We start from the raw sequence: 141,575 nt of genomic DNA on the forward strand, positions 1-141,575 counted from the left end.
CCAATTTCGGGATTTATACATCAACCCCATGGATCTGTTGGTCTGCTGAGAAGTCCGGATCGATGTTTCTGGATCGAGACCAGCTCTGCACAACCCAGCCAACTGCGGCCTCACTGGCTGACTCACACTTAACAACAAGCGGCACAGGAGAGGATTTACTAGATGGTCATGGCTGGGCTAATAGAGCCCTCCAGCAGCCCTGGCCGTATTTTGCCCTCTCTCCCAGCCATGCTGGTGACTCCAGACCACTAGTGGGGTGCACACGGAGCACCAGCTCCAGATGCATTGCTGATGGGGCACACAAAGACCCTCTACCACCTTTGGGGGCGGTTCTAATGTCTTGGCTGCCTGGCTGCTTGTTGGTGTGGTTCTAATGCTGTATGTTTACAGACGCTCGATTACACTAGTGATTCCTGGGGTTGTGCGGTTTATGGAACACAGGAAAAGCCTCTCAACTCAGATACCTCTCCAATTGTTTCATTCTCTCAACGCCAAGCTTACCACAACAGTAATTGATGGCTTATTAAAGTCAATATATCACACATTATTGCTCTGTAGATCAGTACATTTTCCTTTGACAGAGAGGATGACACTTATTTTCCATGCATAATTGGTAATTATTCCAGTTCATCAAGACAGTCCTTAACCTGCCCTCTCAGAACATGTAACCCTCTGTCAAAATCACAGCATCCTACAAAGCTCCCTGGCACACACAGAGGCAATAAAAGGGCATGCCAAACACATAAATCATCAATGTGGGAAGGACAAGTGAGCTGCTGTTACTTGCCACACCCATCCCATCTTGGTGAGGGGACACAGCAGGGGACATCCCTGCCACAGCCAACCTAATACACCCCTGCACTCCTGGATTATTTTGTCATGTCGACAAGGATCAAAGTCCTGTAGGAGCGCCGCCTTAGGATATGCCATTATTCAGCAGTATTCCTGGTATTTGATTAAATGTAATCCTTAGAGCATCCAAGTAAATATCCCATCTTGGGTGTAACCGCCACGCATACGATCTGTAATCATATCAAAGCTCAGACACACACAAACACATGCAGTGCAGGATACATGCCAGTGTTTTGGTAACTGGGGCAGATGGAGCAGCTGTACCTATGCGTGGAAGAAAAAGAGAAGTCACTCTCTTCCTCAGTGTATGTCAGAATAAGATATATTTTGGCTCCTACCTGCCTTGTCCAGTGTGCTATTGCTGCCGTCTCCATGGATGCTCAGTGTGTGCATCGTATCCTTTTATCAGCGTGCTTTCCTCTCTGTCTGCCTCTTGTCTGGGCTGCTGGATGAAGCTCAGCATAAGCATGGGACTCGAGATGACATCACAGCTGCCGACTTACTCTTTTTCTCAAAGGGATAGTTACAATTTGAAAAATATACCTAATATGCTTTTGTCTGATTTGCAGAAATCTTTGTTAATCTTTGCATTTCAATAATAACAGCCAAGTGAAAACCTGGATAATGAAGCAATATATGTAAATATATATTTATATATATTATATATACATATGGCCACATGATGCCATGTATATATATGTATATGTATAAATATTTGTACAATAGTTGCAGAACATTCTAAGCCTGCTGTGCAGACATGATCATAACCAGTAGATGACATGCTGTATGTTCAATATACTGTATATGTATCTCTTACATTTTGTCTAGTCATTTATGTAACATATTTCTGTAGCTCTCAGGTCAAGCCAGGAAAAATAACAGACAAAACAAGTACAAGTGAAAGACCAGGCAACTTTTAATAATTTAACCAGTCATGAGTAATTTACATGATATCTAGACACTAAGAGATCCCACTGAATTGAGATCGACCACTGAAGACCCATGTTGTTCAAAGCATCACCATTATCATGACCACAACAGCCACACACACTGCAAATGTAGGAAGATCACGAGTCAGTTTCATCCTTTTATGCTTTCTGATGCTAGTGCAGGTATAATTGATGAATTCTGCCAAACCACAGCAATGGTTGAATTTCCGTCAGTGGAATATTAAGTGGCTATGTGCTGTCACAATTCAGGGGTGGGAATAATTAAGACATTATCACGCAACATTTCTTAAAACTGCAATATAATGTGCTGTACTGCCCCCGTCTGTGCTGGAAGCTGTTTTTACCTCTTTGATAGTGAATTCAGATTGCAGTATTTCTGTCCTTTCTCGTTTTTCTTCATTGCACTAACCCAAAAATTAAATGGAAATAGGCTAAACACAGCCTACACTTTCCTATAGAAGAAGTATTTTCTTGAGTAGATACTGCCTGGACATGTTTGAACAGAAAAAAAGACAAACACGAAGAGTACAAAAACAGTTGCAAGACAATTTGACAAATCAATATTATCTCTTAAAAAATTATGAATAGCTCCTTGGTCGTGTAAACAAATAAACAAGGGTTCTCTGGTATTTTATGTTACTTTTTGGTTGCCTTGCTGAATGTATAGCCAGGGGAATGTTACAGCCGCCCTTCTGAGGATCACTTCTGTGAATATCTGAGTAGATCTGCAGACATTAATATTGCAAAACACCCTGTTGCACTTGAGAGAGATGAGATGTGTGGACTTTCGACTAGTCTCTTCCCCTGAATGCCTCTGACACAACTCATTAGTAAGGTCATTAGTAAAAAAGAAACACAGAAAAGATCTGAAGAGGATGCATTTTTTGAGGAAACCACTAATCGAGGACTTTGATTAACAAATTAACAGAAAAGGAGCTGAGATTGCAGTATAAGAAGAAACTCATATTCAGTCATTAATTTTGACATTTTGACTGTACATCTTTATGAAGGCTATTCAGACATCATCCCCTGAATAACACACAATACAACAAGATATCGTAAGAGAAGTGAAATTTGCTGGTAAGAGGATCATTCTGTTGTTGCATTTCAAAAACATTGTAGTCATCTGGATTAAATGTGGAGCTATTTGTGATTTTCCTCAGCATTTCAGATCTCATTGTGCCAATGTAGTTACACAAAAACTGTATTGAAAAGACAAGAACAATTACAAAAAGACAACAAGCAAACATCAAGATCTATTGCATGGATGTTAAATATCTCCATGCAGATCAAAATGACACTTATTACTGCCACATGATGCCATTTCCCCAGCTCACGTTTACCTTTCCAATATGTCTGAAAGTGAACAGCATTATTTGGTAAATACACAACAGATTTCAGATTTTAACTTGATTTCAGAGAGCAAGATAGTGTAGAGGCAAAGTGTCTTTGTATCTTTGTCTCTACACTTTGACAAAGTGTCTTTGTCTCTACTCAGTATTTTCTCACAAATTATTTAAAATCACAGACATGCCAACATTGGCCAGCACCAACTAACGGACAGGTAACTGGTTGCCAAGAAAATGGATCACTACAGGTGTTCTCTTTTCGAAATTCTTTTGAGTTAAAATAGGAAGTGAAAAATGAAGAATAATGCACAGGATTGACTTTAAACATTTTTGAAAAGTGGCAATGCTAAAAAGTGTCTGAAATCCTCAGAGATGACACACACATCAGTCTTCACTTCATACAAAACATGATAAGGAGACAAAATTTAAAGAATTATGTTAAATTAGAAAATATTACTATAAACTTTGAGACCGTGCAGATTCAGTGTACTTCCTCTACTTAACTATCCAGCTTTCTAAGATTTTCATTTCATTTTCATAAGATTTCCCATGCAAATCAATAAATTATGAGGTAATAAATCTATTTAATTATTCAAATAATCAAACACAGTTTCCTATATTGTCCTGTTGTTTCTGTTTGTATACACTTCCTATACTTGATTTGTTACACAATACAATATTACTGTTTCCAGATAATACTGCCCTCTCTTGAGTTGATGGAGTACCAGAAAATTGCACAATGGCTGGGATTCCGAATCCTTCTAATGAATGTGAGGCAATGCGTGTGAAATGCGAAAAATGTTGTTACACAATGTTGTCAGTAAATTCACCACCAGATGTACTGCATCATAATCCTCTTTCTAGTTAGCCCCTGCACTTTTTAATCTGTTCATGGGATGATTGAAATAAGTTAGTTTTCAGAAATGTGTCAGTTGTTATTCCTCTACTGCGTCTACATGTATTCATACCAGGGTATCTACGTATATGCTCATATACATTTTTATGGATGTACTATTCTTTGGCATAAACTGATAAGGGCTTAATCAACATTTCCTAACATTTACTAACTTTGACTTATCTATTCATCTAACAATCTGTGTATATCAATATGACAACTCAAAGAAAAAGGGAGCTGCAGTTACATGCAATGTGAAGCCTTTGAAATTCAAATTAAGAGTATTTCAAAACATGTGCATGCACACGTTATTCTGTTCAATATGGTTAGTGTTTCAACTTCCATTCCTGAGGGGCTCAGTTATATTTTATATTTAAGGTCGAAGGTGCAAAAGTATGGATGAGTAATGCAGTACCTCTCATTTTTTTCTGAACTTGTTAAATAAAAAGTCAATTGTGGGTATGTATCTACACAAACAGGTAAAAGAATAGCAAGCGTGTTCTCAAATGTCTCTTAGGTGTTGACTCCAATGAAAATTGTACAGTCCTCAAACAAAGCATAGTTGTGTTCCTCTCGGCATCTAGGTCTGAGACACCAGCCGTCTGCTTGCCACAGCCAGCTTAGCAGTATGACACCTAGTCACTACAGCGGCTACTGAAACACCACAGCTACTGAAAAAGTGCTCCAGGTGTGACACCATGTCTTAATTTTACACTGGAACATTGAGGATCAGACCTTTCCAATAAATAATCTATAATAAAGTTACAAGTACCCTTTTGCCTGCTTTTGTCGGGCCTTCAGAGCAATACGCTGCTACATTTACAAAGTGCTCACATGAGGCTTCTTCACCAAGGTGCAAATTCCGCAGATTCCTGCAAGGGCAGGAGGGGAAAGGACGTCAAGTACCCTGGGGAGCACACAGACAGCATACATCAGATTTATAGATTTGTATTCACTGGATGTTTGGCCTCCATTATTCTTTCTCACATGTGGAGCTATCGTGTTTGTTGGCAAGACCGTATGTATGAGGTCACGAGCTGACGTCAGCAAAGTGGGTGGAAATAATTTACGGCCAGTAAGATTAGAGAATTCTTCCAGTAAAGCGTTAGACATTGCACAAATTTAATTTGAGAGAGAGACGAGACAGAGACAGAGACAGAGAGAGAGAGAGAGAGAGAGAGAGAGAGAGAGAGAGAGAGAGAGAGAGAGAGAGAGAGAGAGAGAGAGAGAATTTACTTGAGTAAAGCTTACAACCTCTCATCTTATCTCAAAGTGCTCGGGTCTCTGCCTCGATCTTCCTCTCTCCGTGAAGACTGTCAGGATCGGCTGGGGCCACTGTCTGCCTCACCGCAATCTCAGGGCCTCCACCATAGATACCCAACAGGTACTGCCATGTCTCCTCTGAGATCTGACCATAGTCAGCACCTGAGGGGCAGCGAGAAATTTTTAGTTCACCCCGTCTTTCATGGACAGACAGCTGTCTTCTTCATTCAAGCTTTTATGTACGGCATATTACTGCTGAGGTTCACCTTGTTTAAGTTGTATGTGTCCTCCTTTCATAACACCAATTTTACTGTTGTCAATGGGTCCAGGTGGCTCTGAGAAAAGCATAGTAGTGTATTAAAATATTTGACATTGAAAAGAAGCGGGACTTTACCGCACTATGGTATTTGTGCAGGTGTTGTGTCGTACCATTGTCTTTGCCCTTAACAAAGCTCTCCCACTCTCTGAACCACTGCATGCTGATACACAGGATCACTGTTGGAGCCTCCTCAGCCTGAAACTCTTTATTCAGCTTTAAACAAGAACAAGCAGATCATTCAAAATCTAGCACTAGGTATAAATAAACACTAAAAGATTCTGCATGCAGGCATATACCTTAATAAAAGTGTCTATTTCCATTTTTCGCCGTTTAGCCAGAGCTTCAATCTCCACCTGGCAGATGGCGCACATATACAGATGGTTGACCGCTGGGCCGCCCCCAAAACTGTGCAGAGGAACCATTAACAAGGGATGGAGGATGAAGAATCACAATTATACACAGTGCATATCAGTAAAATCAATATTCATATCAATGGTCACGAACGACTGTGGACTGTGGTGGAAAATACTAAAGCTAAGCAACAATTTGAAGCATTATTCAATCAGCTTTCAACTCGGCCTTTAGCTTACAAGTACCATCATGGCAAGATTTTGATATGCATGAGTTTCTGAGTAGTTACTAAAAGCGTGTCACATATTTACCTGTTGTAAAGGTACTCCCAAACATTCTGGGGAACTATCACAACCAGGTCATCTATGTAGTGGTATTTATTAGGTGGAATCCCTGGACACAGATAAGATAACATTTATCATTAAAAGCAGCATCAAGCACTCTCGCAGCTAAGACGTCATCTCCAACGCAAGAAACACATAAAACTGCGAAGTAAACAAAAGATAACTATCAAGTAAAGAAGATAAATATCTCAAATACAACGGTTATTTATTTATCATCCTCCAAAAGGCCTTTGTGGGGATTATGAAGAGAAGACTTTGGAGATTTGGGAGTGGACTGAATTCACTGTTGTGTTCCAAAGCAGAACACACACCAGATGTGGCTTACATCGGTAGGGAAGCCTGAAATATGCACACTTGGCATAGTTACTGTTGCACAATACAGAGCAGCAACAACTCCCTGCAGATATGCCATATCTTTTACTACAGAGTTAGGAAATTGCTACATATTTTCCTTTTTACGCAATGCACAGATGTTAAACCACACACACCTCCATGCTGACAGAGGAATGTGTGGTTGCTGATGGGGCCCGGTTCAGTGAAGGTGTTGAACTTATTGAGCCATTCTCTGGAGATGTAAAACTCCAACAGGCTGGGCTCCTTCATATTAGCCAGAGCCACAACTCTTTGCCTCTCCCTCACCGACTCCTCACTGCTTTTTCTGCATACAGCGAGAGAACAAAAAAAGCAGGATAATAAAGCATATTTATCGCAGAGTATAAGAAAGTATACTGTAGAAATCATCATCATCGGTGTTTTCACAGATTTGTCCAGCACTCACCTATAGAACAACACATAAGCTTCTGCATTCTGCACCACTGTTTCGTGGACTTCTGTGACATACTGGTCATCAAACTCATACCACTGGCCGTTAATCACGTTCTGACAGTACGCAATGTAGTGTCCACCTGGAGAACCAAGGTAAATGTTAGAGAAGAGGGAGCATATCCTTGTCTTTGCTTATTATGGTGAGATATTAACCAAAAAGGATATAACATTTCTGATGTGCCTGTATCTGGAAGGTAATTCAGTTATCTCGTACTTCCTGCAGTGCCGTGGTGACAAATGACTGACAGCAGGTCGTAAGTGGTGACTTGGGACGGACTCTCTTTAGCCAGGAAGGGTCGCATCTCCAGGCCCTCGAGCGGAAAGGATACGTGGCTGCTGATCTTGAAGGAATACATCACCTCGTGCCGGAAACGCTTCAGGTGAATGCACAGAATCTGCAAAATACATTTAGACACAAACGCATCAGCCATAAAGTAAGCCTGTTTTCTACCAAGCGCGAGACAGAGAGAAGATTTGCATCTGTACCTCTGGAAGTCTAAGTACTTTGCAAAATTTCACACCATTCCTCAACCTACGAAAAAAAGAGAGCGGTGTAAGTACATTTATATTTCAACAAATTATCTATGAAATACGAGATAATTTGTGTTCTCCGTTTAGCTTATTGTTGAACGATTACAAACAAACTGAACAATTGCAGCATCAAATTAAGAAAATGTGACTTTCCGTACATACTTTTTACATCTCTCGCAGCTGTACATGTTGTCACCTGAAAGACATACATTTGGTTAGATTAAATCTTAAATTTTATGTTCTAGCATATTAAGATAGAACAGTACAACGTTGCTATAGAGCCCAGTATTTGTTTCACCTTTCAGCTCATCAGCAGCAAAGAAGGCAGCCAGGCAGTCTTCTAAGGTTACCATGGGACCCCAAAACCAAGTTGGGATACACGACACTACAAGCCTAAACAAATGCAACCACAAAGAGAGGCGATCACAACCATTATCCACCACAGGGCCTTATGGTCTGTATCCTCAAAGCAATCATGACGATGGCTAAATTATCCTTATGTGGGCTAAGAAACTGAAAAAGGTTTCTTGCTTATTTCATACTGAGCTAAGTATGCAGAGTTCTGTCAATTCCCCCTGTCAGATAAACAAGGTCCACTGACCGGCGTATGGAGTCCATAATGTATGAGATCCACCCCTGTGAGCCGTAAGTGTCTGGACACACGCCTGTCTTGGCTGGCAGGTTCTGATGGATGGAGGAATGGAGTTTTGCCAAGTCTTCTTTACCAGGGATAGGGAGGGAGAGGTCTTGAAAGGTTTCCACCGTCGTAGAGACCTGCCAGACATCCAGAGGACTGCTTTACTCGCCTTATCTCTATTGGATTAATGGCCCTCTGGTAAGAGTTGTTTCTAAACAAATCTAGCCTGGGAGGAACATAAGACATAACTACACATCCAACATTCCATTGAAATTTTGCCTGTATTATTTAGCAAGTAACTAAAATGTTGTTTTCTGACTGTAAATAGCATCCCCTAGTGTTCAAACATGTGAAGCACAGCTCACCCTATCACAGGTTAAACACTGGACCAGACTGAGGATAGATCCGTCAAAAATGTCAGAGATCACGCTTCGATAGTGAGACTGTTTCTTCTTCCTGGCACTGAGCAGCAGCTGAGCTGGAAGACACAGAGGAAGAATTACAGAGGACAAACTCAACAGTGACGAGGGTTCTCCGAGTGCAGAATGGAAAAGTGATCGAATCCCAGATGTTTCCGCACCTTTTTTAAACGGGTATGTGGGCCCTACAGAGCGAAGAGGGCTGCAGCGAGGGGGGCTGGAGGAGAGTTTGGGATGCAACTCCTGAAGAGTTCGCACAGGACTACAGTGAGTAGACTGAGGCGGAGCCATAGAGGCTTCATTGTCTGGCTCTGTAAAGCAGAATAACAGATGCTCAAAAAAAGGAACATTCTAAAAAAGTACATTATCCTTGTGACTTTTTCCACATAAATATCAAACGTTACAGTGACTACTCCATTTTCTAACACTCTGGTAGAGCCGCTGGCTCTTATACCTGAGGTGTTGTTGCTCTGGCCTTGTGCTTGCCCTGTATTGGCTGTCTGGTTGTTCTCTTGATTTTGAGCCTCAGTGTTTTGGGTTGACGTCACCTCCTCTTCTGCCTCCTGCTCAGGAGCCCCCTCGACTGCTGCGGTATCCACATCAGCATCTTCGTCCATCTCTTGCGAGCCGCCATGCAGGGGTGACCCGGTCACCCTTTTTTCCTTCAGCCTCTCCTTCTCCGAGATCAACCCCCCAGGTGTGATGGCCCGCGGCCTGGTGCCATCGCATTCATCTTGCACAAGCAGCTCAGTGTCTGCCGCGCCTCCGCCCTCCCCTCGATCGCTGCTGGAGCCGGAGTCGCAGGAGAGGAATTCATCCTCCGACGGGGAGCGATCTCCATCCCTTCTCTCATCCCCGTCACTCCCCTCGCCACTCATGCTGCACTCAGTCAGGGGCTCCTTCAGCTCCTCGTGTAGCTGGTCCATCAGACAGCGCAGGAACTCCTGAGTGTCCTGTAGCAAAGCACAAACAAGTAAGAAATACTAAGGATGCATGAATATGGCAACATACACGGAGGTGCGTGTGTAAATGTGTCAATGGGCAAAAATGAGACAGCACATTAGGGTGTGCAACCATACTTGGTGATTCTGAACTTAGTCCCATAGACATCATTAATCATTAATTGTTCTATAATTAAGAAATATTGACAAAACAAAGGGATCGCATCTTTTCACAACAATATCAGGCAGTGGCGTTGTGTCCGGTGTAGTAAGGAGCTTTACCTGCTGTGCGTACCCACGAAACATGGGGTTTACTAATTTGATGCCATGGGACACAGTGGTAGGGACGACATAGCTGGGCCTGGGAGGAGAGGCGGGTCATAATGAAAAACAGTATAAATCACTGATAACTGTTAAATTACGTGTATGAATTGTGGTTATGTGTATATATATCTCTATGCCACAAATATGTGTTGATTACCGCTTCTTATGCCAGAGTTCTGAGATGAGCTTCTGGTAGCTCTTGCACAGAGCCGGCTTCTTATCCGTCCGAACCAATCCGCTGCAGTCCAGGAAGAACTGAGTGAGAGGTGGACTGATGGGAAAGAAGGGAAACATCACATCAGCCAAACTGTTTATCAATTCTCGAGCACGAATAAACGCAGAAACTGTGAGTTGCACGTATCCCTGCCAAATGTGAAGAGGGGAAGTGTCCTCACCAGTTGGACAGAGCTTGAAGGGCTGCATTCATGTAGCAGGAGTTTCCGATATTTTTCATCCCTGTCAAACCTACAAACAACAGAGGGAACCAGAAGCAATGAACTTGTGTTCCTCAAGAGGCACTAAGTTGTTCAACTAAGCAGATTGATCACATTTTTAGCACAGGGTATTATCAAAGCCATATTTTTAGAATAAGCCACAATGTGAAGACTCCTCCACACAGGGTTAATTATAATTATCATCACTATTATTAGGTATTGGTGCAGTTATATTCTACACCTCCTGTGTCATCTAATAGTAAGAGTACTTCCAATTATGTTAACAGTGGTGTTGTTGTACCTCTGGGTTTAAGCTCATCCTCCTCTGACTCTGAACCTTCTTCCTCAGCAACAGCAATCGGTACTGCTTTTAACGGATGGCCTGCTGGCTGATGTGCTACATCCTTGAGAGAATAATTTGTGAAGACTATTAATAAAAAGGTATGTAAGGAACAAGCTGTGTACGTTTGAAATAACATCTGTACGTGTAATCTATCTGCACATGTAGTGTTTTCATTGAAAGTCACCAAGCAGGGAGAGATGGAAGATAATCAATGAGAGCTGCCCTTGTGGTGGTGAAGCCATACCTGCTCTGTGGTTTTACAGTGGTGATGTGCAGCAGGCAAGGGCAACAGGGCAGGCTTCTGCTCCAAAAACACCTCGCGCTCACACACATAACACCAGATCCTGAATGTCGTCAAGTTCACTGTCAGGTTGTGCTTCTTAGTCTAGCGGGAATGTTCACAAAGTCAATGCATAGATGGGATCTTCACTTTTAAATGAATTGACTTGCCTTGTATAATCATGACGATAATAATATTTATCATGAAGAGGTTTTACCTGTGCATGCAGGGTGCTGTGATCAGAGTAGGACTCTCCACAACCAACATATGTGCAGTCAATCTACAGTGCAGAAACATTGGATCAGGCTAGGTTCTATACAGGAAATACATTCCTTAAAAGATGGCATGCCAGTAAACATTTCTACATTTATTTCATTTGTGTATGTATCTACAGTTTGCATGTATGCATTGTATGTGTATGGGAGCAGAAGTGGCTGAGACTAGCGAGCATGTGCCTGATTTTACAAGTTAAATCCCTGGACAGGCAACAAATGTGAATATGGTAAGTGAGCCCACCCAGAAAAAAGGAAGGAAAAAAATGATGTATGTGTGTGTAGTTAATCTAGGTAATCTTCAATTATATAACAGCATAAATCTCGACTGCAATCTAATCTATCTCCGTGCAGCTCACCCTAAAAATGTACCTGTTTTTCATTCCTGTGGTGCAGCCTAAATAATAATAACCACAACCTCTACTTTTGTGCTTTAGTGCACAAGTTTGCACGTATGCAGAAAATCTTAGTGACCTATATTCCTCATGTATCTCAGAACTATACAAATATGCACAATCTGAAAGGAACAAATAACCATCAATTGAAATGTGAAAACTGTCTAGATAACCAAAGTTAGTATTGAAGTTTGGTGTGTTTTAATTTTTTAACTGCATAGCTTTTGGCACACTTCAGATAAATGTTTGCATTTCAGAACAGTGAAGTAGATAACCACACCGACAGACTTAATGTGTTACTGAAAAATTGACTCATCCTGCAGTGTGTCAACTAGCTATGCTGCTGATAGAATTAACTGTTAATTCCCTTACAGTGAAGAGCAGGGCTGTCTTTCATTTCTTTTCTCTACAGTGTAAAGCACTGCAGTACCAGCAGTGCTTGATGTTGTTCCACAATATCTATGCGTGCTACCAACTGATGCATAGCAGGGTGTGTCTGCTCAGTGATTCTCATGTGTTCTGGACAGAATTCCATAGATTCATATTGTTTTGTTTCTCTCTTGCAGGAGCTTTGTACAGGAACTAGCCTACGCCAATGTTTTTATGGATTTTTACCACACCGCCAGTTATTTTTTTTAATTGTTTTGTTTTTAGAGGCACAGTCACCTCCTTTGAAATTGTACTTAATATCTGCTGCAAATATGTTGTAATAGAAAGGAATGCAGTTTAATACAGACTATAGGACGTGATTAGTGCGGTCACCTGACCCCATTTGAAAACTAGGCACCTCCATTGTGGATTGCAAACAGTGTAGTTTACAGCGTAGTGGATCAGTTAATGCCTCAATGTTTTGTATTAAGTTCACATTCTTGGCTTTGGACTTTTGGCTTTTCATGACGACTTGTGGCTATGTTACCTACATGGACCTTAATATGTATTTACTTTATTCTAATAGTGACTTTTACAATCAGTTATGCATCCACATCTTCCCCCATGGAGGCAGCATGTGGGTGTGCGAAGTACAGGTTAGCACACAGCAGTGAGACCGCACTGCACTATAAACTTCTTTTGGTAATATGATTTTGTCTCATACTGTAAAGTGCATTTATTCATGTCGTGTTGCTCAAGTGTCCTGTGCTCATTTTTCTTCACCTTCTCTTGTAATTACACAAACTGAATATCCAAAATATTTCACATACTGATTTTTTTTCCAACAATGTCTATGTAGGACGATGCATTGTGAGTCGCTGTATAACAATATGGCAGCTGTTCATCAACATGTCATCGTGAAACACCCTTATACTCTGTGTTCATCTATGAGAGAACTTCACGGCATAATAGCAAACAAATTGTTATTCAGACAGTACAGTAGAACCGCTCTGTAACGTGTAACTCCATGTTCCAATGCAACACTTGGCATTATCCAGCAAAAGTCCAATAAAACAGCATTTGAGTCTGTCCTACCTGCAGACAGGCCCACAGGTTTGCACCCCCTGCTGCACAGGACTGGCAAGTTCCCTGCAGCAGGAGAAGAAAAAAGCAATATATGCATACGCGGTGTTAGTAGTTTAAGGGTTAACTGCAGACATAGACACAAAGAAACAAAGCCTCCAGTAAAAACTCCAGTCCGTGTTATCACACTGAGTGCTGATGGACACCGGACTGTCTCTGTGGCAAACACAGCTGGACTGGAAATCACCGACACTTGACACAGAGCTTTGAAACGACTGGATGAGACAGAAAACCCACCTTCGATTTCTGGAGGAGGTCCTCTTTGGTCACCTCTCCTATGGAGTCCAGATGGGGACAAATGTCTTGTTCAGCCATAGCTGCTGCCTCTTCTCACGGGGGGACCTCTTATTTATCTTGACAGGTGGTATTTATAATACAGAAACAGTTGAGATAACAAGCTGTCGTGGCTAACGCTAGCTTCGATCTACAGAGAACTTAGGACCACAGACATCTGCACCTCCAAACTAATAACTCAAACACATGTTATTGTTTTGGTCCATTTTCAAATCTAGTGTTTTGACAGTAGCTATCTAGCTGGGTCATTCGTCCATTCTCAGAATATGACAGCTGTGCGTGGTAAAAAACAAAAAACAAAGGCCTGATTTGTTACCTACGAATGCTCAGATATCATGTTGTGGCTGCAGCGATAACGAGTGAGGGAGACTCGTATGTACCAACATAAAGAGCTGCCTCGATGTCAATCTGAATCTGTCATTCTTCTCCTTTTAAACAAGTCATTCTGGGTGAAAGGCAGACGATCGGAGGCTGGCTAGACATAGAGAACAGCCGGGGAAAGCGTCGCGATACCCCGGCCCACTATCCCAAACAACCCCCCCACCCCCTCCCTCCATCCCGAGAGCGACGCGACGCAGCGCCGGGGGCGGAGAGAACGCGGTTACGTCACCATGACCTAACAAACACTATTCTCATCCACGTCAAAACAGTGGTTGGTGGATCAATTACCAATTACCACCAAAAACAAATCAGGAAGATGAAACAGGCATATAACAATCAAGCAAAGGAAGTTTCTCCATTTCATGACTACATACAGACTGAACAGGTGTCCTTGTTGGTCTGTGGATTGATAAATTGCATGTAAAGCATCTAGAAATGAATTTGCGTTACCTAATAACTGTTATGGTGATATTTACTCATTGACAATATAAACAAGTACTTAATTCAAGGACGTGGACTGAAGTCCTTGGTTGCGTACTTCTTATGTTTATTAAGCTATTATTTGATCGCCTGTCCACTGAATATGACGTACAAACTGTTTTACATTGGATTTTATCCCTGATCGGAGGTCGGTTTAGTGTTGTTTTTATTCGATAAAGCTGTATTATCAGTGTTTGTAATATCTGATCCCGGATCAGTGCATAACCACGTCAACGTAATCACGCTGCAAGCCTCGCGGTATTTACGCCCCCTAGGATCCTGTGCTTGTCCTTTTCTACTGAACCAACATGGTAGGTGCAGTAGCTTTTCCCTCAGAGAATTTATTGTAGCTCTTGTATCTGTGTGCATCCTGATTGAAATGCATGTCATCGTGGTGTAAGTTATGTTTATCGCTTGTACGAAGAATGTTCTTTCATTTTATGTCTATATTGACTGTCGATGGCTTGCTTTTTGGGACATAATTAGATTTTTAGTTGGACCATTGGTGTAGCCGGTCTGAATAGCAATGTCGGGATGCTAATGCTAACGTTGGGCGACACGCTGGAATTATTGAGACTTACGCGTATACTTGCTGGTTCTATGAATGTGATTTGCACTTTAGAGTAACCCTCAACTTAATTTCGTGTTTGTAATAATGGCAATATAACCTTTTTTGGTTAACGGCGTCTAGTGTGGTACTTGGCGTCAAGTAGTATTTCTAGGCAGTGTCATGGGCCTGTGCAGTTCTTCAGCTTTACAAAGTAAGAACGCGTTATGCGTCGCAGAAGTAGCCAGTAACTTCATAGATACTTATGTTACAAAGTAGGGTTATTAGATCCAATAGCTTGCGCGGTTGTAGCAAAATAAAGCTAGTCAGTTTGAATGGCATGCTTTCATGATGATCCAGCATGGAGAAGTGTAATCCAGGCTAATTCACAAGCCGACCCCGCAGTGCTACATTTCTATTTCCAGCCTCGATTTTCCTAATTCCGCATATATTGTGCTGGAGATAACTTAGACCAGTTGGGCTATTTATCCCGCATGTGATGCCACATCTGTTGATTCAGTGACAGTGCAATTATTTGACTATGGCATTTCCTTAATAATAAATTTGCGCTGATGCTTTTGAGTGTTCAGCCGCAAGCTGGCAATCTTTCACCACTGGTGAATCGGTCCGGGAAAAAATGTGATAGTAGTACTAGAGTTTGGCTGATCTAATGTGTCCTAATGTCTTTCTCAACAGCCTAAGGGAAAGAAGGCAAAGGGGAAGAAGGTGGCACCGGCCCCTTCCGTGGCCAAGAAACATGAGGCCAAGAAAGTAGTGAACCCCCTGTTTGAGAAGAGGCCAAAGAACTTTGGCATCGGTAAGTTTTGGGGAAATCTTGGCTTTGGTAACGTGCCAGGTGCAGATGATGTAAAGAATATTTGCTATCTTAATAATAATGCAGACAACCCACCAAGATCGCTGATGCACTGGGATTAGAGACAAAATTGCATCATGCTTTTATCCAAATTAACACATGTCTTATTGGGGTTTTTTCTCCACAGGCCAGGATATTCAGCCCAAGCGTGATTTGACGCGTTTTGTCAAATGGCCTCGTTACGTCCGCCTGCAGAGGCAGCGCTCCATCTTGTACAAGCGTCTGAAGGTCCCCCCTGCGATCAACCAGTTCACCCAGGCCCTGGACCGCCAGACTGGTAAGCCCCAGATAAGATGGACAGTGTCCGTTTTCCACATTGATAAGAGAGAAAGCTGCCAAGTATAGCAAATTGATCCTTACTACTTTGCAAATGATGTGAAATAATATTTGCTATCTTAACAGCAATGCTGACACTTCCACCAAGATCACTGATGCAATTATTGAATCACATTTGACTTTCTATTTCTGTTGGTCGATTGATTTGGATTGTAATGTACATGTTCCTCTTTAGCCACACAGCTGTTCAAGCTGGCTCACAAATACAGGCCAGAGACCAAACAGGAGAAGAAACAGAGGCTGATGGCCCGCGCTGAGCAGAAGGCTGCTGGAAAGGGAGATACCCCCACCAAGAGGCCCCCTGTTCTCCGTGCAGGTAAGTCATATTTTTATGTTGTGGATTATAGTGCCTTCATCTGCAGTGCAGATGTTGTGTACACATGATATTCTCCTTGGCCTGAATGCAATGATGACCTTACATTTATCACCTGACATTTGCTGATGTTCTTTGAGCTTTTTAACCCTGAGCACTGGCCATATTTTTAATGTACTCCTTATGGTGTTTGCTGATCAGAAATTAAGTGGTTCAAATTTATCCTCTGCCCTACAGGTGTCAACACCGTCACCTCCCTGGTGGAGAGCAAGAAGGCCCAACTGGTAGTGATTGCCCATGATGTTGATCCAATTGAGGTTTGTTTGGAAGCATAGCTGCATGAAAATCTGTATATTTAAGTTTGGCAAGTGGTCACTTGCAATGATGTCTGAATTTCTTCACCTGAATCCTCTGTGTGGATCAAAACACGAGCTTTTTAACCCTGAGCTGTGACCACAACCCAAAGATGCGGGTTTTGACTGCATGTAATTTATGCTACTAATGTTGGGGGGGAAAGCAAAGTGGTTTAGATGCATTTTTCCAAAAGAACTTTTCTCAAACAAGTTCTTCTTTTCTAGCTGGTCGTCTTCCTGCCTGCTCTGTGCCGCAAGATGGGTGTCCCATACTGCATTGTCAAGGGCAAGGCCAGGCTCGGCAGACTGGTGCACAGGAAGACGTGCACTTCAGTTGCGTTCACACAGACAAACCCGTAAGTACACACAAACTAAGCAGTGCTGGCCACACATGATGGACATATTCTCCAGTTTGATGTACACCTGAAATATGGGCACTGTACCCCAAGTAAAGTTAAGTTCGTATGGCGTGTCACAACAGATAAAGGCTGACGGCCATCTCTTACGAGAAATTAAGCCTTCCAATGAGCGCAACTCATTTTGTCTTTTCAGTTTTTAGTCGTCCATAGACTTTGGTTTAGTTAGTGACAGATTGGCTACTGATCCTGCCAGGCAACAAAGCCACGGCTTTTCTTTTTTTTGGCAGAGTGCAAGTTATTTGGTATCTTAAGTATTTCATTTAAAGGTTGTCTCCTGCAATGATGTTTGAATTTCTTCACCTGAATCCTCTGTGTGGATCAAAACACGAGCTTTTTAACCCTGAGCAGAGACCACAACCTGACAATTGATGATCTACACAAGTGTAGATATTGCACTACTCGATCAGAATCATTTAATGTAAAGAGCAGGGAAAATGTTTGAGTTAGCAAGTATGTTTGTCAGTTATGGATTTACTCAAATGCACATGCTGTTAAAAAAGGTTTTGACATGGGTATTTGGTCAACTGTTGGACTGTAATGTGGTAAACCTTTGGATTTATTTTCCTAGTGAGGACAAAGGTGCACTTGCCAAGCTGGTGGAAGCCATCAAGACCAACTACAATGACAGATACGAGGAGGTGAGTGTTCTTATAGAAATAACAGAATTTCTTATCAATTATCTGCCGAGTCTCGACACCAGCATCTAACCCTTCAACCCTTATTTTTCCAGATCCGTCGTCACTGGGGAGGTGGCATCATGGGCCCCAAATCCACAGCTCGCATCAACAAGCTGGAGAAGGCAAAGGCCAAGGAATTGGCAACCAAGCTTGGTTAATCTGTTTAAAAATAAATTTGTTATTGAGACAGTCTGTTGCATTGTTTTTATTGTCACAACTAAATAATGATGGAACTGAAGACTAGTGACCTAACATTGTTGGGTGATAGTGGAGAATCTGTACGGAATAAACTGGATATTAATCAGCTTCAATAGTTCCAAGGAGAAGTATTCTGCAAGTTGAATTGTTTGTGTCGAGTGGGAAATGAGTTGGAAGGGGTGATGGGGATGTTTGTGATAAAAGAAACGAAGTTACCAGTCAAAATGAGCTACACAAACAAAATGCACTGCACAGAAAGAATACACACCTGAATGTTTTTCCCTTTTTATTGCTTTTATGATGACATCCAGTCCATATAACTTGGCTTCTCTGACAAGAATTTACATGGCGTCGTGAATGTCAAAGTGAAAGGTTTTTCAAAGAAAAGTCAATATCAAAAACATGCAAAATGATTGTGCGAGTATTCCCCTGTTTAATTTAAAATTAGTAGATGCACCTGTGGCTGCCACTAAAGCCGAGTGTGTGGATGGTAGTGAATCAGGCCTTTGTGTCTGGACACTGCAATTGTTTTCCATTCTTCCTTGCGACAGCTCAAGCTCTGTGAGGTTGCTTGGGGATTTGTTGGGAACAGCTCTTTTCAAGTCCAGCCACATTCTCGTTTTGATTGAGGTCTGGCTTTGACTCGGCCACTCCAGAACATTGACATGGTTATCTTCAAACCATTTCTGTGAAGCTTTTACTGCATGCATTGGGTCTTTGTCTTTCTGGAAAATCTCTGAAATTGTAGCTCTCTTGCAGACTTAAGTCAGATTGTCCTCCAGGATTTCCCAACATTTTGCTGCAATCATTTTCCTCTACCCTTACAAGCCTCCTAGGGCTCGCTGCTGAGAAGCATGATGCTGCCACCGCCGTGCTTGTTTGGTGTTTGCTAAACATAGCGACTAGTTTCACCAAAAAGCTTAATTGTCTCATCAGATCAAAGAACCATCTTCCAATTGACTTTGGAGTCTCACGCATGCCTTTGGGTGAACTCCAGTTTGAGAGTTTAACAGTGGCTTTCTCTTTGCCACTCTCCCATACAGCCTCGACTGGAGAAGAACCCGGGCAACATCTCCAAACCGGGCAGTATCTCCAATCTTCGCCACTGAAGCTTTTAACTCCTTCGGAGTGGCCATAGGTGTCTTGCTGGCCTCCCTCACCAGTCTCCTTGCCCAGTCACTCAGTTTGTGAAGGCGGCCAGCTCTAGGCAGATTTATACAAGTGCCATACTCCTTCCATTTCTTGATGGATTTAAATGAACTCTGGGGGATGTTTAGTGACTTGGAGATGTTTTTGGAGCCATGGTCTTATATATTTCAATCTTCTCTCTGAGTTGCTTGGAGTGTTCCTTTGTCTCCATCCTGTAATTGTAGCAGGAATACAGATGAACCAGTGACTGGACCTTCCAGACACAGGTGTCCTTATACTACAATCTCAGACACATTAACTGCACTCAGGTGATCTCCATTTCACTACTTGTAAGAATTAATTTGCATCTACAATTCAGTGTAAACCACAGCGCTTCCAGCTCTAGAAATCCACAATACCTTATGGGATATGTCAATATGTTGTGTATGAGAAATGTAGCAATCCAAAAACTGTGATTCTGATATTCATGTTTATTGAGAGTCTACATCTATTTACATATGTATCAATGAATGTTTGGTTGTTCGTTTCATCAGAAGTGAAACATTTCTGATGAGAAAATCTCTTCTATTGGTTTCACAGTGGAATCTTCTTGATGAATTTAGCATACCACATGTAGGACGTTGCTGCACACAGGCCGTACCTACAAACACAAGATGGCGATTAGTACTTCACAAATGCAGGATAACTACCTTGACATTTTGACTTGTATATCACCCCTACCATGTTATTATATACTGCATGTGTTCATTCCTCAGTGTGACTCTGGTCTGTCCACCTATTGGTCCACCTGGAATTGTGCTCCCTGTATAATGGAAGAAAGATTGATTTACACTACTTGGGACAGAAGCGAGAGTTCACTTTTCTGCAGACCTCAAGAGTCTCATAAGTCACAATGTACATTTAATCTTTACTATTTTGTGGCCAGGAGCGCCGGTGCATTGTTTGTGAATTCTTACCAAAGTCGGCATCTATGAAGATGGGCTCAGCTCCAGTGACGCTGCACATGGCCTCCAGATCACGGTAATGCCAACGGTTTCTCTCCACATCATTGCTCGGCACAAAAGGTTTGCGTATCTCTGTCAGCCTGACAACCCCGATCACTTCCATCTCACCTTCTGCCTGCAATGGAATATTATTATTATTAAATAATTATTAGTATTATGAAAGGTAGAATGGGGTGTAAAGAAATATGAGCCAACTACTTTGTCTAGAAAGAAGTTTGTCAATTGATTGGTAGTGTCTGTGACAGGAATGGTAACACAATTGGTGTAACATTTTTAAATACAAACCTGTCCCTTCATCCTGGTCTCTGGTCTTATCTTCTGTTTAGGGACGTATCCTCTGTTCACAAGTATAGTGATGCTGCAGCAGAAAACAAGTCAGCAGTGGATTCAGGATGAGGTCAGTTTGTAATATTTTCAATTGTTTCAGGTGAGTGTGTGTTGGCAAGGCACAACGGGGTGTGATTTTTCTTGTGTCTTACCCGAGATCAGAGCAGTAGAATGGGGTGATGACATTTGCGCCAGTCTCTCCACTAGAGGTCAGCCTGCCCGCTTCCCTGGCCTCTTTCTCTGGGTCGACTGGTGAGCGTGGCAGAATATACAGCTCCTTCGAGTGAACGTAATGTCCACGCACTCGAACCCTTCTGTACTCCAGGTGATTTAGCTCAAGGGGACTAGAATCACAATATATATATACACAATCCTCAGGTATATAGTGTCTGTAGTCTCAGCTGGGATATTTTTCATGCATACCCATCAGCAAAATGAGATTGTTTTGTTGCTTCAAAAGCGGTAGATGTTTGGAGCTTGTCTATTAAGTCTATTAATACCCATAGTTTTAGAATGGGATGTCCAGCCACTATGTGATGGTCAGGTGTCCACATACATTTGGCCAAAGTGTTTAAAAACAATCATATTGACTATGAACTATCTCACTGTTTTTTTACTTGCTTTTTTGCTTTTGCTTGTGTGTCTAGTCGACTATGGATAACATCTCAGTGTGAATTTCTGATGTGTGTGGTAGGAACATGCACCCAGGATGCAGCACCTTCTACATTCTTGCATGCACTTACTCAAGAGGAAGAGGAATCGGTTCAGCAGTAGTGAGCCTGCGCAGCTCGTCAATCAGATGCAATTTCCACTGACGGCGTTTCATCTTGTCAAATCAGAACACATCTTAGTCACTGTCATTAATATCATCATGATTTGTTTTGTGAAGTGACAACAGAGTGAACAGGCTCTTACCTGCCATGTACCAAGGCCAAAGGTGGTAGCAGGGATCAGAAGCAGGAGCCACTTGAGGAGATAGTCTTCACCTTTCTCAGCTCTGGCAGCTGTGGAGCACAGAGCCTGTTGCCCAAAGTTAAGGAGCCCACCTGGGTATTCACAATAAACAGGACCGAGTGTGAACAACACATCCGAGTACAATGGAGGAAGAAGTGCTCTAATCCAAGTTAAGTTCATGCACGAATACTTTCATCAGTAAAATGTACAAAAGTATCTAAATCAAAAGTACTATCCAGTGTTTTGGGAGTATTTACTGTTTGCAGAGTGGTAGGAAGTATTGGCAATTTTGTTTTCTTAACTGTCAGATAGACGTAGTAGAGGAAAACAATATTTAATTCATAAAAACTAAGAAAAATATGGGAAATCGCAAAAATTAAAACCGTACATTTGTATTAAATAAATGAACTGTTAATTATCATGTGTTTCTTTCCACCTGTCGGGATTGTGTAGAATAAAGCGCCTTTATTACCATGTTCACGTTTGACGCGTGGCAGTCTGGACAGAATCAGAGTCCTCTTGATGTGAATGACATGCGGCTGCAATAATATAATATCAAATACACGCACAATTTAATTCGTGTTATAACGAATTGTACAATTGTAAAAACGAAAGAGACACAGCGACGTTGATTTGTGACGTAAAAACAGAACACCGAGCTTCACATCCACGACAATAACGTACCTGCTTTCTGAAAGCCGCCAGCATTGATCTCAGACAGGCCATGTTAAAACAAAAACTCAACAACAAATGTGTGGCGTGAGTAAAGGACAAATAGTTTCCGGCTACATAACCAGCTAGTTTCTCATGAAGGAGGGACTGTTTTTGCTGTTACTCCTTCCGGGTCGGTGACTCTCCGCCCTCACTTGAGTTTACCCACGTGTTTACAATGCGAAATACTTTTTAAAGCCTGTCAATTGTGATATTGGTGTGGGTCATAATCTGGATTATTAATATTTAAAACCCGTCAGTCGTCGTCGTCATGGATCTCGCCTCTAAGGATGCTTATATGCAGAAACTCGCCAGTAAACTCTTTGCTCAGCGAGATCAAGAGCCAAGGAAGAGATCGTTTGGTAAGTATAAACGTGTTACAACTACTAATTCTTGAAACAAGATGGCACTGGGCATGTAGGTGTAACATAGACAAAAACAAAATGTGTCTGAGAAATAAACGTTTAGATCATTAGCACAAGTAATTATTAAGAGTTTAAAAGAGTAATGCATCTCTAGATAATTGATTTTGTAGCTATGTCGGAGTAATGTTGTCATATTTGCTGCCCTGTGATTGCCTGATTGGAAATGTCACCCTAAATGACCTGAAAACATCCTAAACATCATCAACAACAACAGCCTGTCATGTCTTAATATACCTATATCTCTGTTTCTCCATAACACGCATAACAACATCATCTCTCTGTGTAGGTCAAATTAAGGTGAAAAATGACGGTGTTCCCCCAAAGAAGAAGAATAAATGTAAAAAGAAACGGTTTAAAGACAAGCGGCCAGATGAGAAGATGAACGCTCCTAAACCCCAACAGAAGTCTGGACCGTCTCCAGCAGCACAGAAAGGCCCAGACACAGCAAAACAGAATGGATCCAAACCTGAGATCATGAATACAACACAGACACCCAAAGGTGGAAGTGCTATCTCCAGCTTCTCCACAGTAGATGTTCTACGCAGGAGATTACATGAAAAGATTGAAGAGACCAGAGGGCAGGTATGCAATACTTAGAGATGGTCCTGAAAACTCCACTCACTCATCATGTTAGACAGTGTGTGTGTTCGTATTTACTATTTAAATATAGGAAACGCTGAATTCAATTTAAATGAACTGGTTGTGTGATATTTTTGTTTTATCAGGGACCCCCAAAGGATCCATCGTCGGGAGCCGTCCAGGCAAAGCGAGAAAAGCGAAAGCTGGAACGAGAGCGCAAGAAGAGGAAGAAAAAAGAGTTTCGAATGAAGCAGCTGGCAGCCAAAAGCAGCCAAAACCAAGAACAGGACATCAAACAGGAAGAGCCACTTCCAGCCACGGCCCCTAGCAAAAGAAATGAGACGGCCATCGTCTTCAACAAGGTGGAGACTGTGGAAGAGGGATATGTCGACAAGGTCCAGAAAAAGAAGAACAAAAAACAAGGTGTCAAGGGCCAGCTGACGCCGCTGACGGGGAAGAACTACAAGCAGCTGCTCAGCCGGGTGGAAGCTCGCAAAGCAAAGCTGGAGCAGCTGAGGGAGAAAGACGAGGACAAAGCCCGCGAGATGGAGGAGAAGATGAAGTGGACCAACGTGCTGTACAAGGCTGAGGGAATCAAGATCAAAGACGACGAGGGCATGCTGAGAGCCTCGCTGAAGAAGAAGGAGAAGACGCAGTGCCAACGGCAGAAGCGCTGGGACAAGAGGAGCGAGAATGTGGCTGAGAAGATGCAGCACCGGCAGGACAAACGACGGAAAAACCTGAAGAAACGCAAGGATATGAAAACGGAGAAGAAGAAGGATCGGGCGAGGAAGAAGGGTCGAGTGCTGCCTGGGGACTTGAAGAAGGCCGCCATGTAGGCTGAAGATAACATGGACTTTACTCTCATCCCTCTTCCAGTGATTCTTCTGGTTAATGATTAATCTGTTGGTTATTTTCCTGTCAATCAATTAAAGGTGTATTATTGTTAACCTGGGGACTGCCTGTACTTGCTTTGGCTGACATTTATCTGTGATATGATTTGATCATTTATTCAGTCACTTTTTCTCCACACAGTTTCTCCTGATATGTAGGGAAAAAATGAAAAGCTTGACACACCTCACATTCACACACTGGTGGTGTGTATCATACACACAGTGTTTCACACTAGCTAGCACACTGTATCAACATTGAACATTTTAATTAATTCATTGTTAATCAAAAAAATGTATTTCATTCTTACCTGGGGACTGCTGGTACTTGCTTTGGCTTACATATTTATCTGAGAAACGACCAAGATGAGTCTTGAATCACTAAAATCCTTTTTGATTATTTATTCAGTCACTTGATTGATTAATTTCTTGGTGGCTCCTTTTTTGGATGGATCAATCCACCTCCCAAGTAACTAAATTGCCCTTGTTGTGAGTGGGATGATGTCACTTTGGAAACATTCACCTTGCAGGTGAGAAAATAACTTTCTTTCTTTCTTTCTTTCTTTCTTTCTTTCTCTGAAATACTACCTTTGTTGTCATTTCTGATCATCTTGCACTGTTGGAAAATGCTCACTGGAGAGCTCAGCGCCAGGGATTGGACATCAGGTACATTATGTTATTGTGATCGATTGATGATCGATATCACGTGTCACCATAACCCTGATAATATATAAACTATTCGTAAATCTCGTTCACTTCCGGGGAGGGTTCCGCCTACTTCTTCCCTATTGGCTCCAAACCTCCACACTGCCCTCTCGCTTGTCGAATCTGGGGTGGAGACAGCCGTCAATCTTCTACCTTCGACGTCGATTGACTGGCTTGTGTGCAGCCTACCGCTGATACGAACAACAACAGAAGAACAAGCTTGACTGGCTTGAAGCGAAGGTACAAACCAAAACCAAAACTAAAAACCTGTCTTTAAACAAAGCTATTTGCTTTTATGTTTAGCGAGATGTAACTGCTACTTTCAAAGTTTGACAGCAATGAGTCACTTGTAATCGGGCAGAGATCTATTGCAAGGTTTGATCCGAAGGTGAGTGTATGTTGAACTGAAAGTTTGCTTATAGGAACGAGGCGAACCTGAACGCATCGTTTCATATCAGATCGGCATGGCACGAAGACTTAATGCCCGCAGAACAGAAGGCGTCGACAAAAACGTTTGGTAAGTAAAAATAGAAGGTCTGATAGACTGACAGTACATTCAACATGCATAGAGATAGAGAGATAGAAAAACACACCTGCGAAAACGTCACCATGCAAACCCGGCAATCTGAAATGTGTCTTACGTGCCCCTCTTACACACACACATGCTTAACAGAGGGGTCTGCGCAGGGCAGCCATGATACGGCGCCCGTGGAGCAGTGTTGGGGGTTCGGTGCCCTGGTGGCAAACTGGCAACTCTCCAGCTGCCAGTCCACTTTCTTGTACATTATATGATGAATAAAGTATCTATCTACATACATATATATATACATACATACATACATACATACATACATACATACATACATACATACAGTACATACAAATGTATTGATAAACCAGTTTTAGAGTTTGAGGATTTCTTATCAACAGGGTTGAACTCACACAGATTGCTTTGGACTACAAAGTAGTAAATCTTGGACAAGGGTTTCCAGACTTCCCCCCTCCAAAGTACATGCAGGAAGCTTTCTGCAAAGCTGTGAGTGGAGGAACCTCAATGCACCAGTATACCCGAGGTTATGTAAGTAGGCATAAAAGACTCTGACCAGTTTTCTGTGTGGAAGAACAGTAATGAGAGAATGAGAGGGGTTTCCTCAGAAATTCCTGTTAGTTAGTTAGTTAGTTAGTTTAAGGCAACAAGAGTCACCTTGTTTTCTTATTTTGATCTCTTTCTACAGGGTCACCCCCGTCTTGTCAATAATCTGGCTAAATTCTTCAGTAGAGTCGTGGGCCATGAGATTAACCCTTTTAACAACGTCCTCGTCACAGTTGGAGCTTACCAAGCACTCTTTTGCACGATTCAGGCACTGATCGATGAAGGCGATGAGGTAAGAGAATCAAACCAGCTCGGGTCAAGACAAAATAGTTGGCAGAAAGTTGGACCGTGGTGATGATGATGATGATGAAAAGTGTTATGGACTGAAGATTGAGTTGTTTGGATCACATGCCAACTGTCATGCATGGTGGAGGGAATGAGATGGTCCGAGGGAGCTTTGGTGCTGGTAATATTGAAAATGTGTATATGATAAAAATACTCTTAAACAAGGAAGGCTGCTGCAAATGATGCAATACCTGTTTAGGGCAGAAGCAGGCAGCTGATATTCTGTGTGTAATGGCCAGCGTGGTCACAGGATCTCAACATAATCCATAATCAAGCCCTTATGGGAGCAGCTCGGCAGTATATCATTCACAAAATTTCCATCTAGCCGCTTATGGGAGGAGCTTCAGGAAGCATGGGGGGGGGGGGGGGGGGGGGGGGGGGGGTACATTTAGAACTGGAATATGTACAGAGAAGCAACTGTTTTTCATCATTAATTTGTTTTCCAGGTCATAATTATCGAGCCGTTCTTTGACTGCTACCTACCAATGGTGAAGATGGCAAGAGGAAAGGCTGTGTTTGTACCTCTAAGGCCTGTGAGTGCTGCATGCTCTTGCTTTTTATATTAACTTTGTAACCTTTGTTAAACTTTTTTGTTGGGTTCATTTCAGAGAGTTGAGTCCAACAAGGCTCTGACAAGTGGGGACTGGGTTCTTTCTGCCAAGGAACTGGAAAGCAAATTTACTCCAAATACAAAAGCCATTGTTATTAACACTCCCAACAACCCTTTAGGCAAGGTAAGACGTTTATTAGTAATGGGGAAAGGTTGCTCAACCACATTTTATTAGTGTAGAATGCTTTGTATCACGCTGTGTTATTTCATATTAATTGGGTGAAAAAGGTGCATCTACTCTATGTCCATTACAGGTTTATAAGATGGAAGAGCTCCAAATGATTGCTGATCTGTGTATCAAGCATGATGTGCTGTGCATCAGTGACGAGGTGTACGAGTGGCTGACCTATGACGAAGCCAAGCATGTGAAGATCGGTGAGACACAGCCAGAGTTCAGCTGAATGCACAAATCAATGCATGGAGCCGTGGTGTTTACTCCATTTGTTGCGATTGCGATTCACAGCCAGTCTTCCTGGAATGTGGGAAAGAACGATCACTATTGGCAGCGCTGGAAAGACCTTCAGCGCTACTGGCTGGAAGGTAAAAACACACTGCAACCGCCATGTTAAGAACATTCACAGTTTATATGACACATTGTTCATTCTAACTTGTGTGTGTTCTCAGGTTGGCTGGGCAATAAGCAGTGATCACATCACCAAACACCTGCAGACTCTGCATCAGAACACTGTTTATCACTGTGCAACAGCCGCCCAGGTGAACACACAATGCTTTCAAGATCAATAACATCAAGTATTCTGTCTTCTGAAATCTGAATTATCATATAACATTCTATTTTCTGAGGTGTCAGCGTGGGTCTCAATCTTTCATGACTTCCACTCTTATACCGTAAAATGGAAAAGTGATGGATTTGTAACTTTAAAGCTACTTAAGCATTTAAAAAGGGAAATCTGAGCTTTTTGAGCTATGGGTTGATTCCTGTGTGCAACAGGAGGCAGTGGCTTGTGGATTCGAGAGAGAATATGAGCTGTTCGGAACTCCAGAGAGCTACTTCCAGCAGCTCCCTGAGATGCTGTACCCTAAGAGAAAGAAGCTGGCTCAGTGTCTGGAGGCTGTGGGTTTGCATCCCATCATGCCAGAAGGGGGCTATTTCATGATGGCAGATATCTCCTCTGTTGGTGGGTGTCACTCATACGGATCGCTGTGTTGGAATAAGACTTCCTTCATCCTCAAATGTCTTATATCAGAGCGTTTCAAAACTATCTCTTCACAGATGTTGACTTCAATGATCCGAGCACTGAGGGCGAAAGCTATGACTTTAGATTTATGAAGTGGCTCGCTAAAGAGAAGGTAAACAAATTCATGCTGCTGTTTAAATGAGAGATCGAGCACAAAAAAACATTTTTGATTTTTCTTTAATTGTTTCTGTCATGTGTGACTTGTTTTCCCCAGGGTTTAGCAACCATCCCAGTCTCTGCATTCTACAGTCCAGAGCACAGCAAAGACTTTGACAAATACATCCGATTCTGTTTTGTCAAGGTAAACTCAAGCAAGGAATTATTTATTAATTAAACAATGTCATTTATTCAGGATTTCGCCATCTGTTGTGCACATGCTGTTTCCTGGTGTCGGGCTTGATCAGCCTTTCACACTCACACACGCTCTTTTTCTTTAATAGGAGGACTTGACATTGAATGCAGCAGAGGACATCTTGAGAAAGTGGAGTGGCGGAAAGTGACAAATCAGCAAAAAGACCTGTGCTGTCCTGTGTTCCTCATCCATCCAAATCTCACCAGGCTAAAAACTAATTTTGGATCAGGCGTAATCATGATGTCTATGTGTGATGAAGTCAGATATTTGCTCAACAGCAAATGTGTGCTTTAACATCATCATTCATACGTTGACTGAGAATCCTAGGAATCCTCTCTTACTTTAAACACGTCGGTATTTATAAATGAAATCTTTTTGGAAATAAATTATCTTTAAAATATTAAATGAAAAAATTAAATTAAAATTATCTCAATAAATTATACAGGCCTTCTATACAGGCCAAATTATTGATTTGATTGATTGTTTTGATTGAATAGACTGTCTGTTATTCATGCTCTTCAGATCTACTCCAGTGCCATTCACTCTCAGAATAAAACCATACCAAAAACAAAGATCGACTTAAATTCGTCATTCACCATCTGACAAATAAATTCCCCAACAGTCATAATGCTGCTGGGGTTCCCCCTGCTACAGGCATGAGAATCAACCTTGGCAATCGGGCAGGAAAGGAGTTATAAGTGAAGAAAATAAAATTTAAAGTGACATTGTCTTGACGTCCTAGGGGAATTTTTTTTTTTTTGAAAGATCAGCAAGAACCATACAAACGCAAATTCGATTTATGAACTACAACTCAGAACCTAACAGGCTTTTATTTTGAAATGTGGATGCTGACCTGGAAGTAAATAAAACAAGCGTGTTGGTTCGCGTAGCGTCTGAAAATGTCTGACAGTGCAAGTAAAAGACCCCAAATTGTCTCCTCGCAGGTATTATTTGTCATTGTGTAGTTAAATCGAAATTGGAATGTTTATCATCATTGATATGTATCGGGGTTTTTTTAAATTAAGAAATCACTTTGGGTGTTGGGTGTGTGTTACAGGAGGATAGAGTGGACTGGAAGAAACGGAAGGCAGAAGGTGAGATAAGAGCTGTAACCTTTACTAATAACCTGGATTGTGTTTATTCTATTCCAAAATGTATTCTTCGTACAAAGTAATAAAGTAATGGTGCGTCTTGGCGTTTTATTAGTGGATGTTTGAATACGTACCACACAACACGGAACTGTGACAGTATCGCTAGTTTTTAGTTGAGTTTGGAGATGTAAAATCAGACTAAACGTTGCATTTATCACTCAAATTACAAGTCAAACTTGACGCTTTGTTGGAGGCGAACACGTTGTTTCCCACTTTACTTCCACGGTCACTCGGAACAGCCGACGGTCCTACGTGACGTAATTCCGAATCCTCTCACTAACTAAGTGCTACGCTTAAAAACGTCCCGTTGAGACGTAACAGGGTTTTTGTATGATTAAAATGCTAAATAGTGATATTAATTGACTAATCATGGGGTTATGTGGCTTATGTTAGTCAAAATGTGGCCACCAATGTTCAAGCCCGGTCGCAGATATGACGAACAGACGACACGAATTTACGACATCATCAGCGTCCTGACGGCGTATAATTATACACTTATACATATATAAAAGTGTCATTCATGTTTCTATGCGTTAAAGTTTTGAGCTTTTCTGTTTAGGTTTGTTCGGTTTTAGCTCATTTGCATATTAGGGTTAAATCTAATGATGTTAAGGCAATACGATCAAACACAACATAGAAATATCTACTTCCGTGGGACTTCAGGATGTCCAGCGGGTGGCGGCAAAACGCAGAAGAGCAGTGTAACCTATGAAAAAGGTTGAATTAGTTAATTTGTATCACAATTCATGTGATTAAAATACACACATTGTGCTGCCCCATTTCATGTTATATTGCACAAACATCGTCATTGTTTACAACCATCAAATGGCTCTTTCAGTGTCTTTTGGGGCTGTAACTAGTATCTATCTTGTTGATTTGAGTAGAAAGCATTTTGATCATCGGAACTCCTGAATTAAAAAAAATCCTAAAACGATACATAGTTTTACTTTAGCTACTTAAAATGTAACTCATTGTCCCTCTATTAAACCTCTGACTTTATTTAAAATTCCACAAGTAACTAGCTGCCTTTTACATTAATAGTAAAGGAGGCTAAGAAGCAACAGAAGGAGGCCAAGCTGATCAAAGAGTTGGAAAAGCAGAAAGAGCAAGAAGCAGAAGCTGAGAGAGCACAACTTGAACAAACCCAGAAGAACGAAGGTAACATTGTCATTCCTGAAAAACCTTACTGACCTTACTGTTCCTAACCTGAATGGGATGCTTTAAAGTTGACCTTCTCTCTCTTAGGTCGGCTTTACACAGTGAGTGTGGCCCTGCCAGGTTCTGTCTTGGACAACGCTCAGTCCACTGAACTGCGTACATACCTGGCTGGACAGATCGCCCGTGCCTGTGTTGTGTTCTGCATCGATGAGATCATAGTGTTTGATGAAGAAGGGGAAGATGTCAAGTAAGTTGCATTTTTAAACTCTGGCAGTAAAATCATCAGCAGATACCAAAAGGAATACAAATATGCTTTTTGGTTTTGTCCTGCAGGAGTGTTGAGGGGGAATTTAAAGGTGTTGGGAAGAAAGGACACGCTTGTATTCAGCTCGCCAGAATCCTTCAGTACCTGGAATGTCCTCAGTAAGAAGAGACATTTCACCCCCCAATCGAATAATCGCGATCGGCTTATTTCATCAAATTATGATTGTGTGTCAATTGATGATGCCTGCTTTACCACCAGGTATCTGCGCAAGTGGTTCTTCCCAAAGCATCAAGATTTACAGTATGCAGGTAATTTGAAATAATTAACGCAAAGGCAGAGATTGCATTCTTCTTAATCAAAGCAAAGTAAAGACACATTTACCTTCATTCCCCTTTGTCCCTTTAGGTTTGCTTAATCCTTTAGACAGCCCTCATCACATGAGGATAGACGAGGAATCGGAGTACCGGGAAGGCATCGTCCTCGACCGGCCGTCCAAACAAGGAAAAGGCTCATTAGTCAACTGCGGGATGAGAAAGGTGCATATTGATTCATCTGCCTGATTTTTTTTCGAGAATATAGTCATAATAAAATACTTATCTATGTCTGTTTCTGTTTTTAGGAAGCTCGAATTGATAAACAGCTTCAGTCGGGCCTGAGAGTCACAGTAAAGCTGGATAAGACACAAAGCCAAGGTGATTCTGTCGATTCCTCTGTGACCTGCTTAGTGTTGGTCATGTGTGTCATTGAAGGTGTCACAGTAAGCAAGTGTGTGTCTTCTTCCACTCTCAGATAACAAAGTACATAAAGGAGTAGTAGTGGCTCCCCATGTTCCCAGGACTGAAGGAGGGCTCTACTGGGGTTACAGCGTCCGCCTGGCGTCTTGTCTCAGTAGGTTCATGCTTTAGTAAACACACACACACAGTGTAGCAAGACTTAGCGTGGTGTGTTTCCACCAACCTTTTCTGCTGGTCTGTCGACGCAGGTGCCGTTTTCACTGAAAGTGTTTATAAAGAAGGATACGACCTGACAATCGGCACATCAGAGAAAGGAACCGATCTGGACCAAACCACACTGGCACCTTTCAAGTAGGTTCCTCGACAGTAAGATTAGAGAGGAGATCGGACAAGTCTCATACAAGTATTACACTTTGAATGTCATCTTTGTCTCTTTTGACTTTAAAGGCACCTTCTGGTAGTTTTTGGAGGACTGCAGGGTTTGGAGGCCAGCGTCGATACAGACCAAAACCTGGATGTAACTGACCCCAGTCTCTTATTTGACCTTTACCTCAACACCTGCCCGGGTCAGGGCAGCAGGACCATTCGCACAGAGGTGATGTTACGCTAAGATGATTGATTAGACCATAAGATGATCATTTTATACTTGCTGACCGTCCGTAGATCATTTGGATTTGTTGTGTTCTGGTCTGTTGTTGACATTGTTTCTCATTTCCATCATGCATAGGAGGCCATCTTAATTTCCATGGCGGGTTTGAGAACCAAGATCACCACTGCAATTTCACATGTTTCTAATGGTTCACCACAGAATTTGTGACACAGAAAACTTGCTGCTGCTTGCTGTATTATCCTTATGTTATAAATGTATGGTGATGAGGTGACTGAAGTAAAATGCTTGATTTCCAAGATTCATGCATTTTGTTTTCATTCTGTGTTTCCCAAAGACGCCACAGGCACTGATATGTGTGTGTATATTAATACACATGCACAGGTTTGCACTGACTTGTAATATGTTTTCAAAGCATGGACACATATAGAATACAAGTGGCAGACAGAGCAAAGCAATATGGACAGAAATTGTGTTATACTGTACTTGCAAGTTACATTTTTGATCATAAAGACCCCAGAAACACAATAACATTTATACATTCAATATCAGGTCGACTTTAGGCCTTTACAAACCACAGAACTTCCTGATGTAATCCAAATCTAATTTCATTACATGCCACATGCATTCACTCATTTTGATTCACATCTTTCCAGACAAACAAGTCATGGATCAACTTTTAGCTTTAGCTTTAGTTGCTTTGCCCAATTTATTGATGATAGATTTACTTTCTCTAATGTAACATTTACGTTGGAAAAAGAGCACAACAGCCTATCGGATGAGTCCACATTATCCTGTTCAATGTTACACACGTTAGGCTGATCACATGTAAAGATCAACTACAGTGCCTTCACACTGGATAACCTCTCCTGTTGCAAGGTTGTCTAACATATAGACTGTTTCCGCCTTAATCACACCATTCTGGCCTTGATATATTCAAATTTTACTGTAACCATAATACAACTTAACCATGATTCATTCTCTAGAATAGATTCAGAACCTCGGCTGCATGTCTGGGATGCCACTGAGGTAAAAGGTTTTCGTTCACGAGGCAAGTTTTGTTTCCATATTCTGTTAAGAAAACATAAAATGAGAATAACAAGAAAATCTAATTTAACTATCCCAGTCTATTACGAGAGCTCTGCAGATATGGGGTATATTGATGAGAAGATACAAATAACTCTCAGATGTTTGCACATGCCCTGTATAGTACAATAGTAACTGACAATGCCAATGAAATTGTGTCAAGTTTCCAATTATCATTATCAAGAAAATTTTGTATATGTAAAGTGCTTTAAAATGTGTGAAACACGCTTAAATTGAAAGAATCCATGTGTTTCATCCTCATGATCACGTGATTGACACTGCAAAACCTAAACCATCTGTTCACATATTGCATTTGTGAGGTTCTATTGAAGTTGGAGTTCGTGCTCTGCTGGATGGGAATCAAACTATAACGTGTATTCTCTTGTACATGTTGTACAGACGTGTTTATCTGTAGTTGAGATGATGCGTATCTTGTTTGCCACTAAGTCATATCTAATTAAATATGCCTGTTGATATAATCTCCCTCAACACGGGAATCATGCAATTTTAGGACATATTAACAAAAAACATTACAAACATGTAAAAATACATCGTAAATTTCATATTTGTCTATTTACAAAGACAACAGATATACTGTCACATTTTGATGCGGAATACTTGAGGAGCATTTCAGGAACCTCGTAAAATTGAGATTGAGAAAACATTCAGAGATCTCTTTGCAAATGCTTCTTTCTCTACTGATCCTATCTCACACACCTGGCTGCCATTCACAAAAGCTCCAACATATCAAAACATGTGTTGACCTGTTTGAGGAGGATCAGTCAAATAAAATCCAGTCCACACCATTTCTACAGGTTTAAGAAATCGGTGGTCAAAGTCTTTTCACCACTTTGGATGGGTGTAGGTGATATTGTACAGTTTTGCCCAGCGTGCAAACACCTGTTTCTCAGTAATGAAGCGATGGTGGTTTCCTCTTCGTCCACTTTCATTCTGAATATATGTTAAGCATTCATCGGACCCCCTGGGCTTATAGTAGTGATAGGGCATCTTCTTGGACCCAGATTTACTTCTAGGGAAAAGAAAAGTATTGATGTTATAATCTTAACAATCACTGACTTCAAAATAGTTGTACTGAGTGAGATCAAGCTATTGTTGCTATACCCACCCACAATGATTGGGTGGAACCATCCCGTATACTTTGATGTTATCGCACATTTCAATGGCTATGACCATAGTGAACCAGCCTGTGCTCAGCCACGACTGTGATTTTTGTCTGTGGAAAAAGGAAGGGGACAAGTCCATTAGCATATGGAGCATATTAACATATTGAGTTAATTCCTATCAGAAATAAAATCACCAAACAAAACACTTAATACCTACCTATCTCGTCCTGTCTCCTTCTGAAACAAGCTGTCAAATTTCTTCATCTTGGACGGTGTGATTGTGAAACATGACAGGTTATTGTAGGTCATGCTGACTTTCTGGATTATTCTGTACAAGGTCCCTTTGGCATCCTTCCCGATTTTGTTAGGGGGTCCCCAGAAAATGATGATAGGATTGCTGCCTGTGCCTTTGAGGTACTCCTTCGGCCTCCGGGTCACCCTGAACACACTGGAGTGGGCTACCACCCTAACAGTGGTGCGGTTCCCTACGTCGGCTTCATATCCAGAGGTGGGGGCATCGTTCATTCGAATAACACATTCTGCACTGTTGATTTCTTCTCCCGCTCGGCTGCCCAGAACATGGCTGGAGCTCGTCACTAGTGCACAGTAATGACAGTGCAAGTTCATATTCTGGAGAGAAAAGAGCATGAGATTTAAAGGTGGGGGTTTACAAGAAATGCCCAGTACACACAAATGTACGTAAAATATGCATAATAGTTATATGTAAATGGAAATAGAAATACAAAAGAAAGGCTTTTTGAAAAAGGAAGTTCAAGAGGCAGGATAGGAGCTGCAAGAGACAATACTTCTGTGTACATAAAGTCATCAGCCTACATCACAAATGAGGCCTGGGAGTTTCCCCGTTGTACACAGGTGATGGAAGATTAAACTCTCTTGAATTGCAGTGAGCAAGCACTGAACTCAGGAGTATTAGATCTTTGTCGGTTCCATCCCTTTGTCTGAAATGTACTGGAGGATACTGTGCATACAACACATTTGAACAACAGGAAAAAATGGTGGTAGTAACATTCTCAGCGTGTGTGGATTTCAGCTATTCTTGTTCTACTTAATGCACCTTCTTGTTTCGGACTGGCACATAACCCTCTTTCCCGGCCCATGTCTTCAGGTCTGTGACCTTTAAAGCGTGACGGTGTGCTGCAACACGGAAGGACGTGTAGACGGCATCGTTCCCGGTGTTGGAGCTGTACAAGATGAGGAGGGTCGTCAAGAGGAAGACAGCACCAAATATCACCATCCTTTGGTTCTGCTGTCCCTGCTGTGTAAATAACAGTAAAGGAGGTCAGAAATGTAATGTCACTAAGTGCATTTACTTCATTTACATATTGTACTACTGGTAACACTAACTAATTTGGGTATTTCCAACATGAGTCACATTGTACGTCTACTCCATTATTGGATGTACTTCAATACACTACATGTACTGTATTTATCCAATAGGCAAATTATGACTTAACATTCAGCATTGTCCTTTTGGATATTGCCTGATTGATTAATTTTTTTTTAACCCCGCGGGAGAACAGGGTGCATTTTTGGTGAATTACTACTTATCTCAATTTTGGCTGTTTTTTTGCCAGGATTTTTATTATTTCACAAACGTTCTAGGCAAGTACAATGCCAAATGAAAAGGGCATCTGCATTTTATTCATTTGTTACTACTAAACATGTTTTTAAGAGGTTTGAAAGCAGTGTTTTACTTGTGTACCATTTTCAACATTCTGTTATTACTACTTTAAAGTAAGGATTTAAAGGAAGAAAGAAAGAAATACTATCAGCCATGATGATAGTGCGACGGTCTACTCGCCACACCCCTGGTATGTTTGGCTCGTCTTACCTTATCAACAAGCCTGAGCCCCATCCTGTCTGATCAGGCCGCCTGTGTCTGCCTGTCATCATACCTGCTAACACACAAGACACACTTCAAACACAATACATGGCACATATAAGATTGTGAAATAATGCATAACATAAAATTGTGCATTATCGCGTCGGTTGATTAAGCAGTAAAGCTGAACTGTTTAGTGCGGCACACCATTCATACTGAATTAACGCATATGCATATTATGACTCGGATCGGAACCGTGATATATTTACCTTCAAACATAAGAGTCAAGCTTTGATAATGTTTTATTATTGCAGAAAACCATCTTACGCAGCATCTTCGTTGGCTTGTTTACGTACATTAATTGGGCGTTTTATCTCTAAAAGCCCCGATATTTCACCTCCTGCGATGAATACAATATCTACAAAATGCATAGCAGCATTAATCCGCCCTACCGTTTCATTGCCTTAGTCGTGCTGTTGTCTGATTCTCTCTTCGTTATTGTCTTCCATCTTCCTGCACCACTCTCTGACGTCACTGGCACGCTTGACACTGCAGCACGATTACGTTTTTCTATGGGGAAAGTTTTGTGGTTGGTGGATGGCAGGCTGAGATTTTGGTCTCTAATCCAGACCGAACAGCGTTTTCAGCTGTTCTACGTGAAGGTGATAGAGAGAGAGAGCGCAAGAGAGAGCGAGAAAGACGAGAGAGCGAGGGAGAGCGAGAGAGAGAGAAGGGGGTGGGGACGGGCTAGAGAGACGTTTCCTTTTTGGATGATGACATCATGGATAAATACTTGATTGACCTCAGGTAAATCTGATGATGAATCCATGAGTTCATGATGAAGTATCACTTAAAGCATAAATATATACATAAATACATATAGTCGCCCTCAGACTTCATTGAAGAACAGACATGGAGCCAATCACCGATATCACCGTCTATCCATATGGATTGAAGAGTTTTCTGGAGTGTATAGCTAGAGCAGCACTCTTAGAAGTGCCAAACAATTTCCGCACATTTCTAAAGGATTATATGGATGAATTGTTTGAGTTTGGGGAACTTCATGAAGAGTATACAGATTGCAAGGATCTATTTTTTCGATTCGAAGAGGAATGGGGTAAATATTTTATTGTGTTATTCTATTTTGTTTTTTTGTCAATATGTGTATGAGTTCATAGGGTGTAGGTAGGTAATAGGATGCATCATCCTCGGCTGGTCTTTGTTAATCAGCTTGATTTAATGTAATAAGAATAATAAACACTATTTGTGTAGCACCTTTCTTAACAATGTTACAAGACTCTTGTACACAAAGTGAAATAAAAGTTAAAAAAGCAATAAGCGTAAGTATGAGAATGAAAAAACACATTTTTATACAGATCGGTTTAAAAAAAATATTAAAGTTACAGAGTTACCTAACCTAAGGTCCTCTGACAGGCAGTTCAAAGGTCTAGGGGCATTGATGGCAAAAACCCTGTCACCCTTGGTAACACCTAGATTGGGCACAACCAGTAGTAGCAATATCAAAGGACCACAGGTCCCTGGCACAAATGGGATTAGGACAGCAGCGAGGAAGCCAGGTGCATGATTGAACCACTCTCTTTACTTCAGCACCAACACAAAATCAAACAAAACACCCAGTTTTTTGCAAGCGATTTCATTAGCTGACACAGAGACAAAACCTTGGAAGTAAGCGGGCCGACCAGAATCTCAAATTTATCTGCATTTTGTTGAAGGAAGTTCTGGGACATCCTAGACTATAATGGCCTGGCGAGCCTTAAGAGAGGCTAGACAACTGAAGTTGGAGGTTTTAAGTACAACGTAAAGCTGTGTGACATCTGCATAACACTGGAATTGGATGTTATTCTTATGAATGTCATGAGGAGGAGCATACAAATTGAACATATTTAAGGGCCAAGGATTGACATTTGCGGAACACCAAAAGTGAGCTTGGATGTTAAAATTGTCCATCATCAATGTTAAGATGCTGCTCAGAAGGACACGGATAAGAACTGGCTACAAAAGCCTCACAAAAAGCCCTAGAAGACCATTAAAAACACTGGATCTCATAGGAACAGAGGACTTGAATGGGGCAGAGCATTAAAAAACGCTGCTCTGTGGTCTGACACAAACATCAATCAATTCCAAGTTATGGAGAGCTACACCCAGTGAACACATATGCAAGGGATAAACTGATAAAGTGCAATACTGTCCGGGTGTTTCTTACATTAATGTTTAATACTGATTGTTTTATTTACAAAAATATGTCTGATAACATTTTTCTTTTCTTTTTTCCTAGAGGTCAAGTTTGTAAAAGAATCACTTAAACTACCATTTCAACAATTGAAAGAGGCCACTCACAATTTTTTAATCAATAGATCTCCTACTGCCTCTACAACGGTACCACCGTCCAGTGATCCTTCTGCTGCAGGGTCAGCATTTCAAACAGCTTTCTCCCCTTACACTGAATCTTGTCAGCAGGACAAACTCACAGTGTGCTTGTCAGTTTCAAGTAGACAGTACACTGGCACAAACGTAAAACAACCTCCTCCTCCAGTTGCTCCTCCTGCTTCAGAGTTATCAGCTGTTATTCCAACTCCTTTTCCATCGTGTTCAGATGATAAATCCCCTACTGCCAGTGCTGACTATATGCCCTCAGTGTCTTCCACTAGTGGCAAAACAGGGCAAGGACACAGAATTAAGTCCATGGTTTTGAGCAGTCAGGACACAGGCACAAAACGAAAACCATTTCTTCCTCCTCTTGCAGAATCAGAGTCACCATCTCCAATGGCTTTTTCCCCTAGCGTTTCCCCTTTCATTGAGCCCTGTCAGCAGGAATCAGAATCAGATGCTTTACCACCTTCTTTTCCATCAAGATCAGATGATGGATCCCCTATAACCCCAGCACGAATTCCATCTCCAAAAGAAATGGAGGCAACTGTCTGCCAGCTGGCTTCAGATGTGTCTGGTGATGAGACGGAAGGGAGGAAAACAAAGACACATTACAGGAGAAGTTCTATCATCTCTCCAACATCACCACCACAATTTGAATCATCAAGTCCAGCGTCAACTGGCAGTAATGACAATATGTCCACAGTGTCTTCCAATGGTGAGAAAACAAAGGAAAGACGCACAATTAAGTCCAGGCTTTCAAGTAGCAAGGACATAGATATAAAACCCTTTCCTCCTACTGCTCCTACAGAGTCAGAGTCACCATATCAACCGGGATTTCCCCATTCTAGTGTTTCCTCTTTCATTGAACCCTGTCAGCAGAACAAAACTGATGAGGAATCAGAATCAGATGTTTTGCCTCCTCATTTTCCATCACGTTCAGATGATGCATGTCCAATGACTTCAGCACTAGATTCATCTCCAAAAGAGATGATGGCAACTGTCTGCAAGCTGGCTTCAGAGGTATCTGGTGATGAGAAGGAAGTGAGAAAAACAGAGACACATGACAGGAGAAGTTCTTTCATCTCTTCAACATCACCACCACAACCCGCATTAGTAAGTCCAGCATTGACTTCCAGTGCTGACAATATATCCTCAGAGTCTTCCAGTGGTGGGAAAAAAGGGAAAGGACGCAAAATGAAGTCCAGAGTTTCAACTAGTCAGGACACAGGCACAAAACGAAAACCATATCCTCCACATCTTGCTCCTACGACTACAGAGTCTGAATCATCATCTCCAACATGTTTCTCCCCGACAAGTTTTTCCTCTTCAACTGTGCCCTGTCAGCAAAACAAAACTGATGAAGAATCGGATGTTTTTCCACCTCGTTTTCTACCACATTCAGATGATGGATCCCGTATGACCACAGCACGTGCTCCATTATCAAAAGAGATGAAGGCTTCTGGTGATAAGAAAGTGAAGAAAACAGAGACACATTACAGGAAACGTACCATCATCCCTCAAACATTACCAAAACGACCTGTATCAGCAAGCACATCAACTGCAAAATCTGACAAAATGCCCTCACTGTCATCCAGTGGTGGAAAAACAGGGACAGAATGGCGAAATAAGCCCAGGTATTTAAGTAGTCAGGACACACACATAAAACGCAAACCATTTTCTCCTATTGCTCCTTCTTCTGCAGAGGCGAAACCCTCTACGAGCGTCTCCTCTTTCATTGATCCCCGTCAGCAGAACAAAACTGACGAGGAATCAAAAAATGAGGCACGAGTTCCAACTCAAACTTCAGACAAAATGTCCACAGTGTCTTCCAGTAGTGTGAAAATAGTCAAAGGACGTAGAATTTACTATAGGGTTCCAAGTAGTAAGACCACAGAGACAAAACAGAAACCATCCCCTCCTACTGTTGCTCCTCCTGCAGCAGAGTCAGAGTCATCATCTCCACCGGGAGTTTCCCCCACAAGTATTTCCTCTTCCATTGAACCCTGTCAGCAGAACAAAATTGATGAGAAATTGGATGTTTTGCCACCTTGTTTTTCATCACGCTCATCAGATGATGGATCCCCTATAACACCAGCACAAATTCCATCTTCAAAAGAGATGGAGGCTACTGTCAGCAAGTTGGCTTCAGACCCTTCTGGTGATGAGAAGGAAGTGAGGAAAACAGAGACACGTGACAGGAGGAGCTCTATCATTTCTCCAACATCACCAACACAGCCTGCATCACCAAGTCCAGCATCAATTGCGAGTACTGATGATATGTCCTTAGTATCTTCCAGTGGTGTGAAAACAGAGGAAAGACACAAAATTATGTCCAGGGTTTTAAGTAGTCACATCGCAGGCACAAAACAAAAACCATCTCCTCCTCATGTTGCTTCTTCTGCAATAGAATGCGAGTCACCATCTACATCGGGTTTTTCCCCTACTAGTATTTCCTCTATCATTGAGCCCCATAAGCCAAACAAAACCGTCGAGGGATCAGAATCAGAATCAGATACCTTGCCACCTCATTTGACATCATGTTTAGATGATGGATACCCTATGACCCCAGCACAGGTTCCATCTCCAAAAGAGAGGGAGGCTTCAGAGGTTTCTGGTGATGAGAGGGAAGTGAGGAAAACAGCGACACATAACAAGATATGTCCTATCATCTCTCCATCAACACAACCTGCATCACCACAACCAACATCAACAACTGTAAGTGCAGACAATATGTCCTCAGAGTCTTCCAGTAGTGAGGAAAGACGCAGAATTAAGTCTAGGGTTTCCAGTAGTCAGGACACAGGCACAACACAAAAAACATCTCCTCCTCCCATTACTCCCTCTTCTGTAGAGTCAGAGTCATTATCTCCACTGGGTGTTTTACCCTCTAGTATCACCCGTTTCATTGAGCACTGTCAGCAAAACAACCCCGATGAGGAATCATATGTTTTGCCACCTCGATTTCCATCACATCCAGCTGATGAATCCTCTATGAGATGGGCACAAGTTTCATCTCCAAAAGAGATGGAGGCCACTGTCTGCAAGCTGGCTTCAGAGATTGGCGGCGAAGAGAAGGAAGTCTCATCATCGCCACAATCAGCATCAACTGCCAGTGCTGACAATATGTCCTCACTGTCTTCCAGCGGTGAGGAAAGACATATAATTATGTCCAGTGTTTCAAGAGATCAGGACACAGGTTCAACACAAAAAACATCTTCCCGTCCTGCAAAGCCAGAGTCACGATCTCCACCGGGGTTTCTTCCTGCTAGTGTTCCCCATTACATTGAACCACACAAGCAGAACAAAACTGATGAGGAATCAGAATCAGATGCTTTGCCACCTCGTTTTCCATCAACTTCAGATGATCAATCCCCTATGACACCAACACAAGTTTCATCTCCAAAAGAGATGGAGGCAACTGTCTGCAAGCTGGCTTCAGAGGTTAGTGGTGATGAGAAGGAATTGAGGAAAACTAAAGAGACACGTGCCAGGAGACGTTCTATCATCTCTCCAATGCCATCACAACAACCTGCATCAGCAAGTCCAGCATCAACTGTAAGTGCTGACAATATGTCCTCACTGTCTTCCAGTGGTGAGGAAAGACACTTAATCATGTCCAGGGTTTTAAGTAGCCAGGACACAGGCACAACACAAAAAACATCTCCCCCTCCTGCTGCAGAGTCAGAGTCACAATCTCCTTCAGGATTTTCCCCTACCAGTGTTTCCTTTTCCATTGAGCCCTGTCAGCCGGACAAAACCGAGGAGGAATCAGAATCAGATGCTTTGCCACCTCATTTTCCATCACGTTCAGATGATGGATCCCTTGTGACTCCAGAACAGTTGTCATCTCTAAAAGAGATGGAGGCCACTGTCAGCAAGCTGGCTTCAGAGGTTAGTGGCAATGAGAAGGAAGTGAGGAAAACAGAGACACATGACAGAAGAAGTTCTATCTTTCCAACGTTATCAACACAACCTGCATCACCACGTCCAACATCAACAACTGCAAGTGCTGACAACACGTCCTTAGACTCTTCAAGTGGTGAGGAAAGACACAGAATAAAGGCAAGGGTTTCAAGTAGTCAGGACACAGGCACAACAACAACACCATTTCCCATTGCTCCTACTGCAGAGTCAGAGTCATCATCTCCACTGGCTTTTCCCCCTACTGAGGTTTCCTCTTTTATTGAGCCCTGTCAGCAGAAAAAATATGACGAGGAATCAGAATCGCATGCTTTCCCACCTTGTTTTCCGTCACATCCAACTGATGGATCCCCTATGTCCCCAGCAGAAGTTCCATCTCCAAAAGAAATAGAGGCCACTGTCTGCAAGATGGCTTCAGAGGTTAGCAGCGATGAGAAGGAAGTGAGGAAAAAAGAGACACATGATAGTAGACGTTCTACCATCTGTTCAACGTCATCGCCACAATCTGCATCAGCAAGTCAAGTATCAACTGCCAGTGCTGACAATACGTCCCCACTGTCTTCCAGTGTTGAGGGAAGACGCTTAATTATGTCCAGGGTTTCAAGTAGTCAGGACACAGGTACAACACAAAAACCATCTCCCCCTCCTGTTGCTCCTCCTGCTGCAGAGCCAGAGTCACCATCTTCACCGGGATTTCTCCCTACTAGTGTTCCACGTTTTATTGAACCCCACCAGCAGAACAAAACTTATGAGGAGTCAGACTCGGATGCTTTGCCACCTTTGTTTTCATCACATTCAGATGATGGAACGCTTTTGACCCCAGCACGAGTTTCATCTCCTAAACAGACTGAGGCCACCGTTCCTGAACACTTTCAACAAGAGATTTCAGAGCCAGAGTCCAGTTTTCCAGCACCATCACCATCACTTTCAAAGGCCAGTAAAGACACTTTGTCTCCTACTAAACTGCGATCACCTCCTGTGGTCAAACCAAAGACACGTGTCATGCGCCATGCTACCATTGCCGGTGTTCCCAGTCAGAAAGAGGGGGCAGTGAAAAAACTCCAACCAGCTTCGAGACAAACAGGTTTGAAGCACCCTGTTGGTGGTCCCTCTGTGGCTGCTCCCCGTCAGCAGCATACAGGAAAAAGAGATCCTTCTGCTCGCAACTTATGGTTACCACCTCCTGCTGACAAATTGAAGAGAGCCGAAACTGCCCTTACCCATGGTGGACAGAAACATAGTACCTACCACCGCAAACCTGTGTGTAGTGATGGAGTATGTGTTACATGTTTAATCAAACCTGTATTCCCACCTATGGAAGAATGTGCTGATTGTGCGGTTGCCCCTGTACCAATCACACAGAAGGGCTTAAGAGGTCAGGCCACTAAAGGGACAAGTCAGGTGACAAGGGGGCTAGAGACCCAGCGCAGTGGCCCTGGTGGGCAGGCCACAAAAGGGACAGGTCAAGCAACAAGAGGATTAGAGACCCAGCACAGTGTTTTTACTGGGCAGGCCACTGAAGGGGCAGGTCAGGCATCACGGGGGTTAGCAACCCAGCGCAGTGGCATTAGTGGGCAGACCACTAAAGGGACAGGTCAGCCGACAAGGGGTTTAGAGACCCAGCGCAGTGGCTTCAGTGGGCAGACCACTAAAGGGACAGGTCAGACAACAAAGGGGTTAGAGGCCCAGCGAAGTGGCCCTATTGGGCAGGCCACTAAAGGGACGGGTCAGGCCACAAGGGGGTTAGAGGTCCAGCGAAGTGGCCCTATTGGGCAGGCCACTAAAGGGACAGGTCAGGCGGCAAGGGTGTTAGAGACACAACGCAGTGTCCCTAGTGGGCTACCCACTAAAGCCACAGGTCTGGCGACAAGGGTGTTAGAGACACAGCGCAGTGTCCCAAGTGGACTTGCCACGAAAGGGGCAGGTCAGGCGACAAAGATGTTAGAGACCCAGAGAGGTGGCCCTAGTGGGCTGGCCACTAAGGGGGCGGGTCAGGCAACAAGGGGGTTAGAGACCCAACGCAGTGGCCCTATTGGGCAGGCCACTAAAGGGACAGGTCAGGTTACAAGGGGGTTAGAGACCCAGCTCAGTGGTGCAGGAGGGCAGGCCACTAAAGGGATGAGTCAGGCGACAAGGGGGTTAGAGACGCAGCGTAGTGGCTTGGGTTGGCAAGCCACTAAAGGGACGGGTCAGGCAACAAGGGGATTAGAGACCCAGCGCAGTGGCCCAAGTGGGCAGGCCACGAAAGGGACGGGTCAGATGACAAGAGGGTTAGAGACCCAGCGCAGTGGCCCTAGTGGTCAGGCCACGAAAGGGACGAGTCAGGCGACAAGGGGTTTAGAAACCCAGCGCAGTGGCCCTAGTGGGCAGACCACTAAAGGGACTGGCCAGGCGACAAAGGGGTTAGAGCCTCAGCGCAGTGGCCCGAGTGGGCAGGCCACTAAAGGGTTGGGTCAGGCGACAAGGGGGTTAGAGACCCAGCGCAGTGGCGTTGGTGTGCAGGCCACTAAAGGGACAGGTCAGGCAACAAGGGGATTAGAGGCGCAGCGCAGTGGCCCTAGTGGGCAGGAGCATACAGGTGGTGTTCTCTCCCCTGTCAAACAGAGGCTAGCTCCCGGTACACATGCCACCAAATCAGGGGCTTCTAAATCCATTCCTTTAGCAAATAGTGTTTATGCTGAAGAACTGGGGCAGGCAAAGCAAAAGAGTCTACACCCTCAGGCACAAAGGGCCACCACCAGGAACCCCCCACACAGGAATGCTGGACAGGGGGGAAAACCTGATTTTAAATTCTAGACCTGGCTCATCTACCAAAGCCCACATCTACCAGTGTGTGTTGCAACATCTTAAACATCGAGTGACATTTTAATTCATCAGAACTTGATAAGGGGTGGCACAGAGGCTCCGTGATTAGCACTCATGCCTCAAGTGCTTTGGTTTGAAGTCATGTAGAGAGTATTTGAGTGTAATGTATGAGTTTGAATATTCTTTCAATGAGTGTGGGTTTCCACATATACTCTGGTTTCTCCCTCCATCCTTGGGAGACTTGCGGGTTTGAAAATAAATAAATGTGATTTAGAAAAAAAAAAACACTTTCCAAGGAGGTTATTTTACCTTTGTTGGTTGGTTTGTATGTGTCCTATGTATGTATGTATCACCATGATGACCATGACTCAAAAAACACAACTGTTTTCAAAGCCTTGTGGGCAGGTTGGACACGATCCAGGAAAGAACCTATTCATTTAAGTTTGGTGATCTGGATCACTACATTGTAAGTGTATATAGTTGTGAAAAAAAGAAGTCATTTTGTCATATTGTATTGGTCTATATTGAGTATAATACAATGCAGAAAGTGTTGCAACTAATTAAATTGGGGTTTTATTTCAAATTAACTAACTCATTGTACCTACAGTATATTAAACTGTTTCAAAAGGTGCACAACTTATTTCTGTGATTACAAAATGTAATGCAACAATGTACAAAGATCTATCACATACAGCTATGTTAATAAAAATGAAAATTAGGTTACATATCCTCGCTGACCAATTCTTCATTTATTTAACAATATTATTGCTATGGAAACTATCATTATTTATTCCAACTGCAAAATTATATTGTAATCTATTGTAACATGCAATTACTATTTTTCGTTTTCATTTTTTAAAGACAAAACATTTTTCTGTCCTCTATTCACTCTTTCCATTGTTCAAACTGTGGGACATGAATCCACCTAAAATTACATCCCAATTCTACTACAGCAGCACACAAACATGATCACTCAATCATACAATCATAATAATTATAACTGGTCAGAGTTAAGATTAGGGTGGATAGTCAGTTTAACTCATAGCCCGCATACAGAGCCTATAACCTCAGGAGACCAGAAATATAACCAATCCCTTCAATATACAACCAATAAAGTGTGTGTGTGAAAAATGTGATTTGCTGTCCCAATGTTGCCACATCCAATGAAGTTGGATGTGCATTTAAGTGCTCACTGCTCATTCATTTACAGCTGCTCAGAGAATGAGGAACAGCAATAGTTTAAGGGCTTTTATCTAGGCCATGCCCATTCCCAGTGGATACTAGGGAAAAACTAAGGTTAGAAATGAAATGTGAATCAAAAATGCAATGGGCCATTTAAGTAGGGCAGACAGTGGCAACATTGGTACATCCCATCACAACACTCACCTAGAACCAGAAAGGTATTACTATTACTGAACTAGGAAGAACAAATGACCAAGTATCACAAATGTATCTTACCATTCTGACCCATCAGGTTTAATTTATTCTATTTTAAGTCCCCAAGAATCCTGTGTATCCCGTGTGAATATACCGTGCACCACAGGGTTATATTTGGATCATTTGTGTGTAGGCAGTTAGTAACGTATGTATGCAATGGATCCTATAGCAATGGTATGCAAACTTGTACAAATGAATGAACATCTAGAAACAGTAATTAAAGTATGATACCCGAACCATCTATTTTGTACATAAACACATTTTTATTAAGCCTGATATATGTTACACATAATAAAAAGATCAAATTCTAAGAGAACTACTTCCCTTTGTGGAGCTAATGATATGACAGTTTGAAATCTGCTTCAGATCCTCACTTGACAGCTTTCAACTGCCATAACTGTAAGCAATTAAGCATAATCACATGCTACAACTGACCTGAGGCTTTATTCTTTCTTTCTTCAGAAATAAAAACATTTCCCCTCAGAGGTCAATTTGTATCTTTTCTCACTAAATGACATGGAATGTTATCTCGGAAATGCAGTTAAAAAGAAGACTGTTCTCCGCAACAGCAGAAAACCAAGATAAGAAACTGAATACAAAAAAAAACAAGACTGACTCCCAGAATTCTGGTCCCAGATTGCTACTGTGCTGAGGTTTTAAAAACATCTCAGTTCATGTGTTCAAGAACTGAAACCAATTTGTGCTTGGATTACATATCATAATCCTCAAATGTGGATATGAGCAGAAACCGTTATCTTGTTGCTTTATAGTACAGAAAGTACATTAAATTTACACTGCAAATCAGCTTTGGAGTCTAATATAATATAATATAATAGACACAAAGCACAGATTGATGGGTAAAAAGAGGGGAGGGACTTAACATTTAACTAGTTTTAGTGTTAGTCTGTTTTTACTTGTAAATTACACAAAGTGCAAATTTTCTTGATCACTTTACAACCAATTTTAGAAATTGTTCATCGTATCATACAATGGAAAATGGTTACTTCCATATAGCCCCAACCTAGCCATAACCAAACCCCCTCCCCAATCTGCCAACATATGAGCCACACACACACACACACACACACACACACACCCGCCAACTACCCACCCAAGTATTAAAAAAAAAATCACTAAATACATGCTGCAATGACGCTCAGCAAATGGTTTGAAAAGGTGATCGAATCTTTTTTTGGCTCTGGCTCTGTGAATCTCTTATAATAGACTTGTTACTGTCAGCGTGCGCGTATAACTAAAATATATATATTAATCTATCATTAAATAGTATGCCTCTTGCACAGTCTTGCATGCATTGGAGAGCATATGGGCAAGCTGTACAAGAAGGAGAGGCGGGTGGACGGACTTGCTCAGGCTGCAGGCTCCAGGCCAGGTCCAGGCACTCTTTCACCACCTGTAAAAGGTTTGCCTTTAACTCCTTGCCAGGTCTGTCCAAAAAAATGGTTCTCCAGTGTGTGTTTCTTTTTTGAGTGAGCGTTTGTGTGTTTGTGTGTGTGTGTGTGCAAAAATGTATGTGGTTCTCAGTTTCATAATCTGTTTAGATCACTGAAGTTTTGTTCCAAGCTTTCGTTGTCTGTTCCTGGAAGAATACAAAATATTGTGGATCAGGCCATAAATTCAACAGGTTGAAACATAAACATTTTGACATACAACCAAAAGAGCATTGTACCTCGCTTCTGATCTGGTCACTGTATATTCAAACCATAAGATGTTGGGGATCAGGCTTGTGTCTCGCACCAGGAAGTACTCTGATATTGGCCTATGAATTGTGCAAAGGAAATCAAAATAACAAATTAATAGGGATCAATAAATAACCCGGAAGATGGGCGCAGAAAAATGAAATCACCACTCCTTACCACGCTGCTATCTTGGGGAATAATGGCGTCAGCACCTCTTGCGTCAAGAAGAACCAGACTACTCCGATCACAATACCAGCCACTCCGCCATAGAAAACCTGGCTCCAGGTGTGATACAACAGGTAGACCCTGAGAACAACAACACGGATAAATAACTCAGGACAGTCAGAGCGGTACACCACTCCAACAGGCAGAACCTGCGGCCAAAACATTCTAACATTTTTCCGAACTGGATGTTGTTCTCGGGTCATGTTCTGGTGCAAATACATATGGAGAGTAATTATTTTTCTGCTGTCAACATGTGAATCCAGCACAACTGTACATTTGATGATAGTGAGATACTTTTAATGACAATGTTATTGTCAAATGCTACAAAGCCCCAAACACAGAAGGTCAGAATACTGACTAAGTGGCATCCTGGTGAACTGAAATGTGGGAAGGCTGGCAATTTTCACAGAGCCTCCTTTAACTCCACCAAATATAGTGCTAGATAAAACAAGTCAATAATCAACAGGACTGGTGACAGAACGCATCTTTTTTGCTTATGCTGCTAAAACATATTTATTATAAATGTGTAGGATGTGAGAGGAAGAAGTTCTTACCGGCTGTATGAGACCGATAAGGCCACGCCCAGCAGGATGATGGACAGTATGTGTCTCCACAGCAGGTCCACACATCGAGCATTGTTCGTTTGATGCATTCTGAACCAGCAGGACAACGCGAGTGCACATCGCAGCGTCGGCATCATGTAAAGATTGAGAATTAGAGACACAGAATCTGTTGGGGTTTGTTCAACAATTTGTATATAAAATGTTATCTCTGCCTTGTCATTTCTTTGGTGACAGCCACCAAAGACCGTTATGAGTTTTACAGTTACCTCACCTTAAAGAATCTCACCTTAAATAAAGGAAAAGAAAGAAGTAAACAACAAAGAACCAGATAAGCTGGGAATGACTGGAGGGCATCCCATAGCCTGTGGTAAGGGTTGAATGGGCCCCTGCAGAAAAATGGCAAAACTTCATATCAGTATCAGAAAAGTGCATTTCTTATTACTTTTTGTTTAATTTTGGATTTAAGTGTTTCGATTCAAGTCAGGACAATCAGCCGTGCCAGCAGTTAAGGTGAGCCCATTGTCTCTCTTAACAAGATACATCAGACTACACTACGAACACACACGGACCAATGAAGTGTTTCTCCGTTTACCTGCACACGGGCGTGGCTCTCTAAGAATGTGCTTCAGCAGCCAGTTCACTGCTTCATTCAGGATGAGCCCACCAAAGAATGAAATCTGTAAAAACAGGCATAACAGTCAATTAAATATGAAGACATTTTGATTAAATCCCCAATTTCCCCTTGATAAAAGGATTGTACACGCTTTACAATGATGTCACATTCACACACTGATGGCAGGGGCAAACTGTGCAAGGCACCAACCTGCACATCAGGAGCCGTTAGGGCTTCAGTGTCTGACTCGACACATTGGCATGCTCCCTAGAAAAAGCCGGGAATCGAACCAGGAACCTTCCAATCCCTACACTCAACTTGAAGATTGGCACATGTTGAAAGGACTCGCATCCCGCCCACTACAATCTAACATGAATGGTCAGTGCAATGTGAACATTGATATGCATATATACTAGTTTGCATGTCACTGTTCTTTAAAGTGAAGGCAGACCATGAAGAAAAAAAAAGAGAATTATTATAGATGAGTTATAGTCAAGAGAGTTTCATGTGTGCTCAGGTCTTTGTGTTTATAAGGTTTAGAAACAGTGTTAGGAGCAGGACCTGAGGGGAAAACTGTAACTTTGTTTGTATATGTTTGTGCTTTTTTATATTGTGGAATGCTCCTGTCTCAATGCTTCACGTCTAATATAATGACAGGCATTTCATGGAGTGTGGACATTCTGAAAAGGTCTAAACATGGTTACCTATCAACACGGTATGTCCCAGATGTTGTAAAGCCTTACCATCCCCAACACTTATACTGATATGTGTCATTTGCACATTAATGACCCGTTTCTGTAACTGCACCTTCAAATTAATCAAAATGTTTCAAGTATTTCATGTCTGTTTACACACTGAGGATGGCAGTCAACTCCCTCAGATTAAGGTGTGCATGTTCACAACTTACCGTGTGCAGCTCCCGTTTGAACACTATGAGTGTAACAAAGCCCACAAGAATCGCTATGGGTAGGAGAGTTATGTAGGCCAGCACATGTCCCATCAGATCACCTGAAAGAGGGACACAGTAATGATGTAATGTAATGTAGTGATGAGGGACATGTTGATCTTGGGGACACTTTTAAAACAGACAGTGGACCCGAATGGTTTGAAGGTTTTACTGAGGGAGTAACAAGCTGGTACGGTCAAATGAGCAGTAAGGGGAACATATCATTTCATCGTCTTAATTCAGACTCAGTGCACTGTGGTTAGTCTACACTTAACAGTCAGGCCAAGCAGCTAAGCTAGCTAACAGTTAGCTACATTCCTTGAGGTGGTATAGCTACTAATTTTCTACGCACTTATACATATATTTTACTGAACAGAGTTGTTGAATTTCGTATAACCTTTCAAACAGCATGCAAGGTATGAGATAAAACACCAAAGCCGTTATTAAGAGAGCTAACAGGCTAGCCTTCATTGTGGACATTTCCATCAACTACGCATGCGTCACTGTCTCACTATTTAGCAGTCCGGGCTTTATTCCCCCTCACGATACCCTCGTGCAGCTGCTCACTATTTGGCAATATCATAGACGGCAGTCTGCATTGAATGGCGAGAAAATACGCGTCCTGCCAGAAAATGGCGAAACGTGTTACTGTAAGCAAAGGTTCATTAGTTAGAGTAAATGTTAAGGTAACGTACCCTCTGCGAATTCTACGTGTGTCAGAGATATGGACCGCCATCGAGGTGGTGCCGAGCACTGCTCTTCCAACGCCATCTTACCCGGACACAACCGGGCAGTAACAGTAACACGCCCCTCTCAAGTGATTGACCAATGGCGAGCAGAGCTTCGTGTTTAAGCGTCCAATCACACAAACACACACTGGAGATGAGACATGTAGCCCATAGAGAAGAATTATTGAATGAAGAAAAACGCACAAAAACTACTGACAGACTCCATATCAAAACAGCACAATGCATTGATTCAAAGAAGACAAAATATGATTCTAAAGTAACGACATTCAATCAAATCATGTCATCATGGCCTTATGTTTGGGACATCTGGGTCATCTGAATTTCCTTATTCTAGTTCAAATATCTACAGTATGAGGTTGAAGTTTTCACAGAGAAAATATCTATAAATATCAATATATCATATCGGTATGACCGAACGAACGACAATATACACTTCCGCAGAATATTTGGTTGAACTATATTTTGTCAGGCTTTATGTTGTAATTTTACACATGCATTGCAAGTTACACATACTGGTTGTCATGTCTGGTCATGACGTAAAGCTTACTGCAACATTACCCAAAAAAAGAAAATAAAGCAAAGAAATAACCCCACAAGAGGAACCCATGTGGTTATATTTATAGTTATATTCATCTAATATAAATAGAAATACAGATACGATACCGTCAAGATCAGAATGAGATTTGTTCGCCCTCTACTGGCCAAATATTGAATCCCTTCAAAGCGTTCCTACATATTTGCTTCCAATTAAATCTCAAGGTGTAAATCGATATTTAAACATAATCTGAATTAATTCAATCAATTAATCAATCAATGGCAGAAAACAAATAATAGGAAGTCCTCTAATGCTTGAAGTTTGGGAACATACGTCAAAAACAGTCCTGCATTTCTGAGGATGATTCTTAAATTGACATGACCATTTTAGAGTGTAGAAAAACTGTAATATTGGCAATAATCATCAGAAGAATAGTTCTCTTAGAAGCATAGTTCCCAGACCAAGGTCTGTTGTTTTTGTTTCATCAAGCCCATACTTTTTTTAATCATCTTATCAGATATCCTAGTTTACATTTGTTAACTTTTAATGATCATCAGTTGGTCAAAAGGAATAATGAATATAGTTTAATAACAAACAATAACATGTAATTCACAGAGTCAAAACCAATTTTGTGCTGGCATTGTAATTTTACAACTGAAAAAAGAAAAGGCATGAATAGTAGCATACAATACATCGGCCAACTGAAGTCCTTGTGAATCCCTTTTCTATTGAGAGTTTTTTTGTAGGAGAGTCCATGCCTGAATTTTAAGGTTTACATAACAAGCAGGTTACTTAACAGGTAAGCCCTAAATATAGATTTTTTACTATAAATTCTACATATTTATAGTAGATTCTGCAGGATTTTTGTAATTGGGACTTTCAAATCTGAGCTTGAATCTTGAAATGTTTCAGGCCAACACTGATCAAAGGATGATTCACATGCAAAGGCTGATAAACAAAACAATTAATTCAAGGACAACGTACAGGAGAAGCAGTCCAATCTTTGAATACAAATCTAAACATTAGTCTTTTGTACTCATTGCATTTTCCTGTATGTTAGATATTGCTGCAAATATACTTGATAGTCTGCAATAACACGACTTGGGACACACATGGTAACAACTTTAAGAGAAACTGAACATGTAGTAGATGGCAATGAAAACAACCATACAATAATAAAAGGTGAAAACACCAGAAATTCCCCAATTTGGGAGAGGTATGTTCTTCTACTGTACATGTATGTTCCTATATTATCAATAATATACAATATCTATGGTACAATAAATAATTTGAAAACCTTGCGAAATGGTTATCTTAAAAGGATGTTGGGAGATTGTTTCATGTTTTTCACGTCTTCTCAGATAAAGTGCAAAATACAAGAAAAACAAAGCTGCAGATCTGTCAAAAACAAACCAAAAACAAGGAGCACAATTATGATCTTGTATTGGTGGTAGAATGGCTCTGTTTACAGGTTTATGTTTGACAGAAAGAGGCATTCATTCAGTCTCGACTCACCACAGTCATACAGTACATTAGTGTTCCAACATGAGGGCCGGAAAAACATTTCTGAGGATCCAGAGGCATGTTGCAGCAGGAGGTTTTTCAAGGCCACAAACACACTTGTAGTATACAAATAACAAGACAAGACTACTAATATGTGATAATGTACTTAATATAAAATGTCCCAAATTCTATGGAATATTTGATAGATGATTAGATGAGAATTTTCTTTTCTTCATCCACACAAGCAACTACAAGCACACGGGCTGTAGCTCTCCTGCCGTTTACCATAAATCCACCCCTCATTAGATTGCATTAAAATAGTATTTGACAGTTTCGCACACAAACATAAATTACAATCTGCATAACATACAACTGATGTGGAGTACTCTACATTATATTGCAGAAAGAAAACTCCCTCCCTTGGCATCTCAGACTACTTCAGTATGTCTGTGCTGTACAACAAGCCAGGGACTATCAGTGCACTTCTTGTGTAAGCTAGTTTGACTATACAATGCCCCTGTTCCCTGTGACAGGTCTGTCTCATAAATAAAAACTCAAAACAGTGATGGCACTGTTACAGAGATCCCCTCAATTCCAAAAAACAATATGAGTATTATGATGGGAAATGTCGACATAACATTTACGATCTGACTGAGACCATTTTATTTAGTCTCATGTTTCTGAGTCTTTTTCAAAAGTGTGTCAGGTTAACCATCTGTGCCTTGGAGATGTTAACTGATCTCCATGTAATGCACTTCCATAGCCAGGCCCCTTTGTATTTTCACACATATTTGGATATAAGCACTTCAGAATGAGCGAGCATACTTGGCAAATACCATTTTGTTATACATTGAACATATTATCTATATCATCATACTGCATATAGGATAACTTTGCCATTTATCAATCATTTCTACTCATTTTGTCTTGGTGACATTATGATTATATAAATTATAGGATTTTTACAGAAACATTTGCAGAGAATTCAGCTATAATGAAGTTATGATTTCGCCATCACTCCCTGAGAGCAGTCAGTCACTGGACTGTTCCTGTTACCTTTTCCATTTCACCTCACAAATTGACCATCTTCCTGTGTGTGATGAATCTTTTGACATCTTACATTACCTTTTCTTGCCTGTGAGTCATTTTGAAATGAATATTTAGATCATTCTTTGTCTGATAAAACCTAAAATAGAAAGAACAGTGAAGGAATTCTGATGAAAAGAAATCATGGCATGGAGTCAGAATTTAGTTTCACAATAATTCAGAGCTGTTACCACCCGACACTAATTTCACTTCATGTTGTTTTGACATTTAACATCGCCTCATTGATATAATATGGAATAAATCTTTTGGAATAAGGATTCAAGAGATTTAAGTACAAGTTGTGAGGACTCTTTATATCCTTCATCAAGTATCACACAGTACAAGTTTTCAGCTTACTGAGGTTTAGGCTGTTAGACATTATTCAAGTCCTAACAAATCTCCTCAATGCTTTAATATAAAAATACACAATATTAACAGACTCTCACACCACCAGACTCTTTTCTCTCGACACAGGGAAAATGAACAGATATCCTACAAGAGTCCTGAGGTGATAATCAGAAGGATATAATGTAATTTCTGCTTTATGAAGAGACTTGATGTGACGTGTTGTTGTTGCGTATAAAAGAAAAGACCTCATGCGTTTAGAATAGTTCCATTGGCGAAGGTGTAGGTGAAGGTGAGTCTTTAGGACATATCCATGTCACCCAGGAAGGCAAAGAGTCCTCGCACATACGAGTTATAGAGCTAGATGTTCCCGCATCCACAATAACAGAGAGATGGAATCATTTTATCCAACAAGGCGTCTCCTTCGTTAATACACGGCTCTGTGATGAAAATATATCTTCTTGCAATAGTTGGGCTTGATGAACACGGAAGATAGAAGGTAGGCTGGGTCTCACTTTATGTGTAAAATCATGACTAAATCCAGTCTTTATACAGCTACATCATAAATATTGAAGTGTATATCCTGGCCCTTCCATGCCGACCTTTGGCCTGTACAAGCCCAACAAACATGGAGAATGTGGTCTCAGTTAGGAGCCGAGGAGCCGTCTGTGTCTTTGGGCAGGGCGCCGTTGAGCTCAGGAAGGCAATCTATTCCCAGATACCCCAACAAAATGTCACTCCGGCGGTGGGAAAGGTTCAGGAGGTCCTCTGCCAAGCACTGAGCTGTGGTGAAGCGCACCTTGTCGTGGTCAAACATGTCCTTAAGGTACTGCACGATTTGTTGCTGAAGATGAGAAGAGAACAATGTCAAGTCAAATCCCAGAATCACCAAAGACCGACTCAAGTTGAATTCAAAGCAGCTTTCAGGGATTTCAGACATCAAGAATGATTTCACCTTGTTTCACATGCACTCACCTTGAAGATCGTACACACTTCAGTGAGGTGCTGCCTGGGCCCTAAAAACCCAAAAGCTAAAACCGGGCTCACATGTTCTGATATACAATAGAAGTGGGAGATGAAACCGTCAGGAACCTATGGGGAATAGCAAGAGAAAACAGCTGTCAGAATCATTCAGCAAAGACATGTAAGTATGTGCGAATCATTATGCATTCAGTCTTCAAATGAGCCAAACTCACCATGAGAAGGCGCCGTTTAGCTTTAAGGACAGACCAGCAAGCAGTTGCCAGAGCCTTAGAGAAACACGCAAATATGTAACAACATAAACTTCTTTTTAAAAGGTGACATGGTGACTGAATAAATGAATATGTGTGAGTGTGTGTGTGTGTGTTACTGACCGTTTCTTTAAAGCTATCCGACAGCCAGCGGTTCCTTAGCACAGCTACCACGGATGAAGGGGGGCTCTCCAGGTCCTCAAACGCATCCATCAGTATGAAGTCCAACACGATGTCGAAGAAGTTCATACACACCACCTGCACATATGACCACAGGGACTGTTCAATCAACCTGGATCACCCATATGACCACATTAACACACTATTTCTGTCGCTGCCAAATGATTTGACATTAAAACATTAATGGACAGCTACGTAGCTATCTACCACCCAAAAAGTTTTTTACCGAGTAACTTGGACGTTGGTCATTCCTGAGTTAAAGTTTACTTTGGCTTAGGCAATTTGTATAAATGTCTAAAACAGTGACTCGTGAATAAGACACGTTTCTGTCTGCAGGCAGAACAACACTGCACTTGTTCTAACCTCCACATTGAGTTGGAATGTGGAAAGTTGATATTTCCTTTAGCATATCTCTATCAAAGTACAACAGGATAAGTTGGTAACGTGACTGTCACTGAAGAGAATATAGGACAACATTGCAGCGTTTCTCACCCCTCGGCCTTCCAGCTCCATCGTGGTGACGGGCCAGGTTTCATCTCTCTGAGTGTAGAGCAGCATGTCCTGGTAGCTCTCCAGGAAAGCTTTGGGACTCTTGAAGTAAAAGGGGGGGGGGGGGCAATATGTTTATAACCGGGCCAATATGTTGACAGAAGGGTATCCAAACAGAACGAGCGGAGAAGGAGGATGCAAATAAGTAGTGTTTTACCTTGTTTGCCTTCACCATTAACCCTGCAATCATTTGCTTCCCGGTCTCCATGAAAAACGTGCGGTGAGTTTCGTCCAACAACAGAACCTGGGCAAAAAAAATAAAAAAAATAAGAGCAGTTGTTTTAGTGTATTGTATGTTCCTCCCTCAGGGGCTTTTTGTAATCTTTCCTTCTCTTCTACCTCGAGGTTTCAAGCCACCATATCGTATCCATGTCAAATACAGGCAAACATTGAACAATTACACCGTGGCTTTCACTCGCTCCCGTCACTGCAGAATTGTGTGTTTTGTTTAATAATAATAATAAATTGATGTACGAGTGCTGCAGGGCTTTTCTGGTCTCATTACATCTATGAGGTCAGCGGTGTGATGAGAGATGTTGTTTGCTACAGGGGGAGATCTAACCTACATGAACTGCGTGCACCTGAATTACAAAGCTTTATGCCTCATACACACTACACTTCTCTGAAAGCCATTCGATCGCTGTGCAATTCACAATACATGACATGTAGCGTTCACTCCACATGACCGATGGGCTACTACATGATCTCATCCGAGGAGAAATGCCTGACGAGCAGAAAGTATCCTGGTGTGTTTACTCTCATTGGCTGTTTCTCCCATTGTCACACCACGTTTTGGAGTCATTTGGAGTCAGTTCCAGAGATTAGACACACACACACACACACACACACACACACACACACACACACACACACACACACACACACACACACACACACACACACACACACACACACACACACACACACACACACACACACACACACACACACACACACACACACACACACACACACACACACACACACACACACACACACACACAATATTTCTCCCCCGAGCAGAGGCTTGGCCAAGGCTCTGGAATGGTGTTGTTGGCCAATATACACGTGCAGTGTAGTGGCCATTCTTCAGCATTTGACGAGACAAGCTAACTTTGGTAAAGGTAACTCCTATTATATCCTAAGTATATTGTTTTAATTTGAAAATACAAAACGACAAACTCAGGTGTACATTCAGCTGTACTTTCTATAATAATGGTTCTGTGATGACACAATTACTGTCAGTATCTTAGTTTGAATGACATCACTTTTTTAATTTGAGGACATCAATATTGCTTATTTAAGTTAGCTTTAGAGCCTGATACTGTTGCAAGCAACAATGGAATCAACAGTTTTGGACCGTATGTTAGAGTACAGATGAAGGTACGCTTGACTTTGTAATTTTGTAATTGAGTTCTAATTCAATGTGCATGACAAATGCTGTTTTCCAGGCTTCGTGCTAAGTGACACATCCACACCAAAGTAGCAGCAAATTTGTGACAACACATGGGGATCTCATTTTAAACTTCATCTATATATCTAATCAGTCTATCACTGAAATGCAATATTAACCAATCCCCCTGAGCAAGAAACTAGTAGACCTGGAATTAGCCCCCCCTAGTGCTTTACTGTGGAAGGATGGGTTTCTTTACAGGGCTGAATAACATGTAAGCTTAACTCAGCTACCATATTTGTTATTGACCAGAGTATCTTACAAAGACTGGCAAACAACAAACTGATACCACATGCTTTTCCGCCATCAAAGAGTCAAAATATGAACAAGGCGAAGTAACATAAGCCATAACAGACCTGGAATGCTTGTCTCACACAGTGAAGCTTTGCGAGGAAGTCTTGGTCACCGTAACATTCAAGTAATTCAGTCCTGGTGAAAGGAGAGGAGGATGAAACTGAAGCTCAGTTTTTGTCATCATAGCTGATTTACATGAACATATTTAGCTAAAAAAAAGTTACTTTTCAGTTACCTTAGCGACCTAAAGGCCACTTTGTCTTCCCGCACTAGAGCCGTGGCTTCTTCATAGAGAGCCGCTGGCTTTAGGGGCTGGTAGACTTCTTCTAGAGACAAAGCATCGAACAGCTGCACAGAGCAAAGACGTGTAATATTAACATACTGTGTCCGTCTTTCTATCAGGCTTTAAAAGAGCGACCGCACTGACCTCTGCAGCTGAGAAGAAGGAATCATCCGAGGTAATAGTAGTCGCATCCTCATCTTGCAGCCTGTGCAAACTCTCCACATGAGGCAAGATCAGAGTCCCTTCACTTTCTGCCAAGTCAACACAAAATATGAACCACAAGGATGAACACATGCATGTTGTCCTGCAAAGAACTGACAGGAACTATTTTTTCCTGCACCTCCTGGATAGTTTCACTATCACGTCTTAAGTCCAGCATTAGTTCCAACCTGCTGCCTTACCAAAGTCTGCCAGCACGCTGTCTGATGGGATGGTGCTGCCAAAATCCTCTTGTAGGTGGTACGCACGATGTAGTAGAGTCTCCAACTTCTCTGCAAACACATGATTGTGGGCTTCAACCTGCAATCACAAAAGAAAATGCATCATAAAAAGCTACAAAAGCCATTGCACATAAATAGAATATGTCCAAAAATAGTACTTGTACTCCCTGCTAGTGTGTTATTACTATAATCTATGATAACAATCTTTTCTGCAATGTTGCTACAGGCAGCCTGTGTTACTTATAGTGGCTGCAGACACTTTACACCACAGCTACATTTACCACCTCTGCAAAATCACCAAGTTCTGTTGTCTATTCATGTGAGATACAGATCAGATATGAACTCAAACATGGAAACATCCATGCAGAACTTTAATTTCCTTTTATGGCCCAGATTCATGGATCAACATTAATCTGAATAAGTCCAATATAAGCACATACGTTGTTTTGAGCATAAACATATCAATCAGATGTGACCCACTTTCAAAACAAACAAAACTGGGCATCAAAACCAAAAGCAATATGATACTATAATAAAGAATATATAATGTTTACTAATGGGTGGTGGATGTCCTTTGTAAGACAATTGGGCAACTCGTATTAAATACAGTTACCAACAGTTATAAAAAAATAACTGTTGGTATTACAACTGGGTATTACTATTTCCTCGTCTCCACACATTGCCCCCTGCAGTGCGAGGCTGTTGTTACTGGAGGCAGAGTGGACGTGATGGCGAATGTTCAGGGCCTGTTCCCACTTTCGTAAAGCCTCTTCAAACAACTCCATTCCTAGCAAGCAAAGGCAAGCAGTTAATAATGACGGAGGAGTATTAAAAAAAAGAGTAGAAATGCCACAAACCATTAGAAAAAATCAGAAGAATAAAAAAGAAGTCAGTATCTTATGCTTGTGAAGACTTTTGCATACAACTATAATAAATGAGGAAGCTGTCTCTCAGGCTCTTTAACAGTTCTTTATGGGCCCCAAATACAACAAACAGTGAGCTGGGAAAGATTGTTCTCACTGTGGGATCCAGAGTCCAATTTTTATGTTTATACTATTGAATAGATTTTATCCAGTTGTTCTGCACCGTGCCAACAGTCACAACAATAGCATGCTTATTCTCCATTCACATGATGAGGAAATAGTGCGTTTGTCATGTACTCATGAAATGGTGACTAAGTATGGCAGACAAAATATGTTGGCAGGTTTGCTTCCATCCTTACTGAACTTGCTACTTGCTACTTCAAAAGTAATATGTGGCACAGTTGGTTCCCTAACAGTAACACTACTGGGGTCCTTGTACTACATTTGACTAATGCCACACATGATAAGACTAGACGCCGTCATACCCATGAGATAGAGATTTTCAGCATTTGCATCCTCTATTGCACCCGACTCCTCCACCACAGGCTCTGCCTCCCAGGGCGTGGATGGATTGGCAGACTGGTTTGGAGAAAGTGGGACACGCATCTGTAACACACAAGAGTTATCAAAGCTACATCCAGGGTATCCAAGGTAAAAACGAAGAAGACGACGGGTAATGAGGGGAAAAGTGACAAAATTGTGAGGGGAAAATTGACAAAAACTCACAGAAGCCAGGCTGTGTGAGGAACTTGAGTGTTTACTGGGGGCCAGGGAAGAGATTCCACTCATGGTGTCATTGCTCCGAGTGCTGGGACTCATCATCTGTCGCCCAGGAAACGGACCTATCACAGAAAAGAACCAATGTCGTCTCTCTGTTTCCAGATGATTATGGAGGTATCCTCACCCTCACGCAAAACTAAATCATAATTCATAATTCAATCAAAGCCAGACATTGATACACACACACACACACACCTCTCTTTAATGATGAAGGTCTTCCTGACCTCATCAAGGCCTCGGGCATGCCTATCGTTTTCTGGCCTTCCTTTCTTTGCGCTGCCTGTTTCCTCTTTCTGCCTCGTCTCTTCAGATGATGAGCCGTGAGAGCCAGGGCTACGCTGCCGAGCGCCGTGGCAAACAGCACCTTCTTCAGGCTCGGGCTGAGCTTTAGCTGAGAAAATATAGACTGAAAGATAGACCAAAGACACAAAACATCAAACATTTATATCCTCAGAATGGCATAAAATTATAATCCTTGTTCATTTTTCTTGAGGGTCTGTGGTTTACCTGGCCAAACGTGGAATACAGAAACACCGGTATCTCTGCCACAGTCATGGCCAAAGCCTGGGCGATGGACATCCCCTCAGCGCGTTTGAGTGACATCTCAGACCGCAAGAACGCCCAAAGGCTGCAGCTCTCCAATGCCTGGTCAGATTCACCTCTATGCTCTGACACCAGCCAGCACAGGGCCTGCTGAGGGAGCGTATGCCGTCATCCAACTCAGAACTTTGACTCCAGTTCCTGGCTGTAATTTTATTCTGCTGAGGTAAAAGATAAAACATAATTACTGTTGAATATAAGGTGTATTAAGTGTATGAACCCCACCTGCCTTTGTGATGCTTCAGGAAAAAAAAATAATTAGAAATTACGTCGGATTACGTTAGGAAAAATCAAGTTTACGTTAACTGTTAAGCAACTGTTTACCTTGACAGCTACTTTACTTGTATATTTACATAAACAGACTGGACCATAACGGCTTCATTCACTGTGCTCGACCCCAGTGTATTAGTCTAAACCAGTCTAAATCAATAATCAATCGCTTCCCACTAAGAAAGTTAAACAATACTAAAGATACCGAGACTGCTGGTTTACAATAAACTGGTCTGCAGGTGAAAGTTAGCCTGTCTGTTCTAGCAGTTTAAGCCAGGAAATCAACGCCAACAGCCTCCTTTGTAGCTTTTAAATACAACATTAAGCTAGTTTGAACATTGTTTGTGATAATGTTGTTAAGCACAGGCAAACAATAGCCCTAACAACAAGGCTAGTCTTCACACGCTAGCAAGCTGACATTAGTTAGCACACGAGCTAGCCGAGCCGAGCCTGATCTGTCACTTATCGCATCACAGCAACATCCTGATAAGCAGACAGTGTTTGTAATGTCCGAGCGGACACTTCGGAGTGTGCACAGTTCAGCAGCCACGCATCTTAAACACACACAGCTGTCCCGTAAGTGTGGTACTCACCGTGCAGCATCTGAGACGTCAGAAGGGCAAACGTGAGCGACTCAAACTAGGTTTTTGCTAGGGGGCGGGGCTTTAGAGACATGTGACTTGCAGGCCCGGACTGTGAGCCAATGGAGCGCGTAGCTATGAGCGGAATGTATTGATAGACCAATCGGATTAAGGTGGGCGGGACCATTCAGTTCACAATCCAATCAGGTTGAAATCAAAGAGCATCGTCCCCGCACGGCCTAAAATCAGAAGGTCACTGAAAGTTTACAAAAGGACTAGGACATTATTTAATAGTTCGATACAATATGTTAACAATGTTTTGATTGTTCGATCATTTAAGCAAGAACCTATGAATTAATTAAATTGTTGTACTCTTTATTGTATTGAATTCTACACCGAGAGATCACCGTATGTAGTTATTTTAATCATATATTTGATCAAACTGGCAGCACAGTACATAACTTTCACAGTTTAATCAAATGCAGTCTCTGCAACAAGTTGTTTTAAAGATTTCGGAAGCAACACCTTAAAGTTCACACAAATTAGTTAAGACGAATGACTTCCTGTTGAAGCATGAAGCTCCCAAACTAATAAACAATATCGACAGGCGAATTGAAGTACAAAATATGCAATTTCCATACTGCCAGGTTACATTTAATTTTAATGTATTCCGTACATTCCATCATTTACACGTTGTTTTGTGATTATGTAGTACAATAGTGTACTTGCTACCAAGAATAGCGACAAGGTGGTGGTTTTATTCTGAAAATTCACTACAGGAAGTCCGGTTCTCGTTCTGGATTGCAAAATCTGAGCAGCTCCTAAAGCGGATTTTTACAGCGGTATCCTGTAGTTCGGGTGACTAACCGGGTCAACCTTAATTTCAAATGAGGAAATTACCTATAGGTTTAGATAATAAGAGCAGAACGAGTTGACTTTATACATAACGCGGCGAGACAGTGATTTTCCAAGATCAGCATTAAAAAAAAACTAGAATTTAAACTGAACAGTAACATAGGACGCCTCCATCTCACGATAAACGGCTGTAGAGATGATTGTGGTCGGGTTCTCTGGACCAGGGTTCTCCCAAAGGTCGTGAAATGAAATATCTGGTAAGAATAATCTTTGTTTCGATATCACTATTGTATGTTGGGTCGTGGTTAAGGATCTATCCTGTTATGGATCCCCAAGTACATTTACTGGTGTGTCCCACCTGTGTGCCCACCCACAGAGGCTCCGCTGGGTTTGCTTGCTCAGCCTGAGCCTCCCCCTGCTGCTTTGGTTCGCACATGTGATCCGATCGTACGGTTCCGCTCATGTTCCGCACAGCACCGGGCTCAAGGGCTACGGCAGGATCAGTCTCAGCAGGGTGGACCAGGTGAGTGGCCGATGATGCATCTCGAAGGAATGCAAAGTAAACGACGCACAACCGGTCCTGGAGAAGCCTTATTCTCGAAATAGGAAATACACTTGGCTTTTAGCTGAATACACACACACACACACACACACACACACACACACACACACACACACACACACACACACACACACACACACACACACACACACACACACAAAAAACACAAAATAAAGTGTTCAGGTTGAATCTCAATGCTGTTGGGTGCTTTGTTAGAATTAAACCTGAATTAGAGTCATTAGTCATTCAGACCTTCATATATTACAGTTCTCGTTATTTCAATGTGACATTAATGAATTCTGCCTGATGTGACATCTTTCCAGATTATATACATATATATTGTATAATGTTGGGAGCAGTAAACTTAAACCACAACTCACTTTGGTTTTTTTCCCCTCCAAAAGTTCCTGAAAATGCGTTGCAGCCAGTGTGCGTTGGTGTCCAGCTCAGGTCAGATGCTAGGAACTGGCGCCGGAGAGGAGATCGACCAAATCAGCTGTGTGATCCGGATGAACAACGCTCCAACACAGGGTTACGAGAAAGACGTAGGGAGCCGCACAAGTGTCCGAGTTGTGTCTCACACCAGTGTTCCCCTGTTGGTAAAAAACGAGCGCTACTATTTCCAGCACTCTGCAGACACAGTATATGTGTTTTGGGGACCTGAAAGGAACATGAGGCAAGACGGGAAAGGACGCACCTTCAATGTCCTCTTGAAAATAGCAAGGAAGTATCCAAACGTCAGAATCTACGCAGTCACCAGGGAGAAGATTCTGTACTGTGATCGTATGTTTCAGATTGAAACTGGTAAAAACAGGTACAGCAGGAGGATGTTCCTATAGAAACAGAAGTACTTTATAGCTGGTTTGAATTTTATGGTTGCTTTTATAAGATGAACTGTTTGGTATTTGTCACTCAGAATGAAGACCGGGGCTTTTCTCAGTACTGGATTCTTCACAATGATTCTGGCCATGGACATGTGCAACAGCATCCATGTTTATGGGATGGTCCATGATAACTACTGCAGGTAATTATGACAATTGTGACTTCACTGATCTGATCTTCAGCTGCAACATTTGTCTGTTTACACGTTTACTAACCTGCAGTGATCATTTTCTATACTGTAGTGGTAACAGAGTGGTTGCTTTGGAGTCAGTCACTTGCACATGTGCTTTAAAACGATCAATGTCAGGGTTTTGATTACACGAATATCTGTAACAGTAGTCATACGCCATCTAGTGCTCAGAGGCATGAATGCATAGAAGACAAAATGACAACTCAACTAACCTTTCATTACTGGTGGTCTCTTTTTTCAGTCAGGCCAATCACAGTGTTGTTCCGTATCATTATTATGAACGGAATCGTATGGATGAGTGCAAGATGTACAAGGTCCACGAGCACGTGCGGCGAGGGGGCCATCGCTTCATCACTGAGAAGACAATCTATGCCAAATGGGCAACACGCCACAAGATAGAGTTTAGACACCCGGTATGGAGCCTGTAAGGATGGAGGTATTGAAATTCAGAAGGGCTCAGTGCTGGATATTTCTCTATGGATATAACGCTGACGTTCAGTGTTGTCACGGCAGTAACATTGTTATCTACAGATCAATGTGTCTGATAGACGGCCATGAATATCTGTATTATTGTGCCTTAATATTTAGTCTTTTTTAATCACATGTTTTATTTTATGTGCAATCACTGTGTATATTACTCGGTAAGTTTACTGTGTTACATTTGTTTCTGTTCTGTCTTTTATCGCTGCTCTGGCTGCTTCAGTAGCCTCAACCTGTATCCTGCTGGCCACACATAGATTATACTTGAACAAATACTCCTGACAAGTTCCAGTCACTGAGAATCCACTGTTACGCACATAAGCATGAACATTTAAGTGATGCTTCATGCTCAAATATTAATACTGTCTGAAGTGCATACTGTTACTATTGTGTTAGGAAGTTGCACATTGAAACTTTGAGCAGGTCACATAGTCTTAACAATATGTAAAGACTTTTAAATATTTGATCAGTTAATGTGGTCATAAGAAATGCACATGTGAATATGAATTGAGTGCATTTATTATGTGATCATCATTATAGGTGCACTTTGTGTCATTACACTGGACAGCAGCTTCGTGATGCGTCTTCATCGTCAAGGATTGAATGCTGAACAAGGGTCAACAAACATATTACACACAATGAAATGTACAACAATATGAACAGCCTGTATATGTATGTGGCTTATATGGCTTTGCAGTTGGAGGCATATGGAGACCAGCACTATTTTATTTAGACGCGTAATGAGATTTTTTAAGCTCTTTGCCTCAAACTGCACTATTGCACTGCCGACCTGTTTGTTTGAATTTTGTTTTAAATTTCATTTTAATGGGCTTGTTTTGATAAACATGGGTTATTTGTCTTCAGCTATCGGTGGGTATTGTGCTGTTTTTTTAGTTGCAAAACTGTGGTTTGTGAATAACTCCAAAGACTATAAAACACATGGACTACTGAGCTATACTGTAATACAAAAGTAACTGTTCACAAACTTGTGCTATGAACAGTCTTTATTAATTGAATACTGTACCTCCCTAAAAGTGCAATAAACAGAAAAATCTTTAATAAATATTTGGTGTGACTATTCTTTGTCTTTAAAACCGGATCAATTATACTTCCACAGTTTTTCATGTATTTCACTTGGTAGGTGGTCCCAGGGACCTTTGGAGAACCCGACACAGTTCTTCTGTAGACTTTACTGTATAAACATATGTGCAAGATTGAAATTCAAGTTCAAGTTTTACTTTAATAGGTTGACATTTTTGTTTGACAAGCTCAAAAAATCAGTATCTGAAATATGCTTTGTGGTAAATCTTCCAGTAAAGGTTGTTTTTCTTAGGCCCTGAACATTTGACATTTGTAGATACGTGGTTGTCACAGAACAATGAAAGTCTGTTTAAACTCCAATTCTATCTAACCTGCAGTAAAACATTTCCAGGTTTTCTGTTCTTGTGGGTTTTCCCTAATCTGTCCACTTGGGGGCAACAAACACTGTGTATGCTTCACAATTGTGGGATGACTTCATACCCAAATACTGTGTTTGTGCAAGGTCAACCCAGCTATACAAAGGACAACACCTACTCAAAGTCTTAGTATTATGTTGTTTCTTACATATTTTTGTTTTCTCCTTGCACCTCCAGTACTTTTAGTCTTTATTTAGACAGTGAGAAATTATGAAGGGGACACAGCAGGTAGAGCTTCTGGCAGGACCTGATTGTGGGTTTGCTGAATTGTGTGTTTATTTTTACACAACACGGCACACATAAGGTTGTAAATCCGATCATATAAAGTATCTAAACATTTTACAGCACTGTCTGGAGTCTAAGTGATCCCAGAAAGATTTAGTTGGTGTGGTTGTATTTAACTGCGCCTTCATAGATATAATTTTATTTTATGATGCATTGTTTCATGACACTAGTGTACGATCATATCTTAAAATTTCAATTGACTGATTACTGCGTTGGTGTCAGATATTGTTGTTGCATTAGTTGTGATTTATTGGCTTCAGGGATTCTGAGTTCCCTCTTGCTTGTAACATATATATTGTAAATATCAAAGAGAAGTTAATGTAACGGAGACTTCTTTGCAATATGTCTTGGTCTAATGACTTTTAATTAAATTAGAATCATTGTGCATTACAGATATTTCTCTTTGATACCCACTACATCTGCGGTGCATCTGCACTTCCAAATGTGCAGACCAGACACTCCCCCGTCTCTCTTTCCATTTCTTTCTTGTTGTTTCTTCAACCTCACACTTCCATCCTGCTCCCACTCTTTGTTACCATCTCACCTTTTCTGATCTCTCTTTCCTTTTCCATTGCCTATTTTCATTTCACAGCCAGATATGTTGTTCTCTGCTGGCCCACACTCTCTCTAACAACTGTAACAGGGGTGGTTCCATTCTAACACTACTATGATTTGGCAATACAAATAAAACATGCGGATGGAATAAATAGCACACTGTGCAAATGCTGGACCCCTGACAATGCATTTGGAAAGTTTGGAGGCAATTGGATGAATGATGCACTTGTTATTGACACACATACGCCCCCAGATTATAGTAGTATATAAAATATAGGATAAGTAATTGAATAAAAAAATATAGTTTCCACTGCTGTTGATTGCATATTCACCTTAATTAGATGAGCTCATTTAGATTTTTGTCATTACAAAATGTCTTTTTCTATTTCATTTTTCTTCTTCTAGTATTATCATAACCAGACTTGGTGGAGAATGTAACCTGGAAACCATAATCAAACTTCCAACAATGCAATAACAAGAAGAAGCCAGAGGTAAACATCGACATCCCCGTTAAGACGGAGCAGAAGTACGAGCAGGTGACAGCACACAGGAACATTAAGAAGGATCACAAGTTATCTATTCAGGCTGCCGTGGTGACAATTATGAAGACGAGGGAGGGCCAGAAACTCCAGCAGCTCCTGGCTGAGATCCTGAGCCTGCTGATTCAAACCCAGAGTCCCTGTTGTCAGGAAATTTATCAGCATCATGATAGAGGAGGAGTTCCTGGACAGACTGGAAGGCGAGGAGGACACTTACAGCTACGTGGCCTAAACATCGCCTTCCCATCTGCTGACTCTTCACAGATGAAGCATGGAAAGAAGAAAACCAATTTACTCCCAGGACTTAGGGGAGTCAAAGTAGCAAAAGTGACAAGCAGCTTTGTTCATAATAGAAATCAGAAGTATATACTGTAGTTAGGAGGAGATTATTGTTTTGGATTGTGGGTGTAATCAACATATGTAATGATCTAACTAGGTAGAAACGTTGATATCAAAATTATTACCATTTATACTCTGGCCCACGGGCCGTACCAGGCCGTTTGATCCGGTCCACGAGACAATTTTGGCTCTTTCGATGACGGCATATAAATAATTTTACTGTGACAAAAAACAAGAGTTTTGTGTTCAATCGCAGCCCAGATTTAGAAGCGGTGAGGGTGTGTAAAAGGTGAGAGATGTTGAGAATGAAAAGAGTTTGCGGTTAAGGAGTAACGGCTTGTGGTTGTGTTGTTAAAGAATGGTGAGTCAGACCTTCTGGCGCTGGATAAACTGTTGTTACTGAGCAGTAGGATACCAATTGTCTCACAGTAGCGGCATAAATGAGGCGAATATGTGTTGAATAGGGGCTTTCACAGGTTGTGTGCGTGCAATCTTTTAATTCAATAACATGACACCATATTGGTAGTGGAGTATGGAGTAATCTCAATGTCTATATTATGATAAGCAATTCACATCTTAATTGCATATTTTAATATATTGTTCATTTGAGTTCTGTGATTCCTGTTTTTGCTGCGTATTGTGACTGATTTTCAAATGATTTGCATGTGGCTTTCATAAAGAATCTGCCCATATTTAGCTCAATGTTTGCCTCTGTCTTTGCCAGTATTCTAGTCTGGTCTTAATAGACCCGACAACAAGATGCTGCCACTGTAATGCTTCACTTTAAGTGTGATATATGAGTACAATATAGAGGTGATCATGATCGTGTTCATGATCTTGAATTAGACATTGCAGTTTGCATTGATGCATAAGTCTTCACTGTTCATTTAACCAGACTACTCTAGTTTGTGTCCTGCCCTTAGAATCTTCCAGTGTCTTTTTACTCAAGGCTGCCATCTGGTCACTCTCCCACACAATCCAGATTTGTGAAGTGTTGCACTGACTGTTGTCTTTCCAGAAAAATCCCCTGTTTTATCCAAGGAGCACTGTACTTGTACTCTGGATGGGTCCTTAGATCTTGATGGCCTCCCTAGCTAAGGGCTTTGTTGCCTGGTTGCCCAGTTTGTGGCTGGACCTCCATCTCTAGAAGCTGCGATCATTGTGCAAATCCTGTTTGCACTCATTATCTCCACGTTTTCAGGTATTTTAGCAAAATAAAATGACAACAAGCACAGACGCTATGTGTTGTGCAGATATAGATATGATGAGACTGATTTGGAATTCAGTTTTCATGAATTACAGTAACTTCTTTTCTTGCACTTCCTTCACTACATCTCAGAGCTGCTCTGAGTGAATCAGTAGTAACTTACTGTTGTAGAGCTCCTTCTGATGCTTTGCATTTCTCTGATAAAACATGTGTGAAGTGACATACAGCAGTGATGCATTTTAGATCTGTTGGGTCTCTGATTTTCTGAGCCTCCTGACAGCATCTTGAATATTTACCCACACTGGCGCCCTATTATTATTAGCATTCTTTGTCTTTTCCATTGCTTCTTTTGTCATTGTACCTCCAACAAGCAAGACCAACAAAATTTCAGCATGTTGTAGCATAAGGAAAACCCCACAAACTCCATAAAAAGAATATCAGTGTCACGCACAAAGCAACTAGCTGATACAAAACAGATGATCTGAACGAAGGCAAGAAGAAGAGAGATGAAATTGAATTGAGTGGTATGTTGCAATCTTAAGCGTTCTAGAATTCTAAGCAAACATCCAAGATGTCAACAAACTGTTGATTTGGTGATATATGGAAGGAAATTGAATAACCTAACTTAAGGAAAGTGGTTAGAAATGTCTTTGATGTCATGCATTAAGTCCATTCCACAGTAGACTCCTGATCCAGTTCACATTCTGTTACCCAAAACACACCTGACACACAGAGGAGGGCAAGCAGAGCTGTTGTAGGATTATATGGTACTGCAAGCTGAATTATGCCTTTATGGACATTGGGGATCATGGGGTATGCCAGACCTAATGACAATCTCTCTCTGGAAGGTCCTAGTGGCAAGGAAACCAGTGATATCGAGTACCTACAGAATGAGGTGGAACGGGATGTATTTGGTTTGTCCGTGGTGAAAGCTGAGGCTCTGGAGCAGTACACTATTTAATGAGAATATCCCTTGGCAACCTGAAATGACTAATGAGCCAGTTGTCACTCTGTAAAAAATCTGCCCAGTCTCTGAATACAGGCTCTCGCCTCAGGTTTGCCAAAGCATCCAAAAGAAGCAATAAATCTGCCATTGTGTTGCAGTTTATGAGGAAGACTCCATCTGTCTATCTGTCTGTATAGCAGATGTAACATTGATGTACAAGTCTGAGTATGCATGTATGTATACACACACACCTGTCCGTCCTCTATGCAATGTAGTTAATTTCTTCTGTTTGTGACAAACCTCTAAAAATAAATGTAAACTATTAACCATTTTCTGTTACAGCTGTGTTAATGTCTTCTACTTTACATTTTCATCACATTGTTTGTTTTACATGATGTTTGTGTCACAAGCAAAGTTCATTCGTACCTACAAATATTTTCCAGTACAAACATTTTTTATGACTCCCAGAAATGTTGTGAATTTGCTTTTATGCAAAGGATAAAATCTATTTCTTTCAGGCACAACTTTAATGAAATGAGTTTCAATGGGTGATGTCGTGACCTTTGACCTATTCCATTCATTCATTTTAAACCACACACAAACTCAATCAGACTTTCTAATAAACGGAGTCCACTTGCCTACCAACAGTGAGGCTGTTTCAAAATGCAACAACTCAAGGACATCAACTTTAAAAATGTTTTTAGAAAAACACTACACTGCATTTGCACATTCTATGCCAACGAGGGTGAAAGGGCAGTGAGCATGGAGATAAAACTATGCTCCAAAGAGGGTGAGTCTTCCAATCCAGATCAATATCTGGGTTACCAACAAGCAAGACACAAAAGCGACTCTATGCAGCGGAGACCCAAGTGACGTTTCTGTGATTTGCAGTGTTTTATGTCGATCTGTGGTTGTGAAACAAAGATGACTTTAATTATGAGACTGAATAGAAAGAATCTTAGTGACATGGCTGTAGTAGTAAGGAAAATGTGGATACAAAACAGCTTATATTAGCAACACCGGGTTCCATAATTTGAGCAATGAAAGGGTCCATTTAACATAGAGTCGCTTAGAGTTACCTGAAATTAATTCTCTTGAAGGAGTTTCTCTAAATGAATCCCAGTACTTGCTTACAAACAAACAAATGATGGTAAATGATGATCATACTTTACAGCCATTGCATGAAGGCAATTAAACTTTGTCATCATGCCTTTAGTGCATCTTATTTTTATTATTTTGCAGAGTTCTGTGCCTCATATTGTATTTCTTGCTAAAGCCAATTGTAAGTACTGAGGCCATTATCACTCCCGTATCAATGGCTAGATCCTGTCATGTCAGGAAGCCCCAAGTTTGTCCTAGAAGAAGGAGGCCAGAACAGCATTACAAGGACCTTGCTGAAAACCTACATTGTAAGTAAAAGAACAAAGAAGAAAAGACTGGAATTCATAAACAACTATAAAGGAAGCAAGTGAGAAAAAGGAAGGCAGAAATGGAATTCATGGTTTTATTTTGCGATCTGTAGCAACTCTGCTGAGCTGTCTGTTAGTGTAACTTGGCTGATACATAAATAATGACTGGAGATGGAATCTGTTACTGCTGAACACAGTGTTTTACTTCAACAGTTGCTTACACTCAACTGGGGCAGTGGAGGCTTGAACCTAAGAATAACAAGCACAGTTACCAGCGTCCATGCTGGCAGGGTAACTGTGCGGGCACATTAATATCCACACAAAAACACAAGTCGGCCTGTGGGTGCAGATCTCACAACCTCCGACTGAACCAAGAATACTGTGTAAAGAAGAAATAAGCATCAACTGTCCCTGTTGGTCAGAGCTGTAAAATTTTGCTATGTTTTGACACATGGCAGCTGGGCTTGTTTTAATATAAAAACATGAGGGAAAAATGAAGAAGGAGGAAAAAAGGCATTGTACATTGCTCATGCCAGGTCAATGTGATATTTTGAGAGAAAGAGGATTAGACAGAGATGATAATGTAGTACTGGATGTAATTTAGAATCTATAAGTGGAGAAGATGTGTCAGGCACTAGAGAATGTAAATTTAAGAATGTGCCTAAAATGTGAATTCCTTTTCTATGCATGCGTTTACATGTCTAGAGGTGTTGCCATAAACAACATGTACATGCGAGGTGAGTGTTTTGCTCATCATGACCACTTAAACTGTTTACAGTTTGCAGCTGAGTGTGAAGTGGTTGGGAGGAGGATCAAAGCTGAGGCCGTGGTACTCCAGATGGACAGTGAATAACTGGAACAAGCAAAGGAGCTTCTCAGGGTCTTGCTCACAGGCGAGGGTAAGATAGAGCAGGAGATGGATGAGCGGACTGGACTGGCATGGTTAGGAGAGAGAGAGAGACCCTTTGACTGAACTGCACCTTTTGTGTTGTGCTATTTTACATGCGAGCGCTCTCACCTTCAAATACTCGCTCTAATTCCAAGTAGTTACAAGTTCTTCTCGTGCTTATTTATAATCACATAGACAAATTTAATATTAGCTTGATACAGTTAACGTAGCCAACACATTTGGCAATGCCTAAACGTACTAATTAACTGTGGGAGGTCCAGAAGACAACTTTGAAAACGATAAGCGATCGCACACAAATAGCTTCCTAAATCCAGAGGTATGTTTACTGTGAAGTCCAACCGTGTCTTTGATTATATAAAGAGAAGTGTGAATACTGGCTCCTCAACTACATCAACTCTCCATCAACTACAGCAAGTCCTGAACCCACCCACGCTGAATCTACCTGCTAGGAATTAAGGAATAAATCCTGTTTTTTATGGTATCAAATGGGCTCTATTGTGAAATAAGCATTTTGCATCTGATGATCATCAATGCCGATGAAATCATGCAACATGTTCTCAAGCATTTTCTCACCACCCATGGCAGACCTGGTCACAGATGGTACACTTGCTGGCGGGACACGCACATTACACACGCACATTACACAAGTGACAGTTATCCTGTTCGTCCTCATCAGACCTCTCACGTCAGGTTCTCCTCTGTCTTCATTTTACTGAGATACTTTGGCTATCCTGTAGGTCTCAAGTCCACATGTTAGTGACAGAGAAGGGCCTGCATGTAGTGAACCTGAATACTCCAAAAGTAGAGCTTCGAACCAATCATTTTTGCTGAGTCAACGTTCTGAAACATTACTGTAATATAACAAAGAAGAAGATCCAGAGACGTGCAAAATAAATACTATATTGCCAAACTCCAACAAATAATTGCACTCTTGAATGCCATAAGAATGCAATTATCGTTGGAATACTTCTGTCAGTTTTTACAGATGAGTCTTCCTGCAGAGGGAGATTTTAACCAGGGTACTTTCTTGTTCTTTTTAAATAGGCTATAAAGACTATTCCTTGCATGCAACAATAGTCTTGAAAAATATTTCTTCTTGACAGTCAGGGGAGAAAGACGTTTAATGCTGATGAAAGAGCTCAAAGAAATCAGCCGGGTGCAGATGTAGAAATTAAAATGTAAATAGGTCAAACTAAGAGCTGTCACTAGTAAACAGCATCAAAGGCTGTGAACACCCACACAGGTGTTTTCACTTACATTACCTGATTAGGTCTCTGTTAGGGTGTCACAGGCCTGTTAGGGCGCTGTCACACTCGGGGTCGCCCACCAAAGTCTGACGTTTTGTTACATGTCCCACTTTGTCTGAGCTGCTATGCTAAACTAATAATAATACATCAGCAATGTGTTTTGATGTTGCGACATCACTGCTGACTAATTGTTCATTTCATTTGTTCCAAAGGCGATCAGTGAGGTAATAAGTAACAGTCAGTAATGTTCGGTCCTATTAAACACTTTAAAATGAAAATGCTGCCTACAGCATAATGCAAACATCTTGCCATGGTAATCAGAGACAAGTCCTGTAAGCATATTGTGATTTGCTGCTTACTGTCAGCAGCTTTGAGAAAAAAAATTGTGTTGCGTTGCGTGTAATGTAAGAAATAAGACATGGAAACATTGGCGTTTGCTGTCAAATCCTCTGATCACGCTGTCCCAGGCCCAACTCTCAACAAATACTCACAAAGCTGAATTTGACTCGGATTGCTTTCAGGCATCGACTGAACCAAATCGACCCAGAGCACGTTCAGCACCAATCCGAGACCAGACATGTCTTAAAGAACCGGATTTTCAGTGTTCTTACAATCATCTCTTTTCTTACATTTATCTCTTTTGGTCTGTCTGTCTGGTCCATCACTGCTCGTATCTTTTCCAGCTCTAAGCCCCCGTGTAAAACCAATACTAATGAGGAGATTAGCTTGTGTTATAATTCCATCTTGACTCTGTGACATGAAATTTAATGTGAAATCTACTTGCCTGAAAGAAACAAACTCTCTGGACAAACATACTTATTTTCCCAAGTTCTGACAATAACAAATGAGTCTCCTGTATGGAGGTGGAGTTTAATTTCATATATATTGTTTATATCAACCATTGCAGAAGTAGAATAATGATCATTAATACATTGGAAAGACGTCCGAATCGGCAATCAGCATTATTAGCAGCATATGGAGGCGTCTGGGCTGAATCATTTTCGCCTTTGATAAGGGGAAAATGTGATGTTTCAACACAAACTGCAATCTGTCATCCTATTGAATTTATTGGTGTTAAATTAGTGCAGAAATGACTCTAATTGAAGACTTAATATGCGAGATGCCATAATTCTCCAAAAGCGTTTCACTTTCAAAAGGAAATAATTTGTGTAGCAAATAAATCATTGCCACCAAAATGAACAGTCCATGTATCATAGTGTAGAGCCGAGATAGCAAACCGTTTAATCAAAGTGCCAGTATGAAAACGAATGCTGGGGGCATGTTCCTTTATCCTCAAATTTGTTACTTAAAATTGTATTTAATCATTTGTATAACTGTACTAAATGAGAAATGTTATTCTGCTGCGGCCTAATGATGTGAAGGTTTTCATATATAGCTTTGAGAATTTGAAGAACTGATCCAAAGCAACTATTGAGTTTGAGTTTTCTATTGCGTTTGTTGTAGGGTCGTCATCTTGTTAGTGTCGTTAAGTGCATAAGGTGCGTCTTTAGATTCTGACTCACTGTGGTTGTAGGCGGAGTCAAGGTGCTCCACATAGAATCTCATTTAAAGTTAATGCTGTGTGGATCTTTGTTTTCCTCACCCCGTGTGCTTACCTGGCGCGGTTCACGTTTGTTGGGGAAGAGAAGTCAGAAGATCCATGGGGGGACATTTTGTTTGAAGGCATCTGTCTTTTGTGTTCAGTCTTGAAAGAAAATGAAACAAAAACTGAGCATCACCAGTGGGATATATTTATAGATATTGACAGCAGCTCCCCTTATTTTTTGAAATTGTTGTGTGTTTACCACAGCCCTGATCAACTTAATAGTCCCTGCAAGGTGAAAGAGCATGTGATTGTCTTTGTTTGAATGGTGACTGGCTGTAGATTTGGTCATAGGCTTTGGTAAAAGCGCATAAACCGTCACTGTGATGTTCTCCTTTCAGACAAAGCTGGATTTGTGTTTCCAGTCGGTATATCAGTATACAAATGGAAGCTTTCACTCTAGCGTTCAGATGTGTGACAAGAAGCTGACACGCTGCTCTGCCATGCATGAAGAAACTCGCTGGGAGAGACGCGTCTGAGACTAACACGAAAATAAACTGCAAAAGAAGAGACAGAACTTCCACTTCCTCACACAGTATACAAATAGAACAAGTAAGGAAGGCTTTCCAAAATCTAAAAAAAGAGAATCTCTACATTTTTATATATCACACACAATGAGAAATTGCACCTTTTCTGGAGGAGAAGACAGAATGTGCTGTGCAGCTGCTATATATAAACATAACCCAAACAAAAGAAACCTAGAGGGACACAACAACAAAATCACAGAAAAAAACAGTGAAATGATCCTAATGCATTTTGTTCTTTACACACAGTATACCACAAGGAACTGTTAACAAGAAAGGAAAATAAAAATAATTGCAGTGATGGTGAAGTAATGTGAGCGTACTACACTGTGTATTGAAGCATTTCAGTGTGAATCATGTCGACTGCCTTGCTTATTATCCAATCTAAGCTGTTTTTAGCTTCTGTACAAATTCTTTACAACAGAATGTTCAGATTTCTTAGAACACCCCAGTTTTAAATGATCAAATCAAACCTCAGGTATGTCACTGCAAGAGTTTATGCTGCAGAGCCGCACGTTTCATGCCAGCGCCCTGTCAACGACCTCAGCTTCCCCTCCCCGTGTCACACAGTTGCCAAGTGTTCTTGTGTGTGTGTGTGTCTGTGTGTCTTTTTACTCCCATCTCTCTTGACCTCCAGATTGCTGAGTGGTGTGTTTCTCTCAGATCTCATTTTAATCATGTCGTCTGCTGGACAGGCTGATATCAGAAGACTGGGTGTGTGAATTCACCCTTGCTGCTTGAACTGAATGCAGCCGTCAGAACTGTCACTGTGTGTAACCAAATCCCACTTTTTGTCATGGTCCTTTCTCTTTGGGCTAATGAACCACTGTAACAAAAACACAATTATATGCAAAGGACACATGTGCCAGGGATACAATGTGCTACACATTTATTCCGATCCGAGGCAAGAAATTTCTGAACAATCCTTACCTCGAATTAGTAAATTTGCCCATTGGATTGAGCAAATTACAAATTTGTGTGCTGAAGGTGACCTCAGTTTAGTCATTCCGAGCCTCAAATTATTCAGTATGTTCCCTTGATTGGTTTGTGGTCTTGAATGACTAAATCATGCCCTCAGATTACTTCATCCATTCCCTCAAATCGATCCATGGTAGACAGGATCAGGCACACATCTTGACTTTGTACATATCTATTGTTTGCAGTTATTGTGCCTCCATCTGCAGCCACTCTGCGACATAAAAGTAAAATGCATAATAAGAAGCTTCATAGACATGAGAATAAATATTCAGAGAAGTCGAAGTCCTGGTATCAATGACGCAGTGGACCTTCTGTCCTCTGCAGTGTCAGACGTCGGCATTATCCATGATTAGTATACCAGCCTGAAACGCCTGAACAACAACACAACAGTTATCCACTAATTAGTTTATTCCAGTTTGTGCAGTGCCTTGCTTGGTGTTTTGGTGTTGCCGTCAGCGTGCATTTATAAGTCTGTGTCCAACTACAAGGCAGAAATATCAGTTGCAAGCTGTATTTTAATTTCAAAAGACAGCAGAGAAGTGAGCTGTACAGCTTTGTCTGCTGAAGTAATACAGAAGACAGAATACATGTCAAAGAACTTCTGCAAGCTTAATTTGCCACCTGACACGAGGCTTTCAGACTCAATGTCAAGTAAGTAAAAAAAGCTCCTTATTCTCCCAGTGCAGGTTCCATCTGTCTTTATAGATGCAAAGAAATAAAGTGGATGGTAGCAAACCAAAAAGTATAATTGCATTCATTGGAGTTGTTTCCACACTGTTAAGTTCCTAGCCACCAGCTTCCTGCTCTCATATTGCCAGACGTCCACAGTCTGTTTAGGCTGCTGGAGAGCAACAGAGAGGGCAAACATCCCAACTCTGCCTCTTACAACTGGCATGCAGAGCTCTGATGTCAGCCCCACTGGTATAGTGAGTCTGACAGCTTAGTGATTTGACAGAGATTTTGCTTTTTGCCTGCAGCACGAGCGTTTAGAGCCTTACAAACAGCAGCAGCCATTTCTAAGGCGTATGCCAACATGTTTGCAGCAGGGGACAGTGTGAAACAAAGCGAAGGCAGTGGAAGACAGCTAAATTATGACCCAGCGTAAGCAAAGCGCCTCACTTGCCAATTCATGAAACAACCTACAACCTTTGCAACCACAGATGAAACTGGCACATAGACAACTGGACAACATTGTGTAAAAGTAGCCACTAGTATATAGTGGAAAGAACAAAAAGGTATGTATACATTAAATTGTCAATTTGTGTCCTGATAATACTCAGTTGTTTACAATATTAGACTAGATTGTCATTCTCAATTAGTTTAATGTCATTTTTCTGCTTTGAGTATGACAGTAAACACACGATCCTCATCCGTTCCAGCTGTTACCTGTAGAAGGAATCCCAGGGTGGCTTGATAGATGGAGTGACAGTTGTCCAAAGCTCTGTCTAAATAGGCTGTCACCATGTCTCAACCACAGGTGGACTGAGGACACTTGTAGTGTGTGCATCTGTGCTTGATAGGAGATATAAAAGTGTGTTTGACAAGGTAATCCAAGCACATGAAGATCTCATCCAGGTGCTCTGCAGCACAAAGAATACGCAATGGTGCAAACGTGCTTAAAGGCACGTCCCCCTTCCCCATATTCCCAGACCACATGACTGGGGACGGGGGACAGAGCACTGAGGGGTCACACTGCCCTCAACACAGTCTCTAGGTTGTGGTTGATGAAGGTTGCAGACAGGGTCTGAGTCTTTGTGCTCCCCATATGTGCTCAGCCTGAGAGGAAGATCTGCCCAAAGAATTTAGCCACTGTGTTGCCTAAGATCTGGTGTAAGTAAGGTGAAAAGAAACATCTTTATTCCTAATACTTTATGATCTTTGATTCTTTTTAGAATAATCTTTTAAAATGTGTGCAGATTTTTTCAGCATTTTTCATGCCCTTCTTTCAATGGCCCTGATCAGAACATTATTGATTTGAAAAGTAATAATTCTATAATAACTTTAATTTTCTTTTGACATAAAAAAAAATGCTTTAAGTGGCAGAAGAGATACGTGACTACTCAAAACTTTTTTTAAACCCGACATACATACAGTATATGTATAGATTTCAAAAAACAACCCTACAATACCACCATAGACTGCTAAGAGTCCACAAACCCCTGTTGTGATAATACAATCTGAGTTGCCAAGTGTTCTTGCTGAGGCTGAAGCTGAGGCTCCGCTAGTGTGACATTTGGGGAGATTAAGACCAGTAGCAGTCTATCTCTAGGAACGCCCTGTGAATCTTACAGGTTTGCTCAGCTCAATTTCGTCAGGATGAAGGACAGGAACTCAACCAGCTGACAGGGAGGAGGGGGCAGCTGAAAGAACGTCTGGATGACTCACGACAAAAGTTGTATTTTGCATCTTTAACATGGATTCACTATCCAGGTGCAATCATTTGCATCTTTCCTTGGAACACCTCTATATGATCTGTGTGTCTCTGTGTGTTTGCTCAATTGTGCGTTTGTGTGTGAAGCTTTATGATTGACTATTTTGTATGAGAGCTTGAGAGAAACATAAACAAAAGATATGGATCAACCAACTGCATCAATACAATGAACCTCCTTGCACCTGATCACCAATAAAGCTTTAGAATACTTGTGTAATTACTTATGGGATGCTGGAGGAAAATTATATTCCAATGTTTCTTTTATCATAAGAAATAACTAATGCATTCCTACTCAAAACTGGGATTTGTAGTTAATGGTTATAGATGATTAATATTAGATGAGACTGAAATAGGACAGAAGTCAGTCTTTTACTTTCACAATATTCACAAATATGTCATTAAAAATGTTTGTTTGACAGGTGGATTTCAGGTGAATCTCTGAGGATTGAGGTCAAGAGGGAAATCAATGCATTTATCGGCCAAAATACCAAAATAAGTTGTTTTGCCTTGTGTTGAGGGTTTAAGGCTGCTTTTATTCATTTATGTATCAGGAGACAGTGTGGTCTAATCAAGTCTGGACAGATTTGGTTTTAATGGCTCTGTGAATTACCTGTCTACTTACTTTAATATTACTGGAACAATGTTCACTTATTTCACTGTTGCAGTAATTATCAGTCACATTACATAAGAGAGGAGCTGATGAGAGAATGGAGTTAATGGCCTTGTCCTTTTGAATGATTAATAATCATTTCGACAAGTACAAATTCCTCGAGACGTAGATCAAGCATTCCCACGTATTCACAACCTTACAAATACAGCACGTGACTCTGCTTTACCCTTTTTATGCTTTTACCTTTTTTAGGCAGTAAGAAAAACAGCTGATAATTAAAAGTTCATAAATCTAGTTGGTTGTCCGACTAAATGCTGAGTATACGAACAGGGATGAAAGTGAGCTGATAGAAATGGAACGGCAAAGAACATCTTCAAATGTGTCATCGTCCTCTCGGGACAATATTACACCGCACAGGTACTCGTATTGATGAATTCTCATTGTCCAAATGCAAATAGCAAAGGCCGTGACCCACAACCTTTTAACATCTCAATAAATGTCACATCTCTCCATTCCTGAGTGGTTTGAAAATATCACTGAAACACAGTCATAGGAGACTGAAGCAAACCACCGGCTGTGTAATATCACGACGGCCAAATACTGACATTACTATCTTTGACGAGGCTTCCCTTCAAATATTCTTCAAAAAAGCAGAGTTAGGTCACTGTGCTTGGTGCGAAAGGTGCATGAGTAGCATTTGTAACCTGCCAGTAGTGATGCTGCTGAGTGTGCACCGCATTGATAATGACTATAGATTGACACAAGTGACTCACTGTGTTGATTGGTTCCAGGGGGGGAAAGTTAGCGTGATAATGTTCATCTGCTCTCCGGGAAACATAAGGTGTCTGTAACGCCTCCTGCTGGTGGAACCGCAAGGGGAGTGGCTACCGCATTTTTCTATCATAGGAATGGAATTTGTTCCCAGTAGGCTGTCGGACAACTTAACACTCACAGTTCTTGCACAGCTCAGATGAAGTTATTGCTTATTAATGGTCAGACTTTAACTCTTCTGTTATCTGGGTGACTGTTATTTTTCCATTTATATTGTAATTGTACCTATTGTGCTCATTCACTGTGCTTAATCTATAATTACTGAAACCTCAACGACAATGATGGTGATGTTTATGCTTAAATAAATATATGTATTCCTCTACCTTTCAGGATGGCGTTTAACATCTTGAAAGGGACAAAAAATTTGAATTAGTCTCTTTGGCAAATCTGACCTATTTACAATATTTTTTGATTAATATGCACTGTCCTTGACAAATTAAACCAATAAAATACTATTTAAAAATCATATCTTGTTTTCTTGTGTGGGTGGAATGAGTCACTTTCCCCCCAGTCTTGTTCCAAAAACAAGAATGTGATCTATCTGCTTTGTGTCAACATAAGGCTACATAACCCGACCTCTAACCCTGACGAGGACCCTGAACATAGTATTGCATAAACTTTGAGTATTTGTAGTTTTCTTTCACATCGTGGATGGAAGGTTCTTCTTTGTTCTTCCATATTGGCTAAAGAATTCCAGACTCTCTCCAACTCGCTGGATGCAGCATGTTGGAAAAGGGAGTCGTTCAAACTTTCTCAAAGACTTCACCTACTCCACAATCTCACAGACTGGTGCTTTAGCATACACGTCAATGTAAAGAATCGAATCTCCTCTCCTGCTGGTTACTTTACACCTATTCACACATTTGCTAACATGACCCTGACAACTCCCAGGTGGCCGTATTGATTCTCATTCATTTTCGGTGTAAACAAGCCTTGGCTGAATGTAATAAAATTGTTCACCAGTAAGTGCATTTTTCGTCTAATGTGTCAGAAAATTGGAACAGATGATTTTCCATGTAGTCTGTAAATAGAACAAGTGTTAAGAGGTCCTGTTGAATGTCATAAAAAGAGATAAATGTCTCAAAGTTTGTGTTAAACTGGATGTGACAACTCTTGAAAGCCTGCTGCAGCTTTGTACTCGACCGTTTTTTCTTCGCTCTAACTTCAATCCGAATTTAATCCTTCACAGTTTAAAAGTTTCTGTTTTTAGACGACAGAACACCACAAAAATGAATTAACCTATTTCGGTCCCTGTATTGTCACTTTCTCCGTGATAGAACTCAAAATCACCCTTCCTGAAACAGGTCCCCTTTGGCCACGAGCTTGAAGTCTGTGTCTGCCTATCACGGCAGAGTCATTCATCTTGGTGTCATTACTACGAATACAGCATCGCTCTGCACTACCTCTACCACCTGGAATTTGATCTGCGCTGAAATACACGCCTTTACATCATTCCTCAGTGTTCCGTGCTCATATACGATTCTCTCCAAAGTCTCAGTTCTTGACACTATTAGAGGTATGAGCCCTACACACACAGAATAGCTAACACAGCTCCCATCAGCTACGACAGACAGGAGTAACACCAGAATCCCTGTCTTGTCATTTTCTCACCGTTTTTATCTTGCTTTCATTTAAAATGTAGACCTATACGCGCAACAGTCATGTCTCTTTTATACTCAGTGTACTTGGGCTCATTCAGCAGTAGAACCAGTGAAATGCTTGAATGTTAAGTAAAGAAAACCCTGTCTATGAAGGACAGTGACAAGCTGAAATTTAGAGGAGAGAATAAAAGAACATCTGACTTCAGGGTCAGTCGCTGGGCCAGTCTGTGCATTTTCTCTTATAATAAAAAATATTTTAATTATCTTCATCGCTTGGTTTTTGCAAGTGACATTTCGAGATGTAAAAACTCCTTGCAAGCTTCATCAGAAAAGAATCCTTTATGTGACAAGAAAAGCAGTTCTTTGTGATTGTCAGACTGTTGGATTTCAAACTGAGTATTCATTGATATCATGATTTATCAACCATAAGAGTTCAACACAAATATGCTCCTCTCCTCTGAACTTTTTTCCCCCCGCCCTATGGAAAAATAACAGTGCTAACAGCATGTAAATGTGGACACTGAATCAATAAAGAACAAGCCAGGGCAAATAACAGTCATATGTACTGCAAAGGTTACACCCAGTGTAATAAAAAGCTCATTTATAATAGTTGTAAATGTCATTTATATAATTTATTGTAACTTCAAACAAAAATAATTTCTACAAAAAATATTCAAATAATGTCATATAATATTACTATGTGGTTTCTCTTTTCTCTTTTTCTGATGAGTTAAATTCTGTTTCCTGAATACTGTGTGAAGATTAAATCTCGCTAAGTGTGGCAACAATCACTCATTCCTATAACGACCATAATAGTGACTAGATTTTTTTTATCATTTGTAACCCCCTGGATACTATATAATATGTATAATCTCAGCAACTGTTAGTGGGCACATTAGATACAATGACCGAAGGTAGAACTTTTTTTTTTAAATGTAGCAGAAATAGAATAACTGTCAAATCCAATATCCCAATTTTTTTCCGTTGCTTTCGCTCTTTTTTTTTTTTTTTTAGAAGAAATGAAACCTGGTTAATATATTATGTCGGCCTCAGCAGCAGGATCAAACGCGTGCCTCTTCCTCGCCTCCAGCCCGCTCCTCTTCCTCTTCCTCCTCTTCTTCCTCGTCGGCCGTCGTAAAGAACAGTCTTTAACGGGGGTGAGATCCTTAACGCAACCAAGGAAAAAAAAAGAATAAGGTCCTTGTGTTACAACAGCCATTCCGTTGGTGGTAAAACAGTGGTGATTGAAATGTCTTGTTTAATGCTTTTTGGTTTGGTTTGATGCACATTTCTCCAGCTGAGGACTAAAGGGAGGGACAGTGGTTGGTTTGCTCCCCCGCCCCCTTTTTTTTGTTGTTGTCCTCTGTTTTCTGAGGTCGCTCCCCTTCTTTTTTAACGTTTGTCCTTCTCACACCTGCGCACACACTCAGTAACAGTCTCCAGAGGTGTGTGTGTGTGTGTGTGTGTGTGTATGTGTGTGTTTGGAAGGGAGGGAGAGAGGGTTTGCGGTTATTTAGTGGTGTGTCTGTGTGTGTGACTTGTGTGTGCTTGTGTGCGTGCTGCAGTGCGTTCGTCGGGGGTCCAGGGATGTGCCCCTCCCTCCTCTTACCCGCTCTGGGTCACCCCTCGCCTCATGTATACACGCATATACACACACTCCTTGGTTGAGGAAAAAAAAGGAGGGTGCTTCTTGGCTCAGTGGGGGGTCATTGCGGCCAGCAGGTGGGACAGCAGAGTGCAGAGCAGCAGGACGGCCGTGGGGAGGAGCGGAGGCGAGGCGGCATTGCAGACCTTGCCCGCCTCACAGCGGGAGTGTTGGCACAGCACCCCCTTAAACTCTGGGGGACAGATGCACTTCTGGTTCTGGTAGCACGTCCCTCCGTTCTGGCACAGTAGCATCTCCTCGTCGCAGGTGTTAGCTGTGAGCCCAGAGCGACAGACAGAGAGACAGAGACAGAGGGACAGAGAGACAGAGACAGACAGACAGACAGACAGACAAACAGACGGATGGGCGGACAGAGAGAGATGGAGGGAGGGAGGGAGGGAGGGAGGGAGGGAGAGCATGAAGGCGTGAAGGTATCGACGTAAAGAAAACGAGAGAGAGAGAGAGAGAGAAGTCGGGAATAAAGAGGGCGCAGCAAAGTGACAGGGTGACAGGTGGTAAAAGGATAGTGGGGGAGTAAAGAGCAGGGGGAAGAAAGGCAAAGAGAAAGACAGGTGGGGAAAGATAAGGAGGGGCGATGTTAGAAACAGCATGATGGGAATGAGAGATACGGTGGGAGGAGGAGAATTCAGGGCAGATGTAACAAAGAAGAAAAGAAAGCAGGAGGAAGGAAAAAAGCGAGATAAATTCTTCAATCTGTGCCTCGGGGACAACAGCAGCTAACACCTGCCTTTTTGTTTTCGCAGACGTTTTCCTCCACCTATTTTTCCCTCTTTCACCTGCACTTTTTCAGGGTCAGGTTAAAGAATCCCTGTTTCAAATCCGGCGGAAAAAAGACGTGCGCGCAATATTTATTCAAGCACTGATTGTGCGAACAAATCACATCATTAAAATGCTATAAAAGGTATTAGACAAAGAGCAGAGGTAGTTACGCGGCACAGGATGCTTGACCTGGAAATGTAGAGAGAGGATCAGGCTCCCGTGACAAGAAATAATTACATGACATAGGATTTTATTGCTGCAAAGATAATTGGCTTTGCTGCATTGGTGCATTTGGAGTGAGATGTCAAACACAAAACTAATAGGCCAGTGGTGTACCAAACATGCGGTGCATACAGTGCAACAACAGGCAAAGCGTATACCAGTGGATTTACGTGTGCGCGCGCATGTGTGTAGGTGGGTAGGGGGGTTGTTTTAAGACGTAGCCCCCCTGACTTGATGGTAGATGGTGTAGGAAGGCAATTCTTTGTAATGGGGTTAAAACGTGACAGGGTCATCAATTAAAGGGGCTGCTGAAGCTGCTAATGAGCAACATGATTCATTCCCCTGGGGAGTGAAGGAAATATTGAGGGATGCACAGCACATTAACAAAAGGTCCTGGAAGGGCACAACATTTCTTCACCCACCGACTGGTTTGTTTTTAGACGTATGTATGTATGTATGTACTGTACTTACGATAGCAGCCTTGTTTCCAGTAAAACCCAGGAAGACAGTCATCACACTTGGGCCCGGTGGCGCCGTCTTTGCACTGGCAGAACCCTGTGTCGTTACATCGGTCGTGGACGGAGCCCATCTGGTTGCAGTTGCACTCTGATGGAATGGAGTTGCAGAGGAGATCAAAAAGAATTAGAATCAAAGGCCGTGTGCATTCATGTTCAGATCACAGATGAAACTTACTCAATCACTCCTACAGATGTGTCTCATGATGTTGCTGAGGTTCAGACTGAGTCTCCCTTTGACGGAATAAGTTTCTCGAGCAAAGGTTAAGTACTTTAAGTATTTAGTCCACTTGTGCAGTTCCGACAAAGGTACTCAGTGAAGTGTTCTACATCAAACTCAGAGGCTTTGAAACATTTGACCGCCTGGTCTGGAAACCATGGTGTTTGTTTTTGGAGTATAGAGACTTTTCTTCATTTTCCAATGACATGAGGGTTCGTTTTGGGATTTGCCATAGTTCTTCTTCTGCATAGTTCTGCATTAGGTGGTTCCTAATTAAGGACTGAACTTTAGTTCTGAGAACACCTCCTGTGGTTTCTATTACATTCCAGGAGGGTTTGTCTGCATTCAAAGGCAGGAAGAATAGGTTTTGCAAACTCTGTGGTATTTTTAGAAGTGGGAGAGATGCAGGGGATCATTTGTTGATCCTAAACTTCAAATTGACCTGAATTGTGGCCAAATGGAAATCCCTAAAGTCAATCAAAATGATATTGTTATCCTTCAAACAGCCTGGTCTCGAAACCTCACAAACACATACTTAATCTCAGAGGCAACTAACTTTCTTTTAGCGTTTGCTCAGATACATGCAGCATTTCCTAAACTGAATTGCTGGATCCATGGTGTTGATCCAACTCTTTCCACACCAGGCGACATTGAGTTTCTGTCGGAATTAGACTGTTTACACAAATCACTCTTATTTGCGCAAATTATTGTCATTACAAATACTTTTTTTTAGAGAAGATTTAAGATATTTAGATGAGTGATAGCTGGAAGCAGATCAGAGGTAGTGGAAGTGTGTAGCTCAGCATATTTGCATTGCATTTGGTATTCAGTGCCTCTCCTGACTTGATCAGAGGAAGAAGCAAGTTTTAAAGCCAAAATCAAAGTAACCAGCCTACTATAAAAAATTTATGAAAAACGAAACAAGCCGAGAGGCCCAATGTTGTCGGCATCTCTGTGTTTGTGGGTCATGTGTATACATTTTGCAACTGTGTGTGAGAAGCTGGAAGTCGAGGTGTGTGGCGAATCGGCAGCTGCCTGTAATTTGTGTGCAAATGTTTCAATGTTTGCGACTGTATGGCTTCTTGCCGCGGAGTGCCCTTGTGTGAAATAATTAATTTTCGCACTGTGCCGGTAGATTAGCTAACGGGGGGTCTCATTTGTGCTGACAACGAGGCCCCGGCCCCTCCGTGTGCCCCACTCGCCGCTAGTTTACCCTCCAGCACCCTGCAGTCCACCTACAGATGGAGCCAAAAATCAATGCCACGTTTCAGCTCCATGGCAATGCAAGTGGCGCGGCCTCTAATTTAGACGTGCCCTTAATAAGGATTTATATGACCTCTGTGTCGAAAAATATAATTACGTGTCCGGAAGGTTGTAAATCCACTTTCACCTGCTCATCATGATTATACTCGGGCTGTTCTTCCATCATTCCTTTGTTTGATTATGCTGATACGCTTCTTGAGTATTCATCAGAATCACTTCTAAGTAAATTTGATAGCATGTACCACTCTGCCAGTAGATTTGCCCCAGAATCTCCTTACACAAGCGTCCCCGTGCAGGTCTGACCTCTTTAGATTCCACCTCATGATATATTGGCACATCCTTACAAAGTCTTACAAAGTCTTGATTAGTAAAATAAGATCCCCCATACTTGTCCTGTCTTGTCTCTCATGCTATTTTCACCCTTAATAACGTCCAGTTTTATTATTATTGTGGTAAATCTTATCTTATCTCAGTTAACTGACCTAGTTAAGTTGACGAGATTAAGTGAAATGCCTGTAAAAGCCGGGAATTGCTGCTAACACACCACCTGATTTAAATTTTAACCACCACTCCCTAACATCATACAAACACACACCATCCCTTTCTCACACACTGACACCGCTCCCTTCAGACTGACCGATGCAGACGCCCTCATCATCCAGCTCAGCAGAGGTGTTGCGGAAGTATCCCAGCCTGCAGTGTTGGCAGTTCTGGCCTCTGGTGTTGTGCTTGCAGCTGACGCATGTGACGATATTCAGGTAGTCTATGTAGCTGCAGCGATTTGAGTGGCCGTAACACTCACAGTCTAGGAGAGAAGAGACAGAGTTAAGTGTTATTGTTTGGGGTGGGCGTTTCTCTTTATTTCCAGGGTGATTATGATGAACGTTGTGGAAGCAAATTGTGAGATTAGATGATATTATAATGTTCAAAGTTTCAGATAATGAGAAGAAATGAATGAATCGCTGCATGTTTTATGACATTCCTTTCTGACTCTATATTGGTTCAATAAAGACAGACCACTCCCTCTCCATTACTACACTCACAAGTCTGCTGAGTCTGCTTCACTGCACTGCACTGATTACTGATGGGATTTACACTGCGCTGCGTGTGTGTGTGTGTGTGTGTGCAAGATAGTGGGTCTATGCGACCGTGGATGTGTGAGTACACACACACGGTTGTGTCTGAGAAGTTAATTGTGTTACTGGAAGATGATAAGAAACCGAATCATAACCAAGGGACTTTGAGGTGAGGGACACAGTAGGTGTTTTTTGGACGAGACCTGACACTATGAAATAGCTGTGACCCTGTTTCACCTCACGGAAAATCACTCATCATCTCCTCTGCTCACTCTGGGTTTACTCTTCATTCCCACATCCTTAAATCATATCTTTCATTAGGTGCTACATAATTAAAAATATCTTTTACAATCCGACACTAAATTCAATTTTATCTCTGTAATTACTGAAATGATCTGAGTCGCGGCGATTAGAGGTGGTGCGCTACATAAATTTGGGTAGTTCTTTTCAGAGTTCACACCTGAAACCAAAGTAAAAAAGTGATGCAATGTGAACGCTGGAAGACCTTCACATAATTTGTCCACAGAGAGACAAACGAAAGCCTGGTATCATTTAAGATCTGCATTGTTGAGGGGGCGTTGCTCTACATTCTCCCCCACTCCGCTGAGGTTGGTACCTAATTAAGGTTTTATTAAGCTTTAGAAGTCGGCTGCGTTTGCGTGCTGCAAGGCATCACTGTCCTCTAAAGAGGCGTTTACCAGGCATGTTTATGCAAATATGCATTTAAACACAGGTTAAAAAATTGGGGTTTAGCTGTTTAATCAGCCGTCACATTATTATTTTATTATTGTTTGGTTGATGATGCGGCTGAAATATTAATGAGCTGGTTTAAAGGACGCCAGTGAGAGAAGTGCCGTAAAGTGCATCTCTCAGCACTGTGGGAACCTTGCTAGCAGTGGAGGAAAGAATTGCCTAATTAAATATAAATGGCCAATTACTCTGCCGACTAGAGAGGCAATGGGACATTGTTCTACAAATTAACGTTAAGAGTCAAGATGCTACTTTATTGGCATTTATTAGTCGTGAGTTGTTAACAATGAAATACAGTTATATAGACAGAGAGAGGACTGCATTACATTACGTTGTCACTGAATCTGAGGGTAGTAGTGTATTTCGTAAACTCGTCCTAAACTGGGAAAAGAAAACACAGTCGATGGTTTAAACTGCACATACTCACCTTGATCAAGCACATAGCACAAACACAATGATGTTGGAGATTCACAGAGGAAAATGAAATGGAAAACACAAAACATGCAATGAGAAGAATTTTTCCACAGGGTTCCTCCCTCACAAACACTGAAACTGATCTACACCAAGGTAACAAGAACATTTCACTCAGGTTCGAGTCTCTCGTCTGTACCTCCAGACCTGCACATGTTGGTCTCTTACCTTTAAAATCATCGTAAATGATCCCAAACAACAGCCTGTCCTGCGGCTCGCCTGAGGTCAAGAGCTTCAGAAGCCCTTCAGGAACGAAGGAATCTTTGTTTGAAATTCATCTTCCAACATTCACTCTAACATGGTTTACTGCACCTACTACTACCTACAGTACTACTACATACCTCCAGTACTACATTCACACATTTGTGGCAGGGATACACTATACAAAGAAGTCCATAGCGTGCTGAGGGATGAGACCACCTACTAGCTTCTACTGTTCAGAACGGCTTTGCTATATCCTATGAAGCGGCCACAATCTCTAGCTAGTGCTTCAAACCCAAAGATTTACAAAGATTTGGTGCTGCATCCACCATAAGCCCTTGAATGCACCAACAGTGAAGAGAATTTTCAAAAGAGCTTATTCTTAATGTTGCATTTTCAGAGAGAGACAGTAAATAACCCCCTAAATGAAAATCTGTATAATATTTCCCCTTACAAGAGCATTTGATCTTGTAAAATCTGGGTTCATTGTTTGTGTGAACATATCAGACAGGAGCCATATTGCCTGGTCTGACCTCTGGCCTTGTGATGTCTCAGCACTACACCCTATGCTGAAACTCTACCTTTCCTCCTCACTCTTTCCTCCTCCTCTTCTTCTTCTTCGCCACCTTCGCGCTCCTTTTCCTCCTCTTTTTTTTCAGAGGACTCCAAGGTGTCATGACTCCTCCTCGGGAGCGCTACAAAGGAGTGAGAGCTCCCAAAATGATCTGTGTTGACATAGCAGAGGTTATCTCAGGTTGGTTGGCCATAATAAAGACTTCACTGACAAGTTCATTGCGTTAAGATTGATTAGTAACTGTAAATGTAGTGAAATAATGCTCAGCTCAACATATGCAGTGTTTATTTCAAATTTTCAGACATTTTTTCCCCTCTTTTGTGTATGTATTTCCTCATTTCCACCTCTTGCCTGTCAGCTTCTGTGAGCTGTCAAGTGAAAATGTGATGCTGCTACTGGTGCTGAATTCAGTAAATTCCAAGATGCTGTAGCTATTGTGAATGGGAATTAATAAATTGTATATTTCTATCACTACATATTAAGACGTACCTTTTTATTTCAGTTTGTCTTGCCTGGATGAGGATGTGGCTTTATGGGTGCTGACAGTGTCCTGTACCTGCTCCTCTGTCACACCGCTGTACTTACTCAAAAGCATTGTATGGGCTTTTTTCTACAAGGTCTCCCCTCAACAATCTAAACAAACAATTCTAAAATTAGGCGCAACCTGCAGAGGCTAGAGTTTGCTGATATCAACTTCTGTCTCTCACTTTCCTTCTTCCACCGCGACCTTGTTTCACCTCTCTTTCCCCCTCGCTCGCTGTGATGGCAGATCGCCTCGCTCGGGGGCCTCGGCCTGGCTTTAGGGGCGAAACACCTCGGAGGGAAACTCTATCACTGCGTTTTCACCCCGGCAGTGAAAGAATGACACGCCACTTCCTTTCATAATAATGTCATGAATTTTTCTGGCTGGTGCTTGTTCGACACCCTCCAGACAGCAGAGGAAATGTGTGTCCATGCCATGAATTGTAACTTTTACGTGGAAAAATAATTAGTATTCATAGATGATGCGATATTGTAACATGGTGGCATTTAAACATGGGTGTGAGATTTTGTGTCTGCTACTGCACTTACACAAAGCCTCTCAATTCAATATCTGTGCCAGAAACAACTTAGTACACACATCCAACTTTTCCTGCATATTTAATTGTCTGCAGCTTGTTTTTCCCCTTTTTCTCTACCCCCAGAGGGCTTTTTTCCGTTCCCAGGATCCTTTGCTTCATGTTTTGGGGGCTACAGCGAGAGCGCAAAAGTGAGACAAAACTAGTTCAGTTTATGGATCAAGAAGACTCTGCCTGTTTTGCCTTCCCCCCTTTCGTTTGTTGCTGTACGCTTACAACTCAGCAAATCAAAACGCCAAAGTCCACCTCGCAGAGATGATCTCATATAAACAGACTCATACAAATGAACCAATCATACGAACCGACCGCACAGTGTATGTCATTGAGGGACTGATGATTAACAGACCACTAGAGAACAACATAGCGCTCCACACCTCCATCTGGGATTCCCCTCGAGGTGTTTTTGCATGGGCGATGTACGTCTCCAGTTGTTCTTCAGACAGGGCCATCCTGCAAGCATCCTGCTCCCATGTGCAGCGCCGCCCCTCAGGCGATCTACTCCCCCCACCACCACCAAACACCCACTCATTCTCCTTCATCCCTCCCCTTCCCCGGGGCTCCGCTGAGACAGGACGCCGGCAGCTGTTCTCACAGCATCCTGGACCATTTCACACAACTGGCATCATGCCATCATTACAGCTCATCAAAGTAACCCCTGCCCACCTCTGCTCATGTCTGACTCTGGCCCCACTAGACCATCCCCCGAACGCCTGCACACACACTCACACACACATTGGCAGTCAAACTTTCTTGTGGGAGAGCGAGTTTCTGAATCGTGGTTGTTTCAAAGGCTGATGTAGCACAGCAGAGAGCATAAATGCATTTAATCTCAGTAACCATGCTGCCTTAGGGGTAAGAGTGATTCAAAGCTTTCTTGGCATTAATCTCAATCAGCTCAGTCCGAACTGTCTGACATCAGACACTGGCAGCTGGAGCAATTGGGGTTTCCACTTGCCTCTTGACTGAAAAGCGTGTGTGTGTGTCTGTGTGCATTTGAGAAAGAGTCTGCTGGGCCCAGTAAACCATGGTACTCATGCAGTCTCACTGCAAACTCTGCTTGTGTGTATTGCAACTGAGGCAAATACACACATTATTTGATTAAGTTGTTCGCAAAAATACACAAGGCTTATTTAATCATCTTTACAGCTGCACGCCAGGTGAGGAAATGCATGTGCAGAACGCTGTGAGGTGATGGGAGTGTTTACACGCTTCAGCGCTTGCAGATTTACACCTATTTAAATTTGACATTTTGTGGAAATCAATCTATGTATTTCCTCAATCTGAATAGTATCGAAGCGTTGGGAGTTGTATGGAAACATACAGAGTGATCTAGAGTCTCTGAATGATGAAAAAACTTATAAGATTGTCCCAAACCTACTGCTGCGACTCACATTCGCTCTCTCTCGCTGTCTCCACTCACCTACATCATCTCGGTTTCTGCGTTACCTCCCAAATTGAATGAACATCTCTGATATGCAATATCATGCTGGGCAATATAACATTATGGCAGCGCTTGTACAGCATAAGAGTATGTAACTGAGTTTCGTCGTCTGGAAATGGTCCATGTCAGAAAGGCTCCTCACCATAGAAACCATCACAGCGGCTGAAGATGAAAATAATACTTATCTCCAGAGAGTAAATTAGATCATTCTACTTTCTGGGGGCTTCTACTCTACTTCTCTACTGTCATCTAGCGCTGTGGGTGTGGCTTACCTCCTCCTTCACTATGCCTCGGCTCTGACAGTTTCTGATTTTCAAGCAGTCTTTCCGTAGTTTCAATCAAATTTGAGGGATGAGGGTTCTCAGACAGGGCAAGAAGGATGTGCCCCTCTGTGATTGGTGGAGACTTTTTGGCAGTCGATTGAGACATTTCAGATTCTCGATCAACAACCAAAGGATGTGAGGGCTCCCGGGCGACTGAGCGGGACAGATGGGAGTCTTTGGTGATTGGCTTTGAAGGTGTGAAGTCCTCGGACTCCCGCGGAATCAGGAAAGCTCTTTGCTCCTCTGATGGAAGGGAGAGATTCTCTGCTGTAACAGAAAGTGTGGCAGGCTCTCCCATGGGTGCCAGTGGAAGCTCAGACATGGAGGTGGTGGGGGTAGTGGTGGATAACATACTGTCAGTTAGGGGGGTTGAGGTCTCTGCCTCCGTGATACTCGATTCGGCTGGTGGAGTGTCTGCTACATCGGTTGCATGTGGAGAGAGAGAACATGCATGCAGTGAGGAATGAGCAGGCGAGGGCATTAGCATAAGAGATGCTGCCTCAGATTGTTTATCGAAAGCAGGCCGAGCTTCCTCTTTTCTCTGATGTGCGTGCATGCATGCACACACACACACACACACACACACACACACACACACACAAACACACACACACACGCACACATACACACACCCATGCATGCCTGTTCATACACATGGAAGTGAGAACACACAATGAAAGTGTGATTTCACACTGCTGAGATAGGCTAAACTCAAAAGCTGTTCCACAACCCTTTCAGTGCTGGAAAGTGGCGTTTCTGCACAACACAGGGACTGTTAAAGGTGTGACTATTGTTAATATACTCTGAAAAGGAAATTACAGTATTTATCAAAGTGTATTACGCTCTTTAAAAAAAAAATCAGATCTGAGTCATGGACTGAGAAAAAAAATCAACAATGGCAAGTGTTGATAATGTATCTGATCTGTGACAGCAAAGAGATTCACGCAGTTGTTTTCAGTTATGACACTAACGTCTATACAATAAAACTATAACTTTCCCTCTCTGAATCATCCCAATGCAGCGGCTTATCAGCACGCTATTTAAAATGATGTGGCATCCACATTTTCCTTCAACATCAGCATGAAAACGGCAGAATGATATAATAATTCATCCCCTTTTCTTGTACACATCAAAGAACACAACTGGGAATTGGCAAAGCAAAAAGCCTGTCTAGAATCTTGCGCAAAATAATGTGCTGGTACAGACTGGATGGGGGGAAAGCAACAAAAAGGCATTTTTTGAGGCTGCTGAACAGTTTAAAAGTAATTTAAATGTACAAGATCTGTCTGATTTTTATTTGTATCCTTCAGTACATTTGAAAATTAATACATTTTAGGAATTAATATGTTCAAAGGCGGATTTTGACTCTAGTTACTGATCCCACGGTAGAGCAAAATGTAAAAACACAAGTTGATAAATGTGGTTTGGCAAATACAACGCACTCAATCATCCAGAATTTCAGTTTGAATCAGTGAAAAAAGCTGTTGTGAATCTCTTTGCTGCAGTGAGTCGTCCCCCTCCATAATACAGTATATATTTTATCAAAATTGACAGTTGGAAAGTGGTGAGGGAGAGAGAACCCAGCAGGCACCGGAAAGAAGAATCTGGCTCGCTTTCATCTTGGGCTAGCATGGGGTTTTGTGGTCCAGGGGGTTTGTAAGCTGTACATTATCTATGAAAACATGAGTTTGACACTCTGCAATGCTACACAGTAATCATTAGGCGTATAAGTCTGCCAGCATAATCGCACGGCAATCATGACTAATTAACACACCAGTCTCCTGCTGCCTCGCTTGCATGCGCCGGCCTTGAGTTACGTAGGGGAGACGAGGGGATGGTGAGCCGAGCCACACCGCCACCGCTCAATCGCACGCTGCATCAGCAAGCCGAGCTGATTTCATTACATAATCCTCTGACGTGTGCCTGTCTGTCTGTACAGATGGATTCACTTACTGTCCCATAAACACAACACACACACACACACACACACACACACACACACACACACACACACACACACACACACACACACACACACACACACACAGTACAAGGAAGCATTGCTGTGCGTTTCCTCATTCCCTCATTAACAGCCATTCAAATGCATGGACATATGTGCGTACACACGTGACCAATTCTTTAGTGTCTTTGGTGTCCCTACACACATTTTCATATAATGAGATCATTTGTAAACGGGATTAATATTGCCTCAGAAAAGATAACAATAATGTTTAATGCCATCTGTCAGTCTTAGCATTTCCATCGTTTATTACGCCGGGGCAAGTTATGATTTCGCTGCAGCCTAATGAAGCCATTGTGATTCAGGGCCAGTTAATATTTGCCAGAACACCTAATAGCATCAGGCTGAGTGACAGCATGGATGTTGTTAATATGTCACATGATTTTCCAGACATGATCCATTCTCTTGGTCAGAGGCCAAGTTTAATTTTTATAAAATGGAATGATTCCTAATAGAGCGGAGTGAGATGAGGATGATGAGATGGCTCGGCTGTGTGTAAACCACAGCGGCTGCTTTAGTACACCACCGGTGTGTGCGAGACTGTGTGCCAGTTGGTCTGGATCTGTGTTTGAGTGTGTGTGCTTGCCTGTATGTGGGCTGTTCTGCCTGTCCAGCCAGGACACTGTGGTATCTGATTTTAAATGAGAAGATGGAGTAGGGTTGTGTGGGGTCATGCTGGTTGGAAAGGTAGATATATGAGTGGGATTTAGGGTTTGGTTTCTCTGAACTCCCCTCCCCCTTATCAAATGCCCATCTGTCCAGCTGACCAATGGGCTGCAGCCTCTGCGGATCAGACTCTCTTGCCGGTGGATTGCTAATCCTCATCTGAGCATACTCAGTGATTTAACTAGGACTATGGACACACAGTGCAGCGGCAAACTGCTGCCATGATTTTGATAGACTGCAATCTAAAGCCACATATCTATCATCAATAGTATGTGAGCAAAAGGAGAGATGCAGTTTTTCACTACAGCTGGTTATTTAGGATTTTTCATCTCATGATTCGAATTGCAGTTTGCCGGCACACTTGGCCTATATGGCATGCAGATCAATCACGTGTTACAGACATAATCTTCTTCTGGATATTCATCATCCATAATGATCCTATTTAGGTTCCTTATCTGGTACATCTCAGCCATCCTGTAGTAGGCTGTATGTGACCAGATCACAGCTACAGGAAGATCACTTTGGGGTATAAGTTGTTTTTGTCCAGATCATGGTATGGTAATGTGATCTAGTCTAGGTCCACACAACATGACAAAATGTGTGTGCGTGTATGTGAGCAGCGTCAACTGCTCTGTGAGATTGGAACCTCAGGCCTCAAATACCCGAGAGGAAGAAGAGGGGATGAAGATGATTTATGGCTTTCACTGAACTGTACCATATGCCAGCCATAAATCTACACATACACACGTGCACACATACACACCAACACACACGCAGTTAACAAGGGTTTGCGGACACCAGGGTCGGGTCCTAGCCAAACACATTTCTCTGAACTTGAGGTGAGAGAACGAGACGTGCAACTCTGGGCTGTTAAGAGCTTCATTTCTGCCGAAGTGCAGCAAGTGTTCATGATTAACTTGTTAATTGTGAACAAGAAACCGCAACTTTTGTATGAATACATATGAATCCTTAATGATCAGATCATCTGTACTTACAATTCACATTTGTGTCCTTCATGGCAGATTCATAAAGGTCTATATAAGCTTAAAGCCAATCAGTAAATACTTTGAGGTTCTCACTGAAGTCAGCCGAAACAACAAAAGTGCTGGGCTGTTCAATAATTACTCTTAATGCATTTCTTTCAGATAAAAAGACATCTGACGACATCGAAGCAGTGCCAAAATTGCAGCCCCTCCCACATCCTGAGTGCTTTTCTGGTGGAACATGAGAGGTCCACCTACCTGCCAAGATGACAGGTTTAAATTTAGTACGAGGCCGAGCGGGTTTGGAGGGCCACTTTCCGTCCGAGCAGCTGCCAGAATGTGTTCACATCCGCTCTGGGTCGCTTAAAATCAGTCAGTCAGAACAAATGAAGCCCGACTGTACGCAGCTCGACGCCCACGCTGCTGAGCGGGGACAACCCACAGCTGACATTAATGTACCAAAGATATATGGAGCCAACGCACATCCAGAGCTCTGAAGATTTACCCGGTGAAATATGTATGATGTACTGTATACGCACAAACACAAACACAAACACAAACACAAACACAAACACACACCACTTGTCAGAATCTATAAGCACGACAACATGGACACATGCACGCACACACACACATTCTTTGTCACAAGTGTACACTAGGTCTATGCTGCTATCATCTACAGCAGGGGTTGGGAACCTTTTTCGCATCGAAATTTTCGCTGCGATTGGGGCCGGATCAAACGGCCGGAGGTTCCCCACCCCTAATCTACGGCTAATCTACTGTTCCGCACCTTCCTGAGGAGCTCCAACGGGCCTCTGGGTGACAGACACGGACTGGTCAGCTTCGGAGATGGCGGTGGTCTGTACATAGACATTTCCTGCGTCACCATCGGATTCAGCTTCACCCTCCGTTTCACTGCCAGCTTCAACTTTGCCTTCACCCTCTGTTTCACTGTCGGCTTCATCATCACCCTCTTTGTTACCTTCAGCTCCACCATCACCTTGTGTGTTACTTTCACCTTCACCTTCTGCTTCGGCTTCACCCCCTCTTTTGACTTCAGCTTCATTTTCACCCTTTACTTCAGTTTCAGCTTGTTCTTCACCCCCTGTCTTACCTTCAGCCTCACCTTCTCCCTCAGTGTTACTTTCAGCTTCATATTCCCCCTCTGTTTCAGCTTCACCCTCTTTTTCAACTTCAGCTTCATATCCCCCCTCTGTTTCAGCTTGTTCTTCACCCTCTGGCTTCCCTTCAGTTTCACCCTCAGCCTCACCTTCTCCCTCAGTGTTACTTTCAGCTTCCTCTCTGCCCTCTACTTCAGCTTCACCCTCTGTTTTCCCTTCAGCTTCGCCCTCAGCTTCACCTTCACTCTCTGTGTTACTTTCAGCTTCCTCTCTGCCCTCTACTTCAACTTCACCCTCTGTTTTCCCTTCAGCTTTGCCCTCAGCTTCACCTTCATCCTCTGTGTTACTTTCAGCTTCACCCTCTGTTTTACCCTCAGCTTCATTTTCACTCTGTATTTCAGTTTCAACTTGTTCTTCACCCTCTGATTCACCTTCAGCTTCACCCTCACTTTCAGCTTCACCCTCTATTTGAACTTCTACCTCTTCCTCTGTTTCACCTTGATCTACAGCTTCACCCTCCATTCCAAGTCCAGCTTCGACTTCACCCTCTGTTTCACCTTCAGATTCATCTTCTGCGATTTCACCCTTTGTTTCACCTTTGTCATCTTCATCTACACCTTCTGTTCCACCTGCAGCTTCACCCTCCATTCCAAGTCCAGCTTCAGCTTCACCCTCTGTTTCACCTTCAGATTCATCTTCTGCAATTTCACCCTTTGTTTCACCTTTGTCATCTTCATCTACACCTTCTGTTCCTCCTGCAGCTTCACCCTCTGTTTCAGCCTCATCTTCTGCTTTAACCTCAGCTTCATCTTCATTTATTTTAGCTTCATCTTTGTTCTTCACTTTGCTCTCAGCATCATCATTGTCATTTGTCTCAACATCATCTTTGTCTTCACCTTCCATTTCACCTTCAGATGCATCATCAGATTCAGACTCACAATTGGTTTCAGCTTCATCGTCAGCTTTACACTCTCTCTCAGCTTCAACTTCACCCCCTGTTTCCCCTTCACTTATTTCAGCTTCCTGTTTGCTCTTAATGTCACCTGCCGTTTCACCATCAGCCTCCTCCTCACCAATTGTTTGAGCTTCATCTTCCGCTTCTGCATCTTTAGCTTCACCTTTAACTTCAACCTTGGTTTCATATGCAGCCATGACTTCAGCCTCACCCTCTCTTCCTTCATCAACTTCACCTTCATCTCTGCTCTCTGTTTCATCTTGACCTTCGGGAGTGGCAAAGGTGAAAGGTACAGATGAAGATGATGTTTACATAGGTGGAAATTTGAATTATTGGAACCCTTAAATTGAAACACTATCACTATTATCACAAATAACTAATATATCTAATAGCAGGGTGCATATTCCTATTGCTCAGTCTTCTCATGCATCCGCCTTTTATTGTTGGGCCATGTGGAGAAGAGCCCAGTGCTGTCAGGGTTGATGTTGCCACTTTGCCGATCGTTTCTGCCTAACAGCTCGGAGGCTGAGAGCCTCTCCACAGAGAGAATCCCTAATCAAATTCCCTTTTATTCCCGCCTCCCTAAGCTCCTCACCCGGAATCACACTGCATTACAACACGCTAACATATACCCACATCCCTCTCTCCCCTCTCCCCTCTCGCTGCCTTGTCTTTCCCCATCCTTTCCCACTCCTCATTGCAGTTCCATCCGACACCTGTCCCACCTCCCCTCCTCCCTTCCTTCAACCCGTGACACCGCTTTTAATCTAAACAAGAAGAGAAGAACTGTGGAAGAATTCCTCGTGCAGGTTAGAATAGCTGTGATGAAAGGACATGGCGACAGAGAGGCCTATTAATAATGAAGCACACAGGGCCAGAGCAGCAGAACTGAGAGGAGGAGGAGGAGAGATGGCTGACTACAGAGCCGCTTAAACTTCACAGGAAAAACAGGGAGGGTGTGGGGATACATGTGGAAAAACAAGGCATGGGTTTAAAACTTAAATTCCAATGAAGCAACAAAACAGAGAGATGAGACAGGTAGAGGGAGCTGATTGCCACCACTTTTGCATCGAACTGCATTATTACTTACTAGAACCGGAGGGGGAACCAGCAATCGTACCTGAAAGAGAGGAAGAGAAAGGAGGAGGAAATGAAAATGTGTTTATTTATGTGTTCAATTTGCTAAGAGACTTGACTCTTGACTCATTCCCCAGACTCAGGTGGCTCTGCAAATTAAGGGTTCTCAATGTTCTGCAGTAATTATTGGATTTTTACTTTCTCCGACTCCATCCTGTTAACCTGTTAACTCACGCAGCCCCTCACATTCTCAGGTACTCATTGTGTGTGTGTGTGTGTGTGTGTGTGTTTGAACAGAGCCTCATCTCTTGGCTTTTCGCAATTCTGTGCTACTTTGCCACCCAGGTTGTGTTACTTAGCATGGCCAGGCATGCATAATGCAATCTGAAGAGACAGAAACGTATCGTCTCAGCCGCGGCCATTCAGTGTCACATCTCAGCTGAGCAAGTTGCAAACGTTTTAATTTTTTACTTCCGCTAATGGGCTCCAGGAGTTTAAATGGGTGATGATGGGCTCTGAGAGTGTGTGTCAGGACCATTAGAACTAAAGTTGCAACAATGACATGATAAAAGTGCCGACAGTGTGTGTGAGCGTGTGTTTGTGTGTGCGGCTGTGTTTGTTTGAAAGAGGAGAAAAAGAGAACGGCTGCCCTACATTATTATTTTACTGTAGCTGGATACACCCTCCAAGAGGATTTCTCCCTCACACACACACGCACACACACTCTGTCGACCTTTCACAGCTCTCTGATCTGCTCTCTGCACCGAGGTGATGACATTTCAGAGATCTCAGACCTTATCTAAACCTCACTTTTTCACTTTTCAACTGAAAATATTGCTTGATCTTACATATTCATAGGAATGTTGGAGAACATCATTTAATATAACAGACTCCTCTTTACCCCGTTAACTAAGGTGAAATCTAAGTGCACAGAAAATGATCTATCAACATCAGGATCAAGGCCCTGACCCTTTCAATCGACAGGATATTGAACATTTCGCTAAATATTTGCCTCATGTCATGTCACAATGTGACCTGAGTATAATTAGTTGTGATCAATCTCAAACTGTATGATATCAAGCCCCATGCATGTCAGAAATGCATCATCTACTTTTCTGCCATCTGCACTGGTTTGTAGATGATGGTTGTAATGATTAAAAATGACATTAAGGCAATAAATCCATTTTTACTTCATTTAAACACCATAATTACATTGAAATCAGCATACATTGAACTATGCGTACTCTTTCCCTCATAGTCTAATCACACAATGCCTCAAGTATATTCAGTGAACCATGTAGTGTTGTTAATTTTTTCATCCATGTCTTACTTGCACTTTTGCATTAAGTTGCAATAGCACACATGACACAGTCAGAACAGATCGGCACGTCTGGAGTACGTACAGGTGTTGGGGGTCCCATTAGGTGTTGGCAGGTAGGAGCCGGCCTTCCAGGATTTAGCTTTGAAGCCTTTTTTACAGCGCTGGCAGTCCTGGCCTGTGGTGTTGTGTTCACACTGGCACTGGAGGTTCCCATCCTGCAGCAGGCACTGGGTGGCATGGAGGTTACACTTACACCTGAGGAAAGGAGAGGACAATAATGACCACACGGTTCAGATGAGACTTGAGTGTGTGTGTGTGCACTCTTGTGTGTGAGCCCGAGAGCCTCCTGGCAACTCCACATATGGCAGTGGATAAAGGTTGTAGCTTGTAAACACACACTTATTACTTGTAAGTGCTGTAAGGAGGTTGAAAGGAGATTTTGTCACTGTGCTTTTAAACCATGTATCTCCAAAACAACAACTGTTCAAGAAAACAACTTTTTAAATGAATGTACGGAAATCTATGATTGAGAGTGTGTGTGTGTGCGTCTGTTGTGGGTGGAAGGGATGGAATGGATCTACCATTATGCACCGTGCACACACCTGGGAAATTAGACAAGCAGAACTGAGAGTTGAAACCAAGAAATGATGGAGAAATATCCCAACAGACGCGAGGATGACGCAGTTACGTACCCACGAAACCGGAAGCTAGTCAGATTTTCATACATTGATACTTAGCTTGTCCCATCAGGAGAGAAAGGGAAAAAGCAACACAAATGTCTAATCCGCAATCTTTCAAGTCCTGCTTTCTAGATGACGACTGCGGGAAATAAGTGAATGAAACTGTAGCTGATGATGTTGAAATTTCTTAGTTCTCTTCTAATTTCCTCTAAATTCATTCAAGCTGTTCCAAGCCTTCATTCCACTTTTTCCACATTTTCAAAACTAAGACAACAACACCATGGCATCCATATAATGAAATGAATGATTAGTTTACTTCATTTGTTCTCTTTTTTTTTTTAAGTATTTCTTTAAGAAGATTATGTTCACAGACCACAAATGTAAGTAAATATTGCCTCTGTTGCCTTTAATTAAGTGTAAATGATGAAACTGTAGGTTCAAACTGCTTACTTTGTTTCACCATGTGAGACCAAAATTACTAAGCATTAAATATGTATGTGTGTGTGTGTGCCTGTGTGTGTGTGTTGGGTATATGAATAAGCCCAAATATCCGCAGGAGGCTCAGGTGTGTTATCCTGAGGTTGAAGTTCTGATGAGAAGGAAATGAGGATCTTAAGGAAACTCTGTGGCTACGACTTTAAATTACAGCCTTTTCCAGATGAGCGACGGGACTCCAATCGAGTTTGTTCCACTGGAGTGAACAGCTATCTGCCTGCATCAAATATTCAAAGAACGCTACTGTATGCTGGTCAGATGGCTGCTTCAATCATCTGCGCTTGCTCTCATCAGCGTCAGTTTGGGGTTTTCTGCTGCCTGTCAACGGACCTCAACCCCGATTCTGTAAGAGCGCTGTACGTCGACAAGCCGAATAACGTATGAAACTTACACAATGTGCGTCGACATGGAAAGGCGACCGCGATGAGTTGTGGCTTGTATCACATTGTTGGCTGCTGGCCTATAAATTACCCACAAGCGCTGTGTGATCACCTGACAGGACGCCGACGGGAGAATCCATCCACCTACAAGGCCTTTAGTTTCCTCCGTGCCTTCTGAAGGACGCGAGCTGTCCACTTTGCAAGGAGGGAAATTGAACATCTCTTTTTCATTGGGAAAGAGAGAGTGATGTGTGTACGTGCATGTGTGTGTTTCTCCTCGGCGCGACTTGGATGCATTTGTCTGAGAGAGGGGGTGACAAGACAGCAGATCTGGAGAAAAGCGGAGGCAATGTGACTAATGCTCGTGTTGGGTGACTGACAGCCGCAAACACATCACTGCTTCTCATCTCCTTCATCTTCGGCAATAAATCTCATCTATCACATTCCATAAGGTGGAAACAGGGCTGAGTGCAGGATCTGGAACTTGTAGTTTAGAATCGATACTAAGGACCAGAGTGATTGTCGAGTTATGCTACTGGGCAGTTTGTCTTGCAGCCTTAATGGCCACAGCGTAGTGGAGGAAATGGTCTCCTTGTCAATTAGAGGGAGGTTATCAAAAAACTTACATATCCTGATTTTAAAGCCTGCATACCTAGCTGCAGATCCATATACAGTATTTAACTTGACAGAACGTCTTTGCCTTCCTCCTCTCTACGCACACACACACAGAGTTCTTATACAACGTAGATTCATGCAAGTGTCCTTTTTCAAATGTTTACCAAGAGCCCTGCTTATGAATTGTTAATTGCAAACTATTGAAAAATAGTAAAGATCTGGAGCCGCAGTCTTGCAGGTCAAAACTTTGCAGACACTCCATCCCCTTGACCTGCTTTTCTGACTCCTGCCACATAATACTGCCCAGGAAGACCGGAGTGCTTCCAGCCTTGTACTTCTTCCGCATGACTGATGTGACACTCCGACTCTTCAAGTGCTCTGTCTCTTTTGCTCTCACTGTTTCTCTTGCTTTTGGATGACAGCTTGCACCGGGATTTCTCCCTCCACACACACACACGCACACACACGCACACACACGCACACACACGCACACACACACAGACACACGGGTACAATCGTATGTTAATGTGCAAGATGTCTACCTTCATGGCAGAGTCATCAAAGCGGCTCGCAGCTGAGGGAAGTTAAGACAGGACGGTCTGTTTACTTGGAGAGACGAGATGAAATGAGTGAAAGAGACAAAGGAGGGTGATAGGGAGGACGGAAATGGATAAACAAATAAATTGCAGTCTTTATTAAAGCCAATCAGAGGACGGCGTTTTAATTTCATCTGTTACATTGCTTTAACACAGGGGTTTCAAACTAATTTTAGTTTCGGGCCACACTCAGCCCAATTTAGATTCAAGTGGGCCGGATTAGTAAAATCATAGCATAATAACGTATAAAACTCCAGGTTTTCCCAGGCCCCCCCTTCTGTAGATAAGAATATTTTCTAAATTTCTTAATGTCTAAATGAAGTAATTTTTTGCAAGAAAAAGAACACTTTTCATCTTTCCAGTGACTGGTGTGGGCTCGCTTTGTGCTGCAGATGTTTTCAAATCGGGGTTGCAGCTTTTCAATGTCCAGCTCCGACCTATATTTTGTGTTTATTGAGCCTCACATAGGTAGGATGTGGCAAAGGAAGGAGTGTGGCCATGGCTCTCCTACCTACCAGTGGGCAATCACTCATTCTCCTGCGTTGTTAATAATGATAATTAGTTAATTCCCTCACAACTGTGCTTGTAACGCTAAACTAACGGCTAGCCAAGCTAAAGATGCGTCAGACCAGCTGATCAGCGCAAACTGTGAAGCAGCGCCTAAGTAAAACAAACAATGGATAAGGATACAAATACATGGAGCAATAAGGTTATCTGGACGCTCATTCTCCGGCTGCGATACAAAGAAGTATGGCCTCATTCATTTGCCTGAGGCGATACTTATTTGTATCTCTCCTCTTCCTAAAACAAGTCCAATTTCAACGATAAACAATAAGAACAATAGGTATCTATAGAACCACTTGTCAAGACCTAGAAATGATTTTAAATTTACGTACATTTCCATATCTGTGTGGAAATGTGAACCGGACTGACTCACTATCTGTGGATAACTCCAAAAAAGTCTTGGAGGAACATAAGAGTTTAATTCTGCCTGGGCAGTTACAATTTGCTTTCACTGACAACAACACAAGAGGGAAATAAAAATAATTAATAATAATGTGCTTGCTATATGAAGAAATTATAATAAATAAGAGAGGTAAAGGCAAAATATTCAAAAACATTTCCAAAACAAACACGCAGCATTTACTGAAAAGTACAAAGCAGGAAATGAACGTAAAATAGCGAGTTGGACACTGCTGTGGAAAGCTGGCGAGAGCAAACCGATCAAGAAGACCGATTTGAGAAGATCATAAGGCACGGAGAGCCACAGACGGAGATTACATGAAAGAATCATTTACTAAAATATCAGACAAGCGCTGATCTGACACTGATGTGGAAACGCTGCAGTTTAATGGCGAGATGCCGTCGCTTTGCGAGTCACAAAATCGACATGCGTTGTGGGAAATGTAGTTTATGGACAATTTACGTTGAAAAGCTCTTTGCTCTCGCAGGCCACATAAAATGACGCGAAGGGCCCAGATTCGGCCCGCGGGCCTTGAGTTTGACACCTGTGCTTTGACGATTTAAAACACAAACACGCACTCACATAAGAATAAAACACTGCATGCTCCTATTCCCTTCATGTGTATTCTGTGCATCTAATCAATGAGTGGGCGATGGGAACACACGTGCAGTAATTGTGACTCGGCAGCTTTCCTCTTTCTGTCCGTCTGGCAGTCCCTCTGTCGGCACTGTGCCTTTAATGATACGAGGAATGCCTGTTCTAGACAGCAGCGATGCAGCAATTAGGGGGATAAATAAGAAGAAAGATAAACAAACATCAAGGGGGAGTCATGTGGTGGCAAAGCCTGAGAAAGCAGCTGGAAGCGGCAGTTAATGGGGCTTTATCTGTCTCTTTACTGTAGTCGACGCCTATTCCTCCCCTCCTCTACAGGGATGATCCCTCCCTCTCTTTTTGTCTTTTGCACTCCTACTGTAGATTCCCCCTTTTCTTCAAAATTCCATCTTTCTGTTCACGTCTTTCCGTCTTCGAAGCGACAAGTAGTAATCCTCTGATGGCTTCTACCTTTTACTCCCCTCTCATTTGATTCCAAACTTCGCTCTCCTCCCTGTCCGTGCTCATAGGCCTCACCCCTTTAGCTCTTTTGCTTCAGCCCGCTGCAACAGTGCTCATTAAAGAGTGCACTGGGTAAATTGGATTGATGATACAGTATGTATCAGAGGAGTGGGTGGAGGGGGAAAATGGGGGTGGGGGCACTTGTGTCAAAGCCCTGACAGTCTGCCGTCCTTGCCTGACTTAAGTAACACTGGGAGCAGGAGGACGAGGTGCAGGAGGAGGAGGGTCCACATTGATGCGCTCTATCCTGCGATGACAGTCCGCATTGCTGCGGCTCTAACCCAGCAGGAGATCTCCCTCCTGTTCTCTCCATGTTCGATCAGCCGTCACTGAGAAAACCCACATGCTTGAAAGTACTTGTTCCCCAGACACACTAAATGCACAACAAGTTACACCACAAGCCAGAATTACACGGTGAAGCCTGATGTGGGTAATGACAGGGAAGTACTTACTCTCAAACCAGGGCTGACCAGCAGTAGACAGGTTTCCATTTTGCGCAACTTTGTACTTGAACATATTGTAGTTCGCAAGGCATATTGAATTGTACTGGAAAAAACATTGATTTACTTGTCCCCTGCTACAACACTGTGCACATTGAGTGAAAATGAGCCATTTAACTGCTGTTTACGTAAACCCCTTGATGCATTTAAGCCTATTTATATCAACCAAAGAGGAACGGTATTAACAACAACCTATTTTAATTTAATTCAATTTAAAAAGACTAAAAAACACAATTGGTAAATAATAGTAGATCGAACTACTTGGATGTGACAGACTTAGGAGTGAATGATGCACCTTGGTGTCCTCGTGTGTCCTCTCCACAACATCCTGCTCAATTCTGATTGGTTGGCTTCAGTCACCAAAAACAGGGATGCAGGTAAAACACTCACCTGCTGCCTTTGTACTTTGTGGGTATGCCTAACTGTGTTGTGTTACCTGTTGATGTTGGCACATTACAGAATTAAATCATCCAAAACAAAGTTCCAAGGGCAGTTCAGGGTTTGAATTCCTGAATGCATTTTTACATGTTAGAACCTGAAGACTATACCGCGCAATCAAATGGGTAAAATCACAAAAACATGATCTCAGAATCAAACTATTTAAACTCTTTACAAAACAAATTGTAGGTAAAATCTCAATTGCCACTGATAATACATTTAGGAGTGAATAATATTGTCTCCAGAACCTGTGATTATGCATCTCAGCATTGCGTTTATCCGTTTATTGAATATACGATTGCATGGCGTTCCAAACCAATTGAGCGCGTAGGGGAAGCGTGGAGCACACATGCTGGCACAGCATGCAGGAACTGAGCGTGACGCAGAGGCAACCAAGTGAGGAGTGGGAGTTACTGGATGGCGGATCATTGATCAGGAGAAACGCCTTATTGGCTTCTCGTGAAGTCTTTATCACCACCTCCCCCTCCCATTTCCTTCGCCTCTTCGCCTCGTAAATTCACCGCGGCTAATTGGACATGACTGCGTTTATGTTCCGGCTTCATAAATTTCTTTCTCTGAAGGCAGGGGATCGATTTTCCTGGAGTGCAGCCTCCTGGAACAGGGAGTGTATGGGCGTCTTCAAACATACCCTCTCTCTCTCCCTCCCTCTGCCCCACCTCACCTTTCTTTCATGCATCCATCCTTTTCTCTCTGTTGTTCACATGTGCGTGCCACCCCTCTACCTCTGGGCTACGTGCGTAACCTATAACTGACCTCCCCCCTGCGTTGACGTGGCTAATGGGAATAACACAAGGCCGCTATTCATGAACGCAAACAGTTTCTCACACACATTTCTATTAACCTCTCTCTCCCTCTGACAGAGCAATAATGGACCGGTGCCGTTTTTAAACAAATTATTCCACCCAAAGGACGGATCTGTCACCGTTGCCTAATGAGAGTCACTGACAGCAGTGCTTTCACTGCTATCTCTTTCTGTCTTTAGCACTCGCCCTCTTTCTATCTCCCACCAGCCTTCCATCTTTCTCAAGTTGTGCTATGTTTTTTTGGGCATAACCCAAAGTTTGGAGGAAGAGAGGGACCTACCATCTTCTGCACCCTCTTAAAAGACACAATGTCATGACGTCACATGGTTGAGATGTCTTCCATTATTAAAAACACTATGTGACCTTGAATGACTTTGCCATCCACACCACATCCAAGTGTTTCTACCAAGCCTGTGACCTCCATTGTGTGTGTGTGTGTCTGTGTCTGTGTGTGTGTCTGTGTGTGTGTTTGTTTGAGTGTGACGATTCATTATATGAGCACAGTGTGCGGTGAGTTAAAGAGCTGATCATTCACGTTGGATTGCACTTTCTGATTCAGGACAACAGCGAGAGTGAGTGAGAGTGAGAGAAAGCGACTGTGTACTGTATATGTGACTGAGTGTACTCGGGTAAATTATTTACATGCAGGATACAGTAAATGGCTGTTTCGTGCCTTTGGCTGCGTTGGGTCGTGTAGGGAGAGGTGGGCAGAGTCGGGGACCCACATTGAGCTACCTGCTCTCTAAAGTATGCATGGGGCTAAATAATGGAGCTCGGGCACATCTTGTTCTCCAGTCCAGACCTCAGAGGACTATTCTCGTGAGCCCAGGAACAGCAGAGACTCTGTGTGTGTGTGTGTGTGTGTGTGTGTGTGTGTGTGTGTGTGTGTGTGTGTGTGTGTGTGTGTGTGTGTGTGTGTGTGTGTGTGAAAAAGAGAGAGAGAGAGAGAGAGAGAGAGAGACACAGACAGAGGGAGAGAGAGGGGGGGGAGCTATACTGGAACAGTTCAGGTGCGGGTCACATACCGGCTGTGTTAAATATACTTTTATGCTGACCTTTCAACTGGCAGGGGTAATTAATATGGGGCTTTCGAGGGATTTCATCACCCTGGCTGTTTCAAGCGACACCATTTCTCTCGCCCCAAACATCAGGTGCGATACCCAGCACAGACTTTACATAACTCAGGCATTCAAACGGTATTGTCTTGAGAATAACTGTGATGGGGTGACCCTTGTCGATTCCTCATATTTTACTGGCATTTGGCACTTGGCAGGTGGTCATTTAAGCCCCCGGCATGCTCGCATTGTAATATTCATGCCGCATGATGCAGCATGAATGATGCAGTGCGTCTGACACCTGTCCTCCTTAAGCAGCCATGTCACTTGCATCTTAAGGCTTCTGCCGCGATGAGAGTCGCCGGCCTTGCTCTCTCTCTCTCTCTCTCTCTCTCTCTCTCTCTCTCTCTCTCTCTCTGTCCAGCCCTGGCCACCCCTAAGATCGCTGTGTAACTGCGCTGGATATTACATTATGCCTTCCCTGCAGAGTCCTTATGTTTAAATGAACACTACAGCAAAGTGTAACACCTGGGGAGAGAGGAAATTGGGCATGAGTTGGAAAGGGGGGGAAGGGGGGGGGGGGGGGGGGGGGTTATTACGCCTCCTCCTCGTACTTCATATATGAATAACGCCAAAAGAAGAAGGGGGAGGGTTGGGGGGGCAGTGGAAGAGATGAAAAAGTGATGAAGAGCTAGAATCTCAGAGGTTTGGCGGGGGGTCTTCCTGGTGTTCGGTTCCCCCACAGTGTCCTTGGACCCCCTCAGGACAGCATTATCAACCCTAGAGGAGCATTGTGTGTGTTGGTTGGCATTGTGTGTGTTGGTTGGGGTCATATTGGATATAAGTGTGCTTGTGCATGTAAATGTGTGTGTTTTAAACAGAAGAGCTCTGGATTTTGGAACACAATAAACACAACGCAGCTATCTAGGCCATCGCGCTGAGACAATGTACCCATCCAATGAGCTTTAGAGTGAATCCTTAATCTGTGAAGGGACATTATTATGAAAATGTATGAGAACACATTTGCAAAACCTGCAGGCTTTCACTGTAAATAATCTTTCACAAAAACACCATTACTGCACATAATTCAATGGGCCAATCGGGTCGTCGCTCTCAAATCATGAACCTCATTCACAAAAAAAGAACACTTATAAGTGCATGTCCGGACACGCACACGCGGGAACACACATTAACGCGCAACACTCTGTGTGTGTGTGCCTGTATACCCTTGCATCTGTATTGGTGTCTAATTCCGGTGAGACGGCGGAGGGCTGGGAGCCTGGGGAAGACGAGCTGAGGTGGGATCAGCTGGAGGACAGGGGTTAATATAATTATCCTGCTAAAACCTTGAGTCCGGGAGAACATCATTAGTCATAGAGGAGAGCTACCCAGAGGAGGGGAGGAAAGGAGGTGAGCAGAGGGAGGAACGGAGAGCTTCAAACACACCAGTGCACTTAGTAAGACAATTAGTACAAGGACTAAAACTTGGGGGCCTTATTAAAAACAGAGAAGATGCAGTGTTTACCTGCTGCTATGAGCTCCAGCAGGAACCGTTTCACTTACTCAGTGATTATGATGTCTTGCTTTAATATTCTCTGTGTAAGTGCATTATATATGGAAAAAAAGCTCAGGAATTAGGTTTATAATGAGTCTTACGCAACAACAATTTACTGATTAATTAAGACTTTCCTGTTTGGAGCTGTGGATAAACAGAATATCTGAATCGTGTGCCACTGGAAGCTTAGATGAAGCATGTTCCAGTCGCTTCCACTCAAACTTCAATAATCTGTTTTACGGCAAGTTCAAGTTTGGTGAACTTTGACCACAGATGTCTAAACGCTCTCGATCAATACAGATCAATGTAGCAATGATCATGGTGATAACAAACTGACGTTGTTTTAATTCTGCAAAGTCTTGAAACATTTCCAAGTAGTAGAAAACTATAAAATCCTTATATACTATAAGTGTAGCATGTTTATGTCATGATGTCATACTGCATTTTATTGAGTTGGGACCAGAACTGATCTGTGTGTTTTTTTAACACATCGTGCCCATCATAATGATATGCTAATTAATGTGGTTGTCTGTGAACAAACCATCTTTCCAAGGACACCCTCCCTCTACCTCATGTTCGCTCACTTACAATTCCCAGCATGCTTTTCAGCTTTACAGCACGCTTGCGGTATCAAGAGATTCCCCTCTCGCCAGATGCTTGGTAAAGCGCTGTGCGGGCGCTGGTGGGGAGAATTCTTTATTGTATTTGTGAATTTAAAAGGATATTTATGGGATGAGTGAGACGAGGGAGAAGGGCTGGAGGAGGAAAAGGGAAATCTATTGAAGAGACTCGGGAGGAAGTGGAAAGAAGAAGAGGTGCGTCTGTGAAACAAAGGGGGGGTGGGGAGGGGAGGGAAAATCGCTGACTTTAACTTTCTCCCTTTCTGAGGGGAAATAAACAGCGATTATCAAATCACTTAGAACCATTGTGTCATAAATCACGGCATATGAGGGGAACAATGACACATTCGTCATTGTGGTCCCTCGGCTTTCTGCGTGCCTTTCCTTTCCGGGGAGTGCTCATGAATGATTTAAAAAGCGATCTGTTTCCGAGCCGAGGCTGTCTGTTGAGGCAGGGGAGGGGAGGAGGAGGAGGAAGAGGAGTAGGGGGCGGAGTCAGATCGGGTGGGAGGGGACATGTAAAAGGAATGAGCGAGGCGTGCCCCGCTCATGCATTCACATGAAGGTTGGGATCCGCTGGGGCCGAGTGACGAAAAAGTACTGTATGAAATCGAGCTCCCCAAGTTCTCCTTCACATTGAGCGAAAGGGATGTTTCACTCACATCAGGGGTCTTCTACTGAAACAGCGTAATGGAATAGCCAGAAAACAGGGAAGGCTATGTACCTGTGCGAACTGGAGAATAATATTTACAGAGCATCACACCGAACATCGTTCATCACAAAATCACACACCCCTACTAGTCCAATGAAACTAGAAGTTAATCCATCATCTGCCTCTCCTTCTCTCTCTCTGTCCTCCTGATCCAGGCTTATACCTCCCATCCTCTCACCTTCACTCTGCAAAGGACACAAAAGAAAACTTTGGCATAATTCAAAACTAGTGTGACAGTTTCCAAAGTCACCCGATGTGGATAATCAAGACACACACACACACACGCACACGCACGCGCACACACACACACACACACACACACACACACACACACACACACACACACACACACACACACGCACACAGAGAGACAGAGACAGACTGGAGGCTCTAAAGAGGGGAGCCGGAATGAAGAAGCTGTTATTCCTTTCTCCCGTAGAGGAGGAGATGGTCGAAACCCGAGGCCACACATTCATCAGGATCTACCTCACTTCCTGTCAGACATCAATAAAGCTTTTCAACAGTCAGATTTAGTCACTGTAAGCCATTCAGAGTCCAATTAGTCTATTTGGCCAGAGGAAATATTACAGGACATGACATTACACGTGATTTACTGAGAGGCTCTGACAGATTACCAAGTCAAGTATGTGTCGTTTGCTTGTACTCCGACTCGGAACAACCGCAGAAAGCAAAACAACTGGACAACGTCTTTGCAACATTTGAAGAAATAACACAATTTTTTTTAAATGTGATTCTGTTTCAGTGTTTCAGATGGCGAGCTGACACCTCTCAGCACATTAGCTCTCTCAGCAGGAGGCCGGGACGGCACAGAGCGAAATGCAGACGTTCGGCAGACAAAATGAGTCAAGCAGGCATGAAACAACATGACCGTAGAAAAAAACATAACTCATAAGGTCATTAGCATTTTCGTCATTTGTCGCCGCTCCTCTCTAATAACAAATTCGCTGCAGTGGAGCAGTTTTTGTGCAGTGGAGCGTTCAGCCAAAGTATTTGATTGTTTCTTTGTTGTTTTTCTTCTTCGTTGTCATGTTACTTGTGTTATAATTAACGACGTTCCTTCACTTTGAGATTGTAGAAGAAGAAGAAGAAAGAAAGAGAAAGAAGAAGCCATATGTCACAATGGTGCGCATTGGCGTCTGCTTGTCACTAATCAAATATGACCCTAATTAGCCAAGCGGTGGCACTATTATCAAATAAATCTGTGTCAGGCTTTGCTCAGCTATGGCTGCTCTGCTGTGGCTGCTCTGCTGTGGCTGCTCTGCTGCACTGATGTCAGCTGTATTGAATTTTTCTCAAATTCTGTCTTGGTTGGGAAATAAATTCCTCGATCATTTATGCAGTCATCACCAAGCTTTTTAGAAGCCAGTTAAGCACCAAACTAATAATAATAATTTAAAAAAAAACAAGAGTTGTGATGACTTCATTGTAAAATGTTTATCCTCCTGTGCTTTTGCAAATACATGATGTAGACATATGATACTTGGCCAAAACGTCCAGTGGTGAGGGACACAAAACCGATCTGCCTCTGTGTATTTAACAGGGCCTAATTTAAGCCAGATGCAATTTACACCACCGCATAATCAGATGACAGCATCAACCTAATGTGTGCGTGCATGCAGATACTTTCTGTGTGTGATGGAAAACTTGCACCTCATTACATGAAACAAGCGCCCCTGGTCACAGACGAGCTGTGGCTCATTTTCCAAAACAATGCTTCACAACTGCCTCCGGTCAGGTTATAACCCAGGAGGACGCTTGCCTCAATAGTATAGTCACCCAAAGAAGAGCTGTGATGCTGGAAGTGTCTATACATGCTGAAATTTCCACAAATAAGGAATTCCTGGGATCTTTTATTCCTCCCTTCACCTATCGTTCAGGGGAATAGGAGACAGTCAAACTGCATACGTGGCTTCTCTTAAATGTCATTCTTTCCCGTCAGCCAATCAAATCAAATTGAAAAGTCGGGCAGCAGAGGACCTGATGCTGTTGCGATTACCAGTGAGGAGATAAAAACGAGGCAGACTTGGTCTTCTTCTCATCCCGATCCATTTCCTTGCCTCCATCTTGGCTCTAATCCACTTAGGTGGCTCCTCTTGAGCTTACAGTCTTTCCTTTATTCCATTATAAAGACCCACCGTACGACCTGCTGCTTATTTCATTAAAAAGGCCCAACCCATGACCCCGCATCTAATCCATAATGCAGACTACAGGGCAGCCATGCTCTATAGTCCACACTGCAGCTGACAGATGAGACAGAGGGAACATGAATGGCAAGATGGCGCACCAATGAATGAGGGCGAATCTGAGAGCCCCGCTTGTGAGTGAAGCTTACCCAGTGAATATGATTTCACTGATGTAAATGATGATAGAGGGTTAGGACTTGGCTGTTCTATGTGCAATGGCTGGATATGGCTTTCACATGGCCCGGCAGGGATATGGAAATGGACAGATCTAAAGGTTGACTATAGCCTGTAAAATGAGCATAAAGCCAGAGGCTTTCAACCCCAAAACACCTTGGCTAGAGTTTATATTGTCTTTTGTACTGTAGCTCATTACAGTTAACCTTGGGAGAACTTTGCAACACAAAGTGAGTGATGGTAAATTAAATAATAAAATTATATTGACTATATCCAATTTTACCTTGCTTCCACTGCCTGTGTTTGTATCTTACCCTCTCTCTGCCCTCCTCAGGCTGCCCTCCACCCTGCAGCGTCCAACTGGTTCAACATCCAGTTTGCTGAGTGATTTCAGCACGTCCACAAATCTAAATTTACAGCCTCCCCCTGTCAAACCTTGCTTGCCTGCGTTTGCACTTAATGGCCTATCAGGTTACGCATTTATTGATAAAGCAGCACTATTTAGTCCTGAGGACCTGGCTTCCCGCATACCTGTGCCAGCTCTTTAGAGCACAGCCAGTCATCCTGACAATGCAGCGTCAGAGAAAGGAAACATGTCCCAAAGAAGTGACATCATATACTGTTTGATGAGAGAAGGACTCGCTTACTCTCTGTGTGCGCTACACTCAGTTCGTTGAGAACTGTTAACTAATAATCATTACTTTTAACTGCATTCAGCCAGAGAGCCACAGCTAAAGGCCTGGGGACATACAATATGGCCAGGAAGTGACTAAAACCCTCTCTTCATCGATAACCCCAGCGTATCTCATTACCGTGGCGACCTGCAGTACACTGCCACTCGCTCTTGATCATATAAAACCCATTTTACTGCGCCATCCCCACCGGAGCACCAGTGGAGTGCAATATTCATTATTCAAATTTTAAGCATTGGAAATCCCAATATGTTACTAAGGCCAGATGAGATGAGATGAAATAGCTTAGCCTTTTGTCCAGGGAACATTGACTAATCGTCTCGTTCCCCAAAATCAATTTCCCAGCCGTAAGCATCAGACACTCCTGATTGTACTGTACTATTGAGGACCCCCCACCACAATCACCTAATACTCCTGCTGGCTGCCCAGAATAACTTATTGATTAGTGATTATGTTACGGGAGGTGTGGGTGGCCGGGGGCGGAAGACGGACTGGCCTCAGTCATCTCCACTAGGCTATATTTGGGTCCTCTGTTATCAGATCCAGCACATACTGACACTCACCAGCTGCCACCAGCCATCAGCACGTCGCTCTGGATGAGACAGCGGTGGAAGAAAATTAAGAAAAGGTAGTTTACTGAAAATATCTGTAAGTCTTCCATGCATGGGAGCACAGTGGGGATGAGGAGTTCTGGTGGGCTACTGAATAAATATAAATATTCAAAACAGAGGTAACTGATTGTTAATGTCATTGGGTTTGATGGAGATTTGGCATGGCAATAGATTGTTTGACCCCCCGGGTATGAGGCCGCTCTCGCTCTCTCTCTCTCTCTCTCTCTCTCTCTTGCTCTCTCTTTCCCTCTCACTCTCTGATTCTCTGCTGAGCATGAAAAGTGCCTGTGATCAATACCTGCAGGCCCTCTTTCTTCAGTGCCAGAGGGGTGTGTGAGTGTACTTGCGTGCTTGTGAATGCATGTGTGCATGCTGTGTCAGCATCCACTCAGGCCTTCATCACACACCCCCATACCCCGACTCCACACCCACACTCAGACAGGCGCCCACATCAGCCAACACCCCTCTCAACCACTCATTTTCACTTTCCCCCATTTATCGTACACACACACACACACACACACACACACACACACACACACACACGCGTGCACCTTCCTCCGTCCTAACATTCTGGGCCATCCCAACGAGGATGTTAAATACCATTCAAATGTCAGCCTGCTGTATTGATTGGAATAATAATTCTGAAAGGTAGGAGAGATGGCTTGTTGATGCTAAGCAGACGTGTGATCGTCCAAGCATCCTTCACTGTCACAAAGTTGCCATGTAAGGCTTCCCGGCTCCCCGTGCGGAATGTGGATGGCGGTTTACGTTAGACCACCGAGGCTGCGCATTTTCTTCATTAATCATTGTCCTCACAGGCCAGTGACAGGCACACTAAGGTGCACGTTAAGGGGAATCGGGTCATTGTAAATGCCCTCGGATTAGCCTGGGTTATCGAAGTGTGTGTGTATGTGTGTGCACGGTACAGTGATCAGCAGAACAGAGGGCATGTTTACCACCAGATGGTTTTCATTATCTGTCATGTCTGCGTGTGAGGAGAGACAGAAATGATATTCAAAGAAATGGTTCAAGATTCATATTATTAAAAAATTGGATGCAATGCGTAATGAAGTTTTTTTGCTTCAACCAGTATTATCATGGGAGATTAAATATAGATAGACATAGATAGATAGACATTTGTGTGTGAACAGGTGTATTTTGTGTACCTTGTGTACCTCAACAAGCATTTTAAGGAAACTGAAAAGAGAGTTGTTTGGGTTTAGGGCTGACAAGACTTTGAGATTTAAGATTTAAGATTTAAGAGTTTATTTATCATGTAGCATTTAGCAGATTTACCTCCAATTTCTGTAGAAAGATTATATTTTATAGTTTAATAAATGTGTGTATGAGTATGTATATATTTGATTATATGATGGTCATATAATTGTTTGGAATATATATAAGGATCATTTAATAATAATTGTGATATTTCTGAGAGAGAAATCAGTTTAGTCTGCTTGATCCCATTTTAGTTTTTTTTGTTTAAAATAAACAAATTTGTGTCAAGAAATGCAAAATGTGCATCTGTAACTGTACTTCCGTGTTCTTTGTTAGGGATTCCTCACCTGGCATTCACCTCGATGTTGGAGATGGCATAGAAGTACTTGAGCAGGTTGTCTCTCTGGACATATGTGCCTCCGAGGGCGGGCCTGAGTAGCCTTAACCTAAGGTTGGTGAAGGTGAAGAAGTCTCTCAATCCCTTCATACTTTCCATGCGCGTGTACAAGTTGTCCATATTCTGTAGACGAGACCCTGCAAACACAGCTAAACGCTGCCGCACCTCAAACTTTACATTCTTGTCGTTCTTGGAGCCGACCCAGCGTGAGTACTGCTCGGTGCAGATGACCCGCGTGATGTTCGCCGGTGTAAGGTCACGCACGTGTTTGGGTGGCATGTTAAAGGCGTCAAGGCAGTCGTCGGCGTAGAACTGGAAAGGCTGCCAGTAGCGTCCGTGGTCCATGGACTTATCCAGTACCATGATGGTGGGCCGGCCATACTCAAAGGTGATCTGGATGTCATCTGTGAGTTCTAGACTCTTGTTCCAGGACATGCTGATGTTGGCCAGCAGGGGTTCTGGATGGCGTCTCCATGTGACAGTCTGCCAATAGGTTATGAGACCGTTGCGTTCACGGTCCTGCATCAGCTGAGGAGGGTGGGCCAGGTCTGGGTTAGAGGCATCGCACTCGTCACTGCACAAGTACGGGTTCTCCTAGTAGAGGGATGAAGAAACGGCAATAAGAGATCAATCAAGGAAATGACACACTGTATAGAATTAAATGTCATACTCAACTCTTTTGCATGATCCTGTGTATCAATATGGATTAAAAACAAAACGATGCTTTGCTAATTCTTACGGTGTCTGACTGTAAGAAAACATTAATATTTCTCAGACACAGGACTGTGTCGATCTTAATGAGCGCTCCCTTCAACTCCTCACCAAGGCACTGGGGGAATGAGGGCTTAAAAGTAAAGTTGGCAAACAAAATAATAGGGGAGCTTGAAGGTCAAGAGGATCATGAGTCATCACCGTCTTTGCATAGGCAGCAGAGGGCTGCCGCACTTCTAACTCCGCAGAACTGATCCTCCTGTTCTAGTGATGTCAGGACTTCCAAGCCGCGACCCCTCTGCAGAGCTCTTTCAGGAAAGTCAGCGGGATTATTTACACTCCTCAGGAGTGGCAAGCTGCAGGCCTGGGCCCACCTGCGCTTTACGCCTGGCTTTCCTTCCGCTCTCCTCGTCGTCCTCGAAAAGACAAATTCCTTCTCTTGAGAACCAGAATTCTCACCACCCTCGACACGTTCCCCACCTTTTAAGACAATTCCCATCGTATCTTTTTATCCCTATTTTACTTTGAAGCTGATGCATTTGCCTTTTCTATAGTTTGAAATCACAAACTCCCAGTATTGCAATCATTACATTCAGAAACTGTCTTGTTTTAATTTACTTCTCTTTAAAGCTCTTTTCTTGTTAGTAAGTATTGGCTCAGTTATCATATACAACAAAAAACAATTATGTGAACAAATTTGTTTGATTAATTCCCCAGTTTTTTCCTCTATAAATGCACTTACTGTATCTGATAAAACGTTATTGCTGTTATATATTTTTTTAGCCGAAAGGCTTCGTTATATTTGCTGTGTCGTAATCAAAAAGCCATGCATTTGTTTCTTCTTTGTGCTTTTCTTCCTCCTCCTCCTCTTCCTCGTGATTAGTTTGTTCTTTTTGTTGTTGCTGACAGTACTACCAGGATTGAACCGATTAATTCTTCAGGGATAAATGGTTACATGACACAAACATTTGCTTCAGTTTCATCTGTTTCATTTGCTACATAAAGAAAATACAGCTTCTCTCTGCGTACAGCAAATACTGCTTCACCTTGTAGTCGACTAAGAGCAATTAGGAGTGTCTCTGACTTGCAGTTTGTTGCTAATGCACTCTCTGTGTCCTTGAGATTCCCTAAACATACCTAACATTAAAAAACGTCGAAAACCTAATGGGTTTTAATCAAATCCAAGGAAATGTAGAATGCAATGTTTAATGTTAAATGCAAAGTCATGCTTGCTGTGATCAGAGCTAGCAGGAATTGAACTCGACACAAAAGCTCTTTTTAGTAATTTGTCAGATTAGCACTTTGACTAAGCAACTGAGGTTGCACCGAGGAGATTAATAGTCCTTAGAAAGTTGGTGGAACATTGATATTCAAAAATAATTTCACTGGTTTATAAATAGCGCAGCATGATGAGGTGGAACTGTGACTTCAAACAACACCCACTTTAGAAATATATATGTTCAGTAAAATTCAAATGCAGCTGCATCTTCCTTCTTCACGTCTGCTATCGAGAAGCAGAACGTGCAGCCACTCCTGCCTCTCGAATTAAGTCACTGGACTGTACCACAGGAAAGTGAACAGTCACTCAAAACCACTCTAGTGGTCTAATAACAAAAGCAAAAATTACAATCCTGTGAGGCTGAGATTATAAATCATCTGATTTATGGTGACAACACACAGAGGGAAAACTCCAAACATAAGCAAACGCTGAGCCGGTGCTGAGGAAAGCTGTATGGAACAAAGATACTGTACAGGATCATAACGCATGGAAATATACTGCAATATTACAGCCAAACTACAGTGTCTTTGTAGCAGAAACTGCAGATAATGTATCTCTCTCCTCGCTGGAGCAACACAGCAGTATTGTTCTCTATCTGATAACCCAATTATCTTTCCTTGTACAGACTCAGACAGAGATCACTGTCACTGCAAATACACTTAGCACGATAATCTACTATGCTTATAAACAACTGCAACAGGAAACTGTAATTAGACCTGGAATTTGATGAAGTAACCTCTCCACCTAAACCTACGTCTTACCATTTCCTGCTGCACTTGTTTATTGAAAGTCAGAGGGAGAGTGCTTTTAGTCCAAAGTGGCCTGGCCGTGTTCCGCGGCCTCCATTAGTGTTTCGCCTCTGACCTCGGCCCAGACACGTGTCCACACACACGCGGGACTGGATTAGAAGCCTGTTGTTCCGAGGATGACCCTCAACCTACAAATCCTATTGAAAATGATCTCACTGTCACACTGTCCCAGATACACCGCAAAACTCCATTGAGGATTCCTTCCAAAAATGTGTGTGTGTGTGTTTGGCCACGTTTATGCTCCCACATGTGTCCGAGATAAAGAGCAAAGTCAGTGGTACAAAGGGGAGATAGCGAGCCTTTAAATAGATGCAATACTGGGGTTAATAGAAAAGTTCAGAGCCAGGGCGTGACCATGACACTCAACTACGACCCTGCACCAGCTCAGCCCTAGAGATGACATCATCTCATCTGTAGCGGATAACCGGGATTAAATTAATCCAGGAAGGCGATCATGTTAAAAAATAAACAACACCTCTGGGTTGAATATGCCTCTACTGCACTCAGAGTTTATCAATCATCGCCTCGTGTTTTCTGTCTTGATGCAGCAAAGGGTTGGAAGCGGCAGGTTGTGGCCCGTAGCTCTGACCTCTGCGGGCCTGCAGGATTAGCTACAGTAGAGGTGCTATGTGATACAGGGAGGATGGATTTTATTCCCTACGAGAGTCTTACACACGAGGTTATGTTTAAGCCCTTTGTTTGCCCAGCCCTCCTTATCCCACTCTGTCCCCTGTACTGGCCCACATTTTCATGCCAGCATACACACACCCGCAAACACCCGCTCAAAAGGTACACACACACACACACACACACACACACACACACACACACACACACACACACACACACACGTGCAAGCGAGTACACACACAGATCCTGGCCAACTGCTGCGGCAGGTGGCCCGACTGCTAAGCCCTTCCAGCAATTATCCTCACTGAGATCCCGTCTCCTAAACAACAGCCGCCATGATGCCCCTGCGCTGAGTGACTTCAGTGTTTTTACTCCATTATTTTTTCACTCGCCGGATTAAAAATATGATTCAAAAAACTCATTAATATGTGCTCACGCTCCGACGCTTTGCCATGTGCTCGGCCTACAGGGAGAAAATTCATATTTCAGTTCTAAGTGAGGTCTGCAATGTTTCTAAAATTGTCTTATACAAACATTGATTTTTAGTTGGACCGTTTCTTCAGTGTTTAAGCACAGTTTCCAACGACAACCACAAAACTTTACTGTTTGTCTACAGATCCAGCAAGCTGCCATTATGCATTTACACTCAAATAAAACGAGGAAAATTGCGATCTTCGCCTCTTCCCATGGCTTCACCTTCCCTCCCTGCCTCTTTTATGACCACTTCTCTCCTCAAAATATCTCTCCTTCCATCCCTCCGTCACACTGTCCCCTCTACCCTTTTTATTTCTTGCACCACTTATAGAAGTTTCTATGGTATATTGCTGGCAAGGGGAATAAAGGTAGAGACACACACTCAGAGAACACAATTTATTTTGTTTTGGAGAAACATCAAATGAAATGACCCTCCCATTAAAAAGGCCACTGAGGGGCAGAGAAAGGGATATTGCTTTTTCACTTATAAACTTAATCTTTCATTTTGTTGGAAGCTTTTCCATCATACTGACGTTTATTGTTAGCATACCTCAAATGAAGTTTGCCTGTGTTTATTGAATGAATACCAACTTAAGAGTACACAAGCTTTGTAGCTCTGTTAATTGAAACAGTGATATCTGCTGGTAAATTCTACATTCTGTGCTCTCTAAGGAGTCTCCGGGACAGGACGGTGAGTGTAAATGTGTCGGAATGTCCGTATTAGTGGGTACGACTGAAAGTAAATGTTTACTGTACGCGTGCGTGATTGTGTTACACTGCAAGAGGAGTAGAGAGAACAGGGACATCATGCCTGAGGCAGCAGCACAGGCCATCCAGCTCAGACCGCCCACAGTTGGGGCGAGAGACCTTGTGACAGAAACTCAGTATTTAAAGTCATGTACAAAATATCAGGGACACACAACTGTTTTTATAAGGTGAATCCAGATAAAAGTTGTTATCTGTAATGACAACAGAGGCAAGGAAACTTTATATACTGTTTATAACTTAAATGAATGTCTAAGCCTTATGTGATGTGTCTTTATGTACCAGCAGGTCCATGATATGCTGAACATTAAAGAGTCAAGATTGAGAAACTGTGGTGTTCTGAAGTGTTAAAGATATTAAATCATCGCCCAAATGTGCTCAACATACATCGATGATACACACACATCTACACACACACCCACACACACAGGCATCTCTATAGCGTCTCTACATATGGTGGCACCTCTGCAAACAGCCTTCAGCCCCAGGTGGTTTGCTGAGATGAGTTCACCTCAGGTGTCCTGAGTCTCTGCAGCCGATCCCTCTTAGTATCAGCTGGCTGGGAGATAAATCTCACTTAAAACTGTCCTCCTATTCTACCAACACGTCTAAACACTCTGATCGCGTTCAACTGTATCCTACCGGGGAAGCGAGCCATTCCATTACATCATTCCACCCTCCCCCATCTCCCCTGCACACATTCAGTCATTCTTCCTGTCGCTCTCCTTAGCTGTCTTCTTCTTTCTGTTACCTTCGTTAATTACAGCTTGCACTATCAGACCGGCTCGTGCTGTGCCCAAATTCACCTCCGGGGGTGTATTATTAGGACACTGGCCACCTGGGCTGCATTTTGCCTTTGGTAGGCACATGAGGGAGAGCCCGTCGCTGGGCGTTGCGGCCCCTTTTGCACGACCTTTGACGGCCCACTGCTGGGCAGGGCAGGGCAGTGGGGCCTGGCAGGGCGACTCTGGGCGGGGTGTGTGAAATGTGGCTATGGGCCCAGTCTGGGAAGCACAGCTCCATGCTACCAGCTGCCATCTTCCTCCCCTTTCTGCTTGCTCCCCTTCTACTGCTGCGTGGCTTCTCTCTCTCCTCTCATGTCTATTTTTAGAGCTGGCTGATTCCTACCTTCTAAAACGGGCAAAGCTGTTGTGGTACAGGAAGGTGTGTTTTTGTCTTTCGTACACTCACAAATATGTTCAGCGCAGTGGCCAAAACCTGCACAGGGGTTCAACGCCAAACACCCCCCCCCCCCCCGCCCCGCCCCTCCCCACTTGTCTCTTAACGCCATCACACACTGTGGAATTCTTTATGGATGCATGCATCGCATTTGCATGCGGTTCGCTCTCTATTCTCAGCCCAAGTTAGTTGGTTGACAGAGGGCTTTGGTTCAAAAGCAAAAACTGAAAAAAGCAGAAAACAACAACGCACAGAGACTGTGTGGAATGCAAAATCTTCATATCGACAGGATGTGTACTACTGTGAAACTCTGGTCCGATTTCATCATTTTGCTTAGCTAAGCTTGGATCTTCCTCACCTCTCCCTCATCATTAGCCATTCCCCTCTGCAACACACTCCATATTCTGTTTCACACCCCCGCCCCCCTTACTCCATCATCTCCAACAACATTCTGACTGTATAGACTGTATATCTATCCTACAGAGGGACTACAAAGCGCCGAACATAGAAGAAGTGACAGTAGCATCTTCGTAAGTGTTATGTGGAGCCCCGTCATGTTGAAAGAAGCCAACATGCTGGCCTGTTTGGCTGAGGAGACATAATGCTGCATTCCCAGAGAACAAGAGAGATAAACAGAGTAGAAAAAATGCATCCCTGTGGAGCTGGAGGGACCAAAGTAATGTAAACCAACACATTCGGGAGGAGCTATCCCTTACATCAAAACGGCAAAAGTGAATCCTCCCAGAGGTGTAGGCAACATACGGCAGAATTCATAGGGTGAGAGAAGGGGGGGAAACTATTCTGCATCTTCCGCAGTCTGTCTCAAGATGAGCAGCTCTGCGTATTGGGTGATGCAGTCTTTCTTTCTTTTTCTTTTTTTTCTCATTCAATGCACTGACTTTCCCTTGACTTGTGGGATTGCTGAATGAGTGAATGTAAAAGCACACCAATTAGATAAGAAACCGGCTTTGCTGTAAATCTGCAAAATCCCTGGGTAAGAAGAGTGAGAGAGGAGAAAGAAACCCTGCTTTCAAGAAAATGAATGATCTGTATACAAACAATGCCAAGCAATAGCCAGGTGTTAGAGAGGTGTGTGTTGTGTGTGTGTGTGTGTGCGCGTGCGTGCCTGCGCGTGTGTGTGTGCGTGCTCATATGTGTGTGCGCGCGTGCGTGCGTGTGTGTGAAGATGGATTCCTCTATTTGGAGTCCAGTCTGAGGTTAAGAGATATGTGATAAAATATGCACTGTAATTTGACAGTGTGCTTCCACCTCAGCATTGTTTGTGGAGCTTAGATTATTATAATTGTAAAATAAATACAACTGTAACCTTAAATCTGTCAAATAAGTCTTACAAAGGTGTATGTTTGTAACCCTAAAATCAAAGGATCACATTGTATCAGGAATCACATGTGTCAATTCTCAATGCGTCTTCGTTCCCTTAATTCCCAGCCTGGGTAATGTCTCCACAGTGGAAGACGACCTGAGGGGGACCAGAATTGTCTACAATAAAGACCCTCGTCTGATGTGAAAGTGCTGACTAAGCCCTGTCCTCTATCCCTCTCTCTCTCTCCCCCTCATCTCCCTGGCAGCGTGGATCAACATGGATCCCAGGGATGGACCAGTGCCGCCCAACCCTTGTAAGGAAGCCCATTAACGACCCCATCAATATTTCATCATCGCTCACTCAGAAACTCTCATAGTTATAGAAGTTTCCAGGCCAGCGCCATTAGGGGGCAGACGTCAATATGTTATGGCAGCAAGCATCTCTCTTCACTTCTCCTCCTCCTCTTTCCCTTCCCTCCGTCTGTCTCTGCTCTCCAGAGAAGTCATTGGAGAGGCTTTCTCAAAGACGACAGTGGTTTTCCGCTACTTCCGCATTAAACAAATCATTAACCATTAGGTATCCATGGCGCACGATATCCGTTCCTGCTCCTGTCAAATGACCCCTCAAGTACTGTAAACAGTCTTGGCGAGGAGGGAGGGAGGTGGTGTGTGGGTGCGTGTGTGTGCAGAGTATGTTTTTGGTATGTTAGTGTGTGTGGATAGATGTTAGGGTTGGAAGTTTGTTTGTAAAGACGTCTTCAGATAACAAACTCCCTAATGACACAGAATACAAACACCTAATTAACAACATGAGATAACTGCATAATTTGACTCGGACAGACGTGTCTCTCTCTCGCTCTCTCTCTGTACACACACACTTTCACTGTTGATCTAGAGTCATTTTTTGACTCATGTCTGTTGAGCCAAGTCTAGCACCTTCAGTACAAGCCAGTTTGGCAGCTGGACATTCAGTCACAGAGAGACCATGAGGAGACAGAACTCGCTGTCTCACATGCAGTCAGTCAAACCTTGGTACCCCAAATGTCGAACTTAAAAATAAAAGGTGGATCATCTTAATTGCAGTCTCTTTAGGGTTACAATGATTTTATAACCCTTATTTGAAATTATTACACCTAAATTATCCGGGATGGGAAGCAGCCTGCAGGCTTAAATATGTGAAATATTGCTGTCGCATACATTTTAACGAGACTTCCCTCCTCTCATCCTTGACTGTCCTTGAAACTAAAAAGGTCCGGTTATGTACCTTTTACCAGAGGAAGTGGGAAGCCCTCCATAAACTCTAATCAAACCGGATGCCAGCCTTTGCCAACTCCATACCAATGTAAACAACACCTCGGGACCTCTCACGGTGAAGCCAAGCCATGCCAAGTCTCTGCGATGCCTTCAGGAGCAAACCAAAAGGGGGCACTTTAGAACCTGACACCTGGCCTGACCCTGACTAATTACATGACAAGTCAAATATTTCTTCCCACAATGAAGCATGAATTGCTTCCGTGACCTTGCGTGTGTTGACTTATGAAAGAACAGTTTTCAAACTACACTCGTACACTGAGAACACAATTAAGAGTTGCATGAGCCCACCTGTCAATGTCCACCTGGCAATGTTTGGAAAGGATAATCCATCCAAATCTACCTTTGTGGTGTCACACTTTCGCCTTCTGCGTGTTTGGAATGCGATGGAAGCCGTTTGTGCAACTTTACGAATTATTAAAAACGTTCACTTCACCTATCTGCTGGCTTTCCGATGGCTGGATATGCGCCAAACACACTCTTTTTTTTAACTAAATATGAGAAGTGCTGCATTTATCCATCATATTGTGGAGCTTAGGTTACTGGGCACATGAACAGCTGACACAGATTATGCTGCAGGGTGACTTCGATCGGTTTCTCTATGGACGTTTTGGTGATTCTTTATGAAAAAAAATCACCGTTGAATTGTATTGTCATGTGAATCGTGATGAGATGACAGAAACCACAGGAACTTTTCACAACTTTACAAGTCGACGGGAGGTGATAGTAACGCGCGATCACTAAGTGTTATGCACTGGCGAGCACTCGGAAATAAGATTGAGCCCATTTAACAACTTTACCATATAAACACTCAAATTATAAGATTTTAGGAAAAGTCCCGATGTGAACTCACCAGGGTGCAGAACCTCTCCGGCGGGTTTCCACACGTGATTCCGGGCGGATCCACTTTGATCCGCATGTGGTCTTTCATTAACACCGGCTTCGGTTGACACGCGTAATGTTCCCACACCGAGCCTTCATCCGTGCTCACTAGGGACTTGCACAGTTCGTACTGGCCCAGAGTCGAGGCCAGGCAGTTCAGCAGCAACAACGCGGCTTGGAGGAGCATGGCAGGTGGGGGTGGGGGGGGTGTGTGTGTGGAGGAGCGGGAGTGGGGTCCGGCGCTGGGCGAGGGGGGCCACGGGGCTCAGCGGAGAGGTGAAGCGCATGGAGCGGTGATCATAGGGAAACGACGAACATCTCTACCGCCATACAGCTGTGCAGTCAACTGGAGGAGTGAAGGGAAATGAGCGGAACTCGCCTCCACGCTTATAAAGTCCCTCAAAGTTGAAAGACTCTGCTCTTTATTCAGTGTTTCTTCACAGGTCTAGACGGCTCCCAGAGAGCCCAGAGGGAGACACCTTGTTGTTTGGGCTTCTGACTTCCTGAGGAAGCTGGGCGGTGGGATGCAGAGGCGTCAAATGTTATGGTGATTAATTTGGGCGGGGGGGAAATGTGTAGCATCAACACGGATCCATGTCTCAGACGGCGACGTCCTGTCGGGGAGCAGCGGGTCCGACTGGGGAGGATGGAGCCAAAGTTGTCTCCTCAGGTAGATCCATTGGAAGCTGCGCACTGGTCAGACTCATCCGGTTGTCCTGTGGCGGATTGCGGGCAGGCGAGAGAGAGAGAGAGAGAGAGAGAGAGAGAGAGAGAGAGAGAGAGAGAGAGAGAGAGAGAGAGAGAGAGACAGAGACAGAGAGAGAGTTAGGATGACATTCAGCAATTCACCCTCATTTATCCTGAATAATCACATAGCGCATTTTTCAAGCCAAACTTGTTAACCATTATTAACTTAGCCATTATAAATACTGTAGTAAAATCCAGTCGTTTGTTCCACAAGCTAAAAAACGGCAAAACTAAGGATAATTATAATTCTGCTTCCACCACTGCAGATAAAGACACAGCTGAGAAGTGCTGTCAAGTGTGTGTAACCTTGTGCGTAAAAACACGTGTGCTGGTGGCGCCTGTGCTCGCAACTTGTCATTGTTACTACACGTCTCCAGTGTGGATGTTGTGGAAAAAGCATCTGCACTGCAAAACCAACAAGATATCTACCATGTGGGCTGCTATTATTAGAAAACTGCTAAACGTGCAGACTCAGAGTTAATTAAAGTTACAAATCATCTCAATGTTTAGGTAGAATTCTTCTCGTCCAAATCGTTTTATATGGCAACATAATAGGTCTAATATGTCTTCCCATGCTATGAATTATTTCTAATTTCATCGAAAGCTATCTCATACATTTACTCACACATTAAATGATCATTTTAGACTGATGATCCCCAGAAAACAAGCTTTGTTGTAGGTATTTTTTGCAGTGTGGACTCATTATTGATCATAATCCCGGATCTCATCCCACACTGGCTCATACCGAGTCCCCCTGCACACAGCCTGTATCCCATCAAAAGACTCCGGACTCTAAGTTCAGGTTCAGCCCGGACTTGTCAAGAACAGTCCCGTTCCCCACCTACCCCCCAACCCCCCCCCCAAAAAAGCTGCCCCCCTTCTGCTGTCAGTTTTCCAGGGGTGTGTCAGCTTCCAGTGCATCCCGTCGCGCACCATCGCGTATTCCTGACACGAAATCATCACTTGGTTTGTTTGGAATGTCATACATATTCTTTGGGATCACTCTGTCAAAGAATGTTGTTGTTTACTGGAGTGGTCCGGATGTTCCGTGTCACTGCCCGGCGCTGACTTCAAGAGGTTCTTTTTTTCTTTAAAAAAAAAAAAATTCTGTGCTAAAATACAGTGCGATCATATCAGATTGAAGGACTTACTTCTATCGTGCATCCGGGAGGAGAAGAGCAGCACTTTGGCGCGGCGATTGGGATTGTGTTAACGTCCCTCTTCTTCCGCTAAACAAATCCCCCGGATCAGGCTCATCCACTGTACTCGTCTCCCGTCGCGGTCCTCACCGTGCTCCCCCGTTATCTCACTGCCCGGATCGCTGTTTGTGTGCTTTTCTTTTTTTGTTGCCTTCTGCCGGATACTTTTTTCTTTTTTTCTCCCCCCCTTCTACCGCGCCGGGGATGGCTGCGCACCGTGGATCGGTGTCCTAGATCTGAAGAGGAGCTGATAGAGGAGCACTGAAATCCAGCGTCAAGGAGTGTGAAAAGTATAAAATATTGACTTTGAGGAAAAGCCTTTTGTGCCCGCCCTTCTTCCCCTCTTCCCTCCTCCTCTTCCTACTTTACAAGCTCGGTTTTTTTACCCGGGATGCTCAAGGGCAGAAAGAAAGAGAGACAAAAAGGCTTTATGGAAAATCTGTCTCTCTCTCCCTCCCTCCCTCCCTCCCTCCTTCTCTCTCTCTCTCTCTCTCTCTCTCTCTCTCTCTCTCTCTCTCTCTCTCTCTCTCTGTGTTAATGCCCAGGCTAAATCCTTTTACCATCACTTTCAATCACTATCTGAGCTTTTATCAGCTCGGGCGCTGCTGCCTGGACCGGGGCGGTGCAACTTCAGCCTCTTCTCCGCTCTCTCCTCTCTCGTCGCTCTCAGCTGTTCCCCCGCCGGGTCCCGATCTGCACCTTGCTCGACTTAAAGGACTAGCAGGACACCGAGGGCGGGTGCATCATCAGTACTCCTTGTCCAGAAAGTAATAGCAACAACTATAATAATAATAATAATAATAATAATAATAATAATAATAATAATAATAATAATAATAATAAACACATTCACGGGAGAATAACTCACCAAAATCCTTATTATATTTCTCTAACTTCTTTTCACCTTCAAAAACACTTGAAATTATTGGATGCTCTTTTTTGGCAAAGAGTCTGAAACTTATTCCAAACAGGGAAATTGCCAAAGTAGATAAACCTACTATGTCCACACACTCACATTTTCAGCTCTCTTTTTTTGTCGTTCTTTTGAGACATTTTGCAGCTTATTAGGCCAATAAGTTGTGTAACTGGAGGTGTCTTTGTGGTTTTATGGGTTTATAAAATAATATATGGCGTGATATAATAGTACATTTGAACTATTGCCCCATTCTCCTGGGTTTCAACAGCAATATCCTTTAAGACCACCTCCAGACACATTTAAAATACTCTATTCATTCATTTTTTAAATGTACAATTCATCACTGAAATAGTTTGGTCTCCTTTCTAATTAAGAATTGCTGAATCTCTAAATATGGAAAAATATGGGCAAACACCAGTGCTCTGTTACACTCTAAACTTGATAACTTGTGAACACAGCCGCACAAACTACACATGCAGTGTTAAAAACAAGATGCCACACTGACTATAATGTCTGCAGTAGTGACCATGAATGGCTTCTAGTCCACAAAGCATGCTCCTTCATGCACAGGGAAGCATGGAGAAGTCAATGCAGCATCATTATATCACCGTTAATCTCTCAATCTAAATACTGAAAGCCAACCATCTACGCAAAACGTCATGTGCAGTTTCAATGCATGCTTTCCTCACACAATCCACCAACATGCATCTTAGGTCAGCTGGAAACCTTTAAACTGCCCATAGATGAGAATGTGTGTGTGTGTGTGTGTGTGTGTGTGTGTGTGTGTGTGTGTGTGTGTGTGTGTGTGTGTGTGTGTGTGTGTGTGTGTGTGTGTGTGTTTGTGTGTGTCTGTGTCTGTGTGAGTGTCTGTGTGTGCTAAGCCTGTGATAGAGTGTACCCTCGCATCCAGTGAAGGCTGTGATAGGCTCCATCCCCCCTATAGACTCTGGATACTACAGGATAAGCAGGTATAGAAAATAGATGGATCGTTCTTTAAGGGCCTCAAAATGTCCCAGACATCACTTTTGATACCACTGTATAAAAGTCGAGCCACTACTTCTCATAAAAAAAAGCTAATTTTGTCTATAAAGACCCCCAATAGATCCCCGGGCTGCTTTTTAAGGCCCTGTGAAGTACTGTCAACTGAAGAATGATTTGCAAAATTTGTAAAGAGCCAAGACACTTAAGTTTGAACTACAAACATTAGAACTGCACCACTACCACTCACCCCCGCTGTTAGAGCTTAGGGGGAAAGAAGAACAGAGGGGGGCCAGTGAGAAGGGGTGCAGAGACGTACGATTTGGAAGAAACTATGAACCTTTATGAAACGCTGGCAGCTCACCCAGCAGAGGATCGATAGTTTGTCCTTGCTTTGCCTTCCCTCTCTTTTTGCATCTCTGAGACAAGCCTTAACCCTTTTTGTGCTGCTGAGGTCTTCAAAGAGCCACCACCAAAATGAAAGATGAGTCCCCCACCCCCCGCAGATCAACAGAGTGTGACAAGTATGGCAGTAGACGCCATAACAGGCTTTTGATGTATAACATAAGCATTTAATCAACACAAGAAAATGGGCTTAATTGGTCAAACACAAACTATGTTCCCTTGTCAGAAGTTGAGAAACACACACACACACAAAACATAAATCAGCTGATATTTCCTTGTTGCAGTGGCGGCCATCAGGGCCATCAAGGCCTTCTCTGCTGGCCTAAACATCAACAGAATATACATTTATTTTTGATATATTTTTTCCACAAAGATGTAATAAATTATTCCCCATAGTCTATTCTCTTCATTTCATAGCTTTCGTCTTGGTTGCGCTGCTTCCAGCCTCAGAATGAGATTTGGAGGGCTGGCCTTTATGTTAGACCTTTTATCATATTTCAGCCTAAATGTGTTGCCAGGGTCCATGAAATCTGCCCTTAGGCCTTCAGAATCAACATTGCGGTCGCCTGTAGCTTAAAGTGAACGCAAACAAAACTGTGGCGTTAACCAATCAGTTTTCGAGTTGGCTACTACGGGCCAGCTAGCAAGCGTACGATAACGTCAGCACATGCATGTCTTTTGATTGGATACGCACTAATGAGAGGCAGAGCTAGCAAACTGAACTTGAACAAGCTAATTTGTGTAGATTTCTACAAGCTGTTTTTTTTTTCAACCCACAATGGCTGAAGGAGGAGAAGAGATCGATTTAGAACTGCACCATATCGCAGATGATTATGCCATTTTCAAGACAAACTTTTCAAGAAAAGCTAGACATCGTGAGAAGAGAACTGCCAACCCCGACGCTGGCAATCCAAGCAATCTTAAAGTTGGTAGTTTAACACTCTTAATTGTAAATGCGGATTTATTGATTATAACTGCTTCAGAAATATTAATAAAACTCTGTTGTACTTGACTATGTTGAGGTGATGCAACGCCCGGTTGTATTGCGTTTCTGTCAAATTGTATAGTTTCTAGAGCCATGGCGTCATAATGATGGTATTAAGAGGTGGAATAATTCAGGTAGGACTGTGTAGAACATCACTGAAGGCCTAGGTGTGAAATGCACGGCCCGCCACTGCCGTCTTGATTCTAGCCCTTCAAATGAATTAACAGGAGTTACTGTTACTGTTACTAATTTACTCAGTGGAGACCACAACTCCCATTTTCTGGGCTCAGTTTCCGGGTCTGAACAATTTGAAGCGGTGGTCCGGCGCTGACTCAGGCACGTTCCCAGAGTTTCAGCCACGCTTGAAAGGTGACTTTGGTCATGATTAAGCCCTGCAAACATACATGTGGGTGCGTGTGTTACGGGTCCCAGGGGCGGGTTTGGCCAAATTTCCACAGTATTCAACTGGTGATTAAGACTGTTACTGTCTCCGGTGTCATTGAAAGCAGCATATGACATCACTCTCCATATACTGTACCAAACCTGACATTAACCCTCTGCAATACAGGCTACTGAATTGTTTGAACCAAAAGTGCTAAAGGTACATTCTTCTAACCATGTTATACAGAACTGGACTTAAATGTCAACTAATAACTAATAATTCTGTTACTATCCTAGGTCATTACTTTACGAAAACACATTTTAATAATATTTTTGGAGCCTTGTGAAACACCGTATCGGTTTACGTTGTGAGTAACAAAATGGACGCCACCCTGCTAAATCCCAAAGAAAGTAGATCCACTTTACTTTGGTTTTTAAATGACAGTCCTGTCACTAAGGTGTCACTTTAAAAAGTTGTTTGTCAAATTTAACCAAGACGTTACCGTCTTGTGTTACGCAGGTGACCAGGAACAATCAGGTTGGAGTCCATCTCTCTTTCTGGGAGATAGCTTCTGAATCATAACAAACCTGGAAGCTTTTCTGTTGATTCCCTAATGCAACCTGAACGAACTCAGACTGGTATGCGTAAATTAACACATTCCTCTCCAATATTAGTGTGATAATTAAAATGGACATAAGTACTATCATAAGATAAATGGGTAAAGTTCATTTCACATTTCAAGTGTTTTCATATCAACACATAATTATCAATAATTATTATTTTCAGGGTTTAATACTTAAATGTGGTCGCACCATGTCGGGTGTGCCACATATGCAGAAATGCTGGCTCCACTTTCTTCTTTGCATTTTTAAACGAAAGTTGAAATTTGACACGAGTGTCGTTCTAGCCTATTACGCTCATGTTTGCATCTATGTATGATCTTACACTTTACTGAATTAACTTGAATGTTCATCAATAACCTGATAGAAATGTCACCCCTCAACATGATGAATGAGTGATATTGTGTTTTGGAATTCAATTATGCCGCCCAAACAAGAGCATCAATAACAATAGAACAGCCTGTCCTAGCTAATAGGCCCATACGTAATGTACAGCACAACAAGGCATTGCTGTTGAAATAACGTTGGACATCCTGACAATGAGAGATTTAACACGGGTTGCATTTGATTACCAATCATCTTTTCAAAAAACTTGCATCATTTAAATTTGGGAAGAATGTGAATATTATGTAACTTGTGTGATTTGGTTAACAGTTCATATAGAAATTTGCTCTGTGAATCACGCCTCATCCCTGGAGAGCCCCGCACAGTATCTCCAAAGTCGTGTCAAAAAAACAAAAAACGCGAGTGTTAAGTGGCAAAAAATCAGAAGATAAGACGATCTGCAGATATCCTTTCCTTCACTCTCCATCACTCTCTCTCTCTTGCTTTTCACCGCTCTCGCTTGCTCTTATGTGAGCGTTTTGGCAGAGGATAGAACTGTCAGAGTAGCCTGGCTGGCAGACCTTGATAAAAAAAATATACCCTTCATCACTGCAGCCTGCAGAGTTTGGACAAGATTCAGGACCAGCTCTCTCTCTCTCTCTCTCTCTCTCTCTCTCGCTCTCTCTCGCTCCCTCTCTGTTTGCTAAAGGGATGATACAAAAGACAACTTGTGCCAGAGTCGCACCCTTGCATAAATCACTTTCAAACTTTGGGAAGGCCGCTAACAAGCAGTGCATGATCCGAAATAATTTATCCGACCACCGTTAGCAAATGCTAACCACACACACACAAACACACACACACACACACACACACAAACACACACACACACACACACACACACACACACACACACACACAGACTCGTAGGCCTGGATATACAGCAGTTTGGTGTTCTTACACACAGAAGGTCATTTAAAAAACCTCACGATATTGAGTCGTTCTGGATGATGGATATGTTTCAGATACATTTTTAATTTGTTTAGCCATGTGTGTGTGTTGGCCCTGTGACAGATGTGTGTATACCCTGGGATAGGCCTCATTCCCCTGGACGTTGCACGGGATGAAGGGTAGTCTTTGGGGACCCCACGTCATGATGCTTATCTGTTTATCTTTTGAGTCTCCGCTTGGTAAGGATGCATTCTTAGTTTCTGCTTCTGTCTCGGTTTTCTGTTTTGGTCAGAAGGAAGTATGTGCCCTCAGACTACATCTGTCACTGTGAACATATAATATTCTTCAAACAACCAGATGGGTCCCGTAGATGATACATACACACACGTGCACGCACACACGCACACACACACACACACACACACACACACACACACACACACACACACACACATACACACACACACAAATTGCGGTTTCCTAGCAACCCCTAGTTAGTGGTCCTACCTTGGGAGCGATGCTCTTCTCACTTGTGTTGGGTGTTTGCCCACCAGGGAAACCAGAAATAACCTTGAAATGACCCTGAGATGCAGTCACACTTCACCTCATTGCAGCATAACCACATCTAAGCCCTTTTGCCCATTCAACCCTAAAGAGGTATTAACATCAAAAGCAGCCCCCCCCCCCCCACACACACACACACATCCCTCCCCCGTGCAATGGGATGAGCTTTTCTTTGCCTCTAATTCAGTCATAGATTTGTTGGCAGACGTCTCTGTGGTGCTCGCTGTCTGAAGAAGTCTAAGTGGAAGTTGAAGCTGTGGGTGAGGATCCAAAAGCCGCCGCAGCAGCAGCAGGAGGATCACCTGAGGGCTCTTCTTCCTACTTTACATCACATATTAGTCATATCTGTCAGCTGGGGAGGGGAATGACACAATGGAAGCTCTGCGATTTTACAGTATCTGCAGAGGGCCCAAAGTCTGTGTGTCCTGTCCCATGCTGACACAAAGCCATGTGGTGTGTGTGTGAGAGAGAGAGTGAGAGAGAGAGAGCGCGAGAGAGAGAGTGAAAAGTGTGTGAGAGAGATTAAGCATATCAAGTTCGGAGGGTGAACCCGTGTGTGTTTGTGTGTGCCGCCGCACTCTACAGCTGGTGTGTGTAGAGTTGGCCTCCTTTCTGTTTGTGTCCGGTGTGTCCTCGTGTGATCCAGTGATCGATGCAAACCTCTGGAGGTGCCTTTCAAACACACATACACACACACACACACACACACACACACACACACACACACACAAACACATTCCACTCTACCCCTCGTCGCTCTAAGTGTATGCCTCAACTGAAGGTTACAGTAACAAACACACACGCACACACACACACACTTAACTCTGTGAATAAATATATTAATGAATCAATCAATTACACACCCATTCACTTACCCGCTTCTTCCGCATTCACCCACTCACTCGCTTACTCAGCCGTTCATCTGCGTGCTCCTCACTCAGCCATTAGCTGGAAACTCTATCACTTACTCATTCATGTGCCGAGTGAATGAATGAGCTCACTGCTACTGGCTGACTCACAATCTGTGGCACATTGGCTCATTCACTCGCACTTTCTCACTGCAGTCGCCGACCACGCTGTAAGATTTCAGGTGTTGTGTACAGATGTGGATGTTTGCACCGACAACGAGGGGGCGGGTGTGTTTACGTACTGTGTGTGTGTGGGTGATTTGTGATTAAATGAGTAATATCTTATACTGTAACAAGACAATTATCAAATTCAATTGAATTATATTAAAATGAAGATTTACTCTGCATTCCAGGTTGTGTAATCAAACGTTATCTTACTAGTTTTATATTTAATTCATTTAATTTTTGGATTCTTTTTGTCCTCAACATTTGATTGATAATACTAGGAATCTATACCATTTTATACACAATCAATATGTGTTATTGTTAGGTCATCATTTGCGTTGAATTCACTTTGAGCTCATATAGTTTATAGGAAATAACATACTGAAGCTCATGTGACAACATGAAAACTGGGTTTATAACAGCTCTGCGACCTACAAATGGGGTTTGGGGACAGAATATGTTGAGAAACCCAGATTTATCACTTTCATCTTTTATTGACTCCTTTTTACAGCGTAGTTGTTTGTTATTTGTTGAGTTATTGACTCACTTGAAGGGTAATTATGTTGGAATGAAATTAAGCCTTTTTGCAGCGGTTTCTTTTTTTGTTTAAACCCTATTATAAACATAAAATCTTAAACGTTAATGTAAGCGAAGATGAAGACATTGCTTTCCTTGTAGCCACTTACACACCATTTCAGATTTATTACACAAGCTTAGCAGGAAATTAAAGTCAGGTCCAGAGGAGGGGAGAAGATTTACAGTCCATTCACCAGAATGGTCTGTTAACAGTCTCTCAGCCCACTCACACCATTATATCCTTCATTAAATGAGCTGTAGAAGAGGGAATGAGATTTATCCTGGTGCGCTCGGGGCAAACAGGGCACAGTCTCTTCTTCAGACTGATGCTCCTTGTTGACATTGTAGGGGATAAATCCAGCAGGATCAATAGCAGCTTTTCGTCTTATTGATTCACCCGTACAACCCCGCCCTCGTTCCACCCAGAGGTTCTTCCGCCGCGCTGACCCTCACCATCACCTGTGGATGCTCCTCATTCATCAGTCTACATATAGCGCCTATCTATTTCACAGCGACACTGTAGCTCTCAGAGGTCTCATGATGTCATGTTGTAGAATAAGCTGATGATGTTACAGCTCGACGTGGATCGTTCAATTTCTTCCTTTTTGTTTGTTTTTGTATGAGATGATATGATTATGTCCATGTGAAGAGTGTAGAGAGACTAGTAGAGCTGAAAGCTTTCTTCATGACCATGAAACTATAATGCAGTTCTAAAAAACTGTTGTAGCTGTCAATAATAAGAAATCCTGTCTGAACTGTTCAATATGATATAAATCACACGTGTAAAAGCTGTTCTGGAGTAACATTTATTTTATTATTAAGTCGGTGTCCCTGAGAGTAGCTGCATTGTGCGAGTCACTTTGATTAAAGCCCAGTGGGCACGGCACAGGATGGCAGCCATCGCCCCCTTCCACCGTACAGTATTTTGTTTCTATCACTCGATCAGCGGTGGTCTTTGTTTATTTCTGTCCTTCCTCCGGGGTAAATAAGACCCCGCTCTGCCACAGAGCAGTCTGGGTAATGAGGCTTGCGTCTTTGGAAGCTCAACATCAAACAGGTCATGGGTCAGCTTCAGAGATACAAGCGAAATTGATATCAGGCTAGAGGAGCCTATTTATATAGCTTTGTGTGTGGGTGTATGTGTGATCATGTTCTGTCATGCATTCATATCTGTGTCCATCATATTAGGCCATATCAGTACACATTATCATTCCATAAAACAATAGCAAAAGCGCAATTACAAAGCATGTTTAAACAAGTAAATTTGTGACACTGCAACTCTCATGTGATATTCAGTATTTGAATTGTTTACAATATGTACATAAACTTTAGTCAGATATGATGGCAAATATGGTTCAGCAAAGGTCATCGTCTTTTTATTGGAATATTCTTCCATTTCCAGTCGTGGCTGTGCCGTGTAGGTGGGTTAATGCTTTTTCTTCCTGAATCAAAAACACCAGCATCACATCATGTCCCAGCGCAGCCTGTAATGGAAACTTGGGTAATTATCATCCGACATGGAAACTGCATCTGTACACTGCTGGGGATCATCGCATGACTTCCACACACACCAAAGGTTTAAAAACATTAAGTTTTTTTTTCTCTCTTTCTCCCTTCCCTCTGATATCTCCCTTATTAAAAGAAGACAGAGGGCATTGATTCTCGTTATTTTTCTGCTCCACCACAACTGGCTGCTTTCCTTCAACGCTTTTAAGTCCTTCTGCTGGGGTCACGCATCTAAGAGCGTGCGCTGTGTTTGTGTACGTGCACCACTGTGTGTCCAACACGTGGACATATGTGTGTGTGCTGCAGTCAGACTGAGGCCTTCGTGTACCAATATTGGAGAATTTTCCCACAGCCTGTAGGCTCGGGGGTTGACGAGGGCGAGGGGGCGGGGTGCGAGTTGGCATGCCTCTCCTGGCCGCTTGCGATGGGAATGAACAGGCTGTGGGTGGAGGTCTGGCCTGGAGGATTAGCCCTCCTCTGTGTGTGTGTGTGTGCGTGTGTGTGTGTGTGTGTGTGTGTGTGTGTGTGTGTGTGTGTGTGTGTGTGTGTCAATGTGTGTGTGTGTTGATACCCGGACTGCGGCAATGGCCGGTCCACTCTCCACTGCAGCTCCACGCTCACCCATTAATGCAAACGCGATCAATGTTTTGTTGTGAGACCTGCACCGACCAGAAGAAGATGCGAGGAAAACCACAGAGTCACGAATCGCATCCTCACACTTTTCTAAAACACCTCACACTTCCAATCCACATTTCCAATCAAGATGCAGACGTCCCTTAGGTTTCCAGGGTTTGCTGAATTAAAATTTCCCACTGCGGCTGAATTTTAAGCCAGACGTACATTAAGGATGCAGGCCCTCTAATGGTTGCTTGTTTCCAGAAGGCTCAGACTGGAAAGAGATCCTGAGCAACATCCTGAACGTCTCAAGGGAAATTCAATCAATAAACGTCTGTCAGTAGTTTCTAATGTGATGATCTGAAGAAGCTTTGTTCCATAATGAAGATAAAGAGCCATTTCATGCAGTGTGAAAAGGTTTTGTAGTGTTTGTTTTGAAATTTGATGATGACTACACTCAACTCATCCAATATTTTACTGTCATGGTTTTTTGGCTATTAAGTGCAATTCAGATTTTTATTCAGACGTTTTCAGTTTCTTTTATCACTGCTGTGGCTCTGTGCCCAAGTTCACAGGGGAAAAGAAAACATGCCTCTGAAGGTTTTAGTGCCTATTTGAGACTTTAATTCTGAGCAAGGTTAGGTTAGATATTATTCATCTAGTGTGTGTGTGTGTGTGTGTGTGTGTGTGTGTGTGTGTGTGTGTGTGTGTGTGTGTGTGTGTGTGTGTGTGTGTGTGCGTGTGTGTGTGTGTTTCCCAAAACAAGGAAGAAGAATTTTTCTTTCAGCTCTTCAGCTACAGGTTCTGATAGTTTTGTCTTTGTTTGAAGGTGAAATCTGTTAGATTGGTTGGATTCGGGAATTTAAAATGGCACAAAAGTGCCATGTGTTGATTATGATTATGATCAGAATGTAGGTCAGCTGAATGAGTGTGTATGTATGTATGTATGTATGTATGTATGTATGTATGTATGTATGTATGTATGTATGTATGTATGTATGTATGTATGTATGTATGTATGTACGTGTAGGGGCCTATGGTCACAGTCCAGCCCTGAGGACCATGTGGTGGGCCATGCGGTCCTTTGTTTACAAGACCACAACCTAGAGTTGTAGTGGACCAACCCACTCTTCCTACCTTGATGTGAAGATGTCATAGACTCAGCTGCAGCAGCATCGGTCAAAAGGTTAACCCTTGCTTGTGAGATCATTTGCAGTATAAAAGCCAAAAAAAAAACCCAACCCTGGATTTTCCAGTGAACACATAACCTCTAGGGCCTGCACCACCGATGCCTTTCAAAAACTGTCTGACCGTGACTCAACTTGTGGACCAAGCAGCGATTCATTTCGCCCTTCTTCTCCTACAGCATGAAGACAATTTTCCAACTTCTTCAAGCCCAGAACTGAAGACCTTGAGCAAATTTCATCACAACGGACAAACCATCGACTCCGTGGACCCTCAGCGCAGCTGTCCAATCGATGCTACAGAGAATCATAAAACGGACGTGAGTCTATTAAGTAAGGCTTTGATGTTTGGGCATATTAAGATTTAGATTTAGATCTAAGTAGATAAATACACTATGGAATACTGTATTTTCTATGTTTAATATTTCTGCTATTGTGTTATTTAAAAATTTCACACCATGCTTTTCAGCATAGATTCTGCTCTCTCTCGCTCTCTCGCTCTCTCTCTCTCTCTCTCTCTCTCTCTCTCTCTGCACCTCTTAGGTGATAAACCCCCTGTGGTGTTTATCACACACATGTTCTCTCACAGGCTAAGCTAGGAGTGAAGCCGCCATCTCAGTAGTGAACCTTGACCTTGGGACTCCTCCCATACACATGTGTTTATAACTTTGCCACTTCCTATACATCATCTCTCACACATACACACACTCAAGCTTGACTTCCCTTGTGATTGAATCTATCTTATCTGAACTTCTTGATATTGTTTTATGTCTTTCTGGTTTATTATATTTATGATGATGACTCTTAGTTAATATTGTAAGTTTATAAATCCTTTCATATTATAACAAGAAGTGTCTGAAATTGCTTGCTTTGAATATTGTATGATTTTAGCCTCTGCTCACATTTGATGATCTTAATTGATAATTAAGATTTTTGGTTAATCTTTGAGGCTTAGGTCAATTATCTGCTATCCTTTGTCCTGTTCTAAATAAGGGGTGGTCCCCCAGAGGACTTAAATTATTTTCATTTATTTTGAAAGCAATATTTGATAAAGTAATTACACTAACATATGTATGTATGTATGTTATGTATGCATGTATGTATGTGCACCTTATCGAGTGTATGTAAACTTTTGTTTTCAGTGTAGAAATAATGCAGAATTCATCACCTGGCAGGCTGAAGCAGTTGATGCAGTTGATGCCAAGCAATAACAGAATAAATGAACCGTCACGAGACAGTAAATTTATGATAAGCTCATTTAAATAATTTGTCCTCAAAATGAACTTTTTCTGCCACATTAATACATCATAATGTGGAACACATGGGTGGGTTACTTGTCTTGCTCTACCAAAGCAGCTTGGTTGCGCATTTATGCCACATTATTATATATTGTGTCTTGTC

The 141,575-nt window shown here is 42.5% G+C and overlaps 10 protein-coding genes and 5 non-coding genes across 22 annotated transcripts; 9 read left to right on the plus strand and 6 right to left on the minus strand.

Moving 5' to 3' along the window:
* Positions 1-1,750: 1,750 nt before the first annotated feature.
* Positions 1,751-14,065, minus strand: usp20 (ubiquitin specific peptidase 20). Of its 2 annotated transcripts, none has more exons than XM_076158679.1 (24): positions 13,474-14,065; positions 13,189-13,242; positions 11,275-11,337; positions 11,022-11,162; positions 10,736-10,838; positions 10,396-10,465; positions 10,158-10,271; positions 9,959-10,037; positions 9,190-9,688; positions 8,897-9,046; positions 8,682-8,794; positions 8,281-8,453; positions 7,978-8,072; positions 7,842-7,875; positions 7,635-7,680; positions 7,363-7,543; positions 7,102-7,228; positions 6,812-6,981; positions 6,291-6,372; positions 5,925-6,033; positions 5,739-5,841; positions 5,576-5,644; positions 5,301-5,471; positions 1,751-4,953 (listed from the first exon to the last, which is right to left on the minus strand). In XM_076158679.1, the coding sequence occupies exons 1-23, from the start codon at positions 13,549-13,551 to the stop codon at positions 5,314-5,316; spliced, it is 2,811 nt and encodes a 936-aa protein (XP_076014794.1). In that variant the 5' UTR covers positions 13,552-14,065; the 3' UTR covers positions 1,751-4,953; positions 5,301-5,313. The 2 variants fall into 2 exon arrangements, with proteins under 2 accessions (XP_076014794.1, XP_076014796.1); XM_076158681.1 differs by having other exon boundaries at positions 11,022-11,121; positions 13,474-13,540.
* Positions 14,066-15,625: 1,560 nt separating this feature from the next.
* Positions 15,626-18,102, plus strand: rpl7a (ribosomal protein L7a; the record flags this gene model as incomplete). The annotated part of the gene is made up of 7 exons (XM_076158670.1): positions 15,626-15,755; positions 15,940-16,089; positions 16,324-16,464; positions 16,699-16,778; positions 17,040-17,170; positions 17,802-17,871; positions 17,964-18,102. Coding segments are annotated over 7 exons (807 nt in total), but the record flags the coding sequence as incomplete, so codon positions are not given.
* Positions 15,796-15,864, plus strand: LOC143007413 (small nucleolar RNA SNORD24). The gene has a single exon (XR_012964474.1). It is a non-coding gene; the product is annotated as a small nucleolar RNA SNORD24 (small nucleolar RNA).
* Positions 16,178-16,248, plus strand: LOC143007412 (small nucleolar RNA SNORD24). Its single transcript, XR_012964473.1, has one exon. It is a non-coding gene; the product is annotated as a small nucleolar RNA SNORD24 (small nucleolar RNA).
* On the plus strand, positions 16,550-16,620 carry LOC143007411 (small nucleolar RNA SNORD36). The gene has a single exon (XR_012964472.1). It is a non-coding gene; the product is annotated as a small nucleolar RNA SNORD36 (small nucleolar RNA).
* LOC143007410 (small nucleolar RNA SNORD36) lies at positions 16,838-16,912 on the plus strand. The gene has a single exon (XR_012964471.1). It is a non-coding gene; the product is annotated as a small nucleolar RNA SNORD36 (small nucleolar RNA).
* On the plus strand, positions 17,508-17,582 carry LOC143007405 (small nucleolar RNA SNORD36). The gene has a single exon (XR_012964467.1). It is a non-coding gene; the product is annotated as a small nucleolar RNA SNORD36 (small nucleolar RNA).
* Positions 18,103-19,707: 1,605 nt separating the features above from the next.
* surf1 (SURF1 cytochrome c oxidase assembly factor) lies at positions 19,708-24,772 on the minus strand. 2 transcript variants are annotated; one of them, XM_076158699.1, is made up of 9 exons: positions 22,227-22,398; positions 22,015-22,081; positions 21,504-21,634; positions 21,332-21,414; positions 20,741-20,932; positions 20,547-20,619; positions 20,214-20,376; positions 19,978-20,059; positions 19,708-19,897 (listed from the first exon to the last, which is right to left on the minus strand). In XM_076158699.1, exons 1-9 carry the CDS (start codon positions 22,266-22,268, stop codon positions 19,831-19,833), a joined length of 900 nt encoding a protein of 299 aa, XP_076014814.1. In that variant the 5' UTR covers positions 22,269-22,398; the 3' UTR covers positions 19,708-19,830. The 2 variants fall into 2 exon arrangements, with proteins under 2 accessions (XP_076014814.1, XP_076014815.1); XM_076158700.1 differs by lacking the exons at positions 22,015-22,081; positions 22,227-22,398 and adding an exon at positions 24,736-24,772.
* Positions 22,393-24,207, plus strand: surf6 (surfeit 6). The gene is made up of 3 exons (XM_076158695.1): positions 22,393-22,615; positions 22,965-23,260; positions 23,404-24,207. The coding sequence occupies exons 1-3, from the start codon at positions 22,525-22,527 to the stop codon at positions 24,094-24,096; spliced, it is 1,080 nt and encodes a 359-aa protein (XP_076014810.1). The 5' UTR covers positions 22,393-22,524; the 3' UTR covers positions 24,097-24,207.
* Positions 24,773-25,098: 326 nt separating the features above from the next.
* Positions 25,099-32,666, plus strand: LOC143007364 (kynurenine--oxoglutarate transaminase 1-like). Its single transcript, XM_076158671.1, has 25 exons — positions 25,099-25,369; positions 25,783-25,930; positions 26,088-26,237; positions 26,737-26,823; positions 26,899-27,024; positions 27,155-27,275; positions 27,364-27,440; positions 27,525-27,614; positions 27,850-28,036; positions 28,132-28,208; positions 28,311-28,397; positions 28,537-28,592; positions 29,071-29,128; positions 29,339-29,392; positions 29,506-29,542; positions 30,641-30,757; positions 30,845-31,004; positions 31,091-31,180; positions 31,281-31,330; positions 31,428-31,558; positions 31,642-31,714; positions 31,812-31,910; positions 32,005-32,107; positions 32,204-32,351; positions 32,484-32,666. The coding sequence occupies exons 1-25, from the start codon at positions 25,317-25,319 to the stop codon at positions 32,571-32,573; spliced, it is 2,469 nt and encodes an 822-aa protein (XP_076014786.1). The 5' UTR covers positions 25,099-25,316; the 3' UTR covers positions 32,574-32,666.
* A 638-nt stretch (positions 32,667-33,304) lies between these two features.
* On the minus strand, positions 33,305-37,132 carry st6galnac6 (ST6 (alpha-N-acetyl-neuraminyl-2,3-beta-galactosyl-1,3)-N-acetylgalactosaminide alpha-2,6-sialyltransferase 6). 3 transcript variants are annotated; one of them, XM_076158698.1, is made up of 6 exons: positions 36,869-37,132; positions 36,426-36,489; positions 35,649-35,849; positions 34,791-35,203; positions 34,576-34,683; positions 33,305-34,476 (listed from the first exon to the last, which is right to left on the minus strand). In XM_076158698.1, exons 2-6 carry the CDS (start codon positions 36,447-36,449, stop codon positions 34,293-34,295), a joined length of 930 nt encoding a protein of 309 aa, XP_076014813.1. In that variant the 5' UTR covers positions 36,450-36,489; positions 36,869-37,132; the 3' UTR covers positions 33,305-34,292. The 3 variants fall into 3 exon arrangements, with proteins under 3 accessions (XP_076014813.1, XP_076014811.1, XP_076014812.1); XM_076158696.1 differs by having other exon boundaries at positions 33,305-34,479; XM_076158697.1 differs by having other exon boundaries at positions 33,305-34,479; positions 36,426-36,492.
* Positions 37,133-48,464: 11,332 nt separating this feature from the next.
* Positions 48,465-51,809, minus strand: dolpp1 (dolichyldiphosphatase 1). The gene is made up of 8 exons (XM_076158707.1): positions 51,710-51,809; positions 50,976-51,076; positions 50,048-50,132; positions 49,742-49,841; positions 49,447-49,545; positions 48,845-48,973; positions 48,658-48,747; positions 48,465-48,567 (listed from the first exon to the last, which is right to left on the minus strand). Exons 1-8 carry the CDS (start codon positions 51,783-51,785, stop codon positions 48,531-48,533), a joined length of 717 nt encoding a protein of 238 aa, XP_076014822.1. The 5' UTR covers positions 51,786-51,809; the 3' UTR covers positions 48,465-48,530.
* Positions 51,810-53,913: 2,104 nt separating this feature from the next.
* miga2 (mitoguardin 2) lies at positions 53,914-63,988 on the minus strand. 3 transcript variants are annotated; one of them, XM_076158642.1, is made up of 16 exons: positions 63,971-63,988; positions 61,814-62,067; positions 61,502-61,712; positions 61,253-61,368; positions 61,012-61,132; positions 60,323-60,450; positions 59,625-59,742; positions 59,368-59,474; positions 59,176-59,288; positions 59,003-59,075; positions 57,351-57,437; positions 57,137-57,235; positions 56,588-56,722; positions 56,429-56,482; positions 56,208-56,324; positions 53,914-56,076 (listed from the first exon to the last, which is right to left on the minus strand). In XM_076158642.1, exons 2-16 carry the CDS (start codon positions 61,907-61,909, stop codon positions 55,876-55,878), a joined length of 1,776 nt encoding a protein of 591 aa, XP_076014757.1. In that variant the 5' UTR covers positions 61,910-62,067; positions 63,971-63,988; the 3' UTR covers positions 53,914-55,875. The 3 variants fall into 3 exon arrangements, with proteins under 3 accessions (XP_076014757.1, XP_076014756.1, XP_076014755.1); XM_076158641.1 differs by lacking the exon at positions 63,971-63,988 and adding an exon at positions 62,770-62,934 and having other exon boundaries at positions 61,814-62,064; XM_076158640.1 differs by lacking the exon at positions 63,971-63,988 and adding an exon at positions 62,770-62,934.
* Positions 63,372-66,791, plus strand: st6galnac4 (ST6 (alpha-N-acetyl-neuraminyl-2,3-beta-galactosyl-1,3)-N-acetylgalactosaminide alpha-2,6-sialyltransferase 4). Of its 2 annotated transcripts, XM_076158644.1 has the most exons (6): positions 63,372-63,869; positions 63,989-64,135; positions 64,579-64,988; positions 65,091-65,198; positions 65,488-65,682; positions 66,267-66,791. In XM_076158644.1, exons 1-5 carry the CDS (start codon positions 63,858-63,860, stop codon positions 65,672-65,674), a joined length of 864 nt encoding a protein of 287 aa, XP_076014759.1. In that variant the 5' UTR covers positions 63,372-63,857; the 3' UTR covers positions 65,675-65,682; positions 66,267-66,791. The 2 variants fall into 2 exon arrangements, with proteins under 2 accessions (XP_076014759.1, XP_076014758.1); XM_076158643.1 differs by having other exon boundaries at positions 63,374-63,869; positions 65,488-66,791.
* Positions 66,792-84,062: 17,271 nt separating this feature from the next.
* Positions 84,063-129,472, minus strand: ntng2b (netrin g2b). Its single transcript, XM_076158746.1, has 8 exons — positions 129,048-129,472; positions 127,121-127,865; positions 117,737-118,380; positions 102,023-102,195; positions 100,633-100,662; positions 88,481-88,648; positions 86,317-86,451; positions 84,063-85,117 (listed from the first exon to the last, which is right to left on the minus strand). Exons 2-8 carry the CDS (start codon positions 127,334-127,336, stop codon positions 84,894-84,896), a joined length of 1,590 nt encoding a protein of 529 aa, XP_076014861.1. The 5' UTR covers positions 127,337-127,865; positions 129,048-129,472; the 3' UTR covers positions 84,063-84,893.
* Between the last annotated feature and the right edge of the window lie 12,103 nt (positions 129,473-141,575).

The sequence above is a fragment of the Genypterus blacodes genome, unplaced genomic scaffold, assembly GCF_046128005.1.
Source record: "Genypterus blacodes isolate CSIRO-AG114 ecotype Tasmania unplaced genomic scaffold, CSIRO-AGI_Gbla_v1 ptg000085l_1, whole genome shotgun sequence".
In the NCBI taxonomy this organism is placed as follows: domain Eukaryota; kingdom Metazoa; phylum Chordata; class Actinopteri; order Ophidiiformes; family Ophidiidae; genus Genypterus; species Genypterus blacodes.

Bases quoted from the DNA above. Each gene is read 5' to 3' on its own strand.
- st6galnac4 (XM_076158644.1), top strand. The intron at 64,136-64,578 runs GTGAGTGGCCGA...CCCCTCCAAAAG, and splicing joins GTCTCAGCAGGGTGGACCAG to TTCCTGAAAATGCGTTGCAG. The intron at 64,989-65,090 runs GTACAGCAGGAG...TTTGTCACTCAG, and splicing joins ATTGAAACTGGTAAAAACAG to AATGAAGACCGGGGCTTTTC.
- st6galnac6 (XM_076158696.1), bottom strand. From the start codon at position 36,449: ATGGGGCTCAGGCTTGTTGATAAG. The intron at 35,204-35,648 runs GTGCATTAAGTA...TTTTCTCTCCAG, and splicing joins TGCCAGTCCGAAACAAGAAG to AATATGAACTTGCACTGTCA. The intron at 34,480-34,575 runs GTGGGTATAGCA...TCTTTTCCCTAG, and splicing joins GTTCCACCCAATCATTGTGG to AAGTAAATCTGGGTCCAAGA.
- LOC143007364 (XM_076158671.1), top strand. From the start codon at position 25,317: ATGGCACGAAGACTTAATGCCCGCAGAACAGAAGGCGTCGACAAAAAC. The intron at 29,129-29,338 runs GCAGGAAAGGAG...TGGTTCGCGTAG, and splicing joins GAATCAACCTTGGCAATCGG to CGTCTGAAAATGTCTGACAG. The intron at 30,758-30,844 runs GTAACATTGTCA...TCTCTCTCTTAG, and splicing joins ACAAACCCAGAAGAACGAAG to GTCGGCTTTACACAGTGAGT.
- miga2 (XM_076158642.1), bottom strand. From the start codon at position 61,909: ATGTCACTCAAACGCGCTGAGGGGATGTCCATCGCCCAGGCTTTGGCC. The intron at 61,369-61,501 runs GTGTGTGTGTGT...TTTCTGTGATAG, and splicing joins ACCTTCATCATTAAAGAGAG to GTCCGTTTCCTGGGCGACAG. The intron at 56,723-57,136 runs GTGAGAAACGCT...TCATATGTGCAG, and splicing joins TGGAGCTGGAAGGCCGAGGG to GTGGTGTGTATGAACTTCTT.
- surf6 (XM_076158695.1), top strand. From the start codon at position 22,525: ATGGATCTCGCCTCTAAGGATGCTTATATGCAGAAACTCGCCAGTAAA. The intron at 22,616-22,964 runs GTAAGTATAAAC...CTCTCTGTGTAG, and splicing joins GCCAAGGAAGAGATCGTTTG to GTCAAATTAAGGTGAAAAAT. The intron at 23,261-23,403 runs GTATGCAATACT...TTGTTTTATCAG, and splicing joins TTGAAGAGACCAGAGGGCAG to GGACCCCCAAAGGATCCATC.
- usp20 (XM_076158679.1), bottom strand. From the start codon at position 13,551: ATGGCTGAACAAGACATTTGTCCCCATCTGGACTCCATAGGAGAGGTG. The intron at 7,544-7,634 runs GTACAGATGCAA...TGTATTTTGCAG, and splicing joins AAGTACTTAGACTTCCAGAG to ATTCTGTGCATTCACCTGAA. The intron at 5,645-5,738 runs GTACGACACAAC...TGCTTTTCTCAG, and splicing joins TGTTAAGGGCAAAGACAATG to AGCCACCTGGACCCATTGAC.
- surf1 (XM_076158699.1), bottom strand. From the start codon at position 22,268: ATGGCCTGTCTGAGATCAATGCTGGCGGCTTTCAGAAAGCAG. The intron at 21,415-21,503 runs GTAAGAGCCTGT...TGATTTGACAAG, and splicing joins TTGGCCTTGGTACATGGCAG to ATGAAACGCCGTCAGTGGAA. The intron at 19,898-19,977 runs GTAGGGGTGATA...TTGTGTTTGTAG, and splicing joins ATGCAGTATATAATAACATG to GTACGGCCTGTGTGCAGCAA.
- dolpp1 (XM_076158707.1), bottom strand. From the start codon at position 51,785: ATGGCGTTGGAAGAGCAGTGCTCGGCACCACCTCGATGGCGGTCCATA. The intron at 48,748-48,844 runs GTAAGGAGTGGT...CACAATTCATAG, and splicing joins TTCCCCAAGATAGCAGCGTG to GCCAATATCAGAGTACTTCC. The intron at 48,568-48,657 runs GTACAATGCTCT...GTATTCTTCCAG, and splicing joins GTGACCAGATCAGAAGCGAG to GAACAGACAACGAAAGCTTG.
- ntng2b (XM_076158746.1), bottom strand. From the start codon at position 127,336: ATGCTCCTCCAAGCCGCGTTGTTGCTGCTGAACTGCCTGGCCTCGACT. The intron at 100,663-102,022 runs GTACGTACTCCA...CCTCTCTTTCAG, and splicing joins TAATGGGACCCCCAACACCT to GTACGATTGCTGGTTCCCCC. The intron at 85,118-86,316 runs GTAAGTACAGTA...CTGGGCTCACAG, and splicing joins CTGGAAACAAGGCTGCTATC to CTAACACCTGCGACGAGGAG.